Source organism: Dasypus novemcinctus, chromosome 1 (genome assembly GCF_030445035.2).
Source record: "Dasypus novemcinctus isolate mDasNov1 chromosome 1, mDasNov1.1.hap2, whole genome shotgun sequence".
Taxonomy (NCBI): Eukaryota; Metazoa; Chordata; class Mammalia; order Cingulata; family Dasypodidae; genus Dasypus; species Dasypus novemcinctus.
In genome coordinates this window covers 199,805,246-199,949,424 of record NC_080673.1, presented here as the reverse complement: position 1 = coordinate 199,949,424, position 144,179 = coordinate 199,805,246, and the positions used below count along the sequence as shown (strand labels likewise).

Genomic DNA, 144,179 nt, shown 5'->3' with positions numbered 1-144,179 from the left:
GATGATGGTTGAGATGCCCACCCACTGGAGCCATTGATCTGGAGACTGAAAGAGGGGTTCATGCTCCCAGATAGGCTATGTGAGCAGTTCCCTCAATAGTACCCTGTTGATTTCTTGTGAAATTTATTCTTTTGCCCTAAAATGTCTCAGGAAGGTACCCAACTTTTTTAGTGGATGACTGTCACTTGTGTGAATTGCCTTGATGACCTTAGATTTAGGACTGGGAACTTCATCCTCCTCTATGGGGTCTTCATTATTATTAGGCAGTCTTGGCACTAGTGTCCTTTCAGTGACTTTATGTACCCATGTAGATTTCTATTGCATAATCTCCAGTGATTAGTCTTTTCCAGGCCTTAATTCTGTTTGCCTTCCTTGACCTATGCTATTCTTAAATCGGATCTGATTTAAAGGAAACGCAGATTCCCGGTGCCGCTGATAAGGAAGCAGTCACAGAAGAACACACAGCGAGTGGACACAGAGAGCAGACAACTGGGAGCGGGGGTGGGGGAGGTGGAGAGAGAAAAAAAAAAGCCATGCTCATCTGGATAATACTTAATCCCTGCCTAATTCTTTCTATGGAATCAATGCAGAGACGAAATATTGGAATCAGTGACAGATGTGAACACTTCGATATGTCTGCATGCCAGACTTTGTCCTATAGTGTCATTGGTGGTGGTCTTGTGGTATAGTTCAGATGTGTTATTTATTGGGGAGGCCTCCTAGGCTGGGCTGTGTTTGAGGATGCTGCTGAGGACAATAGAAGGGAGGCACACTTGCCCAAAAGGGAATTTTTGTCTTGGAGGGGATTTTATAGGTTCAATTTCTTGTAGCTCTCTTCTGCCCTTAGAATTTTCATGCTATTCTTCCATAAACATTAGGTACCTTGTAAGGAGAGTAGGCAAGTTGTGTCCTAGCACAGGAGGTAGATTTAGTCTTTTCTGATTCCTTTTGATTTCTACTCCTTGTTTGGTCTTGCCCACAGATTGCCAGTAAGGCTTCCCTACCAGGTGTTTTGTCAGAAAATTCGGTTCCCTGATGTCACTGCAGTCATGTCAGGTCATACTGCTGTGATGCCAGAGTCCATGCTGGTGCTGGCTCCCATGAGTGCTGAGCAAGCTATCAAGGAATTATCAGGGAACTTTAAATGTCATGTCTGGAGAGTAGATAAGAAACTTCACTGGATGTATGTTATACTATTGCACTGAAATTGTTGGATGACATTTTGGTTTGACATTGTCCCCACTGTGTGGGGCTGTATTGAAGGTGTGGGCTTAAACTCTACTGGATTCTGACCTGAAGCCTGTACTTGCTGGTTTTCTGGTCACTTACTAAGCTTTGTCTTCCTTTGAATGCACTGGCTCTTGGCTACATTCATGTCCCCTCAATTTTCATCTTGTCATAATAATATTTGTTAATGATCCCATACCCTTTCTAGTTTGAATGCTATGTTATCTGCTCTAGGTATTAGGTATCTCTTACAGATGTCAGCAAGGGGTTTTATTTGCATGTCAGACCTTATATTGATAGAATTATCAATTATGAACTATATTGATTCACTTATATTCATTAACATTTAAATATAAACATCCCACTACACTCTCACTGCAATGGTAAGGACTCGGAGCAAGCCGAATTCTCATACATTGTTAGTAAATAGTAGGATCATTTTAAAGAACAGTTTGGCAGTTTCTTATTAAATATGCATTTACCATATGAAGCAGCAATTCTATTCCTAGATAGTTACCTTGGAGAAATGAAAACATATGTCTACACAAAGACTTGTATGTGAACATTCATAGCAGCTTAATTCATAAGAGTTCAACCTAGAAACATCTCAGATGTTCATCAAAAGATGAATGGGTGAGGGAGCTAAGGTGGCTCAGGTGATTGAACACCCTTTCTTCCAGAAAGGAGGTTCTGGCTTCAGTTCCAGGTGCCTCCTAAAGAGAAGATGAGCAGACGCAGAGAGCTTACAGCAAATGGACACTGAAAACAGACAGCAACTGCAAACAAGAAGGGGGCATAAATAAATAAAATCTTAAAAACAAAAAACGAGACAGTGTGCCCGGGGGTCTCGCAGATCTGTCTCTTGCTTCAACAGTGTGTGAATGGAACAGACTTGGGGACTCTTCCCCACACCTTCTCCGCATAGACCACCTTGCAACTGCTTCTCCAGTTGCAACCTCCAGGACCAACTTCTCGGCCATCCCCCGCTGCCAGGACCAGGTAACACCGCTTTTTTGTGGTTACCTCCTCATTGTCAACCGACCATGAACTCCCAGATTCGTCAGCATTATTCTGCCAAAGTATAGGCCTCTGTGAACCACCTAGTCAACCTGCAGCTGCAGGCCTCCTACACCTACCTCTCTCTGGGCTACTATTTTGACCGCGACAATGTGGCCCTGAAGGGCGTGGACCACTTCTTCAGCGAGTTGGCGAAAGAGAAGGGCGAGGGCGCCGAGCATCTCTTGAAGATGCAAAACGGGTGCTGCGGCTGCGCCCTCTTCCAGGACATGCGGAAGCCTTCCAAAGATGAGTGGGGCCGTCTCGGTTGCTGACATGCCATCCAGATTGAGAAAGACCCCGAAACTCTGGGCCATGTGAGCCATGGCCACGGCTGTATTGGCAAACACCGGAAGCATCCAGGAGGCCAGGGTAATGCTGGTGGTATGCCTCACCACAGGATCAGCTCCGACAAATATCACCCAGGTTATTTCGGGAAGGGTGGTATGAGACATTATCACTTGAAGAGGAATCAGAGCTTCTGTCCAACTGTGAACCTTGATAAACTGTGGACCTTGGTCAGTGAGCAGACATGGGTAAATGCTGCCAAAAACAAGACTGGAGCTGCTCCCATCATTGATGTGGTGCGATCAGGTTACTACAAAGTTCTGGGGAAGGCAAAGTTTCCAAAACAGCCTGTCATCGTGAAGGCCAAATTCTGCAGCAGAAGAGCTGAGGAGAAGATTAAGGGGGTGTGGGGAGCCTGTGTCCTGGTGGCTTGAAGCCTTATGGAGGGAGGTTCATTAAATACTAACATGCTTTTCAAAAAACAAACAAACAAACAGAGATGAGTGGGGTAATACCCTGGATGCCATGGAAGCTGCCCTGGTCCTGGAGATGTCCCTGAACCAGGCCCTTTTGGATCTGCATGCCCTGGGATCTGCCAACACAGACCCCCATCTCTGTGACTTCCTGGAGAACCATTTCCTAGATGAGGAGGTGAAACTGATCAAAAAGATATGTGACCACCTGACCAACCTCTGCAGGCTTGTTTTCTCAAAGAGGTGAGTACCTCTTTGAAAGGCTCACCCTCAAGCACAACTAGGAGCCTCTAAAGCCCAGAAGCTGCAGGGGAGGGCTCTATTCCCCCAGCATCCAGGCTTCTGCCTGGGCCCCTCCAGCCAGGAGGCATCTTTCTAACTGCCATCTTGTAGCCCTCTAACAAGCCCTGAACCAGGTGTAAACAATAAAGCTTTTTGCAGCAGGTAAAAAAAAAAAAAAAAACAAAACAAAACAGAAAACGAATGAACAAATTGCAGAATAAGCTCCATATGACAGAATGGTACTCAACTTATGCTTTAAGGTCCCAATAGATGATTTTCTTCCTAGTCTCAGTGCCTATCTCAAGGCATTATCTGTCTTCTCTCTCCCCCACCCCACGTTCCTCTTTTAGATCTAAGGGACCAGCAACCTACACCTTGCTCCCTTGATCCCAGAAGTTGTCTTCTCCACCAAGGGCCTTGTTTAGTATATTCCTCATCTAATAAAGGGAGGATGTTGAGCCTGAGCTGGGTGTGCCAGGATCACTGAGAGTTCAGATGGTCTCCAGGGGTCTATGTTAATCTGGAGAGAAGAACAGATGATCCCATACACTCACTTGCCATGATTAATGATCAATTTCTGAGTTCTGCCTAACTCTGTTTAGGATTATGTGATGTCCTCTTGTTTCCATTCTGGCAGTCTCCATGGCTTATTTTATAACACCTGTGTCCCATTTCTCAAACTTGTTTCCATTCTTTTCCTTGTGTCATCCCATTTTGCCCTGTTCTAGAAGACAATTCTATGCCTGCACCCAGAAGCTGCCCTATCCTTTCTCCAGTGTGATTAAAAAACTTGATGCCCCTTATGGCTACACATTCCCTTTTAAGCCAGGAGATTCTGGTGTAGGAATGATGATTCTTACAGGCAGAGCATGAAGCATCATGAAATCAGTGGTATGGAAGAACTGGAATATGGAGGAATACGAGTAATTTCATCATGAGTTTTACCTAAAATGGCTATAACTTGGCAAGTTTCTGCCCTGGAGATATAAGCTGGAAATAATATGTCCTTAAAGGTCAAGTTTCTCTAGTTATCTGACCCTCCTCTTGGCAGGGAAAAATAAGGATTAGAGCATTTATCCTTGAGCTTTTAAATTTTAAAATTGAAGACTATAATAGCTTCCTGAAAGCTTGATGCCTCAGTATCTTTTCATGGATCATCCTTGATTTCAGTCCGCCTACAGTTGTTTTCAATGTGTGGTCCCCAAATCACAGCCTCAGCATCACCTGGGAGTTTTAAAAACATTCCCAAGCCCTGCACCAGATCTAGTGACTCAATTGGAGTTAACCATGATGTTTGAAAAACTGCCATTCATTTAAGCACTGGATTATCCATTTGGATTAAAGTTTAGTTCATCCAGTTGTGACTTTTATGTTCATCTTTTAAATATTTAGTGATATGTCCTTGGGCTCTTCCCAATAAGTGTTCATAACCTCCAGCAGTGGGGAAATGTCCCTTGACAGCATGGAGACTGTAATTAGCTCTAGGAAATCCTTCCAGGAAGAATGGTTTCTTTCTACCACTGTGTGGGTTTCTACTATTGCTGAACCTGGTGGTTTCAAGGTTATGGAATATTTCCTTAGCATCACTGCTTGTGGTTCTTTACCTTTGCCTACTATTCTGGGAAATGGCAAAGATGTCCTTTTTTGGATTAGGTTTTTCTGCCCTAAAATAGGCTAACCTTTGGGCAGTGGTGAGGGGAGGGAGAAGTGGTCTTGCCAGTACTGAAATGGTGCTTATTTGCAGACTTGGCTTGTGAATTTACCATGTATGACTTAGGAAAAGAAATGAGGTTTCCTTTAGCTTCTTCCTCTTTCACACATTTTGGTAGAGTGTGATCTGAGGTTTTTGGAGAAGGGCAGAGCCTGTGTTAAGAATGATGCTTTCTCAACTTTTAGTACATGGCCAGACAGGACTTCATCCCCCTGACTCTGGCTTGACCCAGTCAGGAAGCTCTGTTTACCTCTCCATATTGGATGTACTAAACATTTAGCCTTAAGATTTCTCTTGTCTGCACAGAACTTGGGGGCTTCCTGTGTCTGGTTGCCCCAAGGGGTCTCCTGTCACCACAAACTGTCTCCATGGGGCAAGTGGACTGGGAACCTAGGGTGCCAGGATGTACTCCTGAAAGAGTCCCAGAACCTCAGCTTTCAGATTTCTTCATGTTTTGGGTTCCCTGTTGTGTCCCCTTTTATTAGAGGTGAAGGTAATGTCTGAGTCTCAAGCAAAAGTGAGACTTAACATGTGCTTGGGTGTAATGAATGTGTGGATGCCTACTGTTATTACTTATTCTGAGCTGTTTGGGGAGGAGTAAGAACAGAAGAAGGAGGTTGTCTGGCTCATATTGTGATGAGGCTGTTAGTATCTGGACTTACCACCCAAGTGCCTGGGCTTCTGGCTTGAATGTTGATTGATCTCAATCTACCTTGTACCCTGCTGGCAGACCAAATGTTCCTGTTGCCCAATCTGTCTGTGGCATTTATTTTTTAAAATTTTAATTCTTTTTTTAAAAAAGATACATAGATCACAAAAAAAATGTTATATTAAAAAATACAAGAGGTTCCTATATACCCCACACCCCAAACCCGGCACTCCTCCCACATCATCAACCTCTTTCATCACTATGGCACATTCATTGCATTTGGTGAATACATTTTGGAGCACTGCTGCACCACATAGATTATAGTTTACTTATAGTTTATGCTCTTCCCCCAATCCATTCAGTAGGTTATGGCAGGATATATAATGTTTAGCATCTGTTCCTGCAGTATCATTTGGGAAAACTCCAGGTCCCGAAAATGCCTCCACATAACGTCTCTTCTTTCCTCTCTTCCCTCAGCAACTACCATGGCCACTGTCTCCACATCAATGACACCGTTTCTTCCATTGCTAGAGGCACAATAGTTCTATAGTAGAATACCAGTAAGTCTACTCTAATCCATATTTTATTCCTCCATCCTGTGGACCCTGTGATGGTGATGTCCACTCCACCTCTAAATTGAGAGGGGGCTTAGATCCCCCATGGCTGATGGATGTGATTCTCTTGCTTGCAGTTGTAGGCATGCTTGGTTCCCTGGTGCGGTGGTTGACCATCTTCACCTCCCTGTTAGCAAACCTGGGTAAGTCCAACAAACCAGAGAGTAGGTGTTACAACTCTGCTGAGGCTCCGGGCCCGCCAGCATGGGACATGACTCCAGGGGATGAGCCTTCCTGGCACTGAGGGATTACTACCAATCACCACCTGGTGATGCAACTAGAAAAAGACCTTGAATAAAAGGGGGAAATGGTAAAAACAAATGAGTTTATATGGCTAAGAGACTTCAAAATGACTTGGGAGGTCATCGGAGGGTCATGCTTATACATGTCTCAGCAGGATCCCAGAGACAGCGAAAGTAGATACAACCACAGGTACCAGTGCTCCTGAGGGCTAGGGAGACACACAGGTTCCATGGTCATGGCAGATGGCTCTGGAGTTCAGTGCCTTGCCAGTGGACCCTAATTTAGAATTTGTGCTCCTGAGTGTGAAGCAGTTGAACTCAGATGTGCCCTTTCTACATGTGCCTCTTCTGTCACTTTTTCTGAACCTGCAGTTGGTGCTGGGGTTGGTGTATACTCAAGAGACTCGAATCTCTGGACTGGCCATGTAGCATTTCTTTTAAATGTGAAGAATATGACCATGGTATAGGATTGATTGAAGGGTGTTTTAGCAGAGCAAGTAGCATCGTGAAGTTAGGGGTAAGTAAGAATACAGCTTATTGGGAGTATAAGGATAATTTTACCATAACTTGAATCTATATTGGGAGTAGTTAGATACTGAACTGGGATTGAGGACATGGCCACATTCTAGAGATCCTGGAAGGCCAAGTTCCTCTACTTGTCTGATGGCTTTGCAACTTAACCTGAAATATAGGATTAAAGTATTTTTTTACTTTACCTCTTATATGTGAAAATTCGAAAAATATGACTGCCAAATCTTTGACTCCTTACATCCTTTCTCAGGTGACTCATTACAAACACAGACCACCATGCTGCAATTCCTCTTCAACCGCCAATCCTCAATAAATGAGCTGATTGTCAAAGTGATTCTATGTGGAAGACTTCATCCTAGAGTCCTTTTGGAGTGAAACATTCATAAGATGACAATCTACTCCATGGGCTTTTTTTTTTTTTTTTTAAAGATTTATGTATTTTTCTCCTCTTCCCCCCCCCCATCCCTACCCCAGTTATCTGTTCTCTTCGTTGTCTTTATCCGCTTCTGTTGTTGTCAGCAGCACGGGAATCTGTGTTTCTTTTTGTTGTGTCATCTTGTTGTCAGCTTTCCGTGTGGGTGGTGCCATTCTTAGGCAGGCTGTACTTTCTTTCGCGCTGGCAGCTCTCCTTACGGGGTGCACTCCTTGCACGTGGGGCTCCCCTACGCGGGGACACCCCTGCGTGGCATGGCACTCCTTGCACGCATCAGCACTGCGCATGGGCCAGCTCCACACGGGTCAAGGAGGCCCAGGGTTTGAACTGTGGACCTCCCATGTGGTAGACGGATGCCCTAATCACTGGGCCAAGTCTGACTCCTACTCCATGGGCTTTCATGATTAAAATTAAATGCCTAGAAATTTATAAATACTGTATAAATATCTAGATCAGGAAACTCCCCTCCTGAAGTCCCTAACACAAATTGTCCAGGTCCTTTCTTACATTGAGAACACTTCAGAATCATTGGCTATTTTCAAGAGCCATTGCATACTCAGGTTTTGAGGGTGACTATCCAATTGGCTAAGGATAGAATACTTTTTGGAGTTCATCAATAGCATCCTTTACAATCTCTTGAAATTTTCCTTTGTTCCTTAAATCACTGCAGGAAGGTGCCAACATCTCCAGAGCCCAGAGATATATCTTCGTGACTTGTCCAATGTCCCCTTGGCTGATCCTGAGCTTTGAGTGGTTGACCGTGATGCTTAAACCCATGCTTTAAGTGCTATTATCACTTTTCTCAGAACCTTCAGAATCACTATATACTAAGTTTTATATTACTTACCTAATGGCCTTGGGATTGACCTACCTTTGTAGGTAGAGCCTTGCATTTATTATAACTTCCCTGAAATGACTAGCACAGTCTGTTTGGCATCCAAGAAAGGTCTCAGATCAACACCTTTGGTGTGATCCCTATCTTCCCCAATTAGTACAGAGAGGACTGTGTGTGCCACTGAGGTGTTTTGACTAAGATAACTTGGTATACTGCCAGGAGGGAGATGCGGGATGTCCCATGATGTCAAAGCCCATGTGAACTGGGCTTGACTTCCTGTGTGGATTACCTCGTTAAGTAAGCTCTGTCTTGTCTTATCCTGAATGCATGGTATGTGTTCCTATGGGTTCTGGCCATGCAAATGAAGTCCCCAGTGTGTGATGCTCCACTCTCTAGTTCAAATCTAGTAAAAATGAGGTATACTTACCATTCCTGGGCACATGTCTTCTGGAGACCAGAGAACCTCCAAGGAGCTAGACTAAGTCTTTTCATGGGGCACTGCTCATTTGCTGATCTCTGCTGAATCTGTGAATATGCTCTTCTAAAATTCCTGATTCTCCAGAGTGGCCTTTGGGAACCTCAGGGAAGGGGATAACTGTCCTCATATTGAGATGCCCAGCCAGATGGAGCCATTGATCTGGGGGCCTGAAAGGGAACTCATCTGCTCTCTTTCTCAGGTGGGTGGGTGGGTAGTCAGGGCGGCCAGAGGACCCTAATTTGCCTCAAGTGCTGACTCCTGATCTCTGATCAATTGTCTGGCACCTGCAGTCAAGTGCTGGTGATGTTAAGGCTGATCTGATACATTTTTTGGGGAGTTGAGAAGGGCTATGATAGAACCTGCAGGTCAAATAGGGTTTTACCTTCATACCATCTGTAACAAACCGGGCCTGCTTTTCTGAACAATTCTAATAATGTGAATTGTAATTAAAGAAGAAGAAGCAAAAAGCAACACTTGGACTTAAGTGTAAAATTAAGAGTTTATATTAGGCACCATGGCATTTATCAGACTTGTGCCAGATGCTCGTGGATTTGGCAAAATGACCACCTTAACTGATCTGTAAGTTATTTATTTTTGCTGTACATGATCCTGCAGGTATACATTATAGAGTTTAAAGAAAATGTAAACTCTTGAAGCCATTCTTGGAAAACATTTATTAGCTGCCAGTTTTGTCATGATCTCTGGCATGGTTGTCATCTTTTTAGGCTATCCTGTTTATCCGCCTATCTTGAATGGAAGTTTATAGGCTGCTCTGCCACTATTGGCTCTAATTCTTATTCTCTTTCTGCTAAGGAAGGGAATGAACTGTAGAACCCACTTCCCTTGTAATGGAGTCTAGTCTTTCATGACAAGGTACATTTTAAAATGCTTTTTATTAGGGACACTTTTAGACATGCATATATGTGTAGAGCATTGCATACCTCAGTGTCCTCTGCTTCAGCTGCCTGCTGGTCTTTCTCTGTATACTGATCTGAAAGAGTGACATGTATCTGATTTCCTGAGCAGGTTCCTGCTCTCCCTAAATAGGGTTAATCTGACGATGGTGAGAGGAGGGAGACATGGCCTTGCCAGGACTGAAGTGGGCTTTATTCACTACCTGGCTTGTGGGCCCACCATGGTTGACTATGGAATGAATGAGGTTTTCAAGAACTGAATCCTCTGCTGACAAGTTTTTGTGGAGCCTAATCTGAAAGGTTCAGGGGTGCATGATCCTGAGATGACTGAAGAAGAAAGTTGACTATTGTCTATCTTTCAGGCCCTGATCAAAAACTACTCCATCCCTTTGGGATCTACTAGATCCATCTGTGTTTGTTGTTCCCATTATCTGCCCTACATGCTTGCTCCTTTAGTGTTGAGTTCCCTTGTCTGCACAGAACTTGGGGGCTTCCTGTTCTGGATGTCCTATGGGGGTCTCCATTCACCATAGACTGACCCCATGGGACATGTGGACTGGTGCCCTAAGATACAGGGATCTTCTCCTGAAGGCATCCCATACCCTAAGTTCTCAGATTTCTTTGTGTTCTGTGTTTTCAATGCTACTGTCCTTTTTGTCTGAGGTTGAGGGAACAACATCTGCATCTCAATCAAAAGTGGGAAGTATTATCTTAATGTGTGCTTAGGTATAATGCTTGTGTGGCTGCCTCCTGTTAGTGCTCATTCTGAGTTGTCAGAAGAGCTCCCTGGGTGTATTGGCTCAGAACTTCCTCCTCATGGACCATAGTTCTTCCTTTCCAAGGTGGAACATGTGGCTTCAGGGCACATACATGAGCCCCACAGCCAGGGAGGCTCTTGGCTGGGCTTCTGGTGGGGACTTGGATGGGAGCAGACTTATGATCTTCCTGACTAACTCTTACTGAAAGAGACTTTTTATACTTTTTTTGGGTGGGATTCTTCAAATGTCTCATTTCCAAGTAGGGTAGCTGTTCTTTGAGGTCGTTCTATCTGGAAGACTTCCTTGTAAAGGTTCTTTTGTGTTAAATTCCAAATTAATACAATAAACTGACTCCACGTGGTTTCATGATTGAAATTAAACTCATAGAAGACCATATCCTTTTTTTTGGGTGAAATTTGGAAGATGTTTAATTCTTGGCATAAATATTTGTAAAGAGCTATGTCATCTTTTCTGTATTTTCTTCATGATTGACATGCATTTAAGAGTGGGGGATTTTGATGGTTGTTTCACCTAACAGTGATAAGTACTCTTAGATGTGAAACATAGTTAATAACATTTTACTTGTGCATTTAAAAGATACAAATCCTTTATAGCTTTAAACCAAAGGTAGAATGGAATACATCTGAATTTTAATACTTGAGTTTTGGTTTCTACCACTGTCCCAATTAAAGTAATGCAACTGCTTGTTCATTTTTTACCAAATCAGGTGCTAGTTTGAGTTTTCAGAGAAAATCCAAAATAAGAAATGGCATTCCTTTTTTCTCTCGGGCCTCTTTAGAATATAGAGACAAATTCTAAGTTACTCAAGATTCCAACAAAGCTGTGGTGTTTTTCTGCATGTAGTTGTCTAGAGAAAAATCAAATCAGCAGCTTGGTGTTTTATCAAACTTCCTAATGCTACAGGAGACCTGACTAGGGATTAGAAATTGAGAACACTGAACAGCAGTTCAGAGTCGGTTGTTTTTATACACCCCCATGTACCCTGCTTTGTGCCAATTATGGCAAATGACTTTCTAGGGGGTTATGCTTGACACCATATGCTTTGTGGAGATTTTCTAGCTGAATGGAAACCCTTCTATAAAAAATTGGCAGCTTCTGTGAACCTAAAGAGAAGACAGTCTCTCTCTGAATGCCTTTTAAGTTATTGTTCAAATTGCAAGTTCCTATTGGGGGGAGGGAAGTGCATTAAAATAAACGTGATATTTCATTGACAACTTAAAATGCAAAGTACTTTATTTTAAAACTTACTTACATGTGTTCCTCAAAATTTCAGGAAGGTATGCAATGTTTCTAGAACTCACACTTCCTGGGTAGTCTTCCCATTTCCCTTGGCTGCCAATTGCAATGTGAGTGGTTCACCGTGATGCTTATTGTGGGTTTCTGTGTTACTCCAGACATTGACCCCTGTTCCTTGGGAGGGTGGAGGATGTTGCCATAAGTAAGAACTGAAGAAAAGGAGGGTTTTGTGCCTGTTTGTTTCATTGTTAGTGGGATGAGCCTGTTGATCCCTTTACCACCTACTGTCTGGCTTGGAAGTTCCTGGATTTTCAACCCACCCTTATACTCCCGTTTTCCTTGTTATACAGTTGGTCTTTCTTATCAGATACTTCAAAGATGAATCAGATTTATTTCTTCAAATTGAATATGAGTTCTTATATGAAGATCTGTCTTATTAATCTGTGGTCACTGATTCTCAATTGGATGACTCTATATCCATTGCCAAATTATGGAAAAAATGTTGAATCTCTTAGCATTCCTTTGCTTTCTTATGAAACTTTCTTTGGATTAAACTTCGGAAAATGCCCATTTGTAAACATCTTCACAGGCCGGAGTTTTCTAGGTAAACTGTTTACTGCCTTTGTTGGTCAATCCTGAGTATTGAATGGTTCACTCTGATGCTTATTGTTGTACTTCTTGGAATGTTTTTCTGGATTTGACTTCCAATCCCTGGGGTGGAGGATGTTCGGTGATTAGTAAAAATGAAAAGAGTTGTCTGATTTGCCCTTATTATGAGGAGGCTGTTAATTCCTGGACTTACACCCAAGTACCTGATATTCTGGCTTGGATGCAGATGGATCTCAATCCACCCTGAATTCTGCTGCACCTGTTCTCCATCATTCTCTTTAAAGAAGACAGGTGTGTGTGGGGAGGTGAAGATGTAGATCATAGATTTAGATGTGAAAGCTGGGACTAGAATGACTCCCACTTATGATCTGAAGGCATGTGAAACCCCTGATCTGTAGGTTGTTCTGGACTTAGAACATACCTCTCCTCTGGATGAATTGCCTGAAGGAGGAGATTTTGGATCCAGGACTGATAATTCATCTTGTTCTCTGCTTTTTCATAAGGTAGTCCTATCACTTAATACCCTCTTGCTGACTTTATTCTTGACTTCTGAGAATACTTTATGTTGCATTAGCTCCAACAACCAGTCTTTGCCAGGCTTTCTCTTAATTTCCTCTTTGTCATCCCCTAACCTATACTAATCTTATATCAGATGTGATATAAAAGGTAGAACTACTTTGATTTTAACTAACCCCTGCCTGATAACTTTCAGCTACATATGGAATTACTCTGAATGAAATAATTGCAATCTTGATAAATGAGAGAGCCCCTTGTTGATATCATCTACATGCTTCACCTTAATACCATTTGAAATGGCTTTGAGTAGTAGTTGACAGATATCCAAGTCATTGGGGCACCTTCTATAATAAGAGTAGTACATGAGGGTGCTGCTCCCTATGGGGGAGTTTGTTTTGGATATTCTTATATAGTCCAATTTTGGATAGGGTCCATGCCTTGTAAAGAGAGTAGGAAAGTTGTATTATAGTGTGTGTGTGGGGGGAGTTATTCTTCTGTGGGTCTCTTTAGTTTTCCCTTGATGTCTGGCAGCCTGCCAATAAGTCTTCCTGCCAAATGTAGTTTGTCAGAAAATTCAGTTCCATGCTTTCCCTGCAGCCACTTCAGGCCACACTGCATTGCCACCTGGAGTCCATGCTGGCATTGGCTTACATATGAGTGCTGAGAGAAGAAAGCTATCAAGTGAGATGTCACAGAACTTTGAATGTCACATCCAGAGAATAGATTTGGTCCTTCTCATAGGAATATTTTATGCTGTTGCCTGGAAATGACTGGATGATATTTTAGTTTGGCATTGCCCTAATGTGTGGGGTGGTGTGGATTTATGCTTCAGCCAGTTCTCTCCTGGAGCCTGATTTGATTTTTTTTCCCCTTTCTATTAATTAGCTCTGTTATTTGTCTTCCTGTGTTTGTTGGTGTTCTGAAATCACTTCCCCTTAGCTTTCAGCTTAGCCCTATCTTGTTGCACTGATACCCTAACTGGAGACTTAATTATCTATCTTCTCTCTCTGCTATTCTGCACTTCACTGAGACCCAGGGGCTAAGCTAGACCTTCCTCCCAGGGATGGAAGATGTTGTGCTGTTGTGCCTGAGATGGGTTTGCCAGCATTACCAAGAGTTCAGGTGGTCTCCAGGGATGCATGCTAAACCGGAGAGAACTGATGTTATCACAGCCTGGCTCACCATTATTACTAATTACTAATGGAATCTTCTCTGACTTCCTTTGTTATTGCCTCTGCTGAAAGATGGTGTATGGTGTCAGTACTTCTTATTCATCCTTTCAAAATCCCCCAGGCTTATTTCACAGCATCTATATCCTATTTCTCAGTCTTATATTCTATTCTTTTCCTGGTATCCTTCTATCTTTCCTTTCCCTAGAAGTCTGAAAGGATTCTGTGCCTGCATGTAGAGGTTAGCTGTCCTGAGCAAGGGCTCTGAGTGTTTATAAGGAAGGTATTAGCACCATCTCTGGGGTTGGAGCATGTAGTAGATCAAAAGTCTTCTTGCTTTATCTGCCTGTAAATCTTGTAATCAAGGAGAATCAGGGTGTGTTGTAGGAATGATGGGAGAGTGTTTCAGGCAGAGCAAGAAGCATCATGACAACAGTGGTAAGATCATGGCTTATTGGAAGGATAATTTTACCATGATCTGAATCTAGAACTAGAGTTCCCATGGGAAGATAGTGAGCTGTAGATGGTCAGCCATAGTTACATTAGCATTTTTCTTTAGTTCTTGTATAAGTTAAAGAATTTGAAGAAATATGCTCTTTTAAAACTGATTCTTTGGTCTCTTTCAAGTCATCCATTATAAACTCGGGCCACCAGGCTACAATGCCATGGTTTTCAACATCTTATCCCCAATTGCAGCTGCAGCATCACCTGGGACCTATTAGTCAATGCAGATTTCTGGCTCTCACTTCAACTTCTTGCTCAAACTTGATGTGTAGATAGACCCACAATCTGCTTAAGCCCTTCAGATGATTAATTCGTTAATGTTTGACACCACTACTACTGGGTGTGTTGACAAGACTTTCGGTTTGGATTAAAGTTAACTCAGTGGTAGCTTTTAAATTCAGTTCTTTACTAATTAGTGGTATGATATGTCCTTGTTCACTTCAGATCTTTATTTATTCACAACTCCCGTTAGTGGAGAATCCCTGTTTATTTACAACTTCCAGCAGTGGAGAATCTGACTTGGCAGCAGTCAACTGGGCCAGGACATCTGTAGACATATTGTGATGAAAGCTGTAACTAGCTTCTAGTTTTCAGTTTTGGAGCCTTCAGGAGGCCATCCTTCCTCAGGAACATCAATTCTTCCTGTCAGGCCATGTGAGTCTCTATTTATGCTGAAGTTGGGAGATTCTAGGTTGGGAAATGGAATGTTTCCCTTCGCTTCCCTACTTGTGGGTCTTTACCGTCATCCTTTAAATTGATAGCATGAGAAAGATCTTCCTTTCTTAGATCAGGTTACTTGTTCCTTCTAAACTGGAATCATCCTTGGATGATGGTGAGGGCAGAGAGAGGATTGGGCACATGATGAAAGGAGGCCTAGGACTGAAGTGGGCCACGTTTGTGGTCTTTGTTGACTCAGTGTGATGACTCTGCAGAGACTGAGGTTTTCTTCAACCCCTTCCTCACTCCATGGGTCATTTGACTGGAGTCTTGGGGAACCAGGGTCTTCTCAAGGTTCCCAGTCCCTCACCTCTCAGATCTGAGGGCTCTCTGTGGCCAATGTTGCTACATCTTTAGGGTGAGGAAAAGGGAACAATAATGTCGGAGTCACTTAGAGAAATGGGAGGTATTATTTTAACATGTACTCAGGCCTACTGCATGGATGAATGCCTTCTGGAATTGTTATACTGAACTGTCATCAGACAGAGTTGCTTGGACTTCTTAGCCCATAGGCTCTTACTTCTCCTCCTTGTTGGGATGTGTGCTTGAGGGCACACACAAGAGCAGCAAAGCTGCTGCTTGCCGGGGAAACTCCTTGCTGGGCTTGCAGGTAGAGATTTAGGGGCAGCAGTCTAATAGTCCCCTTGCTTATCTGACTTGGGCTAACTTATGCCCAATAACTCTGGTTAGAGGGCAAATGTCATGTTTGTATGATGTGATGGTTAGGTTATTGTGTCAACTTGGCCAGGTAATTGTGCCCAGTTGTTTGGTCAAGCAAGCTCTGGGCTAACTGTAATACAAGGGATTTATGGACTTTAATCACCATTGATTTTATTGCAGTGGTAAATCATAGATAGTTGGATATAATCACATCATTTAGGGAGATTACCATCAGCAATGAGTGACACTTAACCCGATCAGTTGAATCCCTTCAAACAGGTAGTGATTCCAGCATTGAGAGAGAATTTCCAGCTCATCTTTAGACAACCAACATCTCCCAGAACTCGTCAAGAACCTTCACTGGACTTTCATTGCCTACCTGAGGAACCTGGACTTATGCATGCCCATGGTTGCATGAGAGACTCTTGCTGGGACACCTTTTTTCTTTTTTTAACCAAGAGGTATCCCCAGGGATTGAACCCAGGTCTTCCATATGGTAAATGGGAGCTCAGTTGCTTGAGCCACAGCAGTTTCCCTCCATTGATTTTCTAGGTGCTCTCTTTTGTCAAGAACACTTGGGACCATTGGCTATTGTCAAGAGTTTTCATACTCCACAAGCTTAATCAGTCTTGCAAATCAAATACAAATTCTTCTATAAAGATCTGCCTTATCACTCATTGATCTTAGATTTTGAAGATAACATCTTTTTCCAATGGATAAAAAGTCAACACCTGTTGGATCTCTTCTATAGTATCCTGTTACTTTGTGTGTGTGTGTGTGTGTGTGTGCGCGCGTGCTCTAAGTCATTTCAGGAAGGTTCTCAGTGTCTTTAGAGTTCAGAACTCTCATGGTGAACTACCCAAACTTCCCTTGGTCACTGATCCTGAGCCCTGAGTGGTTCACTGTGGTACTGATCCTCATGCTCTAAGATCTTTCCACAGCTTGTCCTGTGATTCCTGGGGTGGAGGATATCTTTCTAGGAAGGACAAAAGGAAAGGTTGTGTTTTTGAAAAACATTCTAACTCGTAGAAGACTTGAATGCTATTATCACACTTAAAGAACACTTTGGAATGACAAACTGCTAAAGGTTTACATTTATCTCTATTGATTTAAAAGGAGGTCACTGCTAAGGCCATTAAAATATCCTTGTAGAAGGAGTCCTACTTTGACATAACTATTCTGGAATAACTAATGCTGTCGGTTGGGAGTCCCCAGAGGGCCCTGGACCAGCATCTTTGATCCTTTTGTCTCCCCGATGTGCCCAGAAAGAGCTGTGTGAGCCACGGAGGTGTTTTGACCAAGGAGACTTGGTATAACAATCTTGGATACCTGTAAATAAGGAAAGGTGTGATGTCCCATGATGTCAAAGCCCAAAAGAATCAGAGTTGTCTTTCTATATCTTTCTGCATAAGATAAATTTCATGTTAGTGTGCACTTATCTGAAGGGATGGTGTGCCTATGGGCACTGACTGTATACCTTAGGGAATGTTCCCAATGCTTCTCTCACCTGGAACTAGTAAAAATGAGTTGTCTGTACATTCCTGGGCACATGCCCACTTGAAGAGCAGAGAGATTCTCTAAGGAGCTACAGTCTCAGGCTCTTAATAGGGCACTGATCACTTGCCAATCTCTGCTGAATTTGTGAGTACGCTCTTGTAGAATAATTCTCCAGAGAGGACTCTGAGAACTGCAAAGCAGAGGGATGCCTAACATCGTGCTGATGCCCAGCTAGGTGGATTTGTTGATCTGGAACTGAAAAAAGTTTCAGGGGCTTAAGCTACCAGATGGGGGTGGTCAGTCAGAGTGGCCAGAGTTCTGTGATTTTTCTCAAGTGTGACCTGGTGGTTCCACAGCCTGAACCCCCAAGCCCTTGCAAGCAAGGTCTACTGAAGTTAGGGGCTGAGCTGTGGTTATATTTTTAGGAGGTAAAGATGGGGAGGGCTATAAAAACAGCCTGCAGGTCAACCAGGCTTTTAACTTTATCACCTGTAATCATGTATGCTCTTCTGAGGAATCTCAACTGTGTGAATTGTGACTGAAGAGTAATAACTTAAGTGAAACATTTGGGCTTCCAAATGTATAATGGGTAGTTAAGCAGCATGATTTTTGTCTTGCATGACATAATTGATCACTTATGCTAAATGGCTGTGGATTTGACAAAATCAGCTTAAGTGGCCTGTTAACTTTGTTCATATTACTGCGGGTTTATTTTAGTGTTTCAAGAAAATACAAACTTCTGAAGTCATTCAATTGTGACTTATGTGTCTCTCCTGATTCTTTAGGAGCACGAACTGGAGTTCTTCAGATAGCCATTCACAACATCCAGCAAAAGGAGAATCTGACTTAGATGCGGTCATTTGGGGCAGGAATTCTAGAACAATCTTGTGATGGAATTAGAAGAGAGTTACAGACTTTATTTGGAGTGCTAAAAAGGTCATAATTCCCAGAACTAGCACTTCCTTCTGTGTTGTATCAATTCCTTTTATCACCACCGATCCTGGCAGTTGCTAGGTTGGGGCATGGAATACTTCCTTAGCTTCAGCTGCCTGCTGTTTTTTTTTTTTCTTGGTTCCCTGGTCTGAAAGAATGACATGGATCTGCTTCCTTGGATCAGGTTCCTGCTCTTTCTAGATAAGATCCTCTTTGGATGATGGTAAGGGCAGGGAGAAGAGGCCTGACCAGGCCTGACTTGTGGCTTATTTACTGCTTAGTTTTGTGGGCCCACTGTGTTTGACTCTGGAAAGAATGTGAAGTTTTCCTCAATTCCTTTATCTACCACCAAATACTGGTGAAACCTAATCTGAGATCTTTGGGGAAGCATGATCCTGATGATGGAAGGAAGATGATGCTTGACTGGCAGGCCCTGGCCAAACAGGAATTCAACCCCTTTGCCATCTGCTGGACCCAGTTCAGGTTGTCTTGTTGCCCTTCTTTTCCCAACTGTCCTCCTCAGTGTCAAGTGTTGTTACCCACACAGAACCTGGGGACTTGAGCCTGGGTGCCCTGAGGGGACCCCGGTTGCTACAGTCTGATGCCATGTAGCATATAGAGTAGTGAATTGGGGCCTCAGGATCTTCTCCCCAAGGTTCCTACTCACTCAGCTTTCAGACTTGGCATTCTTTGTACTCAGTGTTTTATAGCCCCTTGTGCTTTAGGTTGGAAACAGTGATGTAGGAGTCAGAGATAAGTGAGAAATGTTATCTTCTGTGTCCTCAGGCCGGAAGCAAGGTGGACACCTCCTGTAATCTCATCCTGAGCTGTCACAATATAGAGCCTTCTGGTTGTCTTTGCCCAGGACATCCTCCTCACACATTCCTGTCTCCATCTCCTTGGTGGAATGTGGGACTTCAGGGCACACACAAGGGCAGGATAGCTAAGAAAACTTCTGAGTTTCTTATTGGGAGTTTTGGGGAGTTGGCTCATTGCCCTGTCTACTGTCTTACCTGGGCAGTCTTCTGATCTGTAATGACTTACTGCAGGAAATTTCCTATCCTTTACCTGTTGGTTTCTTTTTTAGCAGCCTCTTTGCAAAGTAAGGAGGGTTGTTTCTTGAGCTAGCTCTGTCTGGACTTCCTCCTGAGGTCCTTTAGGTGGAAAACCCTATGTTTAGATGACAATTGGCTACATGCATTGGCTTCATGATTGAAATTAAAACACATTTGAAGGTTATCATATGCTCTATAAATGTCTAGATAAGGTATTGCTTTAGTTTGCTAAAGAATGCCAAGGCAATATACCAGAAATGGGTTGTCTTTTACTATGGGATTTATTAATTTATACCCCAGTAAAAGGATTAAGACCCACCCTGGGCTATGCCTTACTGAAGTAATCTAATCAAATATTCACGACAGGTTTACACCCACAGGAATTGACCAATTTAAAAACATTACTTTCTGGAGTCCACAGAAGACTCAAACTACCACAGGTCTTTTCCTAAATCCCCACCCAGATTTTCTAGATCTGTTGTTACCTCTAAGACACTATAGGATCATTGACTGTTCAATAGTCATTATTCTAGTAATAAGTCAATCCTATTTTCTGAAATATGACAAAATTATATGTAAAATTCTTTTTCTATTAGCAGTTATCTCAGATTTGAAGCGGATGATTCTATTTCCATTCTCCAAGGATAGAAAGCATTTTGAAATTCTTTACTAGCATCCTGTTACTTTTGTTTTTGTTTTTGTTTACATTATGGTTTATATTTTGACTGTACAATTTTCTAAATTTTCAGTTACCTTATGGTTTACAATATGGTTTACATTTTAGCCTGTGGACTTTTATACCTTTTTGGTGAAATTTAACATGTCCTATATCCATCATTGCACAATCTTGTGGAACACTTCCATTGCCCCCCACTTACCCTGCTTCTATCTATTCTATTCCTCTCTCCCCCACCCCTCAGTGCCCACAGTGACAACCAAGCTTCACTGCTTGAAAGATCAGATTCACAGACACTTGCAACAATACTGAGGGCTTGACATGCTAGATGGACCTCCCACATTGGGAGTCACCAATTTTTTCAAGAGACACAATTCCCTCTGTTTGAGAACATCAGGCCTCCCCAGGATGTGGGTACACCTTGTATAGGTCTCCAGCCAATGACATAACACTCTATGACAAGATGAGCACTCACACTCTCTAGAAGACTGCCCCTGTTCCAGATGACCCCCCCCTCCCTTAAACATCTTAAACAGGTAATCCTCCCTTATTATATTTTCTAAAGAGTTTTCTCAATATTATAGTTTCAACACATACCTGACAATCTCCCAAGTTAAACATGTTCACCCCAACCCTCCCCTCAATTCCTTGGACCATCTGACACATCCTCCCAACCTTATTCCCCCTTAAGCCTGCAAAGCCCCATGCAATAGTATCCCTATGCCCCCGTCTTATCCCTTCCCTGGACAAATACTTACCTCCACTTTATCCTAGATTTCACCCATGTAGGTGTCAGCCCACAACCTTCCTCTCTTCCCCAATTTCTTATAAGCCTATCATCCAGTCTCTAGTTCTCTGATACAGCTTGGTTTGCTTATTTCCTATCAGAGAGGTCATGTAGTATTTGTCCTTCAATGCCTGGCTCACTTCATTCAACATAAGGTCCTCAAGATTCATTCATGTTATCTCATGTGCTTGTACTGTATTCCTTCTTATAGTTGAGTAGTATTCTATTGTATGTATATACCATATTTTATTTATCCATTCATTGGCATTTGAGTTGATTCCAACTTTTGGCAATAATGCTGCTCTGAATATTGGTACCCATGTATTGGTTTGTGTCCTTGTTTTCAGTTCTTCTGGGTATATACCCAGCAGTGGAATTGCTGGGTCAAATGGTAAATCTACAGCTAGTTTTTTGAGGAAATACCAAATTGTCCTCCAGAATGGCTGGATCCTTGTACATTCCCACCAGCAGTGAATGAGGGTTCCCATTCCTCCACATCCTCTCCAACCCTTGTAGTCTCATGATTTTTTGATAGCCACCAGTCTTATGGGAGTAAGATGGAATCTCATTGTAGTTTTGATTTGCACTTCCCTAATAGCTAGTGATTTTGAACATCTTTTCATGTGCTTTTTAGCCATTTATATTTCTTCTTTGGAGAAGCATCTGTTCAAATCTCCTGCCCATTTTTAAAATGCATTGTTTGTCTTTTTATTTTTTAAGATATAGGAGTTCTTTATATATACAGGATATTAGTCTCCTATCAGATATATGGTTACCAAATATTTTCTCCCATTGGGTAGGCTGTCTTTTTACTTTCTTGACAAACTTCTTTGAGGTGCAAAAGGCTTTAATTTTGAGGAAGTCCCATTTATCTATTTGTTCTCTTGCTGCTCATGCTTTGGGTGTCATGTTCATGAAGTCATTTCCTAATACAACATCCTGTAGATGCTTCCCTATGTTGTCTTCCAAGGTCTTTATGGTCTTGGCTCTTATATTTAGGTCTTTGATCCATCTTGAGTTGATTTTTGTATAAGGTGTGAGTTGGTAATCCTCTTTCATTCTTTTGCATATGAATATCCAGTTCTCCAAGCACCATTTGTTGAAGAGGCTGTTCTCTCCCAGTTGATGGGGCCTGGTGGCCTTGTCAAATATCAAATGATTATATATATGAGGATCTATAGTAGAACTCTCAATTCAGTTCCATTGTCATTGTGTCTATCCTTGTGCCAATACCATGCAGTTTTCACAACTGTAGCTTTGTAGTATGTTTTGAAGTCAGGTAGTGTGATTCCTCCAATTTCATTTTTCTTTTTCAATATGTCTTTGGATCTTCAGGGCCTCTTTCCTTTCCAAATAAATTTCATAGTTAGTTTTTCTAGTTCATTAAAAAATGCTGTGTTGATTTTTATTGGGATTGTGTTGAATCTGTAGTTCAGTTTGGGTAGGATAGACATCTTAATGATATTTAGTCTTCCTATCCATGAACAGGGAATATTCTTTCATTTATTTAGGTCTTCTTTGATTTCCTTGAACAGTGTTGTATAGTTTCCTGTGTATACGTCTTTTATATCTTTGGTTAAATTTATTCCTAGGTATTTGATTTTTAAATTTACTATTGTGAATGATATTTGCTTCTTGATTTCCTCCTGAGATTGCTCATTATTGGTGTACAGAAATGCTACTGATTTTTGCACACTGATCTTATAATCTGTGACTTTACTGAACTCATAAGTTCTCGAAGCTTTGTGTTAGACTTCTCAGGGCTTTCTATGTATAGGATCATGTCTTCTGCAAATAGTGAAATTTTGACTTCTTCCTTTCCAATTTGGATGCCTTTTAGATTTGGTTCTTGCCTGAGAGCTTGAGCAAGTACTTCTAATACAGTGTTAAATAGGAGGGGTGATGGTGGGCATTCTTGTCTTGTTCCTGATCTTAGAGGGAAAGATTTTAGGATTTTGCCATTGTACATGATGTTAGCTGGGGGTTTTTCATATATACCCTTGATCATGTTCAGAAAGTTTCCTTCTATTCCTGTCTTTTGCAGTGTTTTTATCTAGTAAGAAGATACAAAAGTATTTTGTCAAATGCTTTTTCTGCATCTATAGATATGATCATGTGATTTTTTTTCTTTCGCTCTGTTTATGTGGTGTACTACATTGATTGATTTTCTTATGTTGAACCATCCTTGCTTATGAGGAATGAAACCCACTTGGTCATGGTGTATAATTCGTTTAATGTGTTGTTGAATATGATTAGCAAGTATTTTGTTGAGGATTTTAGCATCTAGGTTCATTAGAGAAATTGGTCTGTCATTTTCCTTTCTTGTAGTGTCTTTTCTGGCTTTGGTATTAGGGTAATGTTGGCATCATAGAATGAGTTAGGCAATGTTCCTTCTATTTCAATTTTTTGGAACATTTTAAGCAAGATTGGTGTTAGTTCTTCCCGGAATATTTGGTAGAATTCACCTGTGAAGCTGTCTGGCCCAGGGTTCTTCTTAGTTGGGAAGATTTTAATGACTGATTCTTTCTCTTTACTTGTGATTGGTTTGTTGAGATTTTCCATTTCTTCTTTTATCAATATAGGCTGCTCATGTGTTTCTAGGAATTTGTCCATTTCCTTTAAATTGTCCTTATTGGCATATGGTTTTTCGAAGTATCCTCTTATGATAGACTTTATTTCTGTGGGGCCAGTGGTGATATCTCCTTTCTCATATCTTATTTTGTGTATTTGCATCTTCTCTCTTTTTTTCTTTGTTAGCCTAGCTAAAGGTTTGTCAATTTTATTGATCTTCTGAAAGAACTAGCTCTTAATTTTTTCTAGTGCTTTCTTAATTTCTATTTCATTAGTTCTGCTCTGATCTCTGTTATTTCTTTCTTTTTTTTTTGGATTAGTTTGCTGTTTTTTTTCCCTAATTCCTCCAAGTGTGCAGTTAGGTCTTCAATTTTAACTCTTCTTTGATGTATGTATTTATGGCTATGAATTTCCCTTTCAGTACAGGTTTTGCTGTATCCCATAAGTATTTATATTTCATGTTGTTGTTTTCATTAGTTTCAGAGTAGTTACTAATTTCTTTTGAGATTCCCTCCTTAACCCACTGTTTGTCTAAGAGTGTTTTGTTTAACTTCCATATCTTGGTGCCAAATCTGGGTCTCTGGTCCTTGCAGATTTCCAGCTTCTTTCCACTGTGGTCAGAGAAATTATTTTGTATGATTTCAATCTTTCTGAATTCATTGAGACTTTCTCTGTGGCCTAGCATGTGGTCTATCTTGGAGAATGATCCATGTGTGCTTGAGAAGAATGTATATCCTGCTGTATTTGGGTGTAATATTCTTTATATGACTCCTCTAAAAATTGTTCAAAGTCTTTGTTTCTTTATTGATTCTTTTTTTGAGAAGTTCTGTCCAATGGAGATAGTGGTGTGTTAAAGTTCCCCACTATGATTGTAGAGGCATCTATTCCTTCACCTAGTTTTTCAAGTGTTAGCATCACATATTTGGAGGTGCCCTGGTTAGGAGCATAAATGTTTATGATCTTTCTTTTTGAAGGGTTATCCCTTTCACTAATATATAGTGTCCATCTTTGTCTCTCACAAAAGTTTTGCATTTCAAGTCTACTTTGTATCATACTAATATAGCTACCTCTGTCCTTTTTTGTTTATTGTTTGCCTGTAAGATTGTTTTCCAGCCATTCACTTTCAACCTCCTTAAATCCCTGGATCTAAGATGTGTTTCTTGTAGACAGCATATAGATGGGCCATACTTCCTTATCCATTCTTCCAGTCGATGTCTCTTGACAGGTGAGTTTAATCCATTCACATTCAGTGTTATTACTCTCAAGGAATTACTTATAGTAGCCATATTTTCTTTGGATTGTGTATATCATATGCTTTTTTTTCTCTTTTAGTCTTTTTAGTTCTTATAGTTTCCTCCAACTCTCTCTCCTGTTTTTTTTTTTTTTTTCTTTCCTCCTGCAGAACTCCTTTTAGTATTCCTTGCAGGGCAGGTTTCTTGTTGGCATGTTCTCTTAGTTTCTGTTTATCTGTGAATATTTTGAACTTTCCATCATTTTTGAATGCCAGCTTTGCTGGGTATAGTATTCTTGTTTGGGAATTTTTTTTTTTCATACCACTATGTCATACCACTGCCTTCTTTCCTCCATGGTTTCAGATGAGAAATCAGCACTTCATCTTACTAAGCTTCCCTTGTATGTGATTGTTCTCTTTTCTCTTGCTGCCTTCAGTATTTTCTCTTTGTCTTGAGCATTAGATAATTTGACAAGTATATGTCTTGAGGTAGGCCTGTTGGGACTTATGCTGTTTGGGGTGCATTGTGCTTTCTGGTCATGTACATCCGTCTCCCTCAAAAGGTTTGGGATATTTTCAGCCATTATTTCCTCCAATACCCCTTTTGTCCTCTTTCCCTTCTCTTCTTCTGGGATGTCCATAATGCGTATGTTTGTGTGTTCTGTGTTGTCATTCACTTTCCTAAGTCCTTGCTGTTTTTTCTCTTTTTATCAATTAATTGTTTGATTTCAGATATAATATCTTCCACATCACTAATTCTTTCCTCTGCCTCTTCAAATCTGCTCTTATTTGCTGAGAGTATATTTCTGATTTCTTGGATTGTGCTGTTCATCACCATAATCCATTATTTTTTGTGTATGTTTATAATTTCTTCTGTATGCTGTTTTCTTAATACCCCTAATCTCTTACTTCATTTCATTAAATTGGTCCATGATATATGTTTTGAGAGCTTTGATTAGTTTTTTGATGTTCTGCTCCTCTTCCTGATTTTTAGTTCACTGGATTGGTCTGTTTTCCTAATTATTGGTATGGTTTGTAATTTTTTGTTGCTGTTTGGTCATTATTTTATCTTGATGTGCTTAGCTTCAGTTGATTAGCTTCTCCATCTAGTCTCGGGATTTATTTAGGTGTTGTTTTCATGTGCATGTTAAGTCTTCCCTTTGACAGTTTGTTCTTCTTATTCTATTTCCTTGTTGTTGTCTAAGTTCCCTTGGGCAAGAACTCCTTTCATCACTGTCTCTCTAGATCGATGTCCAGATACCTCTTGCTTTGTAGGTTTCTAAAACTTTTCACTCAGGCAAGATTCTCCCCCCACTCAGCTGTTTTTTTGCAGGAGATTTGATGAGGGTGCACTCACTCAGGTGCCATCTTCCCCTCCTCCTTATTACTTTTTAAAGACATTTTTTCATATGTCCAAACATTCAGAAAGGTGCCTAATTTCTCCAGATTTCAGAGATTTCTGACAGACCTGCCACTTTCCCTTGGCCACTGGTTCCGAGGCTGGAGTTGTTCATCATGATACATTTGGGTTTCTTGTAACTCACCCAGTATTAACTCCCATTCTTGGGGTGGTGTTGATGATAGTGGTAGTATCATCTAGTGATTGGTAAGAACACAAGAAAAGGAAGGCTTAAAAAAAATTTTTTTTAACCAGGTTTGATGTCCAGAGTCTGTTTGGAGGTTCTACAATTCTCAACTCACCATGACCCCTGCTCTTCTTGTTCTCCTTGTGCACTAGCTCCCTGCTTTGTAAAGGTCAGAAGGAGATGATGAGCATGGGGAAGAAGTGGTTCATAATTTTGGGCCTTAAAAGGCAGCGGGATATCTTTCCATCTATGGATTCTTAGGTATTTACTGATAGTTGAATTCTAGGCATTTGAGGACCCAGTTCTGTAAGTTTATCTTGACTTAGCAATTGCGTCTCCCCTTGGTGGATCTGCTTTAATGAGATGATCTTGGATTTGTGACTGAGATCTTCACCTTCTCTACAGGTCTGCATTTTGTAAAGGTTATTCTATCTCTTCTTGCTCTTTATTTTCTCTTGTCTGTGTCTAAGGGTACTTTGTATTGCTTCATCTGGATGTGTGAGCTAAAGGTTGGGGGTCCTCCTATATTGAATGGTGTAGTTTGGTATTGTGGGTAATGGAGGAAGGCTCTCAGTCAAAAGGGGAATTTTCTTTGTGGGGATTTTATACATACAATTATTTGAAAGAATATTTTCCTTGGATAGAATTTCCATCTTCCTGCTCCATAAATAAACCTTGGGGACCTTTGAAGGATGGTGTACACTTTGAATTTAGTGCTGAGTGGTTTAGTGTTCTCCAGGTCTCTTCAGTTTCCACTCAATGTCCTGTCTTGCCTGCAGTCAGCCAATAAGGCTTCCTGACCAGGTGTTTGTCAGAAATTTCAGTTCTATAATGTCACCACAGTTGGTTCAGGCCATACTTCATTGCTGTCTATAGTACATGTTGGAGTGGGCTCCATAAGAGGGCAGAGAGAAGAAAGCTATTAAATATGTCATGGAGCTAATAATGTCTTGAATAGATTAGACACCTTTCAATAGATGTATTTTTTTACTGCTGTCTGCATGATTGGATGAAATTCTTGTGACATTGTCCCTAATATAATGTATTGGTGGGTGTGGACATTGTGGGTATATACCCCTGCATGATTTGACATGACTCCTGTACTGTATCAGAAGAATAAGGATAACATTACCATGCTTTGAATATAGAATGAGTAGATTGTTAGAAGATAGTGGCCATGTTCTAGAGGTCCTTAAAATCCAAGTTACTTCCTACTTCACAGATGGCTTTGAACCTTAGCACGAAAAATAAGGGTTTAGAGAAATTTTCTTTTAGTTCTTATATACGAAAAATGTGAAGAACAAAATGTTCTATTTCTGACTTTGAATCCCTGATACCTAGCTTTTTTCAGGTCTTCTATAAGAAATTCAGGCCTCCATGCCACAATCAATGTGTAATACCAAATCGCAACCTAAGCTTCATCTGGGACCTTTTAATTGCAAACTTAAGTCTCACCCCAAACTTTTGGGTCAGACTTCAGTGGAGGGGTAGTGGGGCCCAGCAATCTGTTTAAGATGATGTCTGGATGACTAACTTTTTCCACCCCCAATTCTACTAAATTTATTCATTTTTAAAAAAGATATTACATTAAAAAAAAATATGAGGTCCCCATTTGCCCCCACCACCCCCACCCCACGACTAACATTTTATATACTGAAATTTGACCTCACTGATGCTGGGCAAATGTTTCCGTTTACATCAAAGGTTAATTGTGGTTTTACATTCAGCTCTTTATTCATTAGTTATAATAATCCCCTGGTTTTTCCAGACAAACATTCATAAGACTCAGGAGTAGATAACATGACTTTTGTGATAATTTGGGTTAGGACATCTGCAGAACTCTTGTAATGAAACTAGTAATTAGTTTCCTGTTCTCGAAATTGGAGTCTTCAGGGGGACAGCTTTCCAGGAAGCATTGCACTTTACCTGCTGTGTCTTGTGGGTTTCTATTATCATTGAAGCTGGCAGCTTCTAGATTAGGGAATAATGCTTCCCTTTTCTTCTCTGCTTGTGGGTCTTTATCATGGTTCTCTAGTCTGCTAAAATGAGAGAGGGATCTTCCTTTCTTGGATTACGTTCTTTGCTCTTTCTAATATAGAATCATTTTGACCTATAACGAAGGCAGGGGAGGAGGTAGGCCACAAGCAGGGATGACTGTACAGGTCTAAACTGAGATTGATTTGCTGCCTAAACTTGTGAGCCTGCCATGGTTGATTCAGCCCCTTCCTTCCCCACCAAATTTGAATGGAGCATAATTTGAAGTTTCCAAGGAAAGATTGAGCTTGTGTTGACCAATTAAGGGGGGGTGGGAATGTTCTTCCTTCCAACCCTGACTGGACAGAACTTCATCCCTCTGGATCCTGCTATACAAAACCCCTCTCTGCCCAACAAACCTGCCTCTTTAGTTTCAAGAGTTCTCTTACCTTCACAAAACTTAAAGGCATCATAAATCTGGCTGCCTGGATTTCTCTCCAATTGGCACATCCTGACTCCATGATGCAGATGGACTCTGGGGGCTTGGAGCATCATGTTCTTCTCTTCAAGACCCCCATTTCCTTCAGCTGTCAGTTGTCTGTGTGCTCTTTGTGGCCAATGTTGCTATCTCTTTTAAGGATGAGGAAACAATAATGTCTGAGTATCAAAACTGGAAAGAGCTATTTTATATGTACTTGGCCTTATTGCATATTTGGATGTCCCTGTAACTGTCTCATCCTGAGCTGTCAAAAGATCTTACTGTCATGTTGGCCCATGGCATTCTCCTCATACACTATCTCTTCTCATGCTATGTATGACTTCAGGTCACACACAAGTCCAGCATAGCTAGGAAAACTCCTTTCTGTCTTCCAATGGGTAGTTGCAGGTAGCAGGCTTATGTCCCTGCTGCTTCAATCTTTTGTCCTATAACTCCTGGCTGGAGGAAACTTTCTCATCCTTCATGTTGGGTGGGATTCCCCTTCCAATGCCTCTTTTCCATGTAGGTGAGCTGCTTCCTAAGGTTGTTCTGTTTAGAAATTCCTCCTGGGGTTCTTTTCAGTAAAGCTCCCCATAAGATGACAAAATCTGTATGCGGTGCTTTCATAAGTGAAATTAAACATGGGGAAGGTCATATATGCTCTTAAAATGTCCAGATCAGGAAGTTCTCTCCCCTGATGTCTCCCACAGAAAATTTCCAGATACTTTATTTTACCTCGAGGACATATGCAGATCATTGGCTGTTGTCAAGAACCTTTATTTCCTCCTCTTTTTATATTTTTTTAAATGTTACATTTTTGTGGGACATTCATTGCATTTGGTGAATACATTTTGAAGCACTACTGCACCACATGGATAATGGTTTACATTGTAGTTTACATGCTCCCCAAGTCCACCCAGTGGGCCATGGCAGAACATACAATGTCCAGCTTCTGTCTCTGCAGTACTACCCAGGACAATTCCAAGTCCTAAAAATGCCCCCACATCATATCTCTTCTTCCCTCTCCTTGCCCTCAGCAGCTATCGTGACTACCTTCTCCACATCAATGCTACAATTTCTTCCATTACTAATCACAGTAGTTCCATAGTAGAATATCAGTAAGCCCACTCTAATCCATACTCTATTCCTCCATCCTGTGAACCCTGGGATGGTTATGTCCACTCCACCTCTATATCAAGAGGGGGCTTAGATTCCACATGGATGATGGATGCAATTCTCCTGCTTGCAGTTGTAGGCACTCTTGGCTCCCTGGTGTGGTGGTTGACCTTCTTCACCTCCCTGTTAGCTAGCTGGGGTGCCCTCTGTCAAGAATCTTGAGACTCCTCAAAGATTATTCATTACTGTGACCCTAATAAAAACATGAATTCTTATATAAAGTTATGCCATATCCATCAATGATCCCAGATTTTAAAGCAGATGAGTATTTATACACTGGCCAAGGATATTTTGGATCCCTTTAGCAGGATACTAATACATTCTTATGAAATCTTCTGTTGTAACTTAAAATATTTCAGGAAGGTGCCCATGGTCTCTAAAATGCAGACTTCCACGTGATGTGTCCAATTTTCCTTAGTTCAGCTGAACCCAAGTTGAGTTCAGAGATACTTGTCCTCTGCTTTTGGGGAAGACTTTAGGTTTTGACCCCTGATTTCAGAAGATGCAGCATCTGTTTGGTGATTAGTAAGAATAGAAGAAAAGGGGAGATTTTTGTTCTCAATCCACTGTAAGTGGGATGAGACTGTTATTAATAGTTCCTGGATTTCTACCTGGTATCCAATTTGGAAGTTCATGGATTGTCAACCCAATCTGATGCCTGCTGCTCCTGTTCTCCTTTGGCAGTCTGTACTCCTTAGTGGAGGCTGCAGGAAAGGGATATAAGTGGAGGAGAGGTGGGTCGTAGATGATCAAAAAGGGCAGTGTTTTTCCACCTGTGAATTCTTAGGTATATACGGGGAATTCTAGACGTTTGATGCCCTTCATATTTAGATATTTCTAAACTTAGATATATCTCCCTTTCTCTGAACTGTCTTGACTTGGTCTTAGATTTAGGAGAGGAAACTTCATATTATCATTGAATTCTGCATTTTTATTTCATAGTCCTATATCTTATTGGCTTTGTATTGACTTTATTTTACATGCTGATTTCTGAGGACAGCCACACTCTCTTTGCCTCCCACACTTTCCCACATCAACAACATCCCTCATTAGTGTGGTACATCGGTTACAATTGATGAACACATAATGAAGCATTGCTACTAACTGGATTACAGTTTACATTGTATTTTACATTTTGTCCCACACAATTTTGCAGGTTATGACACAAAATACAATGGCCTGTATCTGTCACTGCAATGTAATGCAGGGCAACATGACAATGCCCCCATATTACACCTATTCTTTTCCTCCCTTCCCTAAGAACCTCTGGTGGCCACTGCCTTTATATCATTGATAAAGAGTTCTTCCATTGCTAGAATAATAAGTCTATAGTAGAAGTCTACTTTAGTCTATTGTTCATTACCCAATCTTGAGGATTTTGTGATGGTGATGCCACTCTGCTTCTAATTGATAAGGGGCTTAGATCCCATGGGGCAGATAGTTGGAACTATCTTGTTTGCAGTTGCAGACACTCTCTGTTCCTTGGGATGGTGAGTCCATCATGTCCTTGTTGGTTGTCTTGGATGAGTCCTATGAATTGCAGAGCAGGTTTTGCAACTCTGCTGAAATTCAGTGCTCAACTGGCATGTGGGTGGATCAAAGATTTAAGTCTCTGGGACATGAATTATTAAGTATAGTACTAATGGGTCCAAATAAAAGGGGCAAAAGAGCCATGTGTAGAGAACCTATAAATGAATCTAATTCTGTTACTTTGGAATTTATGCTCCCCAGTGTAAGGTCCACTGGCAGAGTGCCAAATTCTTTAGCTGTCCGCCCTACTTATAGCTTCTGGATGTCTCTAGAGTCCTCAGGAGCTCTGCTATTTGAGACATTATTTACTGTGGCAGTCAATGAGATCCTGCTGATACTTTCATAAAAGTGTAACCTCTGGAATGACCTCCTGACTCAAGTTATCTCTTAGCGGTAAAAACTCAGTGGCAGAGCAGGGTCATTGGTGCAGGATGTCAGTGATGGGAGGGATGCAGGGGAAAGGGGTTCACCTGGGGCATGCCTCTAAGGCATATGAATATGTTCAAGTGTTCATGGGGGCATTGTCTCAGTGGCTAGAGATCCACAAAATATTTGAAAGAATACTGAATAACCATCCTGGGGAGTTCTACATTCTCTAATAGGACAACAAGAATCCCCCCGGTACAAGGACAGTGCCTTGTGAGGAAAGATAGATCATTATTCTAGGTCCTTGCTATTGATGATTGTCTTATGAACCTTTTCTTGTGAAATTTGAAATGTAGCCTAGTGTTATGTTTCCCAAGAGTAACCTCCTGAAAGCCTCCTTGTGTTCAAATGTGGTACCTCTCTAAGCTAAACTCAGCAAATAAATACACTACATTACCCCTGGCATGAGACATGAATCCCAGGGATGAGCCTCCCTGGCACAAAGATTATTACTAAGTGCCAACTAGCAGTGCATCTGGAAAAAGACCTTGCCAGGCTTTGTTTTGATTCTCTGGTTCCTTCCCCTGAGTAATACCACATTTAAAAATATACCTTATCTTTGTCTACTAATTCTCTACTTCCTGCAGAATTTATCAATATAAAGATGAAATCATTGCACTCCGAATAAGGAGAGGACCCCCTATTGACATCATCTACATGCTGGAACTAAAGGCCTTTGGTGGTGGCCTTGATGTAGTTCACAAATGTCCTGAGCTATAGGTTTGAGTGTCTCCTACAGTGAGTGGTGTGGCAAGGTGCTGCTGGGACAAGTAGAAGGAGGCACATAACCAGAAGTGCAATATTTGCCTTAGTGGAGATTTTATAGGTTAATTATTTGACAGATTTGGGCTTTGTAGGGACAATAAGTAAGTTGTATTGTAGTGCAGGAAGTATGTTAAATCTTCTTTAGGACTCTTATGTTTTTACACGTTGTCTGGTCTTGACCACCAGATTGCCAATAAGGCCTTCCTACCAGCCTGTTTTGTCAGAAAATTCAGTTACATATTCTCTGGGTGGCCACTTGAGGCCAAACAGCATAGCTGCTTATGGTTTGTGCTCCTGTTGTCTCCCACAGGAATGCTGAAAGAAGAAAGCTATCAGAAGACATGTGTCATGGAATTTTGAATGTTGCATTGAAGTAGACTTGACACTTCTAAAAGTCAGCCAACCATTTCAGAGTAGTAAAAAATACATTTGGTCTGGCATGGTCTCCATTTTGAGTCAATGTAAAAGATATGGGTTTATACTCCAGAGCCAATCAACATTATAAATTGCATAAACAGAAAAAGGCATTTCTTAAACCATATTTACTTCAATAGATGCAGAAAATGCATTTGGCAAAATCTAGCTCCATTTCTTGTGAAGAACACTCGGAACACTGGAACTAGAAGGGAAATTTCTCAACATGATAAAGGCATTTTATGAAAAGCCTGCAACTAACATCGGTCTCTGGTGAAATATTGGAAGTGTTCCTTCTAAGATTGGGAATAAGTCAAGGATGCCAAATTTTACCACTGTTATTCAATATTGTACTAGAAGTTCTAGCCAGAGCACCTAAGCAAAAAAGAAATAAGACATGCAAATTGAAAGGGAAAAGTTAAGCTATCTTTATTTGCAGATGATGTGATTATATATGTAGAAAATCCAAAGAAATCTACAGGAAAATTATTATAGATAATAAATGAGTTCAAAGTAGCAGTGTAAAAGATCAATACACATGAAAAATTCTGTGTCTATGCACTGGTGATTAAAGAGGAAATTAAGAAAACGATTCCATTTATAATAGCAGAAAAGGATTAAAATATCTAGGAATAAATTTAACCAAGGATATAAAAGTCTTGTACACTGAAAACTGTAAAAAACAGATTAAAGGCATTAAGTAAGATATATATAAATAACTAGGTATTGCAAGTTAATGGAATGGAAAATTAGTATTGCTAAGATTTCATATTACACAAAGTGATTTTACAGGTTCAATATGATCCCTATCGAAATTCCAGCAGCCATTTTTGCAAAAATGAAAACTCAATCCTCAAATTCATGTGGAATTTCAAGGTGCCCCAAATATACAAAACAATTGTGAAAAAGAAGAACAAAGTTGGAGGACTTTGGAGGACTAAAAATTTCCAGATTTTCCAACTTCAAATTGTACTGCAAAGTTAGAGTAATCAAGAGTTGTGGTACTGGCATAAAGACAAAAGACCATTGGAACAGAATTGAAAATTCAGAAATGAACCCACACATCTTTCACATATTGATTTTTTAAGTTTAGAGAAGTTGTAGTTAGAAAAACCATGCATAAATTAGAGTTCCTATTTACTACCAAATTACTAACACCTTGCCCCTTGTGTGGTACATTTCTTACAATTCATGAAAGAACATTTTTCTAATGTACTACTAACTATATTCCATCATCTACAATAGGGTTCTCTCTATATTGTACATTCCTTGGTTTTTAAAAAATCTTTTAACATATACTCAACCTAAAATTTCTCCTGTTAATCATATTCATATATGTAGTTGAATGCTGTTAATTAATTCACAATATTGTGCTAATATCACCACTATCCATTACCAAAACTTTACCATCAACTTTACTAGAACTCTACAATTTAAATATTAACCCCTAATTCCCTACTCCTACCTCAGATCCTGGTAACCCATATTCTAGATTCTGACTCTCTACATTGGCTTATTCTAATTATTTCAAAGAATATTTGCCCTTTTGTATATGGAACATTTTACTCAACATGAGGCCTACAAGGTTCATCCACGTTATCACATTTATCAGAACTTCACTACCTTTTATGACAGAATAAAATTCCATTTCGCGTATATACCACATTTTATTCATCCATTTATTTGTTGATGGACACCGGTTACTTTCATCTTTAGGCAATTGTAAGTAATACTCTTTATGAACATTGGGTTTGCCTTGCTTTCAAATCATTTTGATATTTACCTAGAAGGTGGAATTCCAAGTTCAATGGTAATTCTATAATTTCTGAGGAACTGTCAAGTCTTTCACAGCAACTGCCACTATTTTACATTCCGACCAGCAATAAATGAATGTTGCTATTTCTCCACATCCTCTCCAACACTTCAAACTTTCCAGTTTTTTAATAGTTGTCATTTCAGTGTGTGAGAAATGGTATAACATTATGGTTCTGATTTGCGTTTCCTTAGTAGCTTATGATTTTGAGGATGTTTTCATTGCTTTTGGCCATTTATACATCTTCTTTGGATAAATGTCTATCCAAGACATTTCCCCCCTTTAAAATGGGTTGCTTGTCTTTTTTTTCAAAATTTTAGGATTTCTTTATGTATTCTAGATATTAAACTATTATTGGATATGTGATTTCCAAATAATTTCTCCAACTGAGTAGGTTCTTTTTTTACTTTCATAAAGTCCTTTGAGGCACAAAAATTTTCTAGCTTAATTTTATCTTAGCTGCTAGCGACTTATACTCTAAAGTTGCAATAAATAATTTTCTTCCTATTCTCAGTGGCAATGTTGCCCTTAATTGGGGACCTCATCATCTCTACTCTCCACTCTTAAACCTAGGGACACCAATATGGACCTTGTTCCTTGATCTCAGGTGGTCTCTTCTTTCTTTTGGGCTAGGAAAATCCTCATCTAATGAATGGTGGATATTATGTCTGAGCTGGGAATGCCAGCCTCACTGAGTTCTGGTGGTTTCCAGGGGCTGTGCTAAGCTAGACAGAACTGATTATCTCATACATTGACTTGCCATGATTACTAATTGATCCATTTCTGAGTGCTTTCTGTTGCCTCTGGCTAAGGTTATGTCGGGTTAGTTGCTCTTCTTTCCAAGCCCATCCTTTCCATGTTTCATGATTTTTCACAGTATCTGTCTCATTTATTGCTTTTGCATTCCATTTTTGTTTCCTCCCATTTTTTCCTTCCCTAGAATGCTGAAAGAATTCTGTACCTGTACCCAGAGTCTGTCTGGCCTGAGTGAGGCTTGAGTCTATAAAAGGAAGCTTTTAGCATTTCATCCTCTGCGATGGGGTTAGGGAGGGTACCCAAAAGTCCTGAGTGACCCATAGGTCTACTGTCACCACTCTTACTTAACATTGTGTTAGAAGTATTTGCTTGAGCACTTAGGCAAAAAAAAAAAAAAAAAAAAAAATATATATATATATATATATATATATGTATAAAAGCCATTTAAATTGGAAAGGCAGAAATAAAAATTTCACTATTTGTAGATGACATGATCCTATACATAGAAAGCCCTGAGAACACAACCAAGCCAAGGTCCACAGGAAGGAGGAATACAGTAAGGATCAGAGTGGACTTAATGATATTCTATTCATGAACTATTGTGGTTAATAATTGAGAAAATGTGGCATTGATGTGGAAAAAGTGGCCATGGTGGCTGCTGGGTGTAGGGAATGGGAGGAAGAGAAGAGATGTGGAGGCATTCTCGGGACTTGGAGTTGTCCTGGGTGGTGCCCCAGGGACAATTGCTGGATGTTGTATGTCCTCCCATGGCCCACTGGATGGACTGTGGGAAAGTGTGGGCTATGGTGTGGAACACGGGACATGGGGCGCTGTGATGCCCGGAGATGTACTCACCAGAACGCAATGGATGTGACATGATGATGGGGGAGAGTGTTACTGTGGGGGGAGTGGTGGGGTGGGGGCGAATGGGGACCTCATATTTTTTTAATGTAGTATCTTTTAAAAAAATGAATAAATTGAGTAGAATTTGGAAGGGAAAAAAAAAAAGCCCTGAGAAATCTACAACAAACTTCTAGAATTGATAAACTAGTTCAGTAAAGTGGTAGGATATAAGATCGACATGCAAAATTCAGTACCATTTCTGTACACCAATAATGAGCAAACTGAGGAGGAAACCAAGAAAAATAATTCCATTTGTAATAGCAATTGTAGCAGTTTGATATGGTTATGAATTCCAAAAATAGATATTGGATTATGCTTGTAATCTGTATCTGGGCATGATTGAGTTACGATTAGGGTGTTGAGTCCCTTGGTGGGTGGGGACTCATAAATAAAAGATATGCCAAAGAACAGATTTGGGGGTTTCTGATGTTGGATTTTTGATGTTGGACTTTGATGCCGAAGACTTAAACCGGAGTCTTGGCAAGTAAGAGAAAAGAGAAGCCAGCCCCAGGAAGAAAAGAACCTTGAACCCAGAGAAAAGCAAGCCCCAGGAACACAGGAATCCAGGAAGCCTGAACCCTTGCAGACATCGGCAGCCATCTTGCTCCAAATAGACTTTGGTGAGGGAAGTAACTATGGCCTGGTGTCTGTAAGCTCCTACCCCAAATAAATACCCTTTATAAAAACCAACCAATTTCTGGTATTTTTCATCAGTACCCCTTTGGCTGACTAATACAGCAACTTAATTTAATACATAGGAATAAACTTAAAGATATAAAGGACTTTTACACAGAAAACTACACAATATTTAAAGGAAATCAAAGAAGACCTAAATAAATAGAAGAATATTTCATGTTCATGAATTGAAAGACTAAACATCATTAAGATGTCTGTCCTACCCAAATCGATTTACAGATTTAACATAACTCCTATAAAAATTACAACAGTATTTTTAACTGAATTGGAAAAACTAATCATGAAATTTGTTTGGAAGGGCAAGGGGGCCCCAAATTGCCAAAGACATATTGAAAAAGAAAAACAAAATTGGAGGAATCACATTACCTGATTTTAAAACGTACTATAGAGCTACAGTGGTCAAAACTGCATGGTATTGGCACAAGGGTAGACATACTGACCAATGGAACGGAACTGAGTTCTGATATAGATCCTCACATATATGGTCAAGTGATATTTGACAAGGCTACTAAGCCCGCTCAACTGGTAGAGAATGGCCTCTTCAACAAATGGTGCTTGAAGAACTGGATATCCATAGCCAAAAGAATGAAAGGGGGTCACCATCTCATGCCATAAACAAAAATTAACTCAAGATGGATCAAAGATCTAAATATAAAAGCCAAGACCATAAAGCTCCCAGAAGATTATGTAAGAAAGCATCTATGAGATCTTGTCGTAGGAAATGGTTTCATAAACTATACCCGAAGTGTGAGCAGTGAAAGAATAGATAAATGAAACTTCCTCAAAACTAAAAACTTTTGTGCTTTAAAGGAGTTTGTCAAGAAAGTGAAAAGGCAAGCTACTCAATGGGAGAAAATATTTGTTAACCATCTGTCTAATAAGGGCCTAATATTCATCATATACATACAACCTCTTTCAAGCAAGGGGAATCTGAAAGTGGTGTCAGAATGATGGGAGACTCAGGCAAAGCATATAGCATCAGGAAGTCAGTGGTAAGAAAGAAACATGGCATATTGGAGAAATAAGGATAACTTTATCTTGATTTGAACCTACAGTAGGAATAATTAGGGCAAATTTCTGAACTGGAGTTGAAGGCATGACCATGTTCTAGAGATCTGTAAAAGACAAGTCACTCTACTTCCCTGACTTTGCCTCAGCAGGAAAAATAAGGGATTAGCGCATTTTTCTTTCATGCCTTGGAATATAAAATTTGAAGAAATGTCATACTTTCATAAAGAGCATTATAGTCATTGTTTTTTTTTTGTGTGTGTATGTGTGTGTGTATTATCCTTAAACTCAGTTGCCATTGGGATGTAGTGATTTTTGACGAGTCCCTCAATTTACAGCCTCAGCATCATCTGGGAGTTTATAAAATGCTATTCCTAGGTCCCACACCAGACCTAGTAACTCAAAATTATAGTGGGTAGGACCAAAAATCTGTTTAAGCTCTCTAGATGATTCATGCTTTGTATGTTAATGTTCAAAACACTTCCACTGGGGTAGGCAGTTTGATTTTCAGTTTGGATTAAAGTTTAGTTCATTCAGTTGTGGCTTTCACATACATCTTATTTTGGTGAACGACTTTGTGTTCTTCCAATAAATATCCACAACCTCCAGCAGTGAGGAGTGTCACTTGGCAATCATCATTTGGTCTTGTGATGGAGACTTTAACCATCTCTAGTTCTCAATGTTGGAACCTTCATGAAGCTGTCCTTCCAGGAAGGATCACTTCTTTGTGCTGTGTTGTGTGCATTTCTAGTATTCCTGAATCTGGCAATTACTAGGTTGGGGAATATAATGGTTCCCTTAGCTTCACTGCGTATGGTTCTTTATCTTTTAGTCTTAGAAATGACCAGGGTCTCTCTTTTTTTTTTTTTTTGAAATTAGGTAGGTTCTTCCTTCTAAAAGAGGCTCGTTTTTGGGTGATGGTGAGGACAAGGAGACAAGACCTGGTCAGGATTGAAATGGAACTTATTGGGTTTTTGGGGAAATGCTGAGCCTTTAAGATGCTTGAGCTTGTGTTGGAGATTATGCTTGTCTTGCCTGCAGTGTTTGGCCAGAAATGATTTCATCCCCCTGACCACTACTGGATCCATTCAGGAGTTTGTTAACTCCTCCCTGCCTTACTTGTCTCCCCTTTAGTCTCAAGAGTTTCCTTGCCTGCTTAGAGGTTTTCTGAGTCTGGGTGCCATGAGGGATCTCCAGTCACCTATTCTGGCTTCATGGGGTCACTGGACTAGGGACCTCTGGAGTGCTAGCATCTTCTCAAGGAACAGGAACTGTATCAAGTTTCTTGGTGCTCTATGGCCAGTGTTACTGCCTTTTGTCTGAGGTTGAGAGAACAATGAGGTCTAAGTTTCTGTCAAAAGTGGGAATTATTTTAATGTATGCTCAGGCATAATCCATGTATGGATACCTCCTGTTACCTTATCCTGAGCTGTCCTGAGATGTATTCTTCTGGATGTGTTGGTCAACGTTATCCTCTCCATAGGTGGATATATAGTTCTCCCTCTCCAAGGTGGATATTGTGTGTTCAGTGTATATACAACAGTATAACCAGCAAAATCTTAGCTGGGCTTTTGGTGGTGAGTTTCAGGGAGCAGGCATCCCTGCTTGTCTGACCTGGGCACTCTCCTGCCTGATAACTCTTTCTTAAGGAAACTTCTTTTAGTTGAGTGGGGTTCCTCATCAACTGTTTTATTCCCAAATAGATTAATACCCCCACTGATAATTAATGGGGGTATGACAAATAGACTCCATGTGGTAGTTTCATAATTGAAATTAAACTCATACCATTTGTCTAGATAAGAAAGCACCCCCAGTACTGAAGTCAGAACATTCAATCTTTACTTGCCTCATGGACACTTAAGCATCACTGGGTAACATCAAGAATTATCAAGCTCCTCAAAGGCGAGTCAGTCCTATCTTCCAAAAGCAAATACAAATTCCTAAATAAAGATCTTCCCTGTCAATAAGTGATCTTAGATTATCAAACAGGTGGGGATATCTGTGGGAAAAAGATGGAACACTTGTTGGATATCTTTAAGCATCCTGTTTCTGTCATATGAAATTTTCATATGTGCCTTAATGTTTCAAGGAGATAACCAAGATGTCGAGGATTCAAACTTCTTGGATAAACTGCCCATCTTCCATTGGCAGCTGATCCTAATGCATGATGTTTTATCATGATCCTTTATTTTTTTGTGGATTATTCTAGCTATTGACCCTCATTACTTGTAGTCTTCTGAAAGTATTGGTCAGAGTTATCCTTATTTTACCTTCAGTGTCCTTGGGGTGGTAGAGGATCTTTCTGGTGGCTAGTAAGAACAGAAGAAAAATGGGGGTGCGTATTTGATTCATTGTGAATGGGTGAGCCTGTTGATTTCATTTAACTTTATTTTTTTAATACACCACCTATGGTCATGGAAGTTCCTAGGTTCTTAGCTCACCCAGATACTCTTCTTCTCCTTGTTGTGCAGTTGGTCTCTTATCAGACAGTTCCGATGAATCAGTTCTATTTCCTCAAATTGAATATGATCTGTCCTATGAGTGATCATAGATTGGAATGAGGTGACTCTTTATCCATTTCCAAAGCATGGAAAACATGTTAAAACTCTTCCATAGTAAGTAGGCAAGTCTTATTATCAGGTAGGTTGTGTGTGTGTGGTGTTCTCCAGGGCCTTTTGCTTTCACTTGACGTCTGGACTGCCCACAGACCAAACTGCCGCAGATTGACAACAAGACTTTCCTAACAGACAAGGCTTGTCAGAAAATTCAGTTCCATGTTGTCACTTCAGCAACTTTAGTCTTCCTTGCATTGCTGCCTGGTGTCCATGCTACCATCGGTTCCCACAGAAGGACTGAAAGAGTGATCAATAATCTGCCATGGAACTTTCGACTTTATATTTGGAGATTAGATTTGACTCTTCAATATGTTTTTGTTCTACTGCTTGGAAATGGTTGGATGACATTTTGACATTGTTCTTAATGTTTGGGGTTGGTGTGGAAGGCATGGATTTATACTACAGCAGGTTTTACCTGGACCCTGTACTTAATCTATTTTCTGGCCACTTATTAAGCTCCATTGTTTGTCCTTCCTTGGACATATTGGCTCTCAGCTGTAATGATATCCCCTCAATTTTCATCTTAATGATATTTGATCTTACACTCTTTGATTTAAATCAATTCCATGTTGATTAGGAATTAGATGTAAATGTATACCCTAAGGTCCCAGTAGATTATCTTCCTAGGCATGTTGCAATGTTGCCCTAGTTGGAGATTTTGTTGTCTCCTCTCTCTTTGATCCCACAATTTACTCTGAGACTCCAGCAATTGTTAACCTGGATTTTACTCCTTGATCTCATATGTCTTCAACAAAAGTCTGGTAATTCCTTATCTACAAGATGAGGGAGAGGGAAGAAGAGAGGTGATTTGAGGTCATTTTCGGGACCTGGAGTTTTCCTAAATGATATTGCAGGGACAGATGCTGGGCATTATCTATCTTGCCATAACCCATTGAATGGATTGGGGGAAAGAATAAACTACTAAGTAAACTATAATCCATGCTGTGCAGCAGTGCTTCAAAATGTATTCACCAAATGCAATGAATATGACACAATGATGAAAGAGAATGTTGATGTTGGAAGAGTGTGGGTGTGGGGGGTGGGGTATATGGGAACCTCTTATATTTTTTAATGTAACATTTTTTGTGATCTATGTATCTTTAAAAAGAAAAACAATAAAAAAAAGTAGGGGGAAAAAAAGATGAAGGGAAGTTGTGCCTGAGTTGGGAGTTCCAATTTTCCTAACAGTTCAGATGGTCTGTGGGGGCCATGGTATACTGAAGGGAGCTGATGATCTCACAGTCTGTTTCACTATGATTATTAGTAGATTCCTTTCTGAATATGTCTTTTCCTTAAATGTGTTTTTTGTACTCCTTGTGTCCTCCTGGCAGAGTCCCCAAGGTTTATCTCATAGAAACTCTACCCAATTTTTCAGTCTTATGTTCCATTCCGGTGTCCTCATATTTTTCCTTTCACTAGAAAACTCAAAGTATATTCTGTCCTTGCACCCAGACCCTGGCTGTCCCAAGCAAGGCTCTGAGTATATATAAGCAAAATTTTAGCCACTTCTCTGGGTTGGTGCATGGAGGGAATCTAAAGTTCTCATTTCCTCATCTGTCTGTACTACTTTTAAAGAAGCATAGTCTGGTTACGGTATAGGATTGATTAAAGGGTGTTTCAGGCACAACTTGTAGTATCATGAAGAATGTGGCTTATTGGAAGAATAAGAATTTTCCCATGATTTGAATCTAGAATGGTAGTTAGAAGATTCAGGACTAGAGAGGTAAGCCATGGCTATGTTATTTACTCTGAATTTGCAACTTAGCAGTAAATCCAAGGGATTGCAGAATTTTTCCTTTAGTTCTTGCCTGTGAAAATTTGAAGAATGTTACACTCCATTCCTAAAACTGATCCCTTTATCATTTTTCAGGTTATCCATTAGAGAAACGGGCCACCATGCTACAATTCCTCTTGAACATTGTCATCCCCAAGTGTGTGAGCAGCTTCAAGAGGTGGCTTTATGTGGAAGACTTCCTCCTGGGGTCTTTTTGGAGTAAAGCTCCTATTAGATGACAAAATCTACTCCATGTGGTAGCTCCATGATTGAACTTAGGCACCTGTAAAGGTCATATATGCTATATAAACTTGTACAAAAGTTCTTCCCCTCCCAAATTCCTCACATATTGACCAGATCCTTTCTGATGTCACAGATACTTCAGGATCATTGGCTACTGTCAAGAGCATGAGATTCCTCAAACACTAATCAGTCCTTTTTCTAAATAAAATATGAATTCTTATATAAATATCTTCACTGTCAATCAGTGATTTCAGATTCTGAAGATGGCATTTTATCTACTGGCAAAGGATAGAACATCTGTTGGATCTCTTAAATAGCATCCTGTTGCCTTTTCATGAATTTTCTTCATGCCCTAAATTTCAGGAAGGTACCCAATGTCTCCAAATTTCAGAGCATTCTTGGCTGATCTGAGTTTTGAGTGGTTGAATGTGATGCTGATTGTTGTGCTGTAACTTCTTTATCAGTTTTGTCCAAACCCTTCAGAGTGTCTAGCTGCTGAGTGGTTTATAATACTTAGAGTAATCTTGGAAGGAGAGCAATTCTAAGGCCCTTAAAGCTCTCTTTGTAGGTGGAGCCCTGTCTTTGACATCATACCTTCCCTGGAGTGACTAATGCAGTCTGGGGTCCTAGGAGAGCTCAGATCTGCATCTTTGTTCCCCCTGTCTCCCCAGTGTGCTCAGAGAGAGCTGTATGAGTCATGAGGCCTTTTGACCAAGATAACCTGGTATTACAATCTCAGCCACATGCCAGTAGGACAAATGGGATATCCCATGACATCAAAGCCCATGAAAATCAAGTTTGCCTTTCTTTGTGGGTCACCCTGGTCAAGAGTGCTTTCTTCTGAAGGCATAGTGTGCCTATGAGGATAGTCTGTACAAAATAGGGAAGGCTCTCAGTGTGTGATGCCTGCCTTCTGGAAATAATAAAATAGGCCATTCTTACCACTCCTGGGCATGTGTCCCCTTAGAGAGACAAGAGAGATTCTCCAAGAAGTTACAGATTAGGGCTTTTCACAGAGGCACCTCTGTGAATGTGTCCCCATCTGAAGGCATAGTGTGCCTATGAGGATAGTGTGTTCACAACAGGGAAAGATCTCAGTTTATGATCTTCCCCCTCTCTAGTCTGCATCAATTTAAAAATGAGGTGGGCACATGTCTTACTATTGCTCCTGGACACATCTTCATGGAGAATCTTGAAGGAGCTACAGACTAGCACTTTTCATAAGGTGCTTCTAGTTTTCCAGTCTCTGCTGAATCTGAGTAGGTTCTTCTAGAATAACTCCTGCTTCTCCAGAGTGGCCTTGGGAGCCACAGAAGGGGATGACCTCATATTGAGATGTCTAGTCAGATAGAACCATTGGTCTGGAGACTGAAGGGGAACTCAGCTGCTCAGATCTCAGGTGGGGTAGCTGGCAGTCAAGGAAGCCAGGGAATGTAACTTGACACAAGTGCCCCTGCTGGTCCCCAGCCCAATGCCCAGATTCCAGTGGTTAAGGGCTAGTGGTTTTGGGGGCTGGGCTCTGGTTACATATTTGGGGAGTTAGGGAAGGGTTATTAAAGGAACTGCAAGTCAACTTGGCTTTTAACTTCATCTGAAACATCTGTAATAAATCAGGCTTGCTTTTTCTAAACAATTCCAGTAGTGTGAATTGTAATCGAAGAGTAAGGGCTTACATGATATATTTGGACATAAGTGTATAATGAGTTTTTATTAAATATAATGGCCTTTGTCCATATTATAGACATATGATCACAGGTGGTTGTAGAGTTGACAAATCACTACCTTAACTGGCCAGTTAGGTTATTCACTTCTGTTCATGTTGTTGCAAGTGTATTTTATAGTGGTTAAAGAAAATATAAACTTTGAAGCCATTCTTGGAAGACATTTATTACCTGTCAGTCTCACCATTACTTGTCAGTGTTATCTTTTAAATTTGGACTATCCTCAGCTCATCAGTATACATTAAATGTAAGTGTCTAAAAGTTGCTATGCCCTTACTGACTCCCTATAATTTTTTTTTTTTAAAGATTTATTTTTTATTTTATTTAATTTCCCCCCCTCCCCTGGTTGTCTGTTCTTGGTGTCTATTTGCTGCGTCTTGTTTCTTTGTCCGCTTCTGTTGTCGTCAGCAGCACTGGAAGTGTGGGTGGCGCCATTCCTGGGCAGGCTGCACTTTCTTTTCACGCTGGGCAGCTTTCCTCACGGGCACACTCCTTGCGCGTGGGGCTCCCCCACACGGGGGACACCCTTGCGTGGCACGGCACTCCTTGTGCGCATCAGCGCTGCGCATGGCCAGCTCCACACAGGTCAAGGAGGCCTGGGGTTTGAACCTCGGACCTCCCATATGGTAGATGGACGCCCTAACCACTGGGCCAAAGTCCGTTTCCCTATAATTTTTATTCTCTTGCATTTAAGGGAGGGAATGAACTGTAGAAATCATTTCCTTTATAGTGAGTCTAGTCTTGCTTGACAAGGTAATCTTCAAAATATTATTTATTAAGAACATTTTTTGACATAGGTATATGTAGAGAACACAGCTTCCCTTATCTTCCTCTGGCTTCAACTGGGCTGGAAAAGGCATTGATCTGCTTTCCTGGATCAGATTCCTACTCCTCCTAGGAGATTTCTGTGAATATCATTGATTAGTTGTCTTAAACACTGTTCCTTTGGCTGGACCATCTCTTCCTGTTTTTTAGTATGGCTTATATATTATCAGCCAAAGGGATGCTAATGCAAAATACCAGAAATTGGCTGGTTTTTTATAAAGGGTATTTATTTGGGATAGGAGCTTACAGATACCAGGCCATAAAGCATAAATGATTTCCCCCACCAAAGTCTGTTTGGAGCAAGATGGCTGCTGATGTCTTCTTGGGTTCCTACGTTCCTGGGGCTTGCTTTATTCTGGCTCAAGGTTCCTTCCTTCCTGGTGCTGGCTTCTCTTTCCTCTGGGTGCTGACTTCCCTGGTCTTCAGCATCAAATTCTAACATCGGAAATCCCCAACTCTATTCTTACCATGCCTTTTGTCTGTGAGTCCCCACCCACCAAAGAGTGGGGATGCAACGCCCTAATCATAACTCAATCATGCCCAGATACGGATCAGATTACAAGCATAATCCAATATTTCTTTTTGGAATTCATCAATTATATCAAACTGCTACAGCTTGTAACTTTTTGCTGAAGACTAGGCATCTGGTTATGTTGGTGAATTTACTCTGACAGTCAATTTCCCTCTTGCCTAGTGGTTTTGTTTCACTGCTCTTTGATTTTTGGTCCAACCTAATCTGAGTCTTTAAAGTTACCCAGCTTGAGTTATCAAAATAGGGCCAGGGACTCACTAATGAGGTGCAGATCAGATCCAAGGTTTCCTGGCCTGCCAGCAGATGGCACTCTTCTGTGACTCTTTCCATGGAGGTGTCTCTTGCCTGTGATTCTGATCTGGCCAAATCCAAGATTCAGAGCAGGCTCTGCTGGCCAAACTCACTAAAGAGAAGCCCCTCTTCCCCAAGGAGGAAGACATCAGTTTCCTCTCAGATGGCTGCAGTGAGCCATAGGTTTTACAGTGCCGTTCCTGACTGCAGGGGCTAGTACCTCAGTTTTATTTCAGCTTTACCTCTGTGTCCCTTGTCCTCCTGGAGTGCTGCACTGTCCTGGTCTGAAGATCCCAGAGCAGCTCCCTTGGACAGCTTTTTTCCCTTCCTCCATTGTTTTTATAAGAGTTGAGCCCTGCCTACCTACTCTGACACCATCTTCCTGGAATTCCTTCTAATTAAGCTTCTCTACAGTGGTAAGGGAGGGAGAAGAGGCCTGACCAGGCTTGAACTGGGTCTCACTTATTGCCTTTGCTTGTCAGTCAGCCAGGTTTGGCTTTGGAAAGGATGTGAGGCTTTCTTCAACCCCTTCCTTTCCCACCAAATTTTGTGGTTTGGAGAAGCATGAGACTGGGCTGCCTAAGGAAGATGGTGCTTGGCTTTTAGGCCCTGGTCAAACAGGATTTCATTGCTTTGGTCTCAACCGGACCCAGCTGGGTTTATCTCACATGGGATAAGGGAATCTACCACTAAAAGAATAGGCAATTTGGGCACTCCCCACATGGGAGGTCCCTTGTCCACGTAGAGCTCTGGTGCGTCCTTTGTCTAGGTGCCCTGAAGGGTCTCCATTTGCCATACCCTGACTCTGTGGGTCATGTGGACCTGGGACCTGTGCACCAGGATCTTCTCTTCAAGACCCCAGTATCCTTAGCACTCAGATTTCTTTGTGTCCAATGTTGTTCCCCCTTTTGTTTTGGGTCAAGAGAAAACTCATGTCTGACTGACAAAAGTGGGAAGTATTATTTTGTGTGTGCTCTGGCCTGAAGCATTTGTGGATGTCTCCTGTAATGACCTTAACCTGAGATGTTACCAGTAGAGATTTCTCCTGCCCTATAACTCTCATCTGTCTGAAATTTCCTATCCTTTAACTTTGTGGAGGTTTCCTCTTCTACCTTCTCAAGTAGATGTGTACCAGAGGGTTAGGGAATCAACTCAGGACCTTGTATGTGGGAAGCAGTGCTCAACCACTGAGCCATATCGGCTCCCCTGAGTTGGTTCCCCCCCCCCTTTGTTTGCTTTTGTTTTTAGGAGGCACTGGGAACCAAACTGGGACCTCCCATGTGGGAAGCAGGTGCTCAACTGCTTGAGCTACATCTGCTCCCTATATGTTGCCTTTTGATGTAGGTCTATTTGATATACATTCTCCTGAGGTTCTTTTGGAGGAAAATTCTGCCTGAGATGAAATAGTCTGCTACATTTATTGATTTAATAATTGAAAATAAACATACTTGAAGGTCATTATATACGCTCTTTAAATGCCCAGCTTGGGTACTTTCCCCACTAAGTCCCCCACCCAGATTTTCTAGGCCTTTTGATATCAAGGATATTGTCATATTTCTAAAGGGTGAGTCAATCCTTTTTTCTAAAATCATATATGAAGTATTACATAAAAATGTCCTACTAGAGATCTTGGATTTTGAAGCAAATGAGTGTACTTTCAATGTCTAATATTGCAAAACATGTTGAATCTCTTCAATAGTATCCTGTTGCTTTGTTATGAAATCTTCTCCTAAGCTCTAAAACATTTCAGGAAGGTGCTCAACTCCCCAGAATTCAAAGCCTTCTAGGTCTCCTACCCAATTTCCCTTGACTGACAATACTGAACCTTAAGTAGTCCACCATGTTGCTGATCCTTCTGCTTCTTGCATCTTGCCAGTTATTGGCTCCTGTTCTTTGGAGGAGAGGGGTATAGCATCAGCCTGGTGACTAATAAGAATAGAAGAAAGGAATGGTTTTCCTTTTTGATCTGTGAGTGGGATGAAGCTGTTTTTCCCTGTCTACTATCTGAATATCTGGGTTGCATCGTAGTTTCTGGGGTTCTCAACCCACCCTAATCCCTGTAGCTCTCATCCCCTTGTTGTGCACACTGTCTTCCCATTTTGTGAGGGCCAGGAAAAGAATATGAAGGTGGGGAAGAGGTGGGACTCGGTCCACAGAGGGAAGAAGAATGTCTTCCAAATGAATTTTTAACCATATGCTGATAGTTGAATTGTCATTTCATGTCCTTTATCTTTAGGTTAAGCTGAACTTAGAATGACTCTGTCATTTAAGTGAACTGCCCTGATGAGATGATCTTAAGACTTAGAACTAGGACTTCAAAACTTAAATGCTATCATCACACTTAATCAGACTCCTTCAGAGCCACTAGCAGCTAGATTTCATTGCTTAGCTCTATTTTGAAAAGAGGCCCCTTCTAAGACCAATAAAAGGGTCTTTGTAGATGGAGCACTGCCTGTGACATCATAACAGCTCCAGAGTGACTAACAGTCTGGGTGTCCCAGGAGAGCTCAGACTAGCACCTTTTGATTCCTTTGTTTCCCCAGCATGCCCAGAGAGGACTATGTGAGCCACTGCTTCCTTTTGAATAAGATAAGTTGGTACCATGATCTCAACCACCTGTCAGGAAGGAGAGGTGGGATGTTCCATGTCAAGCCCATGAAAATCAGGCTTACCTTCCTGTGAGGATAACCCTGGTTAGATGAGCTCTGTGTGAGCATGCACTTATCTTTCAGCATTGCGTAACTATGGGGATGGGCTGTGTACAAGAGGGAAGGTTCTTAGTGTGTGATGCTAGATCTCCCTAGCATGAAACTAATGAAAATTGGGTGTTCTTCTCATTCCTAGGGCATGTGTCTTTCATGGGTACTGCTCATTCAGCAGGCCAGCTCCTGCTGAATCTGTGTGATTGCACTCCTACACTAATTCCTACAGAGACAGGAATGCCTGTACTCATGCTGAGATGCCTTGCCAGATAGTGGTGTTGGCCTGGAGACTGAAATAGAATTCAGAGACTCAGGTTCCCAGGGTGGATTGTTAGGGAACCAGAGGACCTATCTTGTCTTGATCTCCCTCACCGATCTCCAGTCCAATCTGCAGGCTTCTGCATTCAAGTATTAGTGATGCTGGGAGCTGTACATTTATGGGGGTAGTTGGGGGTGGGAAGGGCTATAAAAGCAACCTGCAGGTGAACCAGTATTGTGATCATCTACGTTAATCCTGAACAATTCTAATAGTATGAATTCAATTAAAGAATAACAATTTATATGAAATTCCTAGAATTCAAGTATGAATTTGTATTAAACAGCATGCCTTTTTATCATAGACTTCAGACTATATCACTATGCCAAATGCCCATGGATTTGACAAAATAATAACCTTTATTGGCCTGTTAAGTTATTCAAATTTGCTGTTCATATTACTCCAGGTATTTTTCATTGTGTTAAAGAAAATACAACCATTTAAGGTCATTCAGCTGTAGCTCTTATGTTTCTCTCCTAATTCTTTAGTAGTATGTGCATGGGTTCTGCAGGTGACTGTATACAAACCCAGGAAATAGAGAATCACACTATCTGCAGTCATTTGGGGCAGGAATTCTGGTGGTCTTGTGATGGAGGTAGTAAATGAATTCAAGTTCCATTTTTTTCCCTCAGAAGAGCGTAATTTCAGGAAGCAGCATTTCCTTATGTTATGTAAAGGTTTCTAATAGGCTTATAGGTTGGGGAATGGAATGCTTTTTAGTTTCAACTGCTTGCTGGTACTTTTTCTTTGAAAGAATGACATGGATCTGCCTTCCTGGATCAGGTTCTTCTTCTAAATAGGGTCTTTTGGAAGATGCTGACAGAGGGAGAGGAGGTCTGGCCAGGACTGAGTTGGATATTATATATTACGTTGTTTCATGGGTCCGCTGTGGTTGACTCTGGAAAGAATGAGGTTTTCTTCAAACCCTTACTCTCTGACCAAATATTGATGAAGCCTAATCCAGATTTTTGGGCAAACATTATCCTGAGCAGTAGAGTAGGAAAATGATGCTTTTCTTTTAGGTGCTATCCCTATAGGGCTTCAATCCATTGGTTTCTGCTGGACCCAGAATGGCTTGTATTGTTCCCCTTCTCTGCCTACATGCCTGCTCTTTTAGTGTCAAGCATTCCATTTTCAGCATAGAACTTGGGAACCTCTTCTATCTGGTGTGCTGAGGGGTCCCCAGTCACCTCACCCTGACATAGAGCATGTAGAATGGGGATCTAGGGCCCTCAGTTCTTCTTATCCTACTTCCTCAGATGGAAAAAATTTTGGTGTTCCTTTTCTTAACGTTGCAGTGCCTTTTGGTTTAGGTGGAGGAAATGATGTGTCTGAAACACAGAGATAAAGGGAAGTGTTATTTTACATGTACTCAGACCTAAAGCATGGATGGACCCCACCTGTAATTATCACATACTGCGCTGTCATGGTGTAGAACTTTCTGGTAGTGTTGGTACAGGGAATCCATCTCATAGGCTGCTAGCTCTCCTTCTTCAAGGTGGAACATGTAACTTCAAGGCACACCAGAGTAGCACAGCAGAGAAATTCCTTTCTGGACTTCTTGTGGGTAGTTGTAGGAAGCATTCCTCATGGACCTACTGCTTCTCTGTTCAAAGTAATCTTCTGACCTAAAACTTTTCACTGCAGGAGACTTCCTACCCCTCACTTTTTGTGGGTTTCCTCTTCAGCTGCCTCTTTTTAGATGCATTGCCTCTTGAAATACATCTATCTGATATATGGCCCCCTAAAGTCTTTTAAAAAGAAAACCATCCATTAGATTAAAAAAATCTTACTACATGTATTGGTTTCATAGTTGAAATGAAACATATTTTTGAAGGTCATCATATGACCTATAAACATGTAAACCAGGCACTTTACTCCTAAGTTCCTTACCTAGATTTTGTAGATCCTTTGTTACTTCAAGTGTACTCTAGAATCATTAGCTATTGTCAATAATCATCATTCTCTTAATGGTAAATCAATCCTATTTTCTGAAATCTGATTCAAAATAATATATAGGGAAGTGGACTTGGCCCAGTGGTTAGGGCGTCTACCACATGGGAGGTCCGTGGTTCAAACCCTGGGCCTCCTTGAACCATGTGGAGCTGGCCCATGCGCAGTGCTGATGTACACAAGGAGTGCCATGCCATGCAGGGGTGTCCCCCGTGCAGGGGAGCCCCACGCACAAGGAGTGTGCCCCGTAAGGAGAGCCGCCCAGCGCGAAAGAAAGTGCAGCCTGCCCAGGAATGATGCTACACACACGGAGAGCTGACACAACAAGATGACACAACAAAAAGAAACACAAATTCCCGTGCCACTGACAACAACAGAAGCGGACAAAGAAGAACATGCAGCAAATAGACACAGAGAACAGACAACTGGGGTGGGGGGAGGGGAGAGAAATAAATAAATAAATCTTTAAAAAAATTAATATATAAAACTCTGCCCTATTAGCAGTAATCTCAAATTTGAAGCAGATGACTTTTCATCCCATCTAAGGATGGGAAATACGTTGACTCTTTAATAGCATCTTGTTGCTTTCTTAGGAAATTTTCTCCTGTGTCCATAAAGATTTCAGAAAGGTTGTCTACCTCTTCAGAGTTAGAGATATTTGGATATCTGTTTAATTCCTTGGCCTTGGATTCTGAATCTGGTATGGTCCATCAAGATGCCTATCCTTGTGCTTCTTGGAAGTATGTGAGCATTGGCTCCCATTATCTGGGGGGGGAGGGTATGGGGATTGTTTTAGTTTGCTATAAAAGCTACCAAAAATAATATGTACCTCAGATGAGTTGGCCTTTACAATGAGGACTATATTGAAATCTTATGGTTCTGAGACTGGAGAACAGTGTCCAAATCAAGGCATCAGGTGATATTCTCTCCCCAAAGACCAGCTGTGAGTGATCCTGGACTCCTGTCAAAGGGGAAGGCACATGGCAGTGTCTGCTGGTCTCTGCCTTCTCCTTTGGGCTCCATTGCTTTCTGCTTCTAGCTGTTCTGTCTGTGGCTTTCTCTCTCAGCTTCTGTGGTTCCTTTCTGAGCTCTTGTAGTTTTGTCTTTCTTCATTTTCACCCCTTTTATAAACTTCAGTAAGAGAAGTAAGGCTCACTGTGGACCACACCTTACTGAAATAATCTAATTAAATGAATCTCCCACCCACCATAGGTTTAAACCCACAGATATTGATTAGCTCTAAGGATATTTTCTTTACTGGGGTCCATAAAAGCCTCAAACTACCTTGCACTACCCTCTGCACCCCAAAGACATGTTCTCTCCATATGCAAAGTACATTCATTCTATCACAGTATTTCAAAATCTTAACTCCTTTTAGTAAAAGTATTAAGCACAAAGTTCTCTAGGGCATGCATGTAGGGTATATAAATATGTTCAGATATTCGCTGGGTATTGTAGCTAGAGTTACACATGACAACTTAGGGAGTGCTGAGTTCCTAGCTGGGGGAGCTCTGTCACATTCCCCAGTGGAACAGCAACAATCCCCCAAGTGCAAGGGTAAAGACCAGTGAAGAAGGATGGTCCGATGATGAGCCCTTGATAATGATGACTATGCTTATGAGCCTGTGTGCCTGAAATTCCAACTAAGTCTAGAGCTGCAGGGTGCCTAAGAGTTACCTCCTGAGAGCCTCCATGTTGCTCAAATGTGGCCACTCTCTAAGCCAACTCAGCATGTAAATGCATTACCTTCACCCCAGTGTGGGACATGACTCCCAGGGATAAGCCTCCCTTGTGCTGAGGGATTACTACCAATCACTAGCTGGAACTAGAGAAAGACCTTGAATAAAAGGGGGAAATGGTAAAGACAAATGAGTTTATATGGCTAAGAGACTTCAAAATAAGTCAGGAGGTCATCAGAGCGGTCACGCTTATGCATGTCTCAGCAGAATCCCAGAGATAGCCAAAGTAGATACAATGCTAGGTACTAGTGCTCCTGAGGGCTACAGAGACACACAGGTTCTAGATCATGGCAGATGGCTCGAGTTCAGTGCCTTGTTAGTGGGCCTTACTTTGGAATTTGTGCTCCTGAGTGTGATAGTTGGACTCAGATGTGATCTCTCTACACATGCCTCTTCTGTCACTTTTACTGAACCTGTGGTTGGCACTGGGGTTTGTGTATACTCAGGAGACTTGAATCTCTGGACTGTCCATGTACTAGCTGTGCCCTGAGCTTCAGTGGAGTTGCAGCACCTACTCTCTGGTTCATTGGTCTTACCCTGGTCAGCTAACAGGGAGGTGAGGATGATCAACCACCACACCAGGGAACTGAGAAAGTCTACAACTGCAAGCAGGAGAATCATATCCATCAGCCATGTGGGATCTAAGCCCCCTCCCAATTTAGAAGTGGAATTGACATCGCCATCCCAGGGTCTACAGGATGGAGGAATAAAATATGGATTACAGAGGACTTACTGGTATTCTGCTATGGAACTATTGTGACTCTAGCAATGGAAAAAATTGTATCATTGATGTAGAGACAGTTTCCATGGGAGTTGCTGAGGGCAAGGAGAGGGAAGAAGAGGTGTTGATATAGGGGCATTTTTGGGAGTTGGTGTTGTCCTGAATGATATTGCAGGACAGATGTAGGACATTGTATATCCTGCCATAACCCACTGAATGGACTGGGGGAGAGTGTAAATTACAATGTAAACTATAATTCATGTGTTGCAGCAGTTCTCCAAAATGTATTCACCAAATGCAATGAATGTCCCACAATGATGAAAGAGGTTGTTGATGTGGGAGCACTTGGGGGGGGGTGGTTGGGGGGTGGGGTATATGGGAACCTCTTATATTTTTTAATGTACCGTTTTGTGTGATCTACATATCTTAAAAAAAAAAGACAAAAAAATTTGCTAAAAAAATCTGACATAAGCATGGTCTGTCCTGGGACAAAATTCCCCTCAGGCTATGGACCTGTGAAACTTACAAAACAAGTTACTGTATCCAATATACAAAGGAAGAACAGTGCTAGGATATATGTTCCCATTGCCATTGGGAGAGATGGCAGGAAAGCATGGGTCCCAAACAATTCTGAAAACCTGTAGGGCATATTCCATTAGATTTCAAGGTCTGAGAGCTGTCTGTGGAGCCATGGTTTCTTCTCAGGTCCTGACGGAATGGAAGCCCCACCCTTTCCAAGGGCTTGCCCAGTGGCTATGCACTCAGCTCCATCCTCATCAAGCAACAGGGTGTGGTCAATCTCTGGGCTCCACCCTCTGAGAACACTGGGGTGACAGCCAGACTCTCCCAAATCTCTGGGGCACATATCCCAACCCAACCCCCTTAGAAAAGTGGGGTGGTGGTCAAACTCTCCCAAATCCCCAGGGAATGAGCCCCACCCTCTCTGAAGCCTGGGGTGGCAGTACTCTTCCTGAACAATGGGGCAGAAGGTCTGCCTCTTCAACTGCCGGGGCATACTCACCTTTTCCACAAAGATTGATGGGACTATTCTCCTTGCCTGGGAAAGTGCCTTCAGTTCCCACCTCAGCCTTCCATGGTTCTTCTTTGAAGTCCTTTTTTCCTTCAATCTGGCCACTTTAGTCTAGGCTGACAGTGGTTCAGTTGATACCGATCTCACAAAACTTGGTTTTGCATGCAGGACATAGGGGTCCAAACCATCAGACAGGGAGGCTTTCCACTGATCCTTCCTGGATAACTGCATTTCCAATCCTGACTTGCACTGAAATGGCTGGCTGGTTCCAAGTTCAGTTAAATCCTCACATGTGGCACTATTCTACGGGGAATAGTCCAGCTATACTCTGTTATTTAATAAATATATCACACCTGCACCAACATGTTCCCACGAGAATAATGTTGTTTTTTTAAATTTCAATGCAAGCTCATGGACCCTTTGTTAAAACCCCTGGTCTAAGACTTTGTGGGAAATATCTTAGGCATCCAAATTTCTACCAGCAGTCTCTTCAAAGCAATTCAGGCCTTTTATAGCAAGCATTTCACAAATATGCCAAAAATCTAACCCTTAATCGATTTAAAAGCCTTTTTAGAAATTTTGGTATGTGCAATCATAGCACCCCACTCTAATGGCACCAAAATTTGTTTTAGTTTGCTAAAAGCTGCTGAAAGCAATATACCAGAAATGGGTTGGGTTTTACAATGAGGGTTTATTGGCTTGCAAGCTTATAGTCCCAAGGCTGATAAGTGTCCAAATCAAGGCATCAGGTTACACTTTCTCCCTGAAGACTGACTGTGGTGATCCTGGACTTCTTGCCACATTTTTTTTTTTTTTTTTTTTTTTAAAGATTTATTTATTTATTTAATTTCCCCCCCTCCCCTGGTTGTCTGTTCTCTGTGTCTATTTGCTGCGTCTTGTTTCTTTGTCGGCTTCTGTTGTCGTCAGCGGCACGGGAAGTGTGGGCGGCGCCATTCCTGGGCAGGCTGCACTTTCTTTCACGCTGGGCGGCTCTCCTTATGGGCGCACTCCTTGCGCGTGGGGCTCCCCTACGCGGGGGACACCCCTGTGTGGCACGGCACTCCTTGCACGCATTAGCACTGCTCATGGCCAGCTCCACACGGGTCAAGGATGTCCGGGGTTTGAACCGCGGACCTCCCATGTGGTAGACGGACGCCCTAACCACTGGGCCAAAGTCCGTTTCCCTCTTGCCACATTTTAAGGCACATGGTAGCATCTGCCAGTCTCACCTTCTCTGGGCTCAATTGTTTTCGCTTCTAGCTATTCCAGAAGTAGCCTTTTCTCTCAGCTTCTGTGGGTTCCTCTCCAAGCTCCTGTAGTTTTCTGTGTCTCTCTATAGTCATTCCATTTATAAAGGACCCTAATAAGAGGATTAGGACCCTTCTTGGGCCATGCCCTATTGAAGTAGCCTAATCAAAAGGTCTCCCATGTGAGTTGCTGAGGGTAGGGAGAGGGAAGAAGAGGTATGATATGGGGGCATTTTTGGGACTTGGAGTTGTCCTGAATGATATTGCAGGGACAGTTGTAGGACATTTTATATCCTACCATAATCCACTGAATGGACCGGGGAGAGTATAAACTACAATGTAAACTATAATCTATGTGGTGCTGCAGTGCTCCAAAATGTGTTCACCAAATGCAATGAATATGCCACGAAGATGAAGGGGTTTGTTGATGTGGGAGGTGTGGGGTGGGGTGGGGTGTGGGTTACATGGGAACCTCTTATATTTTTTGGTGTAACATTTCTGTGATCTGTGTATCTTTGGAAAAAAAAAAGGCAAAAGAAAAGAAAAAAAAATAAAATAAAAGGTTTTCCGTGTAATAGGCTCATACCCACAGGAAGGGATTAGCTCTGAGGACATGATATTTTATGGGGTCCATAAAATACTCAAACTACCATAGGGGAGATTAACTTAGTGACAGGTAGGAATGGAAAAGTGGTTTTTAAAAATTTAATTTTTTTCCCACTGTGGGTTGGATTGGGCTCTCCCTCTTGACCATGAAGGGGGGTCTGGGGTCAATCTGGATGTTCTGGGTTTGTGAAACCACCCTGATATTTGCTGCTCTTTTTTTTTCTTGGTTTACCTACCTCCCTTATTTGTGAAGGCCAGGAAAAGAAGATGAACATGGGTATAATTTTGGACTTCGAAAAGGAGCAGAATGTCTCCCCACTTATGAATCCTCAGGGATAAAATGATAGTGAATTCTGGGCATTTAATGCTTTGATTCATAGGTTGATCTGTACTTAGCAGATACCTCTCCCCTTGGCAGATCTGCCTTGAGATACTTTTGGATTTAGAACTGGGAACTCATCTTTTCCACAGGTCCCCATTTTTATTAGGTAGCTAATTCTATAACTTAGTGCCCTTTTATTGACTATTTTCCCATGTCAGTTTGAGACACTTTGTTACTTCATCTCCAATTCCTAGCCTTTTTTCTGATTTCTTGTTTGTTTTACCTTGATTATGCTGTTCTTCCATTACATGTGATGTCTACCCCCATGTGATTATTCCAATTTCCTGTGTACTTAATTCTCTACTGGCTACAGAATTAGTGTATGATGACATCATTGCTATCTCTGAAAAATGAGACCCTTTTGTAGACATCTTCTGCCTGCCAGACTTTAAGCCATTGATGGTGGTCCTGAGTTGTAGTGCAGACATCTCTAAGCTAAGTGTGGGTTTTCCTTCTATACCGAATTGTATAGTATGGCATTGCCTAATCAGAAGAGGGATTTTCTTCTTTGTGGGGATTTTATATGTACGACTATTGGGTAGAATCTCAGAATTTTCATCTTCCTGTTCTATAAACATATATCATGGACCTTTTAAGGATGTTTTAAATTTGTATAATGTAGTATGGGCAGTATGTTAAATCTTTTTCAGGGTTCTTTATTTTCCACTCAATGTCTTATGTTGCCCAGAGCCTGCCAAGAAGGCTTCCTGACAAGATGTTTGTCAGAAATTTCAGTTCCAGGATTTCACTGCAACCAGTTCAGGGCACACTTTGTTACTCTCTGTGGTGTCTGGGGCAGTTGGCTCCACAGGAGGAAAGAGGAAGAAAACCTAATGTATATCATGGAGCTTTGAACATCAGATATGGAGAGAAGATCTGACACCTCTGAGAGTATTTTGTACTACTGCCTGAATTCGAGTGACATTTGGATCTGATAATGTCCCTTATGTGTTGGTGTGGTAGTTGTGGTTATTACCATGTAGGTTCTGACCTGGATCCTGTAATTTATTGCAAAATTAGGAATAATATTACCATGATATGAATCGAGAATGAGAGAAACTATTGATAAGATACTGAGCTGGAGATATAAGCCATGGCCATGTTACTGAGGTCCTTAACACCCAAGTTACTTTCCTTGTCTAATGGCTTTGCATCTTCGGAAGTATAAGAATTTAGAGTAATTTTCCTTCAGTACTTGTACTTGAATATTTGAGAATATAATACTGCCTTCATAAAACTTTGCATCCCTCATATCTAGCCTTCTTAGTTATCCATTACAAAGTAGGCTGCCATGATAAAATGCAGTGGTTTTCAATGTATGGTCCCAACTTGCAGCCTCAAATATCATTGTGACATTTAAATATAAATTTCTGGGGCTCACCCGAAACCCCTCGATTCCAACTTTGAAGGCGTGGTAGTGAGACTTTGTAGTCTGTTCAACAAGCTGTCTGGATTTTTTAAAATACATTTAAATTTGACTGCACTGATGCTAGGTGGGTGGTAAGATTCAGTTTGGATTATAATTTAGTTGTGGCTTTTATGTCTGGTCATTAGTAAAATGAAAGATTGTTTTTAGAATTTATTTATCTCAGGAAAGCTTAGACCAGCATCTTTGATCCCTTTGTCTTCCCCAATATGCCCAGAGAGAGTTGTCTGTTGTACCAAGTTGTCGTGGTCAAAAGACCTTAATAGATCAATCTCAGACACTGGCCAATAAGGAGAAGTGGAATGTGCCATAAGTTCAAAGCTCATGAGAAACAGGCTTTCCTTCCTGTCAGAGTTATTGAGTAAGATAATATCTGTGTGAGTATGTACTAATCTGAAGGAACATTGTGCCTACATAGACTGGTCATGCAGAATTGGGGAAGGTTCTCAGTGTGTGATACTTGTTCTCTTGAGCCTGGAACTAGTAACAATGGGTTGTCCTTCTCAGTCCTGACCATGTGCTCCTCATGCAGATGAGAGATTCTCCAAGGAGCTGCTTACTAGGCCTTTCTATAGGGTACTGCTTATTTGCCAATCCCTGCCGAATCTGTGAGTACACTCTTCCAGAATAATTCCTGCATTTGCAGAGTAGCCTTTGGGAAATTGCATAGAAGGGGATGCCTGTTATGTTAAGATATGCCCAGCTGGTATGAAAACCTTCTAATCAGGGATGTCATATCAGGCCTTGGTTTCTAGTGCCACTCCACATGCTGGGGATCCAGGGAGGGCTTCTTCCAAGTCCTGCTTACCTGGATGACTAGGAACCTTTGTGTAAAGGAAAAGCATTCCCAACCTCCCCAGAAGGCACCATGGGTCTCTCCAGAGATGGGAATGTCTCATGGAGAATGTCTTGCTGCTTGTAAACAGTGTTTCCAGCTCTTCTAGCTGCTTAGGGATGACCTTGGTGGGACCCTTTTGGGGATCTCTGCTCTGGTGCTCCCTGATCCAGATTAGGTAGTGGGCTGGTTCCTGGCCCATGTCAGCACAAGCCTGAGGCTCCTGCAGGACTGGCCAAGAGGGCCCAGCCAGACTCTCAAGATATAGAGTGTTATATGCTGTGATTTTCTGAGACCCAGCTCAGGGAAGAAACTTGCTAGTTCCAGGCAGTATCTGGCCTTTGGAGGGGTGTCTATTCTGGAAGGATGGATGCTGGGGAGGTGAGGTATTCAGAGTGATTGGCACTCAAGGTCTTCTGCTCCAGAGTGCTGCTGGGAGGTGAGGGGCAGGTCTGGAGAGCTTCAGGCCTGAGTGGAACAAACAATGTACAAAAGAATTCATATTTCACCTACTGGCAGGGGTAGTGGTAGATGGGGCCTGCTGAGGTGTAGTGGGCAGCAGCAGAGTAAGGCAACTAAAGCAGGGACCCTAGTATTTTTCTGGACATGGGAGCTGTGGTTTCACAGGATGGAAAGTGTTACTAGTGGGTTGGCAGAGGGTCATGTGGGACCACAAGGGCTCTGGGTCTAGAGGAAGGACCCTCAGGACTCCAGTAGGACACGGGCCAGGTCAGCATGTTCCTGATGAGATCACGAATGGGCAAGTCTCTGTTGCAGAGAAGGCAGTTGGAACAGCAGGGCAGTTACTTTCTGATTCATGGACCCTCAGGCAGATGGTCCAACTTTGCACAGTGACTGGGAAAGAATCACTACTAGGGTAGAAATGTGGGCAGAGGAGTGGCTTTCCTGTGCCTCTGGCTGTGCTCTTGAATGTGTCACATGGCACATGCCTGAAGAACCCACAGCCAACAGAATCTGTTTTCATGGTGTTTAAATAGAAACTTCAAAAAAGTTGTAGGAATCAGTGTATTTCTCTTAATAGGGTATTTTTCTCATTAATAGTATCATTCTCCTTGAGTAGGGCTGTTGGAGACTTTCATGACTGGCCCATTTGTTGTCAGGGAGTTGGAGTGACCTTGTTGAAATGAGCCAGCTTGGCTTCCTGGGACATGTGGAGAGAGGCTTAGGTGTCTGGATGTGGGCTCTGGGGTTCCTCTCCATGATGTTCCTGAAATAGGCTAGGTTGGGAAAGTTACTTCCTTCCCAGTGGTGAGCCATGACACAGGGAAAGGTGGTAGACTTCTCATATCCTTGGCCAAGGTGTTGGGCTTCTTATCTGGCTCAGGAAGATCCAACATGAAGGGCTGGTCCACATGGGTATGTAGGTTGACATCAATGTCATCAGATCCCAGGAGGGTATGCACAAATCAACCCAAATGGGAGTAGAGGTGAGCAAGTGGGACATGTTGTAGTTGCAGGATCCAGAACTTAAGGAATATTCTAAGGAATGGTAGGAAAGATTTCATTCAGAGCAGGAACATATCATTTCAGGTACAAATTCAATGTTCAGTCTTACATCTGCTTATTCAAAATCAGTAATTGCACTCAAAATCAGTAATTACACTATCTACTGTGAAGCCCAGGAGGCCTCAAAAGGCTGTGTGGTCATTTGACTTGAAAAAGTCTAATGGACCATGTTTGTGGTATGGCTATCTCCACTTAGGAGGGTCTGGGACCTTCAGAATGACCTACAACAAAGCTTTTCATAGAACAAATCAGTTGTACAGGAATCTGGTTTAAATAGATTAATTAACAAGACTTAAACAGAAGACCAGTTTTACATAGGTGAACTATTCAGGTGAATGAGAATATTTTACCTTGGACTCAAATGAGCTAGTCCTCCTTAGAAGTAAATTTTTTTTTTTTTTGATAGGCATACTTAAATATACTACTTTCTTCAATGTCTGGTCTCTTAGAAATAACTGACCTGTATCTGAGTCCTAAGCACAAAAGAAACAGAGACAAATAAGCAACATTCCTCCTAGAATACCTCCTCCCCAACCTCTCACCCAAGCCATAAGGTTTAGTGACTATAGTCCATCAGCAATTCTAGCCATCATTCAAAAAATAGGTAACAATTACAAATCAGCATTTTGAATACTCATTATATCAGCTTGCAATTGGTAAATATCTAAGCTCAAGTTGTCTTGATGTCTGAGTAAGTGGCGTTTTATTTTTCCCCACAAGAGATGACTATTATTATAAACATGTGGGGTTACACAGAAGTTAGAAACATTCTAATCACATTTTAATTTCAATTGCATATTTACATTTTGTAACTCCTCTCCAAGGAGTAGTATGGCATTTTCCAAATCTACTAACCTAGAATTGATTTTGATTTGACTTCACCAAGGCAGACTTGCATTATGATGTTAGGCTTGGACAAATTCTGTAGTTTGGACACTTTGATGTAAAGTCACTCCAGAAACAGCAGCTACTGTAGTAAGGGAAATAATGCCCATAATAGCTGCTAAATAAATAAATCTTTTTGTGTGCTTAACCACTTTTTATAAGACTAATAACAAAGCATGCATATCAGGCAAAGCTTACCAAGGTTGAGTTTGATTAACTGGTATCCAAATGCCTAGCTGCCGTCTAAGAATAACATAGCTATGATTACTATTGAATAAAGATGAATTAAGGCAAGTATATAATTTACATGAATTATCTTCACACTGGACTTCTCGGTTTGTCTGATTTAGCTAAAAGCTTCCAGTCATGAAAACATATATATTGTGGACACAGGACTGAATATGGAAAGAGAAATTGTCAGAAGTGTAAATGATAAAGCATAATTATTGGAATATTGATAGTGGCCTTCCCATATGTGAATGGACACTACACTGAAGGGAATTTTCCATAATGTTACTTGAGCTGGTCCATGACCTAATACTGGAAAAAGGTGGGACCATCCCCATCCCATGACAGATAATGGGGTGTTTTGCAGAAGTTATAATAACATAGTAAAATTATGTTTACACACCTTCCAACTCAGTGCTTCATAAGTAGAACAGGTCTCATTCATACTGCAGTTCTGAATTGGGTACCCCTTAGGGGACCAGTCAGTTACGTCCATGGGAACCATTAATTAGCAGTACACTACTAGACCCCCGACAATCTTCCCAATAAAGGGGTTCACTTTGTGACTTCCTACGAGAAGGATATCTACGTATCTTATCAAACCTAAATTGGGTTTGTCTGGAGGGTTGTCTGGAGGGTTGAGGCCAGTATTATTATAATGTTTATGTTAAAAATTCAACCCTGATATAAGATGTAATTGAGCTCTAGAAATATTTCCATGTTTAGGGGTGACTGACCGCCATGCTTGACATGTTAAATTTAGACACCTGTCAGCAGGGCCAACAAATAAGGGTAGCTTGATGAATCCTAGGGTCCCATTAAAATTAGTGCCCTCCTCTCGTGGACGTAATGGCAAGTGGTAGTTTTCTGGCCCAGGGACCCAGGAAGAATCACTAATATAAATCTCAGGATGGGTTTCCATCCAAGGTATGGGACATAGGAAAGGGGGGTTAGGAATATATACCCTAGTAAGTATAATTAGTTTCAGTAGTTGCTTACAGGCAAAACACTTATGGTTGCTGTTACTATGGTGAGCATATCTACCAGCAAATTAGGAGCAGTAACTGGCAATTCTTCCTTTTCTGATTGTTGTTCAGCTTCTTGACACTCAGACGTTTAATTTGCTCCCGGGTGGGAGGTGAATCTGCTCTAATCTTTGAAGTGGAACCCAGCCATGTGGTTTCCAGCCTCAATCTCTCCATCTGCATGACCAGAGGTTCTGGGTCCCACAGGAACTTTCTTCGTCTTTCGGCGTTCATGATATGGTTTTATTTGATGAGCTAGTACCCACACAGGATGTTCTCTGTCTCCTGGGGAAACACAAGCATACCCTCATCCCCAAGTTAACAGCTTCCCTGTTGACCATTCATTGGTCAGTGGACCATTCCACCAAATTAAAGGTTTTTCAGACAGGGTTTGGGCTTGAGTTTTAGAATTATTTTGAAAATGCCTTTCAGCTGCTGTCCCTTCCAGTTAAGAAAATTAAGAGTGAATGGTGCTTTATGTAACTGCATGAGTGGTATTTCCTTGTCTCCCTTTTTTTGTTTTTGTAACATGAATTTAAGGGGTTGATTTGATTGCTCGACAAGAGCTTGCCCTTGGGGGTTATAAGGAAGTCCTATAGTATGTGAAATACTCCAAGTATCTAGAAGTCTTTTAAGGCAGACACTGGTATAAGCAGGGGCATTATTTGTTTTTAGAGACAGAGGAAGTCCCAGTATAGCAAAGTAAGCTAACAAATGCTGTCTTACATGTTGAGAAGTTTCTCCAGTCTGAGCTGTAGCCCAAATAAATCCTGGGCAAGTTTCTACAGAGACATGAACATAACATAATTTTCCAAAGGGGGAGATATGAGTTATATCCATTTGCCACAGTGTGTTAGCAGTTAAACCACAGGGATTTACTCCAGGTTCCAGTTGCTTTGGATTATTAAGAATTTGACAGGATGGACAAGTTTGAACAATGTCCCTAGCTTGTGTCTGTTAAAGGAAAATGAGCTTTGAGGCCAGCTGCATTTAAATGAGCTGAAGTACGAAAATGAATAGCTTCTTGTAAAACAGGGGTGACTAATTTATCAGCAGCATCATTGTTTCATACTAATGGTCCAGGTAAATTTGAATGAGATCAAATGTGGGTGATAAAAAATGGACTTTTTCTATTTCTAGTTATCTGTTGAAATTTATGAAAAAGCTTACAAAGAAACTGATTTAAGTTAGGCTTGATAAGAGCTGTTTCAATCAGTTGAATAACCAGGATGACATACACCGAGTCTGGAAGGATGTTTATGGACTCTAGTATGTCTTGCAAAGCAGTAAGTACTGCTATTCATTCAGCTTACTGAGCTGAAAATCCAGGAGTAGGAATTTTCTTAATTTTATACCCAGTACACCCAGCTATGCCATTTCTAGACCCATCAGTAAAAATTGTAGGGGCATCAAGTATTGGTTGAGACTTAGTTATACTAGATAAAATCCATTGAGTGCTTTTAATGAATTGTAATATATGATTTTTAGGGTAATGATTTGTCCAATATAATCTATTTGTCCAATATAATCAGCAAAGGCTATTTGCCATGGTAAGTGATTTTGTAGGCAAGCCTCAACTTCCTTGCATAAAAGTGGAAGAATGATATGAGACGGGCCCTGTCTGTGAAGAGCATGAGTGTGTTCATGGCCTTTAAGTATAATCTAGGCCATAAAACCCACACAAGGAGATAAAGTTTTAACAACACTGTTAGGTAAAAATATCCATTCTACAATATGATCTTGTTGCATAAGGATTCCCATGGGAGAGTATAAGGAAGGCTAGATAAACAATTGCATTGGCTGTTCTAGATTAATGCATTCAACTTGGGCACTTTGAATTTTTTTCTCTATGAATTTTAATTCTGCTTTTCTCATCAGAACCCAGGGGCTGTTTAATTGAGGATCTCCTTGTAATAGGGAAAAATGATTAGACAGTTCATATGTGGAAATGCCCACTTTGGGCCTCAGCCAGTATATATCTCCTAATAATTTCTGCAGATCATTCAGTTTTAATAGCGTCCCTACGAATCTGAACCTTCTGAGGCTTAATTGTAATTTTGTTAACTATAGTCCCAAGATAAGAAATGGGAGTAACATTTTGAATTTTCTCAGGAGCAGGTTTTAACCCTGCTGCAGTTAAGCTCTTTTCTAAGGCCTGGCAAGCTAAAACTAGAGTCTGGGAAAAGGGAGCGGCACACAGTATAGCATCCATGTAGTGTATAGTATAACAAGAAGGAAAAGTCAATGACTGGATTTAAGGCTTTAGCTACGAAATTTTGACATTGTGGGGCTATTAAGCATTCCTTGAGGAAGATATTCCCACTGAAACCATTTCAGACATTCCTTATTATTGAATGAAGTTATAGAGAATGCAAATTTCTCACAGTCCTGGGGAGCCAAAGGTATTGTAAAGAAGTAATCCTTTAAATCAATAACAAATAGCCAGCTACGAGGGATCATAGATGGTGTGGGCAAACCTGGCTGAGGTGCACCCATAGGTTGAATGACTGCACTAACAGCCAAAGGTCTGTTAAAAGTCTCCATTTGCCTAATTTTTTCTTAATAGGAAACACTGGAGAGTTCCAAGAACTAAAAGATTCTTCAATATGCCCCTTATCTGTTTCTTAACTAATTTATGAAGTGCCTCCAATTTTTCTTGAGTTAATGGGCCACTGTTCAACCCAAACCAAAGAGGTTATAGTCCATTTAAGAGGAATGGGTTTGGGTGGTCCAAGGAGGCTAGACTGGACAGTGGCCACTATGGAAAAGGTGAATATCCAAATATCTCACGATTACTATGAGCCATAGGGTTTATTGGTTCAACAATTCCCTGCTGATGCTTACCCAGTCCTAACCCTGGAACATGCTCTTGTTTCCTCATTCATTGTTCACTTTGTTTACTATATTGGCTAACCTGGGGAATATAAATTTCAGCCTGCCATTGTTCTAATAGATCACATCCCCAGAGATTAATAGGTAAGTCTGCAACATATGGCTGCAGGGTGGCAAGTTGCCCATCAGGTCCCAGACAATGAAAAATTTGCACACTCTGTTCTAAACCTCTGGGAGTGCCAAGTCCCACCACAGAAATAGATGCATCTTGTAATGGCCAAGCAGAGGGCCAATGGTTAGAACTTATGCTAGAAATGTCAGCTCCTGTATCAATAAGTCCTCTAAAGAGCTTGTTCTAAATAGTTACTTCGCAAACAGGACGAGATTCTAAAATTTTTTCAGTTCAGAATACTCCTGTCATTCCTGTACTTCCAAAGCCATTTTTCCCTCCGACTTTCTTACTAGCTCCTACAGGAACAAAAGGGAGCAACAACAATTGGTTATGCGATCTTCAATATCAGCTTTCCAAGGAACTGAGGTGGACATGATAACTTGAATCTCTCCTTGGTCGTCACAATTACTCCTATATCTAACTTCCTGGGAGGTGAGACTGCTCCTCCTGAGAAATCCTACCATGCCAATTGGTAAAGGTCCCTTTATTCCCATTTTTACACAGATGGGGGTGTCCCCTGGAAGCAAGATAACAGATTCTACCATAGGGATATCTACCGCTGCACTTCCTGCTGGAGCGGGGGATAAGTCCAGGGCACTGTGGAGTATCCGGGAGTGCCAGGATTGCTCTGCTGAGCTGGGAAGGCCCCCTTTTGGAACGGGGCTAAGAAAGGCCACTGGAAGTTTCTCAACTAGGGAGTGCCATTCTTATGATAATTAGACCTACATTGGCTAGACCAATGATTTCCTTTACCACAGTGGGGACAAGGCTCAAATCATTTCGCTCAAATCATTTCAGAGCAGAAATATTCTGTCTGGGTGGCATTGTTTTTCCTTCAGACCTTTTCTGATAATCTTTTTTCATGTGACCAATTTTTCCACAATTGAAACATTTTCCAGAGAACCTCTTATTGGTTTTCATCCCTGCGCTAGCCTGAGCCATCACTGTAGCACGGTGGCCCTCCGTCCCTACATCCTGGCACAATTTAATATATCCAGTCAAATCTACTTTACCTTTCATAATCCCAACAGCTTTTTGACAATCCTGGTTAGCATTTTCATAAGCCATTGGCTGTAAAATAGTAGCAGCAGCTTCTAAATTATTGACCTGTTTTTTGATAGCCTCTAGTAACCAGGCGATAAAGTCAGGGTAAGGTTCTTTAGGTTCTTGTAATAATTTTTGAAATGACACCAGAGGCTGGCCTTTCTTTCAGTTTTTTCCCCAGGCCCTTAAGTAACAGCGAAGGACCTGTGCGATGGCTTGATCATTCATTGTTAATTGCTGATCTACTCCTGCCCAATTCCCCACCCCCACTAACTGATCCAAGGAAATGGGGATATTATGGACTCTATTATGAGCAGCCTGAGTCTCTGCATGATCTGTCCACCAGGTTTTGAATTGTAAAAACTCTCCAGACCCTAGGATGATGCGTGCCAATGTGGACTAGTCAGCTGGAATCTGCCTCAGCCTTCAGCAAGACCTTGCACTGCACCCTTAGGTGAAAGGAGAATTTGGACCATATTGTTGCTCTGCTGCTTTTAACTCTTTCAAAATTTTAAATGGGAAGGGCTCATGAGTGAACTCATAAACTCCATCTGGATTTTGAGGGTCCACTCTGGGAGCTACTCTTTCTCGTACAGTAACCGGAAAGGCCATTTGAAGTGCCTCCAAGTCACTCTCCCTTCTAGCCTGTAAAATGCGCTCTTGTAGAGCTGACAACTTTGGCTGAGCCTCTCCAGGTATAGGAGGGGGAGGAGGTGTCGGCGGGAGGGGAAAGTGACTTTCTAAAGTCTGCTAATGAAGGAGCTGAAGGCAAAACAACTTTAGATTTAGTATCATCAAAAAATTCAGTGGTTAACCCCATCGGCCATGACCATAACTCCCATGGGTCTCTTTAGCCCTCAAAGGAACCAATATCTGGGGGTTGTATCTGCTTTATCTGTCTCTCTGACTCTGCTCAGTTGTGCATGAGGGCAAACCTTCTGCCAGCCTCCAGACTCTTTTTTAGAAACTCGTAGCCATATAAACTCATTTCTCCTTTCCATTTCCCCCTTACTTTAGGTCAAACAGCATTTTAAAGTCATGGTATTTTATGTAGACATGGATATTCTGCTGATCCGCATTGAACCTTCCATATAAGGTCATTTTCCAGTTGCATCATCAGTTGGTAGTTGATAGTGGTCCCTCGTTGCCAGGGAGGCTCATCCCCGGGTGTCATGTCCCACGCTGGGGGGAAGGCATTGCATTTACATGCTGAGTTTGGCTTCGAGACTGGCCACATTTGAGTAACATGGGGTTAACTACCAGGGCAGATGGCCCCTCTTTGGAAATGATGTTTATGTGTGATGAATCTGGACTCAGATGGGATCTCCCTTCATAAGACTTTCATGCTAATGTGCTGGAGGTGCAGTTAATGTTGGGGTTTAAGATATATTTAGGGGATTTGAATCTCTGGACTGACAATGTGATAGCCAGATCCTGAGCCTCAACAGACTCCAGCACCTACAATCTGATTTATTGGACTTACCACACTCAGCTAAGATGGAGGTGAAGAAGGACAACCACCACACCATGGAGCCTAGAGTGATTACAACTGAAAATGGGAGGATTGCATCCAGCATCCAGGTGGAATCTGAGCCTCCTCTTGACATAAAGGTGCAATGGACACAACCAATCCAGTGTCCACATAGAAGAGGTGGCATTGGATTGGGAAAAGTGGACATAATGGACAAAGGGTATGGGGAAAGGCAGGAAGAGATGAGAGGTGGAGGCGTCTTAGGGACATGGAGCTGCCCTGGATGGTGCTTCAGAGGTAATCACCGGACATTGTAAATCCTCACAGGGCCTACATGATGGAATAGAGGAGAGTATGGGCCATGATGTGAACCAATGTATATGAGGTGCAGAGGTGCCCAAAGATGTACTTACCAAATCCAATGGATGTGTCATGATGATGGGAACGAGTGTTGTTGGGGGGGGGGGGGGGGGGAGAGGGGGGGGTGGGGGGGTGGGGTTGAATGGGACCTCACATATATATTTTTAATGTAATATTATTACAAATTCAATAAAAAATAAAAAAATTAAAAAAAAAAAAAATCAAAACTGTCAACCAAATAATCAAGACAAGTATTGTGGAGGAAGACTCAGCAACTTGTTAACAATTTCATCAGCAGTAGTTTTTTAATTTTACAGAACTCGTCAAAAATTAAACTGACTCTACCTGTTTTACGTGAAATTTACCATTTGTATGGTAGTGCAGATTTTCCATGGGCAACATTACCAGTTTGAAGTGTTGAGTAATTATCATTCTTCTCACAATGTGAAATTTTAAAGATAAAATAATGTAATAATAACTTTAAAATGTTTACATTTACAAAATGCACTGTAAAGATAATATGGTATTATTAACATTAGATTGTGAATAATTTAAAAAACATTAGAAAAAGCAATCAAATTTGTAAAAGAGGGCAATTTTTACTGTATAAATAAGAGAAATAAAGTAATGATTAAATGATAAAAAAAAAAAAAAATTCAGTGGGAGGAACTTCCTCACATTCTCTATTTTCATTTTTCTCTTCCTCACCTTCTGTTTGCAAGGGTTCCAAAACAGATTTAATAATAGGCAAAGGGTTTCTGTAATCAGTAAGAGTTCTAAAATATGAGGCTGACTGACCTTGGCTCCTCCTGCTTTAAGGAGCTGTTTCAAGAGACAGACACACGGGTGCTATTTTGTTGAACTGTCTCCATTTCCCATCGTAACCCTGCTAAAATACCTGAGAATGTCCTTACTCACCAAGGACTTGGATGGCCTTCTAAACCACTCGGGGCTCTGCGCCATGACAACACCTTTAGTTTTGCTTGAAGTGATTCTTCTTCCCCTTGAGTCCCTGTTTGGACACCAGTTCTTGAGACCAGCTCAGCGACAGGTTTGCATGAAGGGAAGGCGATGCAGATCTTAAGAAATAAAAGAACAGAGAGCAAAACACAAGAGAGAAGATAAAGATGGGACCAGGGGACTCAACAGCTTCTGGAATGGAGAGCCTCGACCCTAGTTTCCACATCGTATTTATTAGAAATTGCAAAGCATTAGTTATCTATGTTTATTTTCAAGGCTGCTTGCTATTAAAGCTGTAGCACCTGCAATACTAGGGAACAGGCCATACAAAGTTCAAACGCCTCCTCACACAATTTTTGTGCTGATCAGACAGTGTGTTCCATCTAGTCAAGGCTGGTGTTCCTAAGCCTACCCTTTTTTTTTCATATCCATAAAGTTTATTTTAAAAATTATTAAAAACTAACAATACAGGAATATTTAATATACTTAAAAAGTTCCCCATGTTGAAGGAAAATACATTAGCAGCATCTTCCAGACACCATCTTTATAAAAGTAAAACTTCTAGATGACGAAATGCACTACAGCAGATTCTATTGTTTACACTTTTAATCACTCTCCCTCCTTTCCCCGAATGTGGCAGAGCTGTTATTAAGCAAATGAAGTGTCCTCTACCCCAGATTCTTGAGCAAGAGGGCACAATGCACACCTCCTAACAGAGCGCCTCTTCGACCTGGTGTCACATGATTGGTGTGATCTCGTAGCATCTGATTTTTAAGAACAAACAAATTCCACATCCCATGATTGTAAACATTCGCCAAGAACTTCGGAGCACAGTGAGTGACGAGGGCGGCGGAGGCGTCGAGCGTCCCTCACTCATTTGGCTACTGCTGAGTTTAAGAAATGGGGTTCTGAAGGCAATTACCACAAGCTTTATTTGTATTTCTGTAAGAAAGTAGTTCTGGATATATATCTTAGTCGAAATCAGTTGAAAGTCATTCTAAAGACTACATGAAGCACCATTTTCACTTACCTGAAATATATTGAGTTAATTCAGCATTTCTGATCATTAGTATCAGAAATTAAATAAGCACGGGTCCCAGGCTCCTCCGTGGACACGTTTGGGGCGCTGATTCTTCCCTGGCATGTGGTGTGCCCCCAGGGCCCCAGCACCCACAAGTCCCAGGCACCCCATGACCTCCATCAGCAGAAGCCACACGAGATTTAAGGCTGTATTCGACTAGAGTCTAGTCTCCTCTTTAATGTTCCTTCTATGTAGATCATTTACACAGCTCAAGCATCACAGGATGGGAGGTGAAAAGTCCCCAAAAGCTTTTTTTTAGGGGTACTGGGGATTGAACCCAGGACCTAGTACATGGGAAGCGGACGCTCAACCACTGGAGCTATATCCGCTCACCCCCAACACTTTTTAAATACTTTCCTCCTTGGTTTATTGTTTATTTACAGAGAGAGTGTTCATATCTAAAACCATTAAAAAAAAGCAACGATGATTTCAGGATTCTGATCCCCGTTCCCCAGGCATGTCCTCGTCCGCGTGTTCCGACCTCGCCCAGCCTCACACCGGTCGTGCTGCTCCTGCAGTCGCACTTTCCGGGCAACCTGCTGCTGCTCCCCAGGAGAATAAAAACGACGGCATGTTCACTGCCACCCACTCTGGGAGAGGCCTGGTTGCTGGGAAAACGGTGTTCCCGGCGCTGAAGGGAAACTGGGAAACATGGCGGGCTGAGCTGGACAGCTTTGCAGACCTGCCGCGGGATGCACCTGCTGGAGCCACGCCGGCTGCGCGGCTGTGCTGTGCGGGAACTCCTGCAGAGACCGCTGCCAGGGGCTCTGGGAGAAGCCGGGGATCCCCGGGAGGGGCAGGAGGCCTGGGAAGACAGAGCTGCCTGCGGCCTGGAGTCCAGAGGACAGACCGGCTTGTGCGACGAGCACGGAGTTGAAACTGGAACTGAAGGCTGACGCAAATCCTGGGAGGACCGGGGCGGGGGACGAGGCGGGGGCCGTGCAGGACACCTGCAGCCCCGGGAAGGAGGCCAGGGCAGGGCTGGCGCTCGGGGCGCTGGAGCCGGACAGGCCGGGGTAGGGCGGGGTCGAGGCCGGCAGCGGTTCCTGCGTGACCGAGAAGAGCGAGGGTACGGCGGTGGACAGGTTGAGCAGGAAAGGCGCCGGCGGGGAGGCCGGTGAGGCGGGTCGTGGAGCTGGGGGGCGCGGCGGACCCGGCGGCAGACGACGAGGTGGCGGCCAGCGCGCCGGGCAGGGCCCCTGCGGGGCTGAGGGAGGCGCCGCCCGCCAGGGGGAAGTTGCTGGCCTTGGACGCGAACGCCGGCAGCGCGGCGAAGACGGGCGCGAGCGGCTCGGCGGGGCCGGGCGGCGGGAGGGCCATGGGCGCCAGGGCGTTCGCGGTGCCCAAGGGCGAGCTCCGGCCGGACACGGCCAACAGCGCGGGGTTAAGGCACGGGGGCAGCGCGAGGGGCCCCGCGGCGGGTGCGGGGCCCCGGAAGGCCGAGGGCGCGGGGCTGGTGGGCTCGGCCTTGATGCGCACGGGGGCCGAGAGCTGCCGGGGCCCTGGGCGGCAGTCGGGGCGGGTGCTGCAGGCGTGGCCGGGTTGGAGCCCGGGAGAGAAGAGCTGGCCGGGAGGGGCAGGAAACGTTTGATTCTGTGTGGGTTTTGCTGACTGGAAGCGTCCTCATTTTCTGCTCCTGCGGGGTTAGGCGTGTGCGGAGGTGGCGGGGGCACACCTGGAGCGAGGACCCTGGCTGGTGGCACCAGCCGCGCACTGTTGTAAGCGCTTGGTGCAATAGTTGCGTGTGGCCGGCAGGGCGGCATCGGGTAAGGAACAGGTTTGTGTGGATTATATGTGGAAGGAGGCGGTTTGGACGGTCCAAGGATCGGCGCAGCGACTCCTTTGCCTTCGTCGCTGCAGCCTTCGCTATCTTTCTTCAAAGGGGCTCCTGGGAAAATTCCGTTTATGCGACTAGGCTTTCCTTTAGGACATGGATTTCCTGGGATCGTTCCACACGACGATATCGTGGCATGAGGAGCTTTGCAGCCTCCCTTGAAAGCCTGTTCAAGCACTCTCTCGCACAGTTTCTTCTCAGACATGTTTATCCTGAATAAACTTTCAATGGGACGGGAATTCTGTGCATCAGCAATGTTTGAGGCTAACAGTTCGAGTGCAACTAGTTTGTCTTTACTGAAGGTGGAACAGTGGAGTATATTGACCACTTCCGCTGGGTGAACAGCCACCATTTTATGTTGTAATTCTTTCATTGCCTTCAACTGAGGCTCAGCCCAGGAAAAATACCTCAGTAAATCAACCACGTGCTCACTGGAGAAGTAGCCGTGCACGTGCTCAATGGCCTTCAACTTGGACTCTGTCAAAACAGCCTTTCTAATTTCGTCCAGCACCGTCTCGAAGGACTTTTTGCCCATCTTGCCACCACCTCGGCGCTGTCCTTCCAGCAGCGCTACTTTCATCCCGCTCCGCTGCGAGGACGGCGGAGCGCTGACTGCCGAGGAGGGCGAGGCTCCGGGAGGAGAAAGGCTGGGCAGAGGCGGGGAGCCGCGAGCGCCGCGAAAATGGCTAGAAACGGACTTGGGGAAGGAAAGTTTCAATCAGAAGGCAACACGCCGCTGCTCCCGCCGGGCAGCCCGAGCTCGGGGCCTGGGGCCGCCTGGGCCCCGCAGATCGCCGGAGGCCAGGCGGCTCCGCAGCCGCTCTCGCCCGCCACAGCGGCCCGGCTCCCGGCTCCCGGCTCCCGGCTCCCGGCTCCCGGCTCCCGGCTCCCGGCTCCCGGCTCCCGGCTCCCGGCTCCCGGCTCCCGGCTCCCGGCTCCCGGCTCCCGGCTCCCGGCTCCCGGCTCCCGGCTCCCGGCTCCCGGCTCCCGGCTCGGCCGCTCTCGCTCCCCCGGCCCCGGGCGCGAGGGGCCCTTTGTTGCCAGCAGCTGCGGGTTCCGGGAGCGGGCCGGGGCCAGGCGGAGGGGGCCTCGGGGAGGCAGGGGGGCTCCCGGCCCCGCAGGGCCGGCGCGCCCCAAGCCCACTCTTCTTATCTGCATTATGGAAATGTTTCAACTTCAAGCCAGGTTCCCACATTCAAATTCAAGCCATTTTCCCACATCGGACTTCTAATCTCCAGGTTGGCTGTGGTTGGCTGTGGTGCCCCAAGACCTCCAGGTGTTGCTAAAAGAAATTGAACCTAAGAAAGTGGCCAAGGTAGTTGCTGAGGGCAGGGAGAAGGAAGTAGAGATGAGATATGGGGGCATTTGTGGGACGTGGAGTTGTACTAAATGATATCGCAGGAACAGATGCTGGACACTGTATATCCTTCCATAACCCACTGAATGTATTGGGGGGAAGAATGTAAACTACGATGTAAATATAATCCATGTGGTGCAGCAGTGCTCCAGAATTTTTTTCCCCAAATGCAGTGAACTCTTGTATTTTTTAATGTAACATTTTTTGTGATTTATGTATCTTTAAAAATTTATTATAAAAAATAATAAAAAGGAATTGCACTGGCTCTGGGGTCTTGTAAAAGTATTTGAGGACTTCAGTGTGGGGGGGTGTCTTTCCTCTGCCTGACCACCTTTGCTTTTTCCCTGTTTTCCTTCAGAGGAAACTATCCTGTGTGAACACCATATCCCCATTGTCCCTTACCAAGTCCACACACAGTGAGATGTGATCCCATGTCTGGGGAAGATGTGCTATGCCCAGGAGGGCCTGGGAATCCTCTGCTTCTAGGACTTTCAACCCCGGTAAGCATAGGCCCCGCACTCAAAGGCTTCTTTGCCTTCCAAGTGGTAGGTTGCACACAGAGCAGGTAAACACTCTTCACAAGATTCTACTGTTGGTGAACATGATGTGATTTTACATTCATGTGGCTTCTGGCACCACAATCCTGCCTCTAAATAAGAAATGTGTTTTTTTAAAAGTTAGTATAAAATCAGAAGCTTCATTTAGGAACCACAATATAAAAATCTAACTTGGCAAAGGCGAAAGTGGAGAATTGTTACACAGTAATCAGGGACATGAAACTGAGAAATGACAGTCTTTTCCGTAAATTAAAAAAGCAGTAGTTCACAAGGCAGAAGTTACATTTTAATTTGTTTTGAATTCTTATTTTTGAGGATTTAAGGTATAAGGATAAACTATAAAATTCTGACTTTAATGAATATGTAAGTATCCAGCAATTCCCTATAGTAATTTGAATAAAAAGTCTAAAACTTTTATTGAAGCTATTTATATACAACATTGCTAACTATACTGATGGCCCACTACTGTTGATCTTAAATTTCTTCTGAAGCTCATTGTCCAAATTACTCTTCAACTGCCTTTTCCCAGAAGGGTATTTCCATTAACACTAAAACTTGGAACATGAGTTTGTCTCTAGAAATCCAGGTCAAGATTCCACAGGCCAGTCATTATTAGAAATCTGAAGACCAGAGAGTTAGATTATTTCCAAGAATAGCAGACATCTTGAAACTGATATTTGTTTCTCCTTTACAGCCCAAGGATACCCTATACATATCAGCAGAGGTAAGGATAGAATAAGTTGTCTTGACTCACTAAAGAGGATTTACAAGGACAAACAGAAAAAGAGTTCAAACAGTATTTACAGATGTTTGATAACTGTTGATCGGCAGCTACTGCCATCTTATTTAGCTCTAAGAATATTAGCTTTCTCCCCCTTTCACGCTCCACCTAGGTTTTTCTTCAATCTGAGCACATGGAAGTTTTTCTTTTGGATGTCGATTCTGTCTCTCTGGTTCATGCACTTCTTGGGCAACTGCAGATTCATTTTCTGAGATTCAAGCTCTGAAAGGGGCGTCTATTGATTCAGACTCATGGAGACATAGGAAGGACTTGAGGAAAGGCAAGGCTCAGTCCCAGGAAGCTTGAGTCTGTATTGCCCTCTCAGTGAGGTCTCTGTCCGTCCAATGACCATCAGTTGCTACCAGAGCCATTTCTTGCAACACAGTAGAGTGCAGGCATTAAGCACAGAGATAATGAATTTGAAAACATGATTAGAGAGTGAAGCTGAGACCCTGAAGCTTTGGGGATGTAGTCAAGGGAAGGTTGAAGGCTTAGGGGTCTGTTGAGCTCAAAGAGATGACCAGACAGTAGATCTGCTCAGATCAGAGCTGTCTCTAGATCCAGGCCCCCCTGTGAGTCTGTAATCACTTCAGGCACCATTTGTTGTGGCTTTAGGGAAAACTGGGGCATCAGAATTGACCCACATGGAGATTGTCAGGCAGGGCTCCCCTCTCTAGAAACAGCCATAGGGGCCATCCTGTACATGGGGTAAGGAGGCACCAAACCCTGATAGATGTGAAGGGGAGAAGGAGCCATGTGGGCCTCCCAGCAGTCCTCCTAGCAGTCCTTGGGAGGGAGATTCACTGCAGGCACCAGACCTCCTTACCTGGTGTATCAGTCAGAATCAACAGGAGATAGCTGTAAATAGTAGGAGATTCTATAAGATTCTCTCAATTGACCATGGGGATGTACAAGTCCAGGTTCCACAGGCAGGCTGCAAACCAGGGGTTCTGATGAAAGTTCATTGAAGATCCTTGATGAGTTTCCAGGAGAGGCTGGTTGTCCAAAGACAAGCTTGGAAATTCTCTCTGAATGCTGAAATCACCTCCCCTTTTAAGGTATTCAACTGATTGGATAAAGTGTCACTCATTGCTCATGGTACTCTCCCTGGTTGATTGTAGATGTAATCAGCCATCTAAATAACTGATGACTAAAACCCATATATGTTCTTGTATTAACATTAGCCCAGTGCTTGCTTGACCAAACAACTGGGCACAATTACCTTGTCGAGTTGACACATTAACCTAACCATCACAGTTCACCCCTTGTCAACTCAGAAACCATACACATTATCTTAGATCATACTTAGACTCTAAGTGAAAACAACAGACATACATATATATATATTTCTGCCTAACAATGTTCAACTCTCCTGCATACAACCAGAAACACATTAATTCCCTCCAGAATAGTGCAAGTCCTTGGGTAATATTCACTCTTAAACTTACATCCTTAAATATTATGACATGAAATTAATACAACTAGTCATATGATAAGGGAAAAGGTTGGGAAGAAAAATTCATTTTATGTACACATACAGTCATACTAATAAAACAAAGAAGAAAGATTCATGACTATTATTGTTCTTTCTGTGACTGGTCACATGGCCAAAGTTCATATTTATCACTGCCTTCTTCCACTACCCGTTCCATGTTCCTGTTACCTCAGCAAGCACTTTAGCTAGTCGTAGTTCTTTGCCTTTCATTCCTGAAGACTCTGGCCCATTGTTAGTCCTGCTTTTATTGGGTTGTTGCAATTTTCATTTGACTTTAATCACAGGGCATGGCAGTACTAGGAGATGCCCTAGAGGATCTCCTGTATTCCAGGCAAATTCTTCTTTACCCTCATTATGTGGAAGCAGTCTATTTCTCTTTGATAGTCAGGATCAATCACCCCAGCTAGCACAATGATTTCCTTCTTTGCCTGTTGATTCAGAGGTACTAGGAGCCCAAAGTGGCTGGTGGCAGTCTTAACTTCCAGTTCAATGGAATCATTGTTGTTGTCCCTGGTGTCAGCACTCCTCCTTTTGAAATTAAGATCTGTAGACCAGCTGAGCTTAAGGTTTGCAGGGACAGGAAGCAAAAATTTTCCTAGTGGGTCACTAGGGGTAATAGTGAGTGGTGCCACTCCCATTTCCACCTCTTGTTTCCTGGACCCATGAATTCTGGCTATGGGAGAAACAGTACCATAGAGTGGATGCTGATTTAGAGTATGCACAGTCTCATGGAGAACATTACCTCAGCCCTGCAAGTTATTGTCTCCTGGTCGGCACTGTAATTGAGACCTCAGAAGGCCATTCCACTGTTCTGTCAATCTAGCTGCATTAGGATGATGGGAAACATGGTAAGACCAGTGAATTCCATGAGCATGTGCCCATTCCCATACATGATTTGCTGTGAAATGGATTCCTTGATCAGAAGCAATGCTGTGTGGAACACCGTGGTGGTAGATAAGACATTCAGTAAGTCCACAGATGGTAGTTTTAGAAGAAGCACTGCATGCAGGAAATGCAAACCCGTATCCAGAGTATGTGTCTATTCCACTTAAAACAAATCACTTTCCCTTCCATGGTAGAAGTGGTCTAATGTAATTAACCTGCCACCAGGTGGCAGGCTGATCCCCTCGGGGAATGGTGCCATATTAGGGTCTGAATGTGGGTCTCTGCTGCTGGCAGATTGGGCACTCAGCATTGGTTGTAGTCAAGTCAGCCTTGGTGAGGGGAAGTCCACGTTGCTGAGCCCATGCATAACCTTCATCCCTACCTCCAAGTCTACTTTGTTTATAATCCCATTGGGCAATGACAGGAGTGGCTGGGGAAAGAGGCTGAGTATTAGCCACATAGGAGGTCATCTTATTCACTTGATTATTAAAATCTCCCTCTGTAGAAGTCACCCTCTAGTGAGCATTCATGTAGGATACAAATATTTTCATGTTTTTTGCCCACTCAGAAAGGGCTACCCACATACCACTTCCTCAGACCTCTTTGTCACCAATTTTCCAATCAAGTTCCTTCCAATTCCCTGACCATCCAGCCAAACCATTGGCAAAAGCCCATGAATCAGTGTACAAATACACCTCTGGCCTTTCTTCTTCCAAGCAAATGAACAACCAGGTGCACTGCTCGAAGTTTTGCTCACTGGGAGGATTTGCCCTCACCACTGTCCTTCAGGGATGCCCCTGAAAAGGAATGCAGTGCTGCAGCTGTCCGCTTTCAAGTGTTATCTGCATATTACATAGAACCATCTGTAAACCAGGCCTGATTTTTCTCTTCCTCAGTCAAGTTATTGTAAGGGACTCCCTGAGAGGCCAAATTTGTGGGCTAGAAAAAAGAAGGTAAAATGGTGGGGGTAGTGGCCATGGACATTTGGACTACTTCCTCATGTAACTTACTTGCACCTTCAGGACTCACTCAAGCCCTGTTTTGTATATATCACTTCCACTTTATGATGAAGTGATGCTGTGCATGCCCAAATTTATGGTTTGGTGGGTCAGACAATACCCAGCTCATGATAGGCAACTCAGGTCTCATGGCAACTGGATGGCCCATGGTTAAGTGTTCAGTCTCTACTATGGCCCAGTAGCAGGCCAAAATCTGTTTCTCAAAAGGAGAGTAGTTATGTGCACAGGATGACAGGGCTTTGCTCCAAAATCCTAAGGGTCTTTGTTGTGATTCTCCTATAGGAGCCTGCCAAAGGCTCCAGACAGCATCTCTATTTGCCACTGAAATTTCTAGCACCATTGGATCTGCTGGATCATGTGACCCAAGTGGTAGTGCAGCTTGCACAGCAGCCTATACCTGTCACAGAGCCACCTCTTGTTCTGGTCCGCAATCAAAACTAGCAGCTTTTCTGGTCACTTGGTAAATGGGCTGGAGTAGCACACTCAAATGTGAAATGTGTTATCTCCAAAATCTATAGAGACCATCTAAGCATTGTGTTTCTTTTTTGGTCATAGGAGGGGCCAGATGTAACAGCTTATCCTGCACTTTAGAAGGGATATCTTGATATGCCCCACACCACTGGATACCTAGAAATGTCACTGAGGTGGACTCCCCTGTAATTTTGTTGGATTTATCTTCCATCTTCTCATGCAAATACCTTACCAATAAGTCTAGAGTCTTTGCTACTTCTTGCTCACTAGGTCCTATCAACATGATATTATCAATAGAATGGACCAGTGTGATGTCTTGTGGGAGGGAGAGACAATCAAAGTCCCTGCAGACAATTTTATTACATAGGGCTGGAGAGTTGCTATACCCCTGAGGTAAGACAGTGAAGGTATACTGCTGGCCTTGCCAGTAAAAGCACACTGTTTCCTGGTGGTTCTTACTAATGGCAATTGAGAAAAAAGCATTTGCCAGATCAACAGCTGCATACCAGGTACCAGGGGATGTATTGATTTGCTCAAGCAATGATATATTTGGGACAGCTGCTGCAATTGAGTCACCACCTGGTTAAGTTTACGATAATCCACTGTCCTCCTCCAAGATCCATCTGTTTTCTGGACTGGCCAGATAGAGTTGAGTGCAGATGTAGTGGGAATCACCATCCTTGTATCCTTCAAATCCTTGATGGGGGCACTAATCTCTGAAGTCCCTCCAAGAATTTGATATTGCTTTTGATTTACTATTTTGCTAGGCAGAGGCAGTTCTAGTATCTTCTACTTGGCCTTTCCTACCATTATAGCCCTCCCTCCATAAGTCAGGGATCCAATGTGGGGATTCTGCCAATTGCTGAACATGTCTATTCTAATTATGCATTCTGAAACTGGGGAAATAACCAGAGAATGGGTCCAGGGACCCACTGAACCCACTGTGAAACAAACCTGCACTAAAACTCCATCAATCACCTCACCTCCATTAGCCCCTATTCTGTGGACCACAATCACTTTTGGGTCTCCTGGAATTAATGTCACTTCTGAGCCAGTGTCTAATAATTCCCAAAATGTATGATCATTTCCTTTTCCCCAATGCACAGTTACTCTGGTAAAAGGCCATGGGTCTCCTTGGAGGAATGTGAGAGGAAGGTTAACAGTATAAATTTTTGGCAGTTTAACAGGATCCTTTCCCAAGGGTATCTGGCCTACTCATTCAAGGGGATCTGGGTCTGTAAACTGTCTCAAGTCTGGGAATTGATTAAGGGGTCATGATTCTCTGAGTCTGTAATTTGAGTTAAGGTTTTGTTCACTTGACCTAGAAATCTTCTGCTTATACAGATCCAGAAGAAATTTAGTAGACTGCCCAAATATTTCACTTCTTGGTACCACATGATCTATTAGCCAATGTCATAACTCTATGTGACTCAGACTATTTTGAGCTGCTTTGAATCTGCCTTTCATTGTGGTAGCCATGTCCACCTTGTCTTTGGTGATTAACTGTTGAGACTTTTACTGGACTAGAACTGATCATCTCCTAATGTTTAAGGATTCTAATTCCATTACAACCCACCCTACAATAATATCTGGACTGCAGAGAATAGCAACAACAGAGCTCTTCAGGGAAGATTGAGTTAGTCTTACAAATTTATTCCTCACAGTCCTGGTTAAAGATGTGTCCTATGGACAGTACTGGGATGGGTGTGTAGGTCTTAAATGGTAAATCCATTCTAGCATTCCAATTTCTCTAAGCCTTTGAATTCCCTCTTCTACTGTATACCAGGGCAAATTGGGCATCTCAACCTCAGACATGCAAGGCCATCTTTTGGTCTATGTTTCAGTCAGCCACCCAAACAAACTGTTAGAGCCCTTTCTAACCCCTCAACCTAGTGTTGAATCCAAAATTTCTGCTTAGTGGGCCCATATCAATAAGTTCAGTATGATCCAACTTTATATTCTTTCCACCATTATTCCATACCCTTAGTATCCATTCTCACACATATTCCCCTGATTTCTGTCTATGTAAATTGGAAAATTTATGCAGTTCTTTCAGAGTATAGCATACTTCCTCATTGGTCAAATTTTGCATTTCACCTTTGGGGGCTTGTTGTGATTTTATTCTTCTAACAGGTCTTGAAGAGAAGATGGGTGGTGATGTTGGGTATGGAGAAGGATTAGAAATGCCTTGCAAGCTACTGACCTCAGGGCATTCCTTTGCATTTTCTTTTGGTAAGATAGGATTAATCTCTTCAGTCAGATTCCTCAGGGCAGGCCAGAGACTGGGCAGTGCAGGCTTTAGTTTGGGTGGAACCCACTGCAGGGCTGGAAGGTGGTCCAGACTCCCTGGGGTAGGCTGGAGGCTGGGTAATACAAGGCTGACAAAATGTGGTCTCCACAATGTAGAACATTATAGTTTTATCTGGTAAAATCTAAGCAGAATTTAAGGTTCCAATGTCCCTGCCAATATTATCATCATCCCATATATCTCCTTCCCAATCCTCTGGGTTCCACTTCTTTCTAATTAATGCCTTCACTTTAACTGCAGGTACCCTGTGGGGTTGAGAATTTAGTTTTCTTTGTAACTGTGCTACTTGTACAATGAGAATCTGAGTCTGGTTCTCAGATATCTCAAACCTGTGGCTGCACAAAACAAGATTTTCTTTCAGAGCCCACATAGAAGCTTTCACATCATTCATGTGACATTTAAGTTGCAAATTTGAAGGCTTTAGCTCAAATTTAGCTTCCTTCTGTAACTGTATCTAGAGTATCTAGGAGGACCCAGCCAACATCATTGTAACTTTTGACTCCACAAAACTCTGTTAAGTTGTTGAAAACACTCTCATTTAGATCCTTTCCTCTTATTAAGCATGGAAGTAGGGAAATCCAGTGATGATATTTTGCATATCTCGACTGCAAACTCATGCCATGGACTGTTAGTGGCCTCTTCATTGTTGGAAAGGGAGTCATTAGTATCCTTGAGTCCAATTAAAGTAGAAAACTAATTGCAAAACTCCCAGAACTACCTCTGATATCCAATGTTTAAGATTCTATTCCTCGAGAACCACTCCTGGTACCAAGCTGTATTAGTCGGGGTTCTCTAGGGAACAGAATCAACAGGAGATATCTACAGTATGAGATTCTATAAGATTCTCTCAAGTGACTGTGGGGATGCATAAGTCTAGTTTCCACAGGCAGGCTGCAAACCAGGGGCTTTGATGAAAGTCCAGTGAAGGTCCTTGATGAGTTTCTAGGAGACATTGGCTTTCCAAGGACAAGCTTGGAAATTCCCTCTGAATCGTGAAATCACTTCTCCTTGTAAGACATTCAACTGATTGGATAAAACATCACTCATTGCTCATGGTACTCTCCCTGGTTGATCATAGATGTAATCAGCCATCTAAACTGATGACTAAAACCCATACATGTCTTTGTATTAACATTAGCCCAGTGCTTGCTTGACCAAACAACTGGGCACAATTACCTGGTAGAGTTGACACATTAGCCTAACCATCACACTTGGGTGTATTTTAGTTCTCTTCTGGGTATCTATCCAGTGAGGTAGGTCATACTTGATTTCTATGAATGCTGTCACATTCTGCCTAACACATTCAGCCTTCAAAGTTTAGATGAGGTCCCTGATATCACTGCCCATGCACTGCTCTCACAGGCTTTTAGGGACCCATCTGAATAAGAAATTGTGTTGTTTAGCATCAAATGGCAAACATCTCACATCTGCAATGATGAGAAATATTGAACATACCTAAGATGTCAGGTTTTGGCATGTTTAACTTGCCTGTTTTAAAGGCCATATACTGACTGGTGTTTGTTAGCATTTAATTTTGTCCAGTTAGGCTTAAAGAACAAGTCACTTATTCTTGCAAGCATTTTATTTTCCTTGTCCTGTCATCTTTAAATGTTCTATGTGGAGAGTTAGGGAGTGGGGATAATTCATCTCACAATAGCTGTGTAGTTCTTATGCTCCCCGCCCCCCACCTCAGTATATTTAGTGTAATGCTGTAAACATTTAAGGATAAACTCCAAACATTCTTAAATGGTAAACGAGTAAATGTAGACAACTGAAATTTTGAGTATCAATACAACTGTATCCAATGAAACACTGGACAAACATCCACACATCACTGGATTTTGAAGTCAATATATTCACTGCAAACAAACTTCTTTCGGACTTCTCAAGGTCTGCTTTCTGAGAGCCCAAAGTGAGACAAGGATAAGGGTGCAGGTAGTTCATCTAGGAGATGACCCTAGAAAGCATGGGTGAAATAGTGAGGCCAAAAGTGGGACATGAAAGGGAGACAAACAATAAAAATTGTTAAGTAAATTTATTGTCCTGAGCAACTGGGGCTCAGTCCTCCGGGGGTCCTCAGATATACAGTACTGTGTAGAACATACCTGAGACTCTTTCCACCAAGTGTTGGGGTAGCTGGGGCAGTTAGTCAGTGACAGTCCTGCATTAGTTGCATAGGTGGGTAGGCATTAACTCTTATTCATTTTCTGTTTGCAGTTTTTTGTAACTGATCAAGTTCTTGTGGTATCAGAGAAAGCATTCAGGGAAAATGAGAAGCAGGCACTTGAGGTGAGGAAATTGTTGGTATGTAAGGATCATGTTGAGTCTACTAATGCTTCATGGTGGCTGTGAGGTTAGATTCTCTGGAAGTAAATGCTGAGAGAACAGGGCAGCAGTGAGGAGTGCTCCAGTGAATTGGAGTTTCAGGCATAGTCTTCCCCCCCCCCGTTTTTCATGTAGCAGCATATCTTGCTAGTCGACTGGCAGAAGGAGCCCTAAATGAAATATCCTTTAAGTCATCTGGTAACAACATCTAGAATCATGACATGATCTCTAGATCTGCTGTACTTAAATTTGTGGCAATGGAAAGTGAAATTTCCCTGTTGGGTCAATAGGAGTCAGGATAAGAATGAACAAATTTGCTTCCATTCCTTGGTTCCCAGACCCATAGTCTATCTATTGGGGACACAGCATAATTATAGCAGCTGCTGGTTTAAAATATACTGCAACTTGAATGCACAGTGCTTGTTGCAGGTTGGGTTCTTTGGTAACAGATTCAGACAGTCTGAGGTATAAAATGTTTTTTGAGGGATTAAAACCTGTGAAAGGAAGGGGAAGGAAGCAAGACTCTGCAGTAGTCAGACTGGGATTTAAGACTGGCAAAGCTTCAGCCAATTTATGGGGAACTCCAGAGCAAGTGTATTTCACTAGCCTTATACATCACGGGGAAATGGCTGGGATTTCTACTCCTTACCATTCAGTTCCTGGATGTGGGCTTCCCCTGGAGGAGCTATAGTTAGCTGGAGGCTGTATTCCCTATCAAACTGCATGACCTACCTTGAGGTGGGGATCTGACCAGTGCATTTCTCTGTCTACCACAACAACCCATCTCTGCAGTTTATCCTCAAGCTGGTGCTTTAGTTGAATAATTAAGAGGTCATTCTAGTATTTCAGGCTGACTGCTTTCAGCTGATGTATAATGAGATACCACCCCTATGCCTGTTCCTCAGACCTTCTTTCCTCCAAATTTCTGGTCTTGTTTCTTTCAGGACTTGGACCAGCTAACTAATCCATTTGTCAATGCACATGATTCTGAATACTCTTATATGAAATGAGAAGCAATCTAAGATAACTTAAGATCAAACATACTGATTTGTAGGAAGCCACCTGCTGTGAAGTCTATTCACAGCCCTCCGCAACATGGCGAAATTCACAAGTCTGCTCTGTCACTTCCTTGTTCTTCCTCCCTGCTTCTTTGTTCTCTGTTTCCCGCCACTGCCCAGGCTAATACAGCAATGCGCAGGCGCAAGGCGTGAAACTCAAGTCTGCCTTCCACCCCAGCAACAGCGACAGCCAATCCCTAACCACCACCTCTCCCTATCCACCGCCCCTCCCCTTCCCAAGAGTATATACGCTTTGTCCCCTCAATAAAATTTTGCAGCTTGATCAGAAACCTGTCTTGCTGTCATTCTTTGTGTCTCTTGTCCCACCATTCCTCCCTGGCAGGTGCTCGTACCCTCGTTAGTGTCCTGCGGGTCGGGACCTCCACACCGATTGAACTTCTGTATACTGGGAGGATTTTCTTTAACATTTTTAGGGTACCTCCTAAGGAGACATAGTGTTGCAGCAATCCATTTTCAATTTTCTCCAGCATATTAAGCCAATCCCATCTATGAACCACTGTTTTAATTTTCCCTACTTTGTCAACTTGTCATAGGGACCTCCCCATGAGGCCAAACATATGCATATGTTGAGAAAGTTATATAGGTGCAACAGACATTGGGACCATGGGTCTCTGAGACATCTATTATAAATTAAACATGGCCTTAGATTTGCTTGGGAGTCATTGCAAATATGCTGTGTCAATCATAAAATTGTTTTTTGCCTGCTTGACCTTATGCCTTTATGTATGTTAGAAAGAATGCTGCATCTGTAAAAGAGAAGAAATGCTCACCTGATTGTGGAGGAGAAAAAAGAATTTTATTACTGCTCTTGCAAGAATGGACACACGACCTGGATAAAAAGGCCAGAGCACCAAACAGCAAGAAACACTGACATTTATATCCTAAACTTAACACGTAATTCCCTCCGCAGTTCCCTCCCCAGTTCCCCGTTGATTGGGTACTTCAGGGGTTACAACCTATCCGAGAGATCTAATCAACTTATGCAGTTCCTTCTCTCAGTAATTGCTCCTCCATTCTTTCACTCCTGGCGCTGCTTTTTAAGTTTGGAGCTTCTTTCACTATTGGCCCTGCCCTCGCTTCTTACCATAAGTCATCCTCACTTTGGCCCTGTCCTCGCTTTGGCGTCACTTTTCAAATTCTTGGCACCAAAGCCACCAGAACCCCTTTCTCTCCCTCCTCCAACTGCAGAGCCAGCTCTGGCTTCACCGTTATGTGAAAATTAAACTTAACCCTTTCCTTAAACATATCTTACAGCATCCAACTGATAATGGGCAGTTCAAATACATAGTTACTTGATATTTCATGGTCAGGAGCTCAGTCTCTACTAAGACCCAGTAGCATGCCTAGAGCTGACTTGCAATTTCTAAGTCTTTACTGCTGAATTTATGGACTTGCTCTGGAATCTCAGAGGTCTGAAGTTTACTTCTCCTACTGAGGTTCACAGAGACCTCACATGGCATCCTTTCCTACCATAGATGTGTCTTAATACTGTAAGATCTGCTAGGTTATGCCTTGACTGGCAGGGCAGCAGGTATTACAGCTAGACCAGTTGCAGTGCCCTCCTGTTCATTCTGGTTCTACTTGAAATTGGCACCCTTTTGATCTCACTGAAATGGTTTGGATCTGTATTCCCAAGTGTGATGTATACTGTCTCTAAAAATCGAGAGGTCTACCAATTTTGAAGATGTACTGTTAAGATAAAAGATGTAATTTTTAACTTAGAAGACAAAAGATGTGACATTGTTCTTTCATTTTGGAAGTTGACAGTGTTATCCCAAGATACCATAGACACCTAAAAGTATCACCAATGTGGTAGGTCACCAAATTTCTTTAGGTGTATCTCCCACACTCTGGCATACATTTTCCAGAGTACTTGCAACTTCTTGTTCATCGGTTCCAAATAATATAATGCCAATAAAGTAATGTTAATATAATCAAGATTTGTGCAGATTAAATTGTGGCATAGATTAGGAGAATTAATATAACCTAGGACAAGACTGTGTAAATGTATACTGCTAGCCTTCCCATGAAAAATAAAACTACTGCTGATCATCTTTATTGTGAGATTGAAAAGAATGTATTCTCCAGATCTGTAGCTGCACAACAAACACCAAAGGTGGTGTCATCATTTTAGTAAAGACACTATGTCCTGAATAACAACTGTGATAAATCTATTGTCTATTACCTGACATGGGACTATAAATGTTAATTACAGGCATTTCCTCATGTGGAGGGCTGTCCTGTATACTATAGGATGTTGAGCAGCTTCCATAGCCTCTTCCTACTATATGCCAGTAGCACCCCTCTTTACAACATACCTGTCTTTAGACACGCCATATTCTCTATAAGAGGTAAAGTCTCTCCTGGTTGAGAATCACTGAGCTAGGTTGCTTCAAGGAACATCCTAAAGTTCTTGTAGAAGTTCTCTCACTTGACCTGGAAGGACTAGAATGCTTGATACTTGTGTATTGAAGTTTCCCATGATCTCTGAAGGGTGGGAGAATAGATTGGGCCATGCCATGCAGAAGCAAGCTCTCTCCCTTCTTGGAGAGTTCCCCAGTTTAGCAACTAGGGTCTGTGGGATTTTTTTAACTTTATCATCCCCTCTATCACTCTGAAATAATTTTTGCCAGTTAATTCTAATCATGAAGCTTGTTGCCCAAAGTCAAATGTCCTCATGGTATATGTCCCAGTGTAGGCTTCTTATGACTCAGGGGTCTGAATGTACTTGTGTCCTTATGTCTGACACTGCCAATATTTGTTTCATTCACTCAGCCAGGACAATGCTGTAGACTTCTTTGTAGTTGTCATAAGAGGATATCCCTGAACTATTACTGCCCCAAGATAAAAACTAGCTTTAGATAATCTTGAGGTATCCTCAAGAAGTAGATACATCACAAATTCTAAACACCTGAATTCTGGAGAAGTTGTCCAGTGATGGAATTCAAGAAAAAAGGCCCTTGTGTATAATCTGAATTATTTCCAAATACCAGTCTCTGGAAATCAGCAGGCAGTTTAATCACAAAATATGTTTTATTCTGAAATCCCAATAGGTGTCTGCTCTAATACCTCATGTACTGGTAATTCAGGTTATCTTGATTCATACAGAGTATTGCAAATCCAGATGAGAGACGGGCTTCAGATCTGGAATACTTTAATATTTTTTAATTTTTGATGGAGCTTTGGATTATATACATGTTATATATAAAAATATAGGGGATTCCCATATACCCGACTTCCTCCCCTTCCCATGTTTCCCCCCATTAACAACATCCTTCATTAGTATGGCACATTTGCCTTACAGTTGATGAACACATATTGAAGCATTGTTACTAACCATGGTTTATAGTTTATATTGTTTTATACTTTTCATAACACAGTTTTATAGGTTTTAAAAAAATGCATAATGGCTGGCATCCATCATCATAATATCATGCAGAATGATTCTAATGTCTCAAATGCCCCATGTAATACCTATTTTTCCCTTTTCCTCCCTTCAGGGCCTCTGGTGACCACTGTCTTTATATCAATGTTACAAGTTTTTCCATTACTAGAATATTAAGTCTACTTTAGTTCATAGTTGCATTCTCCCCTTATGTTTGTTCATTCCTTTATCTTAAGGATTTGGGGATGGTAATGCTTGCTCTGCTTCCTACTGAGAGGGGGCTTAGATACCATGGGGCAGATGGATGGAACTGTCTTGCTTGCAGTTGAAGATACTCTACTTCTTGGGTTGGGAGTTGGGCATTGTCCATTGTCTTTTTGTTGTCCTGGGTGCTGTCTGATGAACTGGAGAGTAGATGTTGGCTGCAATTCTGCTGCGATTCAGGACTCACCTGGCAACTGAACAGTGAGAGGATTTAAGTCTCTAGGACATATATGTAAAGCAGGAGTTTTTGGGAGGGAGATGTGGCTCAATGGATAGAGCATCTGCCTACCACATGGGAGGTCCAGGGCCTCCTGACCCATGTGATGAGCTGGCCCATATGCAGTGCTGCTACATGCAAGGAGTGCTGTGCCACGCAGGGGTGTTGCCCATGTAGGGGAGCCCCACATGCAAGGAGTGTGCCCTGCATTGAGCCACCCTATGTGAAAAAGGCACAGCCTGCCCAGGAGTGGCACTACACGCATGGAGAGCTGACACAGCAAGGTGACGCAACAAAAAGTGACGCAGATTCCCAGTGCTGCTGAGAATGCAAGGGGACACAGAAGAACACACAGCGAATGGACACAGAGAGCAGACAAGGGGGGAAGGGGAAGGGGAGAGAAATAAGTATTTAAAAAAAAGTTAAAAAAATAAAGCAGGGGTTCTTAACTTTTTTTGTTCCATGGACCCCTTATTAAATCCACACTATACTGTGCATTATTTAATAAATATATCACACCCACACCAACATGTCCCCACAGGAATGTTTTTTTTTTAAATTTCAATTCAAGCTCATGAACCCCTTGTTAAGAACCCCTGATTTAAAGGGTATAGTGCTAATTATAGGTTCAAATAAATGGGATAGAAGAACCATAGATAGGAAAATTATTAATGAGTAACTCTGATACACTGTGGGAGATAGGTTATCATATATTCCAAGGTAAGGTCCCCTGATAGGGTGCTGACTTCCTAGGGTTGTCTGCTTTGCCGATAGCATCTATTTCATAGTGGCATTATTCATTATTGCCAAAGTTGGAATATTACTCAGCTGTAATATTTTAAAATCTTCTGTCTTAGTACATGTATGGCAATGGCCACATCAGTTGTTCTGGATACAACTCTGAGTTGGAAGCTATCTCTGCCTGCATTAATAGAAGTGTGGATGGTACAATGAGGTTTAAGAGGTAGATAGATTACTTGGTCTTAATATATTAGAGATCTTCATATATTTACCTATCATTAGTGAAGTCTAGCTCTTGGATGATTGGTACAGGGATTTGATTCAGGGCAAACAAGAGATGAGGGGCAGTTTCCCTTGGAAGAGATCATGTTGCTATTTCAGTGAGGAATGTATTTAAATTTATCTAATATTTAGAATTTATGGTCCTGAGAAGAATGGACTTGATGAGGAAAGGGGACTGGTGGTGGTAGAACAGCTGGGTCATTGGTTCTAGTGAGAAACATACACTGTCTGTGGACTGAGCAAGTCAACTGGCATTTTGTAAAATAGGCCTGATGGCCTTCACTTGAACATTAAGATATTGGAATAAGCCTATGTAGACTGCTCTAATCAAGAAGTTTCTTTGTATAGACAAGGCCAGAAATGTTCCTCATTGTCCTTGCCAAGGTTGGTGCTTGCTTTGCTTTGTGTCCTGGAATATTCCCCTCAAGCTTCCTGGAGCTTGCTCACAGGAGTTATACATCCATCTCATTCTCTGCCCAGAAGACATAGATTGCTGCAGCTAATGGGTGAAGTAGATGTCTCTAGATGTTTGCTTGGAGGAGTTGACTGTGGGTCTGCAGATATCCAGGCTTTTGTATCATTGTGTGACCTACTCAGTAAGAAAGCTTGGAGATGCTCTGTGGTTGCCATGAAGGCATGGCCAGGACATGGGTGCTTTTTAAAAGCTGTGGCTGTTTCCTTTCTTACAAACACAAATATTCCAAAATCTAACCCTTAACCAATTTAAAAGCCTTTTTAGAATTTTTGGTATTTGGAATCATAGCACCCCACTCTAATGGCACCAAAATGTGTAATAGTTTGCTAAAAGCTGCTGAGGACCATCTCTTCTGTTGAGTGGGACATGGGTAGTTTCTAGTGTCTGCTGCAAAGTAGATCTGTAGTTGTTGGTGGCTGGTATCTGAGTAAGAGTGCAATTAGTTTGAAGGACAGGAGGTAGACAAATACAGTTTTTGGAGATATTCAAATGAGCTCAGCTGGCTATAAAACACCTTTGAACCCTATCAGGCCCACAGGGGGTAATTTCATCCCAAGTCTGTGTACGTGCCTTATCTTTCCCAAGGGTCAACACAGATTAATCTATGTTGAAAAGTGAAGTTTCATTTGGGGCAATTTTTGTGAAATGCAGCCTTGCTACAGCATTTTCAGGACACCATCAATTGTAGAGTTCACAGAAGTGTCTCCCTTGCACAGGGCTGTCCTTGAGGTTACTCTGAATGGAAAAATTAGCTTCTATGTAAATTGCCATTGGGGGTAACATCTAAGTGTCACTTTAAGAATGCCTGCTTTTTAGGTGATCTCTTTCTGGCAAGTTCTGTTCTTTTGTCATGGTTATTCTGAGACTACAGCAAAGATGTCACAATTCCATAGCTGAGTTCTCCAACATCTATCACTTATGATAGTGACACTTTCCCCTCTCCTGGGAAGACATCCTTTACAGAACCCCATATCACATTCAGCCTTGACCCCACCTCTGCCTCTCAGTTATATCTGCCTGAATCAAACACCTGTGAACTCTAATAATGGGAGATTAACTTCCTTTCATTCACTTCTAGGTTGGTTTTACTATGTATTTCCAAACATCATTCTTTTTCATCCAGGAATAGAAGATGAGTATGTTGCTTTGTTATTTAGAACTTGATCTACCTTCAATGCTATGAGTTTTTCCAAGAAACATACTGTAGAAGAAATCTATAATCTTATTCCCATATTGGAATGGAATGGTACTGAGGCTTCAAGTTTCCAATTCTGCATGAATATTAAGATCTGTTAGTCACTGCATTTCAAAGGGTATGCACTATACATTATTCCTTAGTGTGTAGGGAGAATATGATATATTTTTATCTTATTACCATTTAGGTTTTGGAGACTACTCTCTTCATTCTTTGAGCTTCTAAGAACTTTTTCACTTGAATATGGGCACCTTGTGCTGTTTTTATGGAGGGAAAAATTTAATTCTGTCTTCTGACTTCCACCTTCTTCAGCTCACAGGATTCAGATGGAAGAGTGAGATGGGCTGGAAACCCCTCTCCTTTGTGCATTTCCTGGCATTGTCTAGCCTGAATCTCTTTGGTTGGACTAGACCCTGTGTGTTGGCTCATCAAAGCAATGCTTCCAAAACTATTTGCTCTGACTTTGCCCCTGGGAATGTGTGTGGGGTATGTTCTCCTTGTCCCAGCCCCTGTGGAGGTGACCTCAGTCATATTCTAGTACTTGTCTGCCTAGGACTCTGTTTCCCGAAGAGTCAAGAGGGATCCTTCCTATCTCAGAGTTTTTTGGGATGATCCAGGTGAGGTTTTATACCTTAAAGATGCCTTAGAAGAGAGTTTATCTCCAATTTACCCTTGGACAAGTCTCCTGGTTGTTGACTGCCTGAGCATTATTTAATAGGGTACTGGACACCCTGACCTGTCTTCCTCTTTCCCCCAAGGCTCACTGCTCTCTGGCTCTTGGATCTCCCTCTGGCTTTTTGATCTGCTCAGTCATGTGGTCATTCTGCTGATAAATGTCTTTATGAGTTATACTCCAGCATCTTAGTGTTGGTTCATGTGACAGCCTTCTTTGATCTGTGTGTCCTGATCCCCTCCTTCATAATTACTGTTTTAGAATGAATTTTAGGGGACCCTCTCCCGGCAGAAAATGAATCAGTTCTCAATCCTGGCTGTAGGGTCATCACCTGGGTTACATGTAACTTTATTCAGCAGGATCATAAGATGTGCTGTCTTAGGAGCAGCTGCTTGAAAGTTCACCCAGATGGAACATAAGACTGAATTCAGGAACGTTGCATCCAGATGCCCCCTGAACTAACTTCCTGATGCATTTTTGTACTATTAAATATGATTGTCCATGAGAGGGGGAGGCCAGTGCTCAAGATGGATAAAGGCATACCTCCTCCTCTGGGCAACCAAGGATCCTGTTGAAAGACATGGAGCAGAAGTTTCACCTTAACTCTTTATGCTGACATTGTTCTCTCTGACTTTGTTTTTTACCTTTAATGCATTTAAGATCCAATAACTGCCAGTATGTATAAGACACTTTAGGTTCATTGGGCCAGTTGAGCATCACCACAACTCTGTAGGATTAGGTAAGTACCTGCAAACTTGTCTCCTGGGGAATGCTAGGTAGGATGTGGGATTCTTGAGTTCTTTCTTTTCAGCTATTACAGGTGAAAGATCTTACAAATGTCACTGATTTGTAAATTTGCTAAACTCAGAGACTGGATCTAGTTTTCACTGTCATTATTAAATAGAGGTTTCCTGTTTATTGCCTGCCATCAATTGGGATTTTTCATGTGGGCCCTTCTGTTCAAGTCAAGAATGAGAGGAATAAGAACAATGAGGGAGTCACGTGATAATCAAATCATTCTGCTTGCTTTTGCAGAACTTTGACCTAAGGTCATAGGTTCTTAGCTCAGCTGCTGCCCAACATACTAATCTAACCTGCTACCAGGGAACTATTAGGCCACACCAGGGCCTTGTCTAGAATTGTGGCAATGAGGTAGGGTTGGAGGTGGGGACTTGTGGTCCTGGGATCCTACAGATGGGCCCCACGAGAAGGTTAGTGAGGAGATGCTGGGTGACTGGGCGAAAGGGATCCTGCCTGTACCACCACCCCAGGGGCCAGGAGTAACAATTAGTCCTGTGTCTCTGGTGCCCTCCACTGAACTTCAGGACCTCTGAGGTCCCATCTCTGAGGGCCTGGGCTTTGGCCTTCAGCTAGTTCCTTGATCATTGTGTTGATAAGTTTAAGATGGAGCAGCATCTCTGAACAGGTTTTGGGGTTTTGCCCAACCTTTGTCCTTTGGAGAGCCCTCAGTATTATGGTCTCTGAGGAGTGTGGGCCACTGTGGAGCCTGGCGGGAAATGGTAGGAGTTTCCATGTGTGTATAGATCTTTTCCTATCTAACTTGACCCAGGTCTCATCACTCATGAGTCCGTGACCCTAAGATAAAGGTGATATGGATGTTTCCATATGTTCTCTATAGCATATGTAGTTTATACTGCTGGATCACATGAAGCTGGGTCCTGCTTATAGAAATCTAGGTCCTAGATGGAATGAATGACTGAGCTTAGGTAAGACCAAATCCCATTGCCTGTCCTGTCCCCTATAGAAGGGATTCAGTGACCTTAGGAGCACTATTTTTGCCCCAGGATAATGATGTTCAGGTGTAGCCTGCAAAGCTTATCTGTTGTGTGGGCTGTGCTTTGTTTCTGGATCATGAATAATTGTTGATAATTTTGGTCTTACAGTAGCTGAGGCAAAACTTTACTGAAGCACCTTCTTACATCTCACTGGTCACAGCAAAAAGCAGTTTGTGTAACCTGAAACTAGGTAGTCCATTGACACATTTTCAATAAAGTGTAGGCAAACTGGTACAAGGTGCCCTAGGGGAGGTTTGAACTTTAAACACCATATTATAAAGTTCCTACAACTGAAAGCCGGAGAATTGCATCCAGCATCCATGTGGAATCTAAGCCCCCTCTTGATATAGATGTGGAGTGGACACAACCATTCTAAGATCCATGGAATGGAGGAACAGAGTATGGATTAGAGTGGACTTACTGATATTCTATTCATGAACTATTGCGATTAGTAATCAAAGAAAATGTGGCATTGGTGTGGAGAAAGTGGCCATGGTGGCTGCTGGGGGTAGGGAGTGGAAGGAAGAGATGTGATGTGGGGGCATTTTCGGGGGTTGGAGTTGTCCTGGGTGGTGCTGCGGGGACAGTTACTGGACATTGTTGTCCTCCCATGGCCCACTGGGTGGACCATGGGAGAGTGTGGGCTATGGTGTAGACCATTGACCATGAGGTGCAGCAGTGCTCAGAGATGTATTCACCAAGTGCAATGAATGTCTCATGATGATGGAGGAGGTTGTTATGGGGGGAGGAGTGGGGTGAGGGGGATGGAAGGTATATGGGGACCTCATATTTTTTTGAATGTAACATTAAAAAAATAAAGACAAGTAAAATAAAATAAATCACTAGCTGCATCCTTCTTGCTCAGGTTCAGTGTCATGGTTCCAGATAATACCTGAGGAGGTTCTTTGTTGGTATCATTCCCAGAATCTGGGGCACTGCAGCCTTCCTTGAAGGAGGATATGAGTAATTGCTTCCAGTTCTATGATCCATCATCAGGATTGCCAGGCCACTGAAATGGCAGGATTGAACTTGTTTTGGGGTTAGTGGGTATCTCCCCATCTTTGATATTCACACATATTACTAAGGTTTCTGAAGTGAATTCTCCTTACTGTTCAGCAGGTCAATAACTTTACATGATCATTATGTCAGATCAGTGTGGTGGTCTGTGGGGGCTAAAGATGAACAAGCTTCTTGTAGATTATACTGCAATAGAGTAGGAAGGTTGGCATTACCATGATTTAGATCATGAGGGTGTTCTGTTGTCTATGCCAACTAAAGGCAAATAACTTCTGACTGCTTTTAGTGACTGGTTTTCTAGTGAAAGTACTAGCTAGCCCAGTTGTGGCACACCAAGCTCTGTGGATTTGCAGTTGCAATAACACATCTGGAATTGCAGCAATGAGTAGAATCACTACCCAAGGGGTTGGGGGGGAATTAGGACAGGTTATCACAAGCCCCATCTGACTCTAACCTACTTAGTTGGTACAAAATAGGCAGGTGAAAGGAAACTCCAGCTCTGGCAGCTTTTCCATATTTGTTAATACCAAGCTCTGCAGTTCCCTGGGGGATGTGGTATTGTTCTTGATTTACTGTTTTTAAGGTATAGGACAATTCCAGTACCTTCTACTTGATACACTCTCTCCCATAGTAATCCTCACCTCAAAGGGTTGGGTATAATAACTAGAAAAAGTGCATATTGTTTTATCTCCCCAAATATAGGCCAAGGCTCCATTTATAACCTGACTGCATGAATTCATTCTATGATATGTGAGTCAGACTCTCAGCATCAGCTCAAACCTCTGCCCATTAATATTCCTCTGGTAAGGGTCTGCAGGTTCTTAGGGAAACCCCAGAGGACACATGATGCTGTTGGACTCCATTGCTCAGCTTTTCTCCATGCATGTGTAGTGCAGCTGTATGACACAGAGAGATTATTGCAGCGGGACCTTTCTCCTGGTCCTCTGTGTCCAGTTCCTTGTCAAAACCCCCTTCAGAAACTTGGAAAATTGCATTTTGGAGGATAATTGCATTTTGAGTGCTTTGGGCAGGTCTCTAAGTAGACCCTAGAACACAGTCCTGCCTCTGGCCTCCACTTGGAAGCAGTGCTGCATCCTCTTGGTGTCCTTCTGGGACTGCTCAGTTAGGCTGTAAGTGTCTGTGCTCTATAAATTAGATCCCAAAATACTCAGTGGAAAAAGCTTCCACCTGCCCACTTGACCACTTAATCACTTTCCCTTCAGGATGGATTTGGGAATCCCAGAATAGGTTGTCCCAGGTCAGAAACCTGGGAATAGATTGTGGGAGGGAAGGGTTGTGAGCAGGAAGTTAATTGGCTACTGCTGTAAGAGATACATATCTTATAAGCGCAGTGGGTGAAAAGACCAGTATTTGGCAGAAGATCAACTGCAGAGTAATCTAGACAAAGAACTCAGTCAATGCTATTGGGATTGTGGAACTGGGATGGTCCTTTCTAGACCCATATTAGAGAGAAGGGCTGGGCCTTCATATTCCATATCAACCAATTCATGGTGGCTGCTTCTAAGAAGGAGGCATATACTTGGTCAAGGCCACTTCCTTTGGCCTAGGGCAATTTTGAGAACAGACATGAAGTTTGACTGCTCTGAATTATATGTTGCAATTATGGATTGTACTACCAGGTAGCTCCTTTCATGAAGTCTTTATAGACAATAAGTGACAGACTATTTAGGTGTGACTACTGGACTTTCCATTCAAATGCTACATCTTAGTCCTTCTAGTTCATATCTCATGCTCTTGCCATCTGAATTATACCCTAGGTGTGAGGTCAAGATTTAATGGTGGTTTTTCTCAAAGAATCAAGAATACTGTTTTCATGCCTCCCCTTTGATATTTGCTTTTAAAAAAAAAATTGTTTTATTGTTTTTGTTTTGAAGATACATAGATCACAAAAAATGTTACATTAAAAAATATGAGGTTCCCATATCCGTACCCCACCCCACCCCACTCCTCCTACATCAACAATCTCCCTCATCATCTTGGCACATTCATCTTATTTGATGAATACATTTTGGAGCACTGCTGCACTGCATGAATTATAGTTTACATTGTAGTCCTCTGACATTCTTTGAATACTGTTTTGTAAAGTACGACCGTTTTAAATTCTAAGAGGTGTTTACTCCTGCATTAGCAAGTATGATTAAAATATTTCAGAATAAATGTAGTGGCTCAATTATATGAATTTCTAACTATTATTAGGTTAACATGTTTAGGTTGCTTTTCTGTCTTCTCTAGTCTTGTCCTGGTACCTCATGGTAAAATGGTAGGGGATCTGGTAGGAGTGTTGTCATTATCCCATTATCTGCTACAAATTGTGTTACAGCTCATTGCAAATTCATTGTTAGCTGACAAAAAAATAGTTTCTGGAATGAGAGCTGCAGTCACCCTTCCTTTATATGAGGTAGTAGCTGCCTGGGGTTCACAGAATTCCAACAGCTGGGTAATACATGTGCGTGGGCATCCAAGCAGCATCCAGCTATGAATCTTGAGGCCGATCACAATTTCTCCATGCCAAAAATCTCTGGGAATGAACAACAGACACTCTGATAAGTGATTTGTCTGAATCTCAAAATGCTTTTTCTCTACTGGCTTCTGGGGAGTGTGTGTTCCTAGGTGACTTCTTGGTAACTTCCTGGTGTGCTTTGTTATATGAAAATCCTGCACAGTACTGGATCCATCTCTACCATCTTTTTAAATACGTGTGCTGTATTTTATTTATCTGACATACCTGAAATACTTACATGGGTCTGAATATTGTGCTGGTCTTTATAAGTGAACTTTAGGCTATGTTGAAGTCTGAAGCCTTTGAAAATTAGATGTGGGCTCTTGAATTCTGGTTTGTGGTTAGTACAAAAACTTGTCTTCTCAGGGCTGGGGATGTGGGCCAGTAGAGGATATGGGTTCCTTGAACTGATATTTGTGGAGTCTGATCTGCCTCACCTGGGCTAGGAGGATCTGAGTGGTGTCTTCTCTATTCCAGTAGTTACTAGAAATAAAGTGTTCAGTCCTAGATGTGGTCCCTGTAGAGATGGAATTCTACCATTGGCTCATTGCCTTGGCCTTGTCACAGAGGCCAAGAGTTGCATGCCACCCCACCAAACAAGGAAGTGAGTCTACCTGGAGTTCTCTTGACTGAGCTGGAGGCTGCATTGACTGTCCATGTCTATCCAAAGTGGGGCCATCCTGCAGGGGTCCTCTGGCCTCCTTTCCAGAAAGAAGGGCATTGCCGGTTTCTTCCTCTGTTCATAGCCGGAGAGTTGGTAACAGTAGTGAGGTTTACAGTAGAACTTAAAACCCTCAATGTCATAGGCATAGGCCTAGAGTTGCGAGTGGTGGCACAGTTATCGCACTTGAAGCAGCTCTGGTGCACTGACCCCTGGATCAGTGACTCCTGGACACTCAGTCTTTCCATCACACAGACCTGCTTCTGGCAGAAGTAGCACATGTCGCTGCCCACCAAGTTCTGCCGGAACACCACCTTGATGGAGCTCTTTCTCTGAAAGCCAGGGAATAGTGGGTGCATGTTCTCTTCAAATCTGGCCAGCAGCTGGGTTGCCATGCATTTCACTTTATTCAGGTTCCCAGTGGTAGCACCCATCCTCCTGTCGGTGAGTGTGCTCACCAGCAGGGGTCATTCACCTCAGCAGCCCAGGGGGAATTCCTCCTGTCCAAGTCCTTTTCTTTTGATCCTTGTGAGAATGCTTCTGAGAGATGGTTTGGCCCAGTTTGTTGAGGAAGGTGATGGGGGATTTGGTGCTGGCTGTCAGGATAGATGGCCTTCTTCTTAGCATCCAGGTCTAAGGCCTCACTGGAGAGGAGCAAATCCTTAAAAATCTGGTAGACCTGAGTCAGGTACATCACTGAAGACGGCTTCTCAGGTTCCCCTATGGAGGCCATTTCTTTGCCTGTCATCATTGGGAAATACCTAGCTCTTTCTCAGCAATATGAAAGGTCAGCTGGTTGTTCTTCTCCCAGTTCTGCTCATCCAAAGAGTCAAAGTCTATTAGATTGGGGCAGTATCTGAAGATAATTGTACAAAGAACCAGGCTACTTTTCCAAGACATGGTGAGGTCTGTCACACGAACCCCTGCATAAGCCATCTCTCTGCCTCTAGCACCAAGCCATGAGTTTGCTTGAATGAGCTTGGAATCATTGCAAGTCAAATTTTGGGTAGTTGGGGAATTCACTGGGTTCTCCATTTCCAGATGAATGTCCTTCATTTCTCCAATATTATAAATGGTTCAGCTGGCTTGACTGGAGGAAGGTGACATTGATATTGAGATATCTGGTGGCAGGGTTGATGTTGTATTAGCTGAGGTTTTTACTCGCATTCTCAGTGGTGGCCTGAGGCAGTAACATATAAATCCTCTCCCTCTCAGTCAGTACTTCCAAGGGGCTTGTTCATAAGGACCAGCTTTGTACCATCCAGGCAGAGTCCATAGCAGCTAGAAAGTCCTGGGTTATTCTGTCCCCATTAGCCAGAAAGACTTGAAGAGGATGTTCCCCACTAAAGCCACTAGTAACTGTTGTCCATTCTGCTCCTGCACCAAGGAAGTATTCTTTGAGGCATATATGCAAGTGAAGTTGAACATGGCCATGTCAGGCTGACTGTAGTGGCTGACAGCAAAAAATAAAGAGATGGCATCTGCTTCTGGGTGGAGATGTATGCTGCCTTTCAGTCTTAGCTGAGCAGAGCCTCCTGATCCATGTTCTCCTGGGAAAGCAAGAGCTCTTGTCCATGTAGTCATGCAGTATTATACCCCGTGTTGAGTAAACTCTGCTTTTTGGCTTTCATTATGAAATAATATGTGTCATCTTTGTAATAGATGAAGTTCTCGAAATTGATACCTGTGGCTTCCCTCAGTTCCTGGAAAAACTTTTGGTTGAATATAAAAGCAACATCACTGATCTCTTCTACTTTGGCTTCTGTGGTTATATTTCAGTTCATAAAATTTGCCATGATAGTGATGGCCTGATTGCCACAAAAGTCTTTCTGATGAAATCCTTCATACTCTGATACAAGATGGGTTTTGGGGTGTACTAGTGCCCACCATCCTATCCATTCATTCTCTTGGTCTTCAGGAGGTTGTACAGTCCTTGAAATTCCACACTAATATGGATTTCAATGCCTAGGATCAGTGCTACTTTCAAAAGTATTTGTTGGAGTTGCTGGATACTGATATGGTTGATGGCTCCATCAAAGAACTTGCCCTTGAGATTCTTGGTGCCCAGACCTTGCAGATCATGGACGGTGAACAGCCAGAGATGTAAGACATTGTTGTGGGAGAAGGAATCTTGTTTCTCAATAATGACCACCTCGGTTCCCAGCAAGGCTAAATCGAAGGCTGTGCGGAGGCCACAAGGGTCAGCTCCAATGATCAGGCACTTAGTGTTTGTGTGTGCTTTTCCCTTCTTGTAGTCTTTGTGGCTGTCCCATCTGTCTAGCTTTTCCCAGAAGGCTTTGGCTTCTATTAGTTAAACTTGGACTTGAGCTTGTGATAGGAGGAGTGGTAGTCCCTGGGCTTCTGTTCCAGGTGGTCATAGAACTCTTGAAAGGCCTTAAGGGTTCTCTTCCAGTAGTCAGCCTGGACCAATTGCCAAAGAGGACATAAGCTCAATTCATGGTCTCGTTCTTACTTTCTTCCATGGTCCTGCACTCTCTTCTCTCCTCAGAGCAAGCAGTGGGCTGGCTGGTGGTCCACCTGGCACTGTCACATTGAACTCCACCCCATGCTTGTGTGTTCTCATGTCCAGCTGGGTCCTGAGAACCTCTGGCCTCCTGAGCCCTGTGGCCCCAGTGTGCCAGCCCACCACATTCTATGTGAGCAGGAGCTGCAGAAGCAGCCTGCTGCCACTGGTGGCTAGTCAGGCACATCTGATGGTCTCTTAATAGGCACATCTCTGCTGGTATTGTGATCTTTCTAACACTGAAAAGTCCAAGATTCATTCCATGTTTGATTAGGTGGTAGATTACTTTTTCAAATTCTTCTGATTTGCTGGAGTGTTGAGGTCTCTTGATTATCAATATGATATACAGTCTTCCATGGCTGGGGCAATTAGCATTGCAGAGTCTCCACAGCTTATAAAGATTTCTACTCTTCAGAGCTGTCGTGTGCCATTAGGATACTGAGAGACACAAAATTACCTAAGTATCCAAAAGTTCAGAGGCAGCTAAGACTAGATTCATTGAAGGCTGAGCTGAGGTTTAGTTCCTGTCTGTTTTGAGTTCTTCTCCATATAGCCCAGAAAAGTCCCTTTGTCCTCAGAACAACTTGGGAACATCCCATACTCTAGAAGTTCAGGAATGATCTCCAGATCTGGTTAATTCATGGTCAAATCCCTCCCTGTATAGGAAATATGGGGAAACTGATTTTGAGGTTTGGGCATGAATACCGTCTTCCCAATTCTCCCTTCATCTTAACTTCAGTCAGCAGGAGAAGATACGATGGTGTAGGAAGAATCTCCTGAGATCTGAGAGTTAAGGAGTTAATATTATCTCAGTCTCAGAGGTGACATTGGAAAGAATTCCTATTTGGGCTTCTTCTTGAGTTCCTTCTGGAATGAAGACTCTTACTAAGATGACTTAATCAGTTCCATCAAGAGGCTTTATTCATACTAAATCGATATACTGGCCATTTAGCAGTCATGAACACTCCTGCTTTCTAGATCTCTTTGAGTCTAGAAAATACCCAATGAACCTGAGGTGCCCTTAAGGTTCAGCCACTGTAAGGATAAACCAATTCTGCTCTCTCAAGTAAATATGAGTAACATAAAACCATTTGTCCTAAATAACCAGGGTTCACAGATTTTGAAACAGATTACTGTGGCAAAGGCTGGAGATCTGTGGCTCTTTCAGATTATATACTGTCACTTTCCTAAAGTTCCCTATTGTAACAAAAATTATTTCAGGTGAGCTTCTAAACCAGTATAGTCTCCAGGGCTGTGTGAAAAACTTACGGACTTCCCCATAGGGGACGATTGATAGTGTTTGCGCAGTTGACCATGCGTCCAGTTGGATGGTCTCCAGTCATTTTCTCCCTGAAATCCCAAGGTTGGTCTGAGCTATGAGGACAGGAGACAAGCAGGGATTTTATTTCCATTATACTTATTAGTTTCTGCTGAGTTTTTAAATACATAAAGCAGGATCATATTTATCACTCACAATCAAAGATGAAGGGGGCTGGTTTATGAGGTGGCTTGGGAGAAAGGATGCCTGATGTCCCCAATCTTGCTTCATATCTCTGAGCACCACTCTATTTATTAATTTCTGCCTGTGAAAATGTACAGGTTAGTGATAAACCTCCTCACCTTTCATGCAAAGTGGAAAGCATATGCATAACCTAAAGGTCTGTATTCTGGGAAGTCTCCCATTTCATTCTCTTTCAGGTCCTTCTTGAAAGGGGCTCCAGTGCAATGAGTGTCTATTTCCTAGATTTACCTGTGTACTTTTCAGACCCATCCATAGCCCAGGTTTACATATGTTGTGGGAAACTGGCTTACCTGTTTGTTATTGTAAATGTTACACCTGTTAAATGTAGCAGTTGTTAGATGTTGTAGTTGTTTCTTGTTATTGTAAATGATGTTGCAGTTCATATAGCAAACAGCTGCTTGATAGTTTCCTAATAAATGCGATGGGGAAACTAAGGTTGGGGCTCTCAGTTTCAGAAGCTGGGAGTCCCCTGGTTCCAGGTTTGTCTCCTCTCTTGTGTTTCTACCTTTATTTCTGTGTTGCCTTCCCTTCGAGCCAACTTATTGTGAGCTGAATGCAGCATACATATTTCTTCTTCTGGTGATTCTTCTAGGTAATTCCCCAGAATGCCATAAGTGTGGGTTGAGAGAGTTGGTGAAGGAAGAGGAGAAGGTACCATGAGAGTCTGAGCTACCTGCTCATTCAATACACTGTGCCTTCTGGAATGATTCCACATTGGTCTTTTCTTTTATGTTTTATTCATTTTATTCACTTGTTTTATGATGGAAAATTGTGGTGCATGTTTCTTTTGTCACCTGAGCTCTCTACCATATATTGGAATGTTTTCTGATCATCAAATATTATGGTCAATGTGGTGTTCTATGGCCTTCACTCTCTTTCTAGAAGTAGCAATCCAAGGCAATGTTAGGAGAAAATAGTGTGGACTTGGTCCTGTGTCCTATGGATTTGCATTGTGACTTTTTTGTTCAGACTGTGTGAGGCTCCACATGGCTTCCCTGATTACCAAGAGAGTTTTGATGTCTTTGTTTCTGCTGTGTCATAAGGCCCAAGTGTCAGAGGAGCTTGCATCTCCTGCAGAGTCCACTTTGGCTTTTAAATGGAGGCCTATGGATTATCCAATAAATGGGTCTGAGTAGCACCCAAATGTAGTATGTTGCCTGTATAGCCTAAAAAGATGAACTGGCCATGGTCCACCTGCTTCCTTGTAGAGGGTGAAGATGCAGGTTTTTCTTTGACTTTAGAGAGGATACTGTGATATGCCAGGCTCAAAGGTGCAGGAATGAACTTGTTTAGAGGATTGGTGGGTATGTCTTACTAACAGCCTCTGGGATGGTTGCTTCTTACTTTTAATCAGAACAATGACAATGCCATCAATATATGACAGTCAAGGGTGGAAGTCTGGGGTATCAAGACAAACAAGGTTCTTGAGGACTATACTGTAATAGAGCAGGTACGTTGGCATGCCCATGATTTAGACAATGCAGGTGTTCTGTTATCTATGAGGAGTGAATACAAAGGGTTTGTGGTTGCTTTTACTGATTGGTTTCCAATGGAGAACATTTTGTTTCCTGGTTGTGGTGAATTAAGTCATTGGGATGTTGATTTGCTGTTGTGATAACACATGTGGAATTGCATGTTCAAGTGGGTTGGAAGAATTAGAGCAGGTTATCACAAACCTCTTCTGACGCTAACCCATTTGTTTGGTGCAAAATAGGCATATGATTGGAACTGTTACCCTTCAGCTTTTTCACCTTGGGTACTTCCAATATTTGCAATTTCCTGAGGATGTGGTATTACTTTTGTTTTACTGTTTTTTTCAAGGTGGAGGACAATTCCAGAAACTTTCATGTGATCCTTCCTCTCATAATAATTCTCACCTCAGTGGTTTGGGTATAGTAACTAATAGAAAGTACTTATCTTTTTATCTCCCCAAATGTAGACCAAGGATACATCTGTAACATGACTGCATAAATTCATTCTATGATTTGTGAGTAGAGCCTGTGAGTCTCAGCATCAGTTCAAAGCTTATAAGTGTAATTCCCTTTCTCCTATGTACAACGTCCCCCATGTAAGTGCCTGCAGGTCCTTGGTGAAGCCTGCGGGGAGCCTTGAAGGACACCCATGATGCTCTTGGACTGCATTGCCGGGCTCTTCTCCATGCCTGGGGAGTGTGGCTGGAGGGTACAGGGAGATTATTCCAACAGGGCTTTTCTTTTGTTCCTCATTGTCCAGTTTCTTAAACACTTCTCCAGAAACTTGGAAAGGCACACTTTGGAGGATAGTGCAGAGCTCTTGGCAGGCCTCTAGGAAGTCCTTAGGTTGGAAATACCTGACCCTGGCTTCAGCTTAAATGCTGTGCTATGTTCAGCTGGGAGGTATGTTTGTAACATCTCTCCTCTGTATTCAGGGCAATGTGCCCAGTGAATAAATGCTCCATAAGCTATTGCCATCTGGATGGATTACAGAATCTCAGTGACCTGTTATCCCTGGACAAGTACGTGATACTGGAGTAGGGGATGGAGTTTGGGAAGGAAATTAATTTGGGAGTACTCTCAGATCTCCTCTTATTGGAGCAGTGTGTGTGAAGAGCAAGATTAGTTAGAAAGTGGACTGCAATGCCTTCCTGATTTACTCAGTCTCTACCAGTCCCATGGGGCGTGTAGAGCAATGAGGGTCTTTCCTAATAGTCCCAGATTAGCAAGTGAGGTTGGGTCTTTGTGCCTATATCACTCATTTGATGTTGGCTGTTTTCAGGGGTGGGGAGTTAAGTACTTGGACAAGGCAGCTCCCTTTGTCAAGGGCAATTTAGGCAAAGAGAGTTGGTAGCAGATGGCTTTAATTAAACTCTCATCTGTGTCCTGGCCCTGCAGGCGAGAGTAGCTGTGCATAAAGTGGGGAGGTGGGAGGTGACTGAGGTTGCCTGGGAAGAAAGGGCCTTGCCCTAGATTCTTAGTCCAAAGTGTATACTATGCCTTCTAAAGCTGTTGGGTGCAGCTTGGGGATATAAGTCACTCTAGGCACCTTGAAAACACTGTATTTGGCTGTTTCCTTTGGTGCAGAACTATAGCTCGTTTCTTGCCCTCCAAGGAGGCACAAATGGGCTCACAGCCCTTTCCATTAGAGGCACATGTGTCAGAAAGTTTCTCCTATATTACTAAGCCAGTGGAAGTAAACTGGACTGTCATAAATTTATTAAAAATAAGTTATTACAGTGTGAAGTCGCACTTGACCACTACAAAATAACCTGAGCTGGGCCTGCCTTTTATAGTCTAAATATCCAACCAGTCAGATATGTTTTAATGTTTTAACTACTTATTGCTCTACATGGTAGCTCCTTTCATGAAAGTACTGTATAAATAATGTGCTTACCATGTACATCTCATAACTGGACTTTCCATACAAAACAATATTAGCCATTGCTAACGGTCCACTATCATAATCTGCCAATCTAGCCATCTGCTTTCTATAGTGGGTAAATAAAGTTAAGTCTTGACAGTATATTGTTTCTTAGAGCCAAGAGTTAAGTGTTAGCTCTTATGACATTTTGTGTCTACTCAACATTTATTTCAATACTTCTCTATGGAGTGTCACATCCTGAATTGGCAAGGATATGTACAATAAGCTTTTCATATAAATTAAGTAGACCAGATAAATGAAATTCTAAAAAACAAATTAGGTAAATATCTGTAGATTTGTTTCACTAACTGGTCTTGTGTTTTTCTGCTACCTCAAGGTAAAATTGGACCTGAAGAGATTTTATAGGGACATTGCTATTATCCAGTACAAACTATACCAGAAATCACTGCCAAGTTGTCTGTTAGCTTGAAAGAAGGAACAAGTCTCTCTAGAGTGAGAGCTTCAGTCAGCCTTTCTTTTTACAAGATAGTTGTTTCTTGGGGCTCATTGACTTACTGCAGAAGGTAAAGCTTGTGTGCAGGCATCCAAGTAATGTCCAGCTAGGACTCAGAATGCTGAGATTCTTGGCCAAATACTAGACATTCTGAGAAGTGATTTGTCTCAATATGACTTAATGTCTTGCTTTTCTACTGGCTTCTAGGGAAAAAGTATGCTACTAGATGATTTCTTGGTGCCTTCCTGGTGGGTTTAGCTCTCCAAATGATGTATGGACCTGGAACCATATCTTTTTAAAAATTTTAGAGTATATTCTTCATCTGACATACCTGGAATACTTACACGGATCTGAATATTGGGAAAGGGGGACAAAAGGAGAAATGAAAATGATAGATTATAGTAGGGGAGATAGTTGACTTGTTTCCATGTTATCTTTTCAAGAAGAGACATTCACCATCTTCTGGCAACCTATGAATGTGGGTCCAATGTTCATTTCATTCTAAAGGACAAATAAGTAGTCAGTTCAGCACTTGTGGTTATGCCTCTACCATTAGATTACACATGGCCTTCTCACAAACAAATCTCATACTTTCAGAAAGCCTGATTATACAACACTGTGATATCATCTCAGTTGAGAAAAGCAAGAGATTCCTGTTTGTGTTTGGGCCTTGACCCTTGAATACTTTCTTACAACTGGTTTCCCTGGCCACTGAATTATGATTTTTTTTTTTGTCACTAGCTACCATCTCCTCACATTACTCTACCAGACTACACTACTGGGGAAATCATGTATTGAGCTTTAGGACTGATTTTGGTGCTTCCCTTGAGTCTCCTTCAATGATTTCATTTGTCTTTAAGTGGAAATCCACCTTTATCAGTTCTTAAAGTGTAAACTAAGTCTTTCTCACTCTCATTTTCTGGGATGCTGTTCCCATAGTTAGGACTTTGTTTCTATCCTTAACATTGTAGCCTCTCTTTCCTTATGTCTCTGGGAGTGTTCCTCCAACTGATCTTCAGTTGTATCTAACATATGATTTTCCTACTCCTATATTATTCTACATATTTCTACCTATATTATACTACCTATTTCTTCTGATTGAATGTTCTAACTTCATTGGATAATACTTTCCCCTATATCTTTGAAGATGTCAAGTTTATATGTCTTAATTTTATGATCATTCTTCCAATAATTCTCCTCATGGAGTATAGGTTCAGTTTTCTTAAAACAGGTGGTGTCCTCTAGGTAACTACTTTGTCCTGAGGTATTTTATAGTGTCTATGTTAAGAATATGTTGCCAGAGGTGCTCTATTGAGAAATATTTCTGACCAATATGGCTGAAGGGTTGTCCACCTAGCTGAAGGTCATGATGGATGAATCCCAAAGCTGTGTCTCAGGTGAAATTTTCCTGAGAGGAAATGAAAAACTAGATCCTGGTAAGTTGGACCTGAATAGTTCTGTATTTTTTTCCTAATAGCTCTCTTTTTTTCTTGAAACCTTTGGAACCAACAAACATGATTGCATCAGCCAGGTTGAAGACAGTGTTCATCAAGAACAATAGTAGGACTTTCTCCTCAGTGCAGTCATGTGCCATATCTAGGGGACATGGAGCAAAATTCTGATATCAGTCCAGTTACATAGAGTCACACTTCTATAGTTGAGTGGCCCCTTTTCCCAAATATGTGTGCTTGGGCTATTTTCAGGATTGGAGGGACAGCTGTTGGCCATGCTTTCCAGGCATTACCACTTTTGGTTTATTCCTGATGATACTTCTCTGGGAACTGTGGCTCAGACATCCTGGGGAATGACTGTAATAGACCAAGACACACAATGTCATAAAGTACTTACCTGTTGTCATTATATGGAAAGGAGAGCCTGCCTCTCCTGGCAGCCATATTGACCAGTGGTGAGTGAATCAGGGACCTCATTAACCAGCTGTTACGCTTGAGCAATCTCACCAGGTCTTATCTTTTCTGGCAGCAAAATCATGGGAAATGCACTAAGTGGTTTTGTGATTCAACTGGCCTCTCAGTTGTAATTTGGAAGTTTTCAGTCTTTTTCTATTATCTAGATACATTTGTACATGTTTGGAGTATTTCTGCCTTCACTGGTGTATAAATCCAGTGAGGAGGCCCTATGGGCTCAGATTATTTTAGGATATTTATATTATACCTGCAGTTAATAGAACACCTAAATAATCATATATACCTCTTCCTTAGTTTTGGTAAGTTGTGCCTTGAAAGTATACCAATTTTGAAGTTTAATTGAAATACACAGTTTCACAACTGGAGGCACTGAAAGAATATTATGAACTTTAAGATATATCGCTTTTTTTATTGTCTTTTCTTTTAGTTTAGTGTTACCAGTGAAAGAATATTCAAGAGGCCTCTTAATTTAAAGATTGAATTAAATTTAGTGTCATAGTCTGGTTTCCCTTAATGCAAACCTGAGAAAACCTTGGAGAGGATAGTAGAATAGGAAGTGATCCCAGGAAGCACAGGAGGAAGGTGGGAACTTGAGATGGCTGACATGCCACACAAGTGTATAGTATTGAGCTGATCTGGACTCACGATGACTAAGGATCAGTCACACTGGGAAGTCAGTGAGGAACTTGCTAGATGTATGTTAGAGTTGTCCATCCTGGGTGATAGGAGTTTGGAATTCATCCACCTACTCTTTCTGCCACATTCTTTATGGTGTACTCCCTGTTATTGCAGGCATCAATTCCCCTGCATTGCTTCAATGCTTTGTTGTGCACTTGGTTGAGCTGACTTTGGAAATTTGCAGAAAGTCTAAGTCAGAGTGTCATTGGAGAAGAACATCAGATCTCTGGGTTGACTTTTAGTGGAAAGGGGCAAGCTCAGTACCTAGAGCAGCAAGGCAATCACAATTCCATAGTGAGTTCCTGGCATCAATCCCCTTGTGAAGGTGCCTTTTTTCCCCTCCTGGGGAGACATTCCTTACAATCTTGTTCCCATCTCTGGCTCTCAGTAATGCCTTCCTGAAAGAAATAGCTCAGAATTCTGTTAATGGGAGATTCAGTTCCTTTCATTGTGTTATAAGAGAGGTTTTGCTTTGTTTTTCCAGCTAGCATTTTATTTTCCATCCAGGAACACAAGGTGTGTCTTCATACCTAAAATTCAATCTTCCTTAAATATCAAGAGTTTTTCTAAATCATTTTATAGGAGAGATCTACAGTATATTGCTTAATATTGGAGTGTAATGGATATGGAGACTTGCTTTCTAGCCCTGTGTGAATATTTTAGAGTCTGTCAGTTATTGCATTTTTAATGGTACTCACATCACTATATTACATAGGTTGGGGGGGAATATGATCTAAAATTATCTTATTGCATTTAGATTTATTAAGCTATCCTCTTCAGTATTTGAACGCCTAAGAACCCTCTACTTCTCTTCAGAATATGAGAGAATACAATTCCATTCTCAAACATTGAATCTTTTTCTTCAGATCTCATAAATCTTAGCAAAGCCTGCCCTGGAACATGCTACCTTCTCATTTCAAACTTCGGGTCTGAAGCAAAATCCCTGAGATATGTTTGAAACTCTTCTCTTGCTTACATTTCTTGGCCATGTATAGCCCGAATCAAGTGGTTGCACTACTGGACCAAGGCAAATACTTCCTAAGTTATTTGTTCTGACTCTGCCTCCAGGCATCTGTGTGCAGAATGTGATATTTGTCTTCCATTTTCTGTGTGGCCTTGGTTGGCCTTTATCATTTGTCTCCCTGATAACTCTTCTTCCCATGTGCCAAAAAGGGGGTCCTTTCAATTTCGCGGTATTTGGGATGGTCCTGGTGAGGTTTTTTACCTTGTAAATGGCCTAGGGAGGGATTTTTGGCTCTAACTGACCCCTAGAGAAGTCCTCTGGATGTTGACTATGTGGGTAGTATTTATTTTGGGACGGCATCACCTGGAACCTCCCCCCGCTCACCCCGTCCCTCATTGCTCTCTCACCCTTTGCTCCTGCATCTCTTTCTGGGGGTTGAATCCTCTCAACAGTACTATCATTCTGCCAATGAGTGTCTTCCTGGGGTTCATGTCCAACACCTTAGTTTTGTTTTTTTTAGGTGATGTTCTTTTTTGCCCTTGAGTGCCATTTCTCCTCAGTCATGACTCCTTGTCTGGCAGTGCATTTTGGGTGATGAGATCTACCCAGAAAATGGATCAATTCTTGGTCCTGTCCATAGGGTTGTTCACCTGGATTAAATGTAGGTATCTTCTGTCAGCAGCTGGATAAACTCTTATGCTGTGATGTCCCAGATGTGACTACGTGAACTTTCACCCAGAGGAAGCACAGGACTGAATGCAGGAAGGTTGTGTCCAGATTGTCCTGAATTTCTTTCTTGATGCCTTTGGTCCAACCAGAAATAGGATAATCCCAGATGGGCTATGGGTTATGCTCATCATGGACAGCAGTATCACTCTACACTTTAGCCATGACATGATCTGGGGGGACACAATTCTAAGATCATTCCAATCTCCATTGTATCTTCCTCCTGGATTAATTGATCCAAAGATGAAAAACCATGAGCTATGAGTATCTCTGGTATAGAGAAGGTGCTGTTTGGTTGTGCTTCCAGGGTTCAGCTCTTTCTGTACTGTTCTTGGTAATGCTTTTCTAGGAAGCCTGTTTCAGAGATCTTGAGTGATAGCTGTCATAAAAGAAAAAGAAAAATGTCATTTTTTCTCAGACAGAACTTCCTGTATGTTAGAACGTGGTGGCATGTATCCATTCTTTCTGGTAACTGGGCTGATCAACAGCGATTTGTGAAGCAGGGCCCTCAATAGCCAGCTGTGAAGTCTGAGGATGCTCATCACATCTTAGCCTATCAGTAATGTTGCTGTGAATGTCCCTAGTGGTTTGAGCATCTACTTGTTGAGCCTAGGAACGAGTCTCCTTGTAAACCCTGGCTGTTCTGTTTTCAGCCTAGGGTTGCTGCACTTGTCCATTTGGGGAAATAGTACCCAAGAAGTGCCTAACTGGATCACTTGTGAACAAAATGTATTCTTCCCTGCTTCAGTTGTGGATCAGTTGCCATTCATTAGCCTGCAGTTAAGGGTAAATCCCTATGACAAAATGAAGACTGGCATAGTTTTTGGCAAAATATCCCCTCTCCTGTAGTACATTTCCTCTTTTCTTTATTCCATCTTTGCCCAATTTTCAATGAGTGCCCCCATTTCCTTTTTGCTATTGTCTCCTCAAAGTGTTAGATAATTGAAAATGTCTGTTCAAATCCCATGCACATTAGACTGAGCTATGATTTGCCAGGACCTATTTTAGTACAATCACACTTTGGATGATCTCAATAGACACTTCTCCTCTAGCATTTTGATCTTGTAACACTGCAAAATGCAAGATTCATTCCATTTTGTAATCAGTTGGCAGATTCTTTCCTCTACAAGTTCTTATGATTAGCCTGAGTGTTTATTGAAATCTCTTGGTTGCCACATTGGTGTGTAAAGTCCTCCATGGTTGTGGCAGTTGACATTGAAGATTCTCCTTGGCTTACTAGGATTTCCTCTCTTCAGACCTGTTGTGTGCCTTAATGACTTGGGTATCTAAAGTGTTAAGAGGCAGCCAAGACTAGATTCACTGAGGGCTGGGTTGAGGTTGATGTTAACTCCTGTCTGTCTTCCTGCCAGTCCTTCTTCATATAGCCTACAAGAGTCCCTTTGTCCTTAGAACAAATTGGGAGCCTCCCACACTCTAGGTGTTCTGGAATGATCTCCAGGACTGATTAATCCCTGGTCAAATCCCTCCTTGAATAAGAAATATGGGGAAGAGATTTTGAGCTTTGGGCATCAGTATCTTCTACCCAGTGCTCCCTTCATCTTAACTTCAGTTAACAGGAGAAGATTAGGATGTGCAAGAAGAATATTCTGAGTGAGAATGAAGGGGTTAGTGCTTTCTCAGTCTCTGAAGTGACTTTGGAAAGTAACCCCTACTTAGTGTTGATTCAGGCTGGACCTATCACTGCATGGCTCTTCTAACTCTTGTTGATCCATCACAAGTTGAGGTTGCCTGGAAGTCTTGGCATAGGGGTGCCCTTGTAATGATATTTTGTCCCTTTTTCTTTGGGGTACACTTTTGGGGTGCCCAACCATGGGGTGCATTGTTGGACAAAGTTTCTGTTTTCTGATTTGACCCTTGGAAGTTATCAAGTAAATGTTTCCCTAAGACACAGACCTCTAGCAGAGGCCAGAACCTTCAATGTGACTTTTTGAGGCAGTTACACTTAAAGACTTCTTCCTGAAGCCCTGTGGAGTGCAGAGCCCTTCTAAGATGACATAATCAGTTCCATCTGGAAGCTTTATTCAAATAAACTGATACACTGGCCGTTTTGCAATCTTGAACATGCTTGCTTTTCTAGATCTCTTTGATTCTAGAAAATACCCAATATACCTGAAGGATCCTTGAGGTTCAGATTCCCCAATGATAAATCAATCCTGCTTTCTCCAAGTAAATCTGGGTTATATAAACCCATTCATCCTGAATAATTTGTATTCACAGTTTTGAAATAGGTTGCTTTGGCAAAGGATAGAAAAAATGTGGATCTTCCAGATTACATACTGTCAACTTCCTGAAAGTTCCCTGTTGTACCCTAAAATATTTCACATGAGCTTCTAAATCACTTTAGTCTCCAGGGCTAAATAAAAAACCTTCCCACTTCCTGTAGGGGAAATCCATGGTGTTTGTGAAGTTAACCATGTGCTAACCCTGGGTCCATTATGGATAATTTCTAGTCATTTTCTCCCCAAAATCTCAGATATTCTATCTGATCTATGAGCACAGAAGACAAGAAGGAATTTTAATCCCATTACACTTATTAGTTTGTGCTGAGTTCTTAAACATCTAAAGCAGGATTATATTTATCACCCATAATAAGGATGAGAGAGGCTGATTTATGAGATGACTAGAGAAAGGATGGTTGATGTCCTCAATCTTGGTTGTTTCGTATCTCTAAGCAATTGCCTGTGAAAATGTATACATTAGTATGACAAACCTCCTCTCCATGCAAAGTGGATACAGCATAATATATGGCCTGAAGGTCTGTCCCTGGGAGGGCTCCCATCTCTTTCTTTCGGTACTCCCTGAAAGGAAGTCCAAATCAATGAGTGCCTACTTCTTATTTGCCCACATACTTTTCAGACCCAGCCATAGCCCAGGTTTACATATAACTAGTTCAAGTAAATGTTCCTAAGAAATTCCCCAGGATGCCATAAATATGGGTTTAGAGAGAGCTGGTGAAGCAAAAGGAGAAGGTACCATGAGCGTCTGAGCCACCTGCTCATGCAATACTGTGCCTTCTGCAATGATTCAGCATTGGTCTTCATTTACGTTCTATGATGCAACTTCATGGGGCATGGCTCTTTATATTGGACTGGAAATGTCCATCATAAATTCAGGCATTGTATGGTCTATCAAATATGGTCAGGGTGGTATCCTATGATATTATTTCTGTGTTCATCAGTAGCAAGAGAAGACTGTTACCAGGAAAAGGTAGCATGGTGTTGCTCCAAGTGCCCCCTATACATTTGCATTGTGATTTTTTTTTTTTTTTGGTTCAAACTGTATGAGACTCCATATAAATTTCCTGATTCCACAGACAATTTTGATATCCTTGTGTGCTGTGTCATAAGACCCAAGTGGCAGAGGAATATGCACCTGCTGTAGAGTGCACTTGTACTTTGAGTTCCACTTAAACCTAGAGGTTTAAGGATTACCAATAAATCGGTGTGAGCAACATCCAAATGTAGTGTGTTGTTCCAAAGTCTAAAAGTCTGAAAAGATGTGTCAATCATTCATCCACCTGCTTCCTGATGGTTTGGTGCATGTCACAGAATTTTGATTCTTACTTTAGAGGGGATATTCTAATATACCAGGCTATCGATAGCATGGGAATTAACTTGTTTAGGGGTTTGTGGATACCTTCCATCCTTGATACTTGCGTGTCTTACTAAAGGCCTCTGTGACATTTGATTCTTACTTGTCAGCCAATCAGTGACAATGACATCAATATGACAGTTGAGGGTGCAGGTCTGTGGGTGTGAAGACAAATAAGGTCCTTGTGAACTATACTGTAATAGAGAAGGAAGGTTGGCATACCCATGATTTAGACAATGTGGGTGTTCTGTTGATGAGGAGTGAAGACAAAAGGGCATGTGATTGCTTTTACTGATTGGATTCCAAAGTGGAATCATTTTGTTTCCCAATTGTGGCACACTAAGCCATAGGGCTGTGTTGATTTGCTATTGTGATAACACATGTGGACTTGCATCCATGAGTGGGTTGGGGAGAATTAGAGCAGATTATCACAAACCTCTTCTGATTCTAACATTCTTGGTTGGTGCAAAATAGGCATGTGAAAGTCCACCCCTGAAACTTCTGTCTTTGGTAGAACTATTCTCCGCATTTACTCGGAGACATGACATTACGTTTGTTTTACTACTTTTAAAGGAGGAGGAGAATTCCAGAAACTTCCACTTGAGGCTCCCTCCCATTGCAATCTTCACCTCAGATGTCTGGGTACAGTAACTAGCAGAAGGTACATGTTATAGCTCCCCAAATATAGGCCAAGGCTCCATCTGTAACATGACTGCATAAATCCATTCTATGATTGTGAGTAAGAGACAGTCTCAGCGTCAGTTCAAAGCTCCCTTTCCCCTATGTACAATCTCCCCCTCCCCCCACCATAAGTGTCTGCAGGTCCTTGGGGAAAGCTTAGAGGACATGTGTGATGCTCTCGGACTGTATTGCAGGGCTCCTCTCCATGCCTGGTGAGTGCAGCTGGAGGGCACAGGGAGATTGTTCCAACAGGGCCTTTCTCTTGGTCCTCAGTATCCAGTTCCTTAAATACCCCTCCAGAAACTCAGGAAAGCACGTTTTGGAGGATAGACCAGGGCTCTTGGGAGGCCTCTAAGGAGTCCTTAGGATGGTGATTCCTACACTTGGCCTCAGCTTAAATGCTGTGGTATGGAGGAGGCTGGGCAAGATGGTGTCTAAGTGAGTACACTTCATAATCTCTCCTGCAAAGAAGTGGCTGAGTAGGATTGGAGTCCTGCTGGACCAGGCTGTTTCAGGTGTATGCAGGGCAGGAGGTGTCTGTACATCGATTTGGTGGGATGGTGACAGAGGAGATTCTTGCAAGAGGTAGAATTTTGGGTCTCTTGCACGGAGGCCAGAGGTTGTGGGTGGGACCCTTCCCCCTGGGGCTGGCAGCCTGGCTGCAGCAATTCCTGAAGGCTTTGTTGAGCTGAAGATTTCCCAAGCCCTGAGCAGGCTATTTTGGGGGCTTGTAGGGCAGGAAGTGTCTGGATGTTGATTTGGTGAGTCAGTGACAGAAGAGATTCTTGTGAGAGGTGGAATTTTGGGTTTCTGACACCGAGGTCAGAAGTTGGGGGCAGGACCTCTCCCCCTAGGGCTGGCGGCCCAGCCACTGCAATCCCTGAAGGCTTTGTTGTGCTGCGGTCTTCTCAGGCCCTGTGTTAACCAGATGCATGGTTCCCAGGTCTGTGTCCCCTAAACCTTGGTGGCCCACACTCCAGAGACTCACACACCTTGAGTCTGCAATATCACGGACTTCCCATCCCGGAATCCACCATGCCCTGAGGTCCATCTGAGGTCTTTGATTACCCTAGCCTTCTGGGTTTTGTGTTGCTTTTTTTCTCTCTCTCTCCTTGAACTTGGAGGAGTGTACCAACTGACTTGGGAGAGCCTGGGAAGAAAGGAGAGGCGAATCTGCTGAGAAAGCCCAGTTTGCCTAAACATCCTGGGATAGGAAACTTGGTCTGGGAGAAGGTGGAGTCAGAAAATCAATTAGACCTCTCCTAGCACACCTAAGAGGGAGGGACTGTAGGAGGTGCTATTCAAGCTTCCAATAGCATTTTTAGGATTTCTGGTGAGGTGTAGGTGCTCTCACACTGGAAATAGAGTCATCATCATCTTCTGTGTTTAGTTCAACAAGGACCCTCTTGAATCTCCTACCGGACCTCTCAGGCAGCTTTCCTGCTGCTCTGGGAGAGAGAGAAATGAGGAAGGGAGAAAGGGGGAAGGTCAGATCCCTAAGCATATTATTTAACTGCAAAGAGGATTCCTAGCTTAAAACATTGGTTCTTTTTTTGTTTTTGTTTTTGTCGTGGTTGCTAATATTGCATTGTCTCCTGTTTTTTTCTCCCATTTTATCCCCCAAGGTCCTTTCATTTATTTAGTTTTTTTTCCCTCTTTTTCTTGCTTGTTTCCCCTCCTTTTCTTTGTTCCCCCTTTTTCTCTTTTTTCTTTTCTCTCTTTTTCTTCTTTTTTTATTTTATTTTCTTTATATAATATGTGCTGCAGGGAGCACTTCACACTTGCTGTGTTTCTTCATCCTCCATTTCCTCTTTTCTGTGTGTACTGATTTGGCCACCTACACTTTCCCCCACATCTTTCTATCCTCCATCATCTACTGTTTCTCTTGCATTCTACTTCCCTTTCTTTGGGCCCAAATTGTCTGACTTTTTATTTCTAATACCTTTGTTCTGTTTTCTGTCTTTTATCCACTCTTGACATTATTGTCTTTCTTTTTGCTTTCCCTCTTTCATGAAAACACTGGTCTTTTAATTCATACTATATTCCTCCCCATATTCAGTTGACTGTCTCATTATAGGTGCTCTACTTACTGCTATAACTCTGTACAACTTACATGAGTCTAATATCCATTCTCCTAGATCTCACATTGTTGCTCTGTTAACATTTATTACCAATACTACTTTATACATTTTCTTTTCTTACTCATTTTTCTTTCCCTAGCCCTAATATTTTCCTTCAAAGTGAACTTAGCAGGCAACAAGAAAACAGAGTAAGAAGAACAAAGTGACAAAGAGAAGACATAACACTTAAGCACAAACAACAACTAATTAATCCCCAAGACTAGACAAAGAAGCTAAGGAACCAATTAAACCTGTCAAGATAAAATGATGACCAGACAGTAACAAAAACTACAAACCAAACCAATAATCAGGAAAACATGGCCGAATCCAATGAACAAACTAAAAACCAGGAAGGGGAGCAGAACATCGGACAAATAATAAAAGATCTCAAAACATATATTAGAGACCAACTTAATGAAGTAAAGGAAGAGATTAACAATATGAAGAAAACACTTGAAGAGGAAATTGCAGACATATGCAAAAAGGTAACAGATATGATGGTCAACACCACAGTTCAAAAAATCAAATACACACTCTCAGCAAATAGCAGCAGATTAGAAGAGGCAGAGGAGACAATTAGTGACATGGAAGAAAGTACATCTGAAACCAAACAGAACTGATTGATTAAAAAGATAGAAAAAATCCAGCTGGGACTTAGGGACCTGAATGACAATGCAAAATGCACAAACATACATATTATAGGCATCCCAGAAGGAGGAGAGAAGGGAAAGGGGATAGAAGGGGTGTTGGAGGGGATGATGGCTGAAAACTTCCCAAATCTACTGAGAGAGATGGATGTACATGTCCAGGAAGCACAATGCACCCCAAACACCATAAATCCCAACAGGCCCACCCCAAGACATATACTTGTCAAATTAGTCAATGCTCAAGACAAAGAGAAAATTCTAAAAGCACCAAAAGAAAAGAGAACCATCACATATAAGGGAGGCTCCATAAGATTAAGTGCTGATTTCTCATCTGAAACCATGGAGGCAAGAAGGCAGTGGTATGATATAGTCAAGGTACTAAAAGAAAAAAACTCCAACTGAGAATACTCCATCCATCAAAGTTAGCATTCAAAAATGATGGAGAGTTTAAAATATTCACAGATAAACAGAAAAGAGTATGCCAACAAGAACCCTGCCCTTCAAGAAATACTAAAGGGAGTTCTGCAGGAAGAAAGGAAAAAAACAGGAGAGACAGAGTTGGAGAACAGTGTAAGAGCAATAAAAAAAGACAAAAAGAGAAAAAACCAAACAAAATATGACAAAAGTCCAAAGAAAATATGGCTAACATAAATAATTCATTGAAAGTAATAACACTGAATGTCAATGGATTAAACTCACCTGTCAAGATTCAGACTGGAAGACTGGATAAGGAAATATGACCCATCTATATGCTGTCTACAAGAAACACATCTTAGACCCATGGATTCAAGGATGTTGAAAGCAAATGGCTGGAAAACAATCTTACAAGCAAACAATAACCAAAAAAAGGCAGGAGACAATGGCCTCTCCAACAAATGGTGCCTGGAGAACTGGATATCCATATGTAAAAGAATGAAAGAGGATTACCAACTCACACCTTATATAAAAATCAACTCAAGATGGGTCAGAGACCTACATATAAGAACTAAGACCATAAAGATATTGGAAAGCAATGTTGGGAACCATCTACAGTACCTTACAATAGGAAATGGCTTCATGAACTTCACACCAAAAGCATGAGCAGCAAAAGAACAAATAGATAAATGGGACTTCCTAAAAATTAAAGCCTTCTGCACCTCAAAGGAGTTTGTCAAGAAAGTAAAAAGGGGGAAACGGACTTGGCCCAGTGGTTAGGGTGTCCGTCTACCACATGGGAGATCCGCAGTTCAAACCCCGGGCCTCCCTGACCCATGTGGAGCTGGCCCATGCGCAGTGCTGATGCGCGCAAGGAGTGCCCTGCCATGCAGGGGTGTCCCCTGTGTAGGGGAGCCACACGCAAGGAGTGCGCCCTGTAAGGAGAGCCGCCCAGCATGAAAGAAAGTGCAGCCTACCTCACACTTCCCATGCCGCTGACGACAACAGAAGCGGACAAAGAAACAAGATGCAGCAAATAGACACAGAGAACAGACAACCAGGGGAGGGGGGGAATTAAATAAGTAAATAACTCTTAAAAAAAAAAAAAAGAAAAAAAAAAGGAAGTAAAAAGGGAGCCTACACAGTTGGAGAAAATATTTGGTAACCATATATTTGATAGGAGACTTATATCATGCATATATAAAGAACTCCTATATCTTGAAAATAAAAAGACAAACAACCCATTTAAAAAATGGGAAAAAGATTTATACAGACACTTCTCCAAAGAAGAAATACAAATGGCTAAAAAGCACATGAAAAAATGCTCCAAATCTCTAGCTATTGGGAAATGCAAATCAAAACTACAATGAGATACCATCTTACTCCCATAAGATTGGCAGCTATGAAAAAAACAGAAGACTACAATTGTTGGAGAGGATGTGGAGGAATGGGAAATCTCATCCACTGCTGGTGGGAATGCAGAAGGATCCAGCCATTCTGGAGGACAGTTTGGCAGTTTCTCAAAAAACTAGCTATAGATTTGCCATATGACTCAGCAATTCCACTGCTTGGTATATACCCAGAAGATCTGAAAACAAGGACACAAACTGATATATGCACACCAATGTTCATTGCAGCACTATTCACAATTGCCAAAAGTTGGAATCAACCCAAATGCCCATCAACAGATGAATGGATACATAAAATGTGATATATACATACAATGGAATACTACTCAGTTTTAAGAACGAATACGGGGGGCTGGGGTGTATATGTGGACCTCATGTTTTTTGAATGTAATATTAAAAAAATAAAGACAAAAAAAGATATAAAAAAAGAATGAATACACTACATACACATGTGATAACATGGATGAATCTTGAGATCCTTACGTTGAGTGAAGCAACCCAGGCATTGAAGGACAAATACTACATGACCTCTCTGATATGAAATAAGTAAACCAAGCTTTCTCAGAGAGCTAGAGACTGAATGATAAACTTTAAGGTAGTTGGAGTGTAGAGGAAGGTTGTGAGCTGACATCTACATTGGTGAAATCTATGATAAGCTGGAGGTAAGTATTTGTAAGGGAAGGGCATAGGGATAACTTTGGGTGGGGCTGCATGGGCTTTAGGAGTGCTAGGGGTGGAAGGATGAGTCAGATTTCTGAAGAAATTGGGGAGAGGGTGAGGGAACATTTGATCATGAGAGATTGTCAAGTATGTGGTTGAAATTGTGGTGCAGAGAAAACTCTTTAGAGAATATAATATGGAAGGTTGCCTGTTTGGGATGCTTAAGAGAGGGGCATCTGACACAGGGCAAGCTTCTGGGGACTGTGTAAGTGCTCATTTTGTCATAGTGGATTATATCCTTGGGTGGAGACCCATACAATGAGAGTGAAGGTATACCCACAGCCTGGGGAGGACTGATGTTCTCAAACAGAGGGAATTGTATCTCTTGAGAGAATTGGTGGCTCCCATGAATCGGTGGTTAGGGCAGTCAAGTATGTCAAACCCTCAACATTTTTGCAAGTATCTCTGAATATGGTCCCTCAAATAATGAAGACTGATTGTCATGGTGGGCCCTGAGGGGAGGGGGAAAGAGGTGTTGAATACACGGAATCAGGGTAACTGGGGGGCAATGGAAGTGTTCCATAAGATCATATCATGGTGGATATAGGTCATGTTAAATTACACTAAAAATGTATAAAATCTATAGGCTAAAATGTAAATCATAATGAAAAACATAAGATAACTAAAAATTTAGAAAATTACATAGTTTAAAATATAAACCATAATATAAACCCAAATGGAACCATGTTTGAAAGCTATCGTTTCAATATCTGTACATTAGCTGCAGCAAATATAATATGAACGTGTAAAAGATCACTGTTGGGGAAGAGACAAAGGGTTTGATATTGGATATGTGGAAGTACCATATATTGTATATGTGAATTACTGTGACCTAAAACTTATGTCAAGAGAAACTTAATAATCAGGAAAAAAAAAAAAAAAAAGGAGGTAGATACTGAGGAAGAAATGGAAGAAATTGCCTTGACACTGTACATACAGGGCAACACCTGTAGCAGTGATGAAAGGCAAAATGTCAAAAGCTTTTTCATTTTTTCATTTCTTTGATACCCCAATTTATTTTTCCTTTATTTAATTTTTCTAAACTTCTATGTATTCTATATCTAACCTTTAAATCCATCACTATATTCCATTTTTCTATTAATGGAACCTGGCAATATATTGGACTTCCTTTTTGAAGAAGTTTTGGACTACAGAGAGGTTCAACTATGGTGGGGGAGGAGCACTTGTGTGGGGTGTCATTGGCGGGGGGCACACAATTGACAGGGAGTTCTCCAGGGACATGTATACAGGGTACATAGAAAGGTTTGGATATTTTCATAGTGGTTTCAGTTGGAAATGACAGATAAGAGAGTGCTGAATTCCTGTCCGGGGGAGCTCTATCACATTCCCCAATGGAAAAACAACAATCCCCCAAGTACAATGGCAAAGATCAATAAAGATGGATGGTCCAACAATGAGCCCTTGATACTGATGGCTCTGATTATGAGCCTGTGTGCCTGAAATATGAACTAGAGCTGCAGGGTGCCTAAGAGTTACCTCCTGAGAGCCCCCATGTTGCTCAAATGTGGCCACTCTCTAAGCCAAACTCAGCATGTAGATGCATTGTCTTCCCCCCAGCATGGGACATGACTCCTGGGGATGAACCTTCCTGGCACCAAGGGATTACTACCAAGCACCAGCTGATGATATAACTAGAAAAAGACCATGAACAAAGAGGTCAACTCACACCGGCAGAATATCTCAGCCTGCATGTGATATCAGGTGTTAAAAACTGCTTTTTGACTTTGGATAAAAAGGGGGAAATGGAAAGGACAAGTGATTTTATATGGCTAAGAGTCTCCAAAAAAGAGTCGGGAGGTCATCAGGGGGTGATGCTTATGCATGCCTCATCAGGGTAACAGAGACAGCCAAGGTAGATGGAAACCCAGGTGCTGGTTCTCCTGAGGGCTGCAGTGATCCACAGATTCTATGGTCAAGGCAGATGGCTCTGGAGTTCAGTGCCATGTCAGTTGGCCCTACTTTGGAGTTTGTGTTCCTAAGTGTGATGGAGTTGGACTCAGATATAACCTTTCTACACATGCCTCTTCTGTTACTTTTACTGGACCTGTGGTTGGCGTTTGAGTTGGTGTATACTCAGGAGACCTGGATCTCAGAACTGTCCATGTGACAGCTAGACCCTGGGCCTCAGCAGACTTGCAGCTCCTACCCTCTGCTTTATTGGACTTACCCTGGTCAGCTGATAGGGAGGTGAAGAGGGTCAACCTCAACACCAGGGAGCCAAGCGTGCCTACAGCTGCAAGTAGGAGAATTGCTTCCATCATCCATGTGGAATCTAAATCCCCTCTTGATGTAGAGGGGGAATGGACATAGCCATCCCAGGTCCACAATATGGAGGAATAAAGTATGGATTAGAGTGGACTTACTGGTGTTTTGCTGGGGAACTATTGTGATTAGTAAGTGAAGAAATTGTAGTAGTGATGTGGAGAGGGTGGCTACGGTGACTGCTGATGGTTGGGAGAGGGAAGAAGAGAGATGGTGTGGGGGCATTTTCAGGATTTGGAGTTGTCCTAGGTGGTGCTCCAGGGACGGATGCTGGACATTGTGTGTCCTGTCATGGCCCACTGGATGGACTGTGGGAGAGTGTGGACTACAATGTGGACCACTGTCCAGGTGCTGCAGTGGTTCTCCAGAACGTATTTGCTAGTTGCAGTGGATGTGCCACAATGATGTAAGAGTTTGTTGATGTGGGAGGGGTGTAATGTGTGGGGTAGGGTGGGGGGTATATGGGGACCTCATATTTTTTTAATGTAACATTTAAAAGAAAATAAAGAAGAAAAAAATGTAAAAAAAATATGAGGTTCCCATATACCCCCTCCACTCCTCCCACATCAGTAACTTCTTTCATCATTGAGGCACATTCATTGCATTTGGGGAATACATTTTGGAGCACTGCTGCACCACATGGATAATAGTTTATGTTGTAGTTTACACTCTCCCTCAGTCCATTCAGTGGGTTATGGCAGGGTATATAATGTCCAGCATCTGTCCCTGCAATATCATTAAGGATTACTCCAAGTCCCAAAAATGCCCCCACATCACATCTCTTCTTCCCTCTCCCTGCCCTCAGCAACTACTATGGCCACTTTCTCCACATCAATGTTACATTTTCTTCTATTCCTAGTCACAAGAGTTCTAGTAGAATATCAGTAAGTCCAGTGTAATCCATATTTTATTTCTCCATCGTATGGACCCTGGGATGGTGATATCCATTCCACCTCCATATCAAGAGGGGACTTAGATGAGTTTATATGGCTAAGCGTCTTCAAAAAAGAGTTGGGAGGTCATCAGAGGGGTTGCGCTTATGCACACCTCAGCAGGACCCCAGAGGTAGCCAAAGTAGATACAATCCCAGGTACTGATGCTCCTGAGGGCTACAGAGACCCACAGGTTCTACATCATGTCAGTTGGCTCTGGAGTTTGGTGCCTTATCAGTGGGCCATACTTTGGAGTTTGTGCTCCTGAGTGTGATGGAGTTGGACTCAGATGTGACCTTTCTACACATACCTCTTCTGTCACTTTTACTGAAACTGTGGTTGACACTGAGGTTGGTGTATACTTAGGAGACTTGAATCTCTGGACTGCTCATGTGCCAGCTGGGCCCTGAGCCTTACCAGAGTTGCAACTTCTACTCTCTGGTTTGTTGGACTTACCTAGGTCAACTGACAGGGAGGTGAAGACGGTCAGCTACCACCAGGGAACAGAGAATACCTACAACAGCAAGCAGAATTGCATCCATCATCTATGTGGGTTTCCTCCATTTTAAATTCATTAGTAATTATTTTTCCTCAAGTCCTTGAGGTCTATTTATATCATAGATTTTGCAGAGTACTCTATGACTGGGGGAGTTACCACTCCATGTTCTCCATGGTTTACAAGGACTTCCAATCTTCAGATGTGTTGTATGCCTTAAGGTCACCAAGGGCCCCAAATGCCTTGATTGTCATTTAATGCTTTTGATGCCCCAAACTGGGACCATTGGGAGCTGAGCTGAGGCCGATGTTAACTCTTTTTATTCTTTTTTGTTACAGTCCTTTCCTATAGTTGATTCATGTTACTTTACCCTTACAGAAAAACTAGGAAGCCTCTCACATTCCAGGTGTCCTCAGCATCAGAGCTGAGCCCCACGGTGAGCTTCCCTGGTTAGACCTCTCATAATGTGTCCTATTAGCCATCTATGTATATGTTCATGAATGGGTTATGGGTGAATTTAATCCTTCATATCTCATTCAGATGATGGTTCTTGGAGTAAGGAACAGATTTGGACAATGTCCTGGAAATGATCAATAGCTCTGAATGAGCTCTTTCTGCATCTTACCTTGAGCTTTGCTTCACATCTCAAGCTTAAAACTTTAATTGAAAAAATACTTTTGGTATTCTCTTAATCTCACTACCTAGACACATTAAAAAGATAGGCTATATTTTTTAGCCATAATATAAGTAATTATGCTTTTTTTTTCCATGGTCAGATTTTTCCTGCAAAAGCAGTTATGAATCCTCTTATTTACAATATAAAGTAAAATCTGAGAGTCTTAGTCAGGATTCCCTGAATGCAGAATTTGAAACATGGAAGCAGAGAGGAGGGGAGGTTGAATGTGAGCCAGGGTGGGGAGAGCAGCATTGAAGGCTATACTATGGAAGGCACCAGGAGGCCAACGGGGCTCAGTTCCAGCATTCATTCTCTTGAGTTGGTAACATTTTCCTCTGCTGGAAAGATATTCTTTACAAAACCTCATTACCATTCAGCCTTGTCTTGAACTCTGCCTGCCTGAATCAGATACTTCAGACTCTGATAATAAATTAATTTCCTTTCATTATATTCTAAGGGCAGTTTTGTTTACCAACCAAATATCACTTCTTTTCCATCCAGGAATATAAGATGAATGTGTTTTTATTATCTAATATTCTATCTAACTTCAATGTCATTATTAAAAGAAAAATATTGAAGAAATCTAGAGTATCACTCCTGTTTGGAATGGAATTGATTCTTGAGGTTTTAGGCTTCCAATTCCACATGAATATTTAACTCTGTCAGTTATTGCATTTCTAGTGGCACAAACATTACTATATTACTGTTTAGAGGGGAATATTATCTATTTATTGCACTTATTTTTAGGTTTGTAACCCATCCCTTCATTCTTTGGCCCTCTAAGAGCTGTCTACTTCTCACTTGAGTCTATCAATTTTTTTTTTCTGTCCTCTGACATTCTACTGTCTCCTTTATTTCCCATGAATTCTACTGAAACCTGATCTGGAATTTGCTACCTTCCCATTTAAAACTCCTGGGACTAAATCAGAAGGAAGTGTGAGATGAGTTTGAAACCCCTCTCCTGCCTGCATTCCCTGTTATAAGTAGCCTGACAAGAGCTGACCAGCCAAGGCAAATGTTTTCTAAGCCATGGGCTCTAACTTTGTGCCAAGGGTCTGTGTGGTGAGTGGCTCCTCATCTTCCCAGTCCCTGTGGATACTGCTTCCATTGTCCTTTAATTCATGTCTACTCTTATTCCTATGTGGCTGTCATAAAGGGGTCTCTTCTTCCAGAGTATTTGTGTTGCCCATGTGGACTTTTATACCTTCTGGATGCCCTGGAAATGATTTTGACTACAGATTATTCCCAGACAAGCCTCCTGGATGTTGATTGCATGAGCAGTGTTTATGGGAATCCTGGGCCACTTATCTTCCCCACAAGACTCTCTCACCTTTAGCCCTCACACCTGTCTCTGGCTGTTCAATCTCCCTCACATGTGATCAATCCTCCAGTAATTGTCTTCATGCAGTATATCGGAATCTTAAAATGTTGGTTCCACTCAAGTTATAGCCTTCTTTGGACTGTGGTTTCCTTTCTCCCTCAGTCATGGTTACTCTGTCTGAGAATACATTTTGGGTATGAGATCTATGCAGAAAATGCATCAATTCTTGGTCTTGGCTATAGGGTAGTTTGCCTGGGTTGAATACAACTATGTACAGTTGACAGATATGCCATTGGGTTTTGATGTTTCAGGTGACCTGCTTCAAAGTTGACACAAAGGAAATGCATGATGAAATGCAAGAAAGTTGCAGGCAGATATCCCTGAATCTTCTTTCTTGATGCCTCTAGCACCACTGAAAATATAAATGTCCTTGGCAGACTGCGGACGGTGATTATCATGGTCAACACTGTTCCTTCTCTGGGCAGCCAGGGGCCCATCTGGACACATGAAGTGGAATTCTGAGACCATTTTGGTAACCACGGTCACCCTGCTGGGTTAACTGACCCAGTGATATTTTCTGGATGTGCAAGCTTCTGTTGGTCATGCCTTGCCTTACCTCTCTTTTCATGCTTGATGCTGCTTTCCTGGGAGAGTGTATCAGAGGTTCTGGGGAGTGGGTTTCATGTAAGGAAAATGGTATTAGGGCTGTTTTAAAAACAGAACCTGCTGGTTGAGGGGACATGGAGGTAGGATTTCATCCCTGGTAGCAGCTGTGCTGACCAAAAACCTTGTGTAAAGCAGGTAACTCACAGCCATGACATAGAATGAAGAAAATCTTGAGTCAAAATTCACTTTTTTAAAAACAAATCAATTTTATTGATATATATTAATGAAACATACAATTTATACAAAGTATACAATCAATGTATTTGGTATAATCAAATAGTTGTGTGTTCATCACCTCTATCATTATTAAAGCATTTTCATTATTTCAATGATAATAAAAAACAAGGAAATTTCTGACCTCTTAATCTGTTCCCCCTGCTGTACATAGCTGCTATTTCTGGCTATTATTGCATAATTATTTATTAATCAGTTTTATTGAGATATATTCTCATACCATATGATCTATCCGAAGTGTATAATCAGTGACTTTTTTTTTAGCTGTTAAAAAGTCCTTTATTGTAAAATGGTAAAATAATTAGAAAGAAATTCCAGATTTTCAGAGTGCAAGACTAGGTTAGATTTAATATAATCAATTATAAAAAAATAGCATAGCAACAAACATGTATAGAGTATTCTTAGCTGGAAATCTTTTTCTTTTAGTGCCTTGACAATGCCATACCACTGCCTTCTTGCCTCCATGGTTTCAGATGAGAAATCAGCCCTTAATGTTACTGAACTTCCCTTGTATGTGATGGTTCTCTTTTCTCTTACTGCCTTCAGTATTTTCTCTTTGTCTTGAGCACTGGGTATTCTGACAAGTATATGTCTTGGGGTAGGCCTGTTGGGATTTAAGCTGTTGGGATGCTTTGCACTTCTTGGACATGTACATCCATCTCCTTTATTATGTTTGGGAAGTTTTTAGCCATTATTTCCTTCAACACTCCTTCTGTCCTCTTTCCCTTCTCTTCTCCTTCTGGGATGCCTATAATGTGTATGTTTGTGTGTTTTGTGTTGTTATTCAGATCCCTAAGTACAGTGTAAACTGTAGTCCATGCAGCGTAGCAGTGCTCCAAAATGTATTCACTAAATGTAATGAATGTGCCAAACTGATGAAAGAGGTTTTTGATGTGGGAGGAGTGGGGGGAGTGGGGATTGGGGTAAATGGGAACTTCTTATATTTTTTAATGTAACATTTTGTGTGATTATGTATCTTTAAAAAAACAGGACAATAAAATTTTTGCTAAGAAAACATTTATAAGTGTAAACAATAATTTGAATAGAGAAATTATAACATAATTCTAAGTTTTATATTACAGCTCTAACTATTGGACATAATCTCTAAGAATGAAATAAATTTGGATTATTTAATATCCATTTAGGCCATAATTCTTCCTAGATAGTCAAATTCCTATTTTGGAATTCTTCATATCTTATTGAAATTAATTATAGCAGATAATTTGTCAACACACAATTGATAGAAGTGATAGAATATGTTACCAAAAGACCAGTTTAAAAGAGAAGTAAAGGAGGTGTTGCAGCCTGAAAGGAAAAAACAAGGGTGAGAGATATGGAGAAGAGTTTACAAATAAAGATTATTAGGAAGGGTAAAGTAAGGATAAGAAGACAGACAATAGAACGATATGACAACAGAGAGCCGAAGGACAAAATGGATGAAATAATGCCTTTATAGTAATAACACTGAATATTAATGACTTGAACTCCCCAATCTAAAGACATAGACTGAAAGAATGGATAAAAAAAATATGTCTACAAGAGACTCACTTCAGATGTAAGGACATAACCAGGTTAAAAGTGAAAGGTTGGAAAAAGGTATTCCGTGCAAATAGTTACCAAAAAAGAGCTGGAATAGACCTGATAAATATAAAATAACATTATAGTATATGGACAATAATTAGCACAACTGGCAAATTGTTCTTGTGATCAGTATTTCTGTAATTTTCATATAAAATAAACACTTGCTTTTAATTGAGGAGAACTAGAGAAGAGATATATTTTTGGATACTTCATATTTCTAGTTTTTGAGAAATGTATGTTTTTATTCAATTGTGTTTTTATTTTTAAGTTACTTATATTTTCAATGAAATGTACAAAATAAAGTTAAAAATGGAAAAAGAAATTTTCTCTAGAAAGGATATTTTAGCATAGTGAGTATGTGTATTTTCACAGTGTATGCAGTCTACTCCCCTCTTCATAATCTTCATAAAAACGTCTCAACAACTCAGGAATTCTAGGTATCACAATGCTCAAGCATCGAGTAAAATGTCTTCTGATAATGCAGTTGACTTGAATGTCTTCTTCCAAGGCCAAAAGGGCTGCTTCTCTACATAGGGCTATAATTTCAGCTTCTGAATATGTATCTGTTTGGAGGATGAGTTGATCCAGTTCAACTTCATTACTGATTGGCATAGAGCAAAACTGCAGGTTAAATATTTCCCTTCTTTTTTTGCATCTGGTAAAGGTACCTAGAAGTTTCTATCAATTCTCCTGGGCTGCATCAAAGCCTTGTCTCTCCTATCTGGGCAGTTACTAGCTGCCAAGGTACTTCTGTCTCAAGGGAGATATGTTAATTGTTGTGAGAAAAACCCAGGTTTAGAAAAAAATGATGGTTCATCACATGAAGATGAGAAAATCTCTGAGAGACAACAGACTATCTAAAGAGTTCTCCCTAAAACACACATTCCCAAGGTATCCTAATCAGTAAAAGTTCAGTGTGAAAGCTTTTCCCTGTTAACCACCAGGGCTACTCTTTACTGTTTTTTTTCACTCACTGAGCATCTGGAGACACATGTGTCCAGGAGGTGTGGGTCCATGTATCAGCCTGTCCTGGAGAATCCATGGGGCCGTACATGGGATCTGTTTTATTTTTATTTATTTATTATTTTAAAGAAGCTTTAGATTACATAAATAATACATAAAAATATAGGGGGTCAGGGGACCTGAATCTCTGGACTGACTATGTGATAGCCAGGCCCTGAGCCTCAACAGACTTGCAACTCCTACACTCTGGTTTATTGGACTTACCCCACTTAGCTAACATGGAGGTAAAGAAGTGCCAGGGAGCCAAGAGTACCTACAACTGAAAGCAGGAGAATTGCATCCAGCATCCATGTGGAATCTAAGCCCACTCTTGATATAGATGTGGAGTGGACACAACCATTCCAAGGTCCACAGGATGGAGGAATAGAGTATGGATTAGAGTGGACTTACTGATATTCTATTCATGAACTATTGTGATTAGGAATCAAAGAAAATATGGCATTGGTGTGGAGAAAGTGGTCATGGTGGCTGCTGGGGGTAGGAGTGGGAGGAAGAGATGAGATGTGGAGGCGTTTTCGGGACTTGGAGTTGTCCTGGGTGGTGCTGCAGGGACAGTTACCGGACATTGCATGTCTTCCCATGGCCCACTGGGTGGACTGTGGGAGAGTGTGGGCTATGATGTGGACCATTGACCATGAGGTGCAGCGGTGCTCAGAGGTGTATTCACCAAATGCAATGAATGTCTCATGATGATTGAGGTGATTGTTGTTATGGGGGGAGGAGTGGGGTGAGAGGGGTGAGGGGTCTATGGGGACCTTATTTTTTTGAATGTAAGATTAAAAAAATAAAGACAAAAAAATATAGGGTGGAAATACATACACAGAGGAACCTACATAGAATTATACAGAGAGCGGATAGCCCCCCCCACACACACAAAGCTGCAAGGGCGCGCTAAAAAAAATACATAGGGGGAAGCAGATGTGGCTCAACTGATAGAGTGTCTGCCTACCATATAGGAGGTCCAGGGTTCAAAACCAGGGCCTCCTGGCCTGTGTGGTGAGCTGACCCACGTGCAGTGCTGCTGTGTGCAAGGAGTGCCATGCCACGCAGGAGTGTCCCCTGCATTGGGGAGCCCTACACACAAGAAGTGCGCCCCTCAAGGAGAGCTGCCCCACACAAAAAGCATAGCCCACCCAGGAGTGGCACTGCACACACAAGAGCTGACACAACAAGATGACACAACAAAAATGAGACACAGATTTCTGGTGCCACTGAGAATACAAGCAGATACGTAAGAACACACAGCAAATGGACACAAGAGCAAATAACGGGGAGGGAGGAGAAATAAATCAAAGTAAATAAATCTTAAAAAAATATATATATATAGGGGATTCCCACATACCCCTCCCCCTCCCACATTTCCCCCCATTAAAAACATCCTTCATTAGTCTGGTACATTTGTTACAATTGATGAACACATATTGAAGCACTGCTACTAACCATGGATTGTAGTTTACATTACACTTTGCCCCACACAATTTTATAGGTTTTGACAAAATATAGAATGGCTTGTATCTGTCATTGTAATGTCATGCAGGACAATTCCATTGTCCCCAAAATGCCCCCATGTTACACCTATTCCTCCCTCTCCCTCCCCTCAGAACCTCTGATGGCCACAGCCTTTATATCAGTGATACAAGTTCTTCCATTACTATGGACTAGTTTCCTTTAGTCCATAGTTGCATTCCCCCCTTATGTTTGTTCACTCCTCAAACTTGAGGATTTTGGGATGGTGATGCCTGCTTTGTTTCTGATGTGATCTGTTTTTAAACACTGTACATTTCCTGGTAATGTTGGCTGTAGGTCAGAACTGGTTAGGTAAACCACCCATGGGGTGGCTATTTTCTACTGCAACACTTTTGAAAACAATTTTCCATGGATTTAAGAGATTCTCTCTCCCTCCCTTTCCCTCATCCCTTTCTGCCATCTTAGATCATTGCAAGAGGGCCTCATCCCAACCACAACCACTCCTAAAAGGAGAAGTTTGCGCTAGTGATGAACTTTATCTCTTTCTTCCCATGTTGATATAACTGTTCTCCCTAATTCCTAGTTTTCCCCTACCTGCTCTGGTTATTAAAGGGATGCTGTCTCTTTGGGGACTTCCACTGAAGAGAATATTGGGGTTTTTATGTCTTCAGATCTTTATTAGTCAGAAAGGCAAGTGGGTGTTTTTGCCTAGAATTCTTCTTTGGCCATAAAAATTTCAGGCAACCCTCCCAACCCCCATCTAATTTGCCTGCATGTAACGTAGTCTAGGAGAAAATAAATTGGCTTTTTGGGCAAAGCATTTTTGGAGAAGTCCTTCCTCCTCGACTCAAGCACTACCACCCCCATTGAACAGGCCATGGATGTAACAGCCCTTCCCCCAAATCTTTGGAGACTGGCTTTGAGGGAAACCTTTAAAAGTCAGGGGTGTCTGCCGGAAGGGATGACAGATGTGTGTGTTATGGTCTCCAGTTGGATTCTGTTTGGCCAGCTGATAGTTGATCAATGTTGTTTGATCCGGGAGAAGACAGTATAGGTTGCTGCCTGAGAAAGGAAATACAGGAAAGGGGCCTGTATTTCTACATCTTCTGATGTTCATGAGTTCCTCTGGAGTCCACTTGAATGAAGCATGCTCTTTTCCAGTGAACTGTGCTCACATGACTAAGTTCTAACCCGTGGAGCATAAGCAATTTTATTTGAATCAAGGACCATGCCCTTTAAAAGGTTATCTCCCATCAGCCATCATGTGGAAGATAAACTTTTAAAGGGCATGGTCCTTGATTCAAATAAAATTGCTTATGCTCCACGGGTTAGAACTTAGTCATGTGAGCACAGTTCACTGGGGAAAGGCAGGAAGAGATGAGAGGTGGAGGCGTCTTTGGGACATGGAGCTGCCCTGGATGGTGCTTCAGGGGCAATCACCGGACATTGTAAATCCTCTCAGGGCCCACTGGATGGAATGGGGGAGAGTATGGGCCATGATGTGGACCATTGACCATGAGGTGCAGAGGTGCCCAAAGATGTACTTGCCAAATGCAATGGATGTGTCATGATGATGGGAAGGAGTATTGCTGGGGGGTGGGGGGGTTGAATGGGACCTCATACATATATATTTTTAATGTAATATTATTACAAAGTCAATTAAAAAATAAAATAAAAGGTTATCTCTTCTCCCTATTCACTGTCTTCATTATTGAATGAAGCAGAGTTGGCCCTCTCTAGGAATGGCAGAACAAGGAGAGGGGTATGCTCTAGAGGCCATCCTGCTACATTTTTAAGAGGTGCCTAGTGAACAAAGACATCCCAGCGAAGAACTGCTGCCCCATTCACAGGGCTTGATCTAGATTTGAGGAGAGAAGATGATCCCTGGAGGTGAAGTGGATATCTGTATCCCCCAGATAAGGGAAACATGCAATAGGTATATCCATGTATGCCCCCCCACCCCCACCCCAAGCACCCTCTTAATCCCACATGCTCCAAGATGATGTATAGTCTTCCAAACCACCATGCATTTGGAACAGAAAATGCTTAGTGTTAGGAAGAGAAGGAGCCACTTCTGGGAGAGATGGTTCTAGATATTCCATCTCAGGTTACTGTTCTCTTCCTGTAATTTGCATTTGAATAATTTATACTGTTGTCAGGGGAAAGAATTTAACACTGGTCCTCTGACCTCCCATCTTGTCCTTCATCTCACATGAAGTGCAGCAAGACCTGACTTGGGATATGCTGCCTTCCCATTTGAAACTCTGCATGGTTGAATCAGGAGTGAGATGTTTTTCTATCCCTTCTTATAATCCCTGACAAAGCCCTTTTCAGAGATAAAGCCAATCTACATACTGCTCTAGCTGTCTAAGGGGATTGACTCCCAAAGCTATTTTGCTATGACTTCTGGGGTGGCGGTGGGAGTGGTTAGAGGATGGATATAACCTACATTATCCCAACCAAAGTTGGAAACCGTTTAAGTCTCCCTTTAATCCTTGACTCCCTGATACCATGCCCCTTATCTCAATAAGGGATTCCTTCCCAACACTGAATACTTGGGATTACCCTAGTGAGACTTCTCACTTTCTTAATGCCCTGGAAGAAACTTTAGCTCTAATTTATTCCAGGAAAAGTCCAGTATATTGATCCCATTGACAGTATTTAATGCAGGCCTGGGCTGCCCAGGTCTTTCCTCCAGGGTCCCACATGCCTGGTGCTCAGATCTCAGAATTTTCTCTCTGCTCTGTTTTGGGCTCCCTTTGAGTTGGTGAGGGGCCCAGTGATGTCAGTACTTATACACATCCTCTGGCAGGCAGAGGAAGAGTAATCCCTCTGGTGTTCCTAGGCTGAACTACAAATGTGGATGCCTGGAGGATGTGACCTATATTGTCCTTTTTAAAGGATCCCAGTCCTCGCTTTCCTTGTTGGGGTGAGGGAGGAGAGGGTGTAAGGAGAGTGTAAAGCCAGGAAAACTCCTTGCTGGGTATTCTTCTGCTGAGGTAAGGACTATAGGCTAATGGTCTCCATCCAGAGTCATATAGTAGTAGCCTGCCTAAGTCAGGTGCCACATGCCACTACTTACCTTACATGAGTGGACAATTTCCCCTTGTGCTGTCATCTCTAAAAGTAAATGGGCTCTGTCTTAATGTCACCCCACCTGAACATGTAAGTCTTACGGTGTATTTGAGGATATCCTGATCCACTTAGTGGTCATGAGTGACCAGATCAGAAATTAAATCCTGAGTATTCCAGTGTTGTTGTTTTTTCCCTTTATTTTTTAGTCCTCACAATAGCCAGTGATCTTGAAGTATACTTTCAGTTCTACACTCCTTTAAGATAAATCAGTCCAAAAACAAAGCTTTTTAATTTTTTAATTTTTTGATACCCCAATTTATTTTTACCTTAATTTTTCTAAACTTCTATGTAATTCTATATCTAACCTTTAAACTCATCACTATATTCCATTTTACTATTAATGGAAGCTGGCAATATATTGGGCTTCACTTTTCAAGAAGTTTTGGATCACAGAGAGGTTCAACAAGGTCAGGGGAAGAATACTGGTGTGGGATGTTATTGACAGGGGACACATAGTTGGTAGGAAGTTCTACAGGGCATATATCCAGGGTACACAAAAATGTTTGGATATTTTCATAGTGGCTACAATTAAAAACAACAACTGAGGGAGTGCTGAGTTCCTAGCCAGGGGAGCTCTATCACAGTCCCTAAAGGAACAGCAACAATCCCCCAAGTGCAACGGCAAAGACCAAAAAAGAAAGAAGGTCCAACAATGAGCCCTTGATACTAATGACTATGCTTGTGAGCCTGTGCACCTGAAATAAGAACAAGGCCTAGAGCTGCAGGGTGCCTAAGAGTTACCTCCTGAGAGTCTCTGTGTTGCTTAGATGTGGCCAGTCTCGAAGCCAAACTCAGCATGTAAATGCGTTGCCTTCCCCCCATCGTGGGACATGACTCCCGGGGATGAGCCTCCCAGGTGCCGAGGGATTACTACCAAGTACCAGCTGATGATGTAACTAGAAAATGACCTTGAATAAAAGGGTCAACTTGGACCAGCAGACTATCTCAGCCTACATACAATACCAGGAGTTAAAAATGCTTTTTAACCTGAATCAGTGGGGGAAATGGAAAGGACAAATGAGTTTATATGGCTATGTGTCTCCAAAAAGAGCCAGGAGGTTACCAGAGGGGTTGCCCTTATGCACACCTCAGCAGAGTCCCAGAGACACATAAAGTAGATACAACCCCAGGTATTGGTTCTTCTGAGGGCTACAGAGACCACAGGTTCTGTGGTCATGGCAGATGGAGTTCAGTGCCATCTCAGTTGGCACTACTTTGGAGTTTGTGTTTCTGTGTGGTGGAGCTGGACTCAGGTGTGATCTTTGTTCACAAGCCTCTCTTGTTACTTTTACCAGAACTGTATTGGAGGAGTGGGGTGAGGGGGGTGGGAGGTATATGGGGACCTCATATTTTTTTAATGTAATATAAAAAAAAAAAACAAAGACAAAAATAGATAAATCAGTCCTGATTTTGCATTTATATATGGAACAAATATCTAATCCTATTAGGAAATCAATTTTGTATATTTTATTTCCTGCAGTATAACATATAGAGACACTTTTAACTTGCATCTTGCTACTGCTTATGAAGTTTTTAAAAAAATCTTAACCTCAGAGAGATCAGAAGAGCTGCTAAGCACAGCAGAGGCCATAGGTGTTAAAATCACCTGCCCACTGCCATGGAGGGCACCTGACAACCAGAAGGCCTGAAGGTTCTGAGCCACCCCCTTTCTTACCTGTGTGGGCCTCTTTGGGTAAACTTACCTTTGCTCTTCTTTGTAGTCACTGAGGCTAGAGATAACCAAATGGTATTATGAAAGTACTGCTTATGTTGCCATTTGAGAGGAAAGGAGAAACTTTCTTTGGTTCTTTGACTCAAGAATTTAAAAATATTATAACCTTAGTTATTAAAGACCAATTTGTAAAGAAATTTCAAGACCTCTGCACCCATACGTATTTATAACTTCACATGTAATCACATTTTCTATTCCTACAAAGTTTGTATGGGTTAGGAAATGAATAGCCTAGTTTTCCAAAGGTCTGAGAAGATGCAGGAAAACTCAAATTCCACAGATGGTCTGGGAAACCACATTGTGTTTGGGGGAAGTGCATAGGCACTCAGGTGCTAAATTCCCACACCCTGACCAGATTAGTACCATTCTCAAGGGCACAGATGGCTAGTGCTGATGCTTCTGGAACTACTGTCTCATCCAGATTAAGGGTAGAATCCAGTTTCTCCAAGGTACCCTATCTGGGTAGATGGTCTTACTGAACACAACTTTCAACAATCCTGATGTCTCCATTGTGCAATTCAGAGAGGCACCCTTTTGTCTTTATGGGCCAGAACATCCCCAGTTCCTTAAGGGACAGCCCTGGTGAAACAACTGACTTTCCCTATTGGAGCCCCTTTATGCCACAGTATTAAGATGTGCATGCACAGTTTTACTATAAGAATGGGGAGCAGACTTATCAGGGACCAGTCAATTCACTTTGTCCATGGAAACCCTCTGGACATCCTTTGTTGAGAAGGCCAGCTATCACCCAGCTGGACTCTCCCAGTACAAATCTCAGGGAAGAGTTTGTAAGTGGATATGTGTGCGTATATTGGCACCTTCACAACTGATCTACCTGGAATGATCCTCACATGAACTCAGGCCCATTTCTTGTGAGCTTTGATACTATGACACTTCCCTATCAGCTATATACTAATTGCCATGCATATAATTTAATTATTTTATACTACACATGTTTTGTCCCCTTTCTGCAGGTGTGTTTTTTTACCAAATGAAAAAGTCTCTGAAAATGGTAATTCTCATACTTTGTTAGCCTCAATCAAACCTCAATAAAAGGACTGTAGAAAGTTCTGATGAACTGATGTGGGATTCTATACCACAACACCGTCGTTGAATTCTTATGTTATTACCACTTATGTTTTGTCAGTTATCTCCATTCCTTATACTAAGAACTGTCTACTCACTTAAATATCAGTAACTTATACTCTGTTTTTAGAGGGAAGAGTTTAATTATATCCTCTGACTTCCACCTTTTCTTTCAGGTCTCATGAATCTTAGTGAAATCCCAGGATGGAATTGGAAGGAAGAGTGAGATGAGTTTGAAATTCTCTGCTGTTTCCTGGCCACATCCTAGCCCAAATCACCAGGTCGGACTAGATTCTGAGCTGACTGAATAAGGTTTATGCTACCTTACCTACTTACTCTGATTTTTACCCTCAAGGGTATGTGTGGGGAAGGTGAGCCTTATCTTACCTGCCCTGTGGAGGTAGTCTAGGTTGAACTTTCTCCCTTGTGTGTCCTCTGCCTAAGACTCTCCTTATGTGTCAATAATAATTCCTTCCCATGCCGGAGTATTTGGGAAGGTCCAAATATAGTTTTTTGCCTTGTATGTGCCCTGAAAGAGGTGTTAGCTCAAATTATCCCCAGATAATTACCCTGGAGGCTGATTACATGAGCAATACTTGTTGGAAGCCTGAGCCAATTGGTCTTCCATGCATAGCTTCTCACTCTTAGCTCTTTCTCTGCGTGGCCAGGTAATTATTCTGACCATAATTGCCTTCATCATATATAGAGGTTTAGTATCTCAAAGTGGCGGTGACCTTTTGGTGCTGGCCTTCTTTGTTCTTTGGATTCTTTTGCTGTCCATTGTGGTCACTTTGAAAAGCATTTTGAAGATGCACCCTACCTAGAAAATGATCAGATTTTAGTCCTGACTATTGGGTGGTCTACCTGGGTTGTATGTAGGTAACTTTGTTCAGCTGATCCATGGGCTCTGACACTGTGATATCCGATGTGCAACTGATGGAAAGTTCATGTAGAGGAATAGATGACTGAATGCAGGAAGGTTGCAAATGATGAACCTGAGTATTCTCACTTCATGCACTTGGTCCCACCAAAAATGATTGCCTAACCAGGCTAAGGACAATGCTCACCATGGACAACAGTATCACTCTCTACTCTGGGCAGCCAGGGGTCCTTTTGGGGAGACATGGAGCAGAATTCTGAAGACATTCCATTCACCAGTGTCATCCTACTGGATAAACTGATCCAGTGGTATAAAAGCATGAGCAAGAGGCATTCTAAGGGATAGTGCTGGCTTTAGTTATGTCTTCCAGTCCTTACTCCCTTTCTGGTTCATCCTTGGGAATGCTTTCTGGGAAATGTGTTGCAGAGGTCCTGAAAGATGGGTGTCATAAAGGAAAAGCAGAATATTAAGGCTGCTTTTGAGATGGAACTTGTGTGTCAGTGCATGGTGACAGACTTCCTCCTGGCAGCTGTGCTGACCAAAAACCTTGTGTGAAGCACAGAACTCACTGGCCAAATGTGAAGTATGAGGACTCATCCCGTCTTAGCTTCTCTGGCATACAGTTTTCAGGAGTGAAACCGGATCTCAATAGATATCTACTTTGAGACCTCATGTAGCAGTAACCAGGGAGTCTGGACTCAGTAATCCAATGCTTGCTCAGGGAAGGGCTCCAATTCTGCAAAGCTTCATTTAATCTCCTCTGCACAGTCCACATACAGAAAAAGCCCATGCCATTTACTTTGTTGATATCTCTGGATGTGGAAATATGGATGGTGAATGAAGCTTAAGAAGCAAATGTTTCTTCTTTTTTTTTTTTTTACATTTTCTTTCTGTCTTTATTTATTTTTTTAATATTATATTAAAAAAAACATGAGGTCCCCATATAACCCCCACCCCTCTCACCCAACTCCTCCCCCCATAGCAACAATCTCCTCCATCATCATGAGACATTCATTGCATTTGGTGAATACATCTCTGAGCACCACTGCACCTCATGGTCAATGGTCCACACCATAGCCCACACTCTTCCACATTTCACCCAGTGGGCCATGGGAGGACATACAATGTCCAGTAGCTGTCCCTGCAGCATTACCCAGGACAACTCCAAGTCCTGAAAACGCCTCCAAATCTCATCTCTTCCTCCCATTCCCCACACCCAGCAGCCACCATGGCCACTTTCCCCACACCAATGCCACATTTTCTTCGATTCCTAATCACAATAGTTCATGAATAGAATATCAGTAAGTCCACTCTAATCCATATGCTATTCTTCCATCCCATGGACCTTGGAATGGTTGTGCACACTCCACATCTATATCAAGAGGGGGCTTAGATTCCACATGGATGCTGGATGCAATCCTCCTGCTTTCAGTTGTAGGCACTCTTGGCTCCCTGGTGTGGTGGTTGACCTTCTTCAACTCCATGTTAGATGAGTGGGGTAAGTCCAATAATCCAGAGTGTAGGAGCTGAAGTCTGTTGAGGCTCAGGGCCTGGCTATCACATGGTCAGTCCAGAGATTCAGGTCCCCTGGGTACATATTAAACCCCAGCACCAACTACAGTTCTGGTAAAAGTAGCAGGAGAGGCTTGTGAACAAAGATCATACCTGAGTCCAGCTCCACCACACAGAAACACAAACTCCAAAGTAGTGCCAACTGAGATGGCACTGAACTCCATCTGCCATGACCACAGAACCTGTGGTCTCTGTAGCCCTCAGAAGAACCAATACCTGGGGTTGTATCTACTTTATGTGTCTCTGGGACTCTGCTGAGGTGTGCATAAGGGCAACCCCTCTGATAACCTCCCGGCTCTTTTTGGAGACTCATAGCCATACAAACTCATTTGCCCTTTCCATTTCCTCCTTGATTCATGTCAAAAAGCATATTTAACTCCTGGTATTATATGTAGACTGAGATATTCTGCTGCTCTGAGTTGACCCTTTTATTCAAGGTCATTTTCTAGCTGGTACTTGGTAGTAATCCCTCAGTGCCAGGGAGGCAAGAAGCAAATGTTTCTTGACCTCATCTATTACTGGATGTCTCTATGAATTTACTTGGTTGTTAACACATTCCAGCTCTTGGTTAATGGTGAGGTTCCTAGATCATTAGTCCCATGGGGACTAATACAAATCAGGTAAAAGAAGACAGCATGTTTTCTGTGGAAGGAATCGTGCTGCTATTTAGGTAGGAAATGCCTATCTATTCACTGCCTGTTTCTAATCTGGCTGTAAAATCCTAGTCCTAGGCTGGTTGGACTGGTTAGGGAATGGGACTAGTGATGTTGGAACAATTATTTGTTAGGGATTCTTGCCCTCAAGATACACTACCTGTACACTGAGAAAGCAATCTGGCTTGCCCTACTCCCTGCTCAGTTGTCTTTACTTGAGTATCATGAACTCAGTAGGCCCAACTCCAATCAAGCATCCCTCTGTGGATAGAGCTGTCACCTTGTCCTTTCCAAAGTTAAAATTTCCTCTCTTTGTGTTATTGAGTGTTACCATTGACTCTCTTGGAGCCTGCCTACTGCAGGAACACATCCATCTGCTCAGGCCAGAAGGAATAGTCTGCTGCAGCTGACGGTGGAGCTATATGTGGCAACTGGGCTGATTCTCTCTAGATCTCTCCTGGATCTGCTGACACCCTGGCCATTTGATCAGGCTGTGTTGTTCTCTCCATAGCAAGGCCTGATATATCCTGTGATTTCCAGGAAGATAAAAACTTTTGAGAAAGTTACGGTTCATTTTCCATTTCTTTCCTTCTATTTAACAAGCATTTGAGCACCTTCATGTGCCCAGCTCTGTTCTAGCTTCTTGTAGTACATCAGGAACAAGAAGGAAGAACTTTCTCCTTGTGTCTCATGAGGGATTATGATGTTGGCTTATATTAAATTCCTACCGTGTGGTTGTTTGAGTTATGTACCCCCAGAAAAAAACATGTTTTTAATCCATTCCTGTGTGGGTGAACCCATTGTAAATAGGACTTTCTGAAGATGTTATTTTTAGTTATGGTATGGCTAAGAAAATTGAGATGGGCCTAAATCCTATAACTGGAGGCCTTGTAAGACAGAAAGCCATGAGGAGGAGCCAGAAGCTGGAAGTCAACAAAACCTGGAAGAAAAAGAAGAGGAGACTGCTGTTTGAAGGGGAAACCAAAGAACACAAGGATTACTAATTGATCAGAGTGCTACCAACCCCATAAAGAAGAAAGCCTTCTAGCCTCTGAAACCATAAGCAATAAATTGCTGTTGGTTAAACCAAGGAATTCTGTGGTATGCCCTTTTTTTTTTTTCCCCAGTAGTTTATAAGTATTTATGAAATCCTTACCATGCTTTTAATCCTGGAACAGTTACTTTACAAGATACAGAAGTTTTTAAAAATCTCCAGCCCTCAAATAGCTTATAATTTAGTTGCTCATGATGTATATTTCTTTTAATGTGCTTTTGCTATGGGTTGTATTTTGTGGAGGATTTTTGCATCCATATTCCTTAGAGATATTGGTCTGTAATTTTCTTTTTTCTTTTGGTATTTTTATCTAGTTTTGGTGTTAGGGTGATGTTAGCATCATACATAGACTTTGGTAGCATTCTTTTCTGTTCAGTTTTTTGGAAGAGCTTCAGCAAGTTTGGTATTAGATTGCCTTTGAATGTTTGATAGAACTCATCATCGAAGCTATGCTATTTTTACCACTGTAGCTAAGTAATATGCTTTAAAGTCAGGAAGTGACTTTTTGTCTCCTGGGCTTTTCATCTTTGGGAAGTTTTTGATGACTTTTTCTTTCTTATTTATTTATTGTCCTTTTTTTAAAGATACATAGATCACACAAAATGTTACATTAAAAAATATAAGAGGTTCCCATATACCCCCCTCCCCACCCCCAGCCACATCTCCCACATCAACAACCTCTTTCATCAGTGTGGCACATTCATTGCATTTGATGAATACATTTTGGAGCACTGGCACACCACGTGGATTATAGTTTACATTGTAGTTTACACTCTACCCTAGCCCATTCAGTGCATTATGGAAGGATATACAATGTCCCTTATCTTTCCCTGCAATATCACTCAGGAAAAATCCAAGTCCCAAAAATGCTCCCATGTCACACTACTTCTTCCCTCTCCCTATGCTCATCAACTCCCATAGCCACTGTCTCCACATCAATGATAATTTCTTCCATTGCTAGGATCACAATAATTCTAGAATACTGGTAGAATACCAGTAAGTCCACTCTAATCCATATTTTATTCCTCCATCCTGCAGACCCTGAGATGGCGATGACCACTCCACTTCTAAATTGAGAGAGGGCTTAGATCCCACATGGCTCATGGATGGGATTCTCCTGCTTGTAGTTGTAGACTTTCTTGGTTCCCTGGTGTGGTGGTTGACCATCCTCACCTCTCTGTTAGCTGACCTCGGAAAGTACAATGCACCAGAGAGTAGGTATTACATCTCTGCTGAGGCTTAGGGCCCAGCAGGCACATGGACAGTCCAGAGATTCAAGTCTCCTGAGCATACACCAACCCCAGCACCAACTACGGGTTCAGTAAAAGTGACAGAAGAGGCATGTGTAGAGAGGCCACATCTGAGTCCAAGTCCATCACACTCAGGAGCACAAATTGTAAGTAGGGCCCACTGGCAAGGCACTGAACTCCAGAGCCATCTGCCACGAATGTAAAACCTAGGTGTCTCCCTAGCCCTCAGGAGTACAACTACCTGGGGCCATATGTACTTTGGCTGTATCTGGGAACCTGCTGAGAAGTGCATAAGTATGACCCCTCTGATGATCTCATGACTCATTTTGAAGTCTCTTAGCTATATAAACTAATTTGACTTTACCATTTCCCCCTTTTATTCAAGGTTGTTTTCTAGTTGCATCACCAGCTGGTGCTTAGTAGTAATCCCTTGGTGTCAGGGAGGCTCATCTCTGGGATTTATGTCCCACACTGGGTGAAGGTAATACATTTACCTGCTGAGTTTGGCTTAGAGAGTGGCCACATTTGAACAACATGGAGGCTTTCAGTAGGTAACTCTTAGACACCCTGCAGTTCTAGGCCTAGTTGAAATTTCAAGCATACAGGCTTATAAGCATAGTTATCAGTATCAAGGGACCATCATTGGACCACCCTTCTTCACTGGTCTTTTTTTTAAAAAAGATTTATTTATTTATTTCTCTCCCCTCCCTCCCCACCCCCGCCCCAGTTGTCTGTTCTCTGTGTCCATTCGCTGTGTGTTCTTTGTCCGCTTCTGTTGTTGTCAGTGGCACAGGAATCTGTGTTTCTTTTTGTTGTGTCATCTTGTTGTGTCAGCTCTCCGTGTGTGTGGTGCCATTCCTGGGCAGGCTGAACTTTCTTTTGAGCTGGGCGGCTCTCTTTACAGAGCGCATTCCTTGTGCATGGGGCTCCCCTACGTGTGGACACCCCTGCATGGCACGGCACTCCTTGAGCACATCAGTGCTGCACATGGGCCAGCTCCACATGGGTCAAGGAGGCCAGGGGTTTGAAACACGGACCTCCCATGTGGTAGACAGATGCCCTAATTACTGGGCCAAGTCTGCCTCCCTTCACTGGTCTTTACGCTTGCCCTTAGGGGAGTGTTGCTACTTCATTGGGGAATGTGAAAGAACTCCCCAGGATGGGAACTCAGCACTCCCTCAGTTGTCATGTGTAACTTTACCAACTATGACAATACCCAATGAACATCTGAACATATCTATTTACCCTATATGCATGCCCTGGAGAACTCCCTCCCATGCATCCCCCATCAATGACATCCCATACCAGTGCTCCTCCCCTGCCATAGTTGATCCCCAATGTGTTACAAAACTTCTTAAAAAACAAAGCCTAATATATTGCCAAATTCAATTAGTAGGAAAATAAAATAGTAATTTTAGGTTTAAAGATTATAAATAGAATACATAATCATTTAGAAAAACTAAAGTAATGTAAAAAATAAATTGGGGTAAGAAAAAAATGGAAAATATCATTAAAAAGATTTTTTTTTCTGCCTTTCATCACTGTAATAGGTGTTGCCCCGTCTGTACAGTGACAGGGCAATCTCTTCTATTTCTTCCTCAGTGTCTACATCCTTTAAAAAAAAAAGTTTTTTTTTATGTCTTCAAAAAGTTTTAGGTCACAGTAAAGTCACATATAGAATATAGGGTACTCCCATTTACCCAACATCAAAACATTTTCCAGCTTCCCCAGCAATGATCTTTTTACATGTGGATGTTACATTTGCTACAACTGATGTACAAATACGGAAACATAGCTACTAACATTGATTCCATTATGGTTTACATTATGGTTTATATTTTAGACTGTACACTTCTATAAATTTTTGGTTACATTATGGTTTACATTTTAGACTATACAAATTTTTGGAGAAATTTAACATGGCATGTATCCATTGTTTCACAATCTTGCAGAACACTTTCATTGACCCCCCCCCCCATTACCCCCTCTTCCATCTATTCTATTCCTCTCTCCTCCTCCCCTTGGGGACTACAGTGACAATCAAGCTTCACTACTTGAAGAACAAGACTCATAAATACTTGCAACAATGCTGAGGGCTTGACACACTAGTCTGTCTTCCCCCATTGGGAGCCACCCATGCTCTTGAGAGACACCCTCCCCTCTGTTTGAGAACAGCAGGCTTCCCCAGGATGGGGGTACAACACCTTCCCATTCATTGTATGGGTCTCCACCCACTGATAAACACAAAACACACACTCCTTAGAAAC

General features: G+C 42.1%; 3 pseudogenes; 1 reads left to right on the top strand and 2 right to left on the bottom strand.

Moving 5' to 3' along the window:
* The first annotated feature begins 2,270 nt into the window (after positions 1 to 2,270).
* Positions 2,271 to 3,328, top strand: LOC101420093 (ferritin light chain-like; annotated as a pseudogene).
* Positions 3,329 to 55,331: 52,003 nt separating this feature from the next.
* Positions 55,332 to 73,278, bottom strand: LOC101422730 (proline and serine-rich protein 1 pseudogene; annotated as a pseudogene).
* Positions 73,279 to 73,293: 15 nt separating this feature from the next.
* LOC101422290 (F-actin-monooxygenase MICAL3 pseudogene) lies at positions 73,294 to 100,562 on the bottom strand (annotated as a pseudogene).
* Between the last annotated feature and the right edge of the window lie 43,617 nt (positions 100,563 to 144,179).